Genomic DNA, 121896 nt, shown 5'->3' on the forward strand with positions numbered 1-121896 from the left:
TGAATGTCCTAGTTGTGGGAGAAACTCTGATGGGCGTTCACTTGTTCTTGTACACAGCACAGTAAATTCCCCACTGCTCACAGCTAATGGGTTCAGTAGGTGGCTTTAGGATTGCCCAGAAATGCTCTGTTCTACCTGGTGTGTGAATTTGTAAGCTGTATGGCATTCTTCCAGGCTGGCTTTGCATTTTGGGTTGCATTTTGTCACATGACATGTCTGAATTTCCACTGAGTATTCACACTCATCCCATTTTGCTTGTGTTCTTGAGCACAGGGTGTCTTTAGCAAAGCAGTTAATTCTGTTTAAGTTTCTATGTCCATGGCCACCTCTCACAGCAGGTGAGAATGTAGCCAGTGGTCCTCAGAGCCAAAATAAGGTGTGGCAGAGCCTTCTTGCTTGATGGGGCCTTACAGAGCTGTTGTCTGCAGTGAGAGGAGGAGGATGCCTGCCTAGTTTGTGGACAGTTGGTAGTTAAGTGTGTAGATTGGAGAGGTTTGAGAGAAAAACATTTGCAAACCAAAGAGACTGTAAACAATATGGAGAGTAAGGAATTGTGAAAGCCTGTGTTTGAATCCTTGCTGTGCTTGACCTTGGAAGATCCCTTTCCTTAGAGTGTCTCAGTTTCCCCAGGTGCAGGGGAAGAACAGGGGGAGCTATCTGTGTCTCTAGCCATTAGGGGAGGAAGATGGGGTGTGGTTGTCAGGAGAAGAATCACCAAGTGCTGTTACTGCTCTCTTAAAGAGAACTGGAGTTTAGCAGAATGATTTTCCAGCAGCACCTGCTATTGAGAGGAGTGGTCTGTCTGGCCAGTACTGTTTGAAAGTCCTATATGCAAATATGATTTCACTGAGTGTCATATTTTCTCTTTGATTCAATGAGGGAGCAGGGCCAACCGTGGGCATAGAAGGAGACAACAGGGAGCTGGTAAAAGCAAACCCAGGCATAATGCCCCATTCTACTTTTAATTCTAAGCTGGCTGTTAATCTTTTCCTCACCACCAAGCCTTGGACTGCAACAAAGGCAGGAGGGTAGCTGCACTGAGCAGAACACTAATTCATTGAACCTGCTCCTCACAAAGGCTGGCAGAGGTGACTGCTGTTGCAGCCTTGCCTACTGCCATTGCTACAGTGACCTCTCCTGTGAAGATGAGGTAAGCCCCAGGGAGGGTTATTTATTCCCATCTGCAGGATAGCAAAGCTTTCTGTGGAGCCTGAATGGGTGGGTGGGGAACACTGTGAAGGCTATTGGATGCTGTGATCCTCAGGTGCTATCACCTTCCTCTGCAGTATCACACAGCACCCTTTGCTAACTACTAGGGCAGTGTGGGAGGAAGTCCATGATCACCTAGAGCTCTCAAATCTGCATTCTCTTACAGCTCTTCTGCACTGGCATCCAGTGCTGACCTGGCATCTATTGAATTCAATGCACTGTGGAGTAGCTGAAGCTCTTAGCTAACTGGAGAGAAATGACTACCCCTATATCCCCTGCCCTCTTCTGCAGGGACCCAGGGAAGATGAATTGGTCTGTTGACGCAGAGCAGAAGTAACTTGATAGTTGTGTGCTTCTCTGGAAAGAAACCACACTGCCCTGTGCCCACATCTTGTTATGTGCTGGCTTCATTGCTCTGACAGCATGAAAGATGTTTGGTTTTGTTCCTAATGCTGTTGTCATTTATCATCCTCTTGTAGAGCCAGAACCTGCTGCTCACCCACCCTCCCTCTATGCCAGGTTTTCTGCTCCCTCTCCACTCCTGCCCTGGTAGGGAGACAGCTTGTATGCCAGAGACAAACTGTTTTTACCTGGGTACTAGGAAAGGCCCAGCATCCTTTCTGCTCCCTGAAGTGACTGCTGTGACTAGTGGTGGTGGTTTGGCTGGGTTTCGGCTCTTGGACTTCAGAGGGGCAACTCCAACCATTCAGTGAAGGGCTGATATTAAGCTTATTTGATAGCTCATCTTCATCCCATAGATTGTAGCTGGTCCTGAATGCAGGAAACTCTTATATAACTGGTGCCTGTGGCAGGACATAACCATCAGAGAGTCAAGCTGTAATGGTGAGACTGCTTGCAGAAGGACCAGCTTTGCTAGGGTTTTAATGATGTGATTTGGTCTAGTGTCCTCTTAGTGTTTTAGAGGTGCACACACTACAAATCAGCAGCTGGGTGGGTATCACCATGTCTGGTTTCAAGCTCATCATTGATCAGGTTGGCCCTACACTATTAGGTGTTTTCTAGGAGAGCAGAAGTTACAATTTACTGACAGGTGTATCTGGAAAGTACTTCTCATGCAAACTCTTTGTAACTCTGCATTGTTTGCCAGCTGGATGTGCAGCGCTGAGAATTGTTAGATTCAGATCTCTTCCCTAACACACCACTAGCTTTATTCTTGCTAGGCTCAAAAGGATTTTGATAAGTATTGGACTCCGGGCAGAAGCCTGTTTTGGTATAAAATCTTCCAGTAAGCAGAATGATCTCACTCCATGGGCAGGCCATCATCTTTTTCCTATGCATCTGCTGGAGCTGCCAGCACTAGACTCACTGTCCTTATTTATAGAGCAATATAAATGTTCTGAGCACTTTATAGATACATAAAAGAGAAGATTCCCAGTCTGCAAAGAGCTGACAGTAACTCAGATGTACAGGAGTCATGGGACAATAACTCAAGTTCTGAAGAGGGCAGACACAGTGGAAGAGGCTCTCAGGGCAGAAGTCTTTGCAACAGGAGGCTGTGAGAAGAGGGAAACTACTGGCAACAATTTGGTGCAGGAAGCAGGTGTGGGTGATGTGGCCAAGGTGGTGGTGGGAATAGCTAAGAGAAGGTGGCAAGGCAGAAGACTTGAGTTGACTAGGAAGAGAAGGAGGAAGCACAGGCAGTGAAACTGCTATCAATGTGTGGATGAAAAGCAACCTAACTAGCAGTGCTCCATTCCTTTTCTGCTCCCAGCATGGAGAAAATGGAGAAGATCTGCACCCTCCCCACTTTCCTCCTACAGCTCTGGTTGCTGAGAAACTCAGGGAATCACGTTAATAACTGGGAATGATGTTAATGACTATCATGAGCAATACTTACATCTGCCAGGAAGGGATGAGGGCTGCATTAGCCAGAGAAGTTCAGGTGTGGTTGGTACCACTCACTCCAGCAAGGGCCGTGTCTTCATGGCTTAGATAGAGATCACCCATGCCTGAAGACCATCCTGTGCAGTCACAGGTAGACCCATGCTGGCATTCATGCTGCTGCCTCACCAGGCACTGGCTATGGGCATTGCAGGGCTGTCACCTTCAGCCTCACAGAGCTGGCACAAGAATTGAGGTGTTTGCACTTGGTCACTGTCTCTGTGTAACGTGCCTCTCTCCTTCATGACGTGCTAAGAGAATCCTTGCATTGTTTCTCTCTGTAACTCCAGTGTCCAGTGGTAGCCTGTGGGTCCCTAGGCTGGATGCAGACCCCGGTTTAGGTACCAGTAATACTTAACAGCAGCAATTGCATTATTTTAACCTCTGTTTTCTGGATCCATGGTCCCCTGTGAAGGGAGTTACAGACTGCAACGTCTCCTGTCCGAGCCACCTGTGCTGAGCCTCCTCCACAAGCATGCTGGTGATTATGGAAGATGGCTGCAAGGTTTTGATATTTTCAGTGTCTGTGGTAACGGGCAATGACTGCTAGACAGAAAGACACCCCCTCCTTTCCCTTCTGACTTTGTGCCCTGCTTGGGGCTAAGCACTTCTGCTGCCTTTTATTAATCTTCTCCTGGGACAGCACTATCAGCGGCCCATCAGCGTTCAACATGCCCTCAGTCACTAGCGTTAACTCGATTAGGGCAGTGAGGAGTGACTTACAGGGGAAGCTCTTCTCCACAGGCAGTATTTGCATACAGTGATTGATGCTGATATGTCCTCTAAACACATCCACATTTTGCATTTTAAACAAAGCAATTGCTGTGGAACCGCTCCCTGTCACTCAGTGGGATTCCCAGTGCTAGCGCAGGACATACCTTCCCTCTCTTGAAATGGCCTCTCTCTTTCCCAAATAGGGCTTCTCAAGTGGGATGAAGAGAAGGTCACTGACTCCACCTTATGTTTGGAGGGGAAGAGACAAAAGCCTGCTGTGTGTCTTGGCTTCTGATGTTGCTTATGGACAGTTCTGGGCTGTGTGGGCAGTGTCACACTGGCAATGGGCTTTCCACAAGAAGGTCAAGCTTCAGTGGGACACACAGCCTGGAGCCTCATGTGTTTCATTCAAATAGTCTTTCCTGGTCAGATTTCAGCTCAGGGGAGGCTCCCCCCACATTCCCCAGCATCTGTCTGCCTTGGGAATACCAGAGCTGGCAGCACCCATGCAGCACTGAATATAGAATCATAGGGGCTGGAAGGGACCTCAAGAGATCATCGGGTCCAACCCCCCAAATACGTGTGTATTATCCACATGTATTATGCATATATACAATACATGTTATATGTATATATACACACACATTTATGTATATGTTATATCTTAGATATACGTTAGCTATGTGTACACACACATGTAGGGTTAGGGTTAGGGTTATATAAAACATCAAATCACCCAAAGCAGCAAAGGATGCCATGTTTTCTTCCAGTTTCTGCTGGGGATTTTATTGGCAGAATGTGTCCCAGTGCAGCTCTGATGTGAAGGTGCCTTCCTCTGAAGAGGAGAGTGCAAGGGAGGAAACGGGTGGGTTTAACTTCTGTTTGAAGGAAGGGTGGAAGGAACAGTATTAAATCTGTGGTAATCGTGCTGGCATTTACCAAGGGAACATGGCTTGCTTTGCAAAGGCAGACATTGTTTTATCTTCTTTATTATATCCCAACTGTTTTCTTTCTTTCAAAACAAAAGGAAATGTGCCTAGAGAGTACCCCTCTCTGACCAGGAGCAGGGACATCTCTGTAATTCAGTTTCCTTGGAGAAGACACTTAGTCGTCCCCTTTGTCCATGGAGTTCAGGGGTAACTGAGGAGGCTAAACAAATAAAACTCACTGACATAATGCTGTCCAGAGCTCCCAGAATGATCATCTTCAAGAGGCTGCCAGTGCTACTTGACATCCAGGTGCTCATGGCTTACTGCAGTGTGAGGGTTTGACACTTTCAATGAAATCCAGGCAAGTTTTGTTTAGGCTTAGCAGGAAATACCTCTTTTCACTGATTCTTGTCATTACTTTCTCATCTTTGCTCTTGCCTCAGAGGACTTACAATGTGCTGCCATTTGCCCATTTTGCATCTGAAAACTTAATGGTTTTGCAAAGCTAGGTACTTCATTAGGGGCCTCATACTGCCTGGCTCCATAGATGTGGGAGCTCTGTGGAGAAGGTGGCCCTTTCATCTCCTGCCACACCATATTAATTTTGCAAATGTGACAAGCTCAGCTTTGCAAAAATAACATATTGCCCATGTCTTGTTCTATTTAATATTGTATTCATGTGGTCCAAGCGCTCAGTGACGTGGGCTGGGGAAACAGCTCTGCAGACTTCTTTGTTACCTGACTGGCAGCTGGCTTCCAGAGGTAATTATAGCTGCTCAGTGCCCTGCTACACCAAACCTCTTGGGGATCAGTGAGGTGTCAGGTGCATGGTGACTCAGAGGCAAGAACAGAGATGCTCCAGTTCCCAGGCCATAGAGGCCATAAGCTTGATAAATCCACTTGGTCTTGGGACTACAGCGAAAAGGAAGCACTGCAGTGACCTTGCAGAGGGTGTTCTAATTTTCCAGAAATCCAGATAAGGAAATTTAGACCTTGGGAGTTTGAAAGTGCATTGCATTGCCATCGTGTGGATGCATGGAAGTTAATGTCTACCCAGAAACATTTCAAGTCCCCCTTTTCTTAGGAAGGAAAACAAAGTCACGACAGTTATTGAAGATGTTAATCAAAATGCTTAACAAAAACAGAGTGAAATTATAATAACAATTTATCTGTGGTGGTTGAGTAAACACTGAAGTTAGTTTGATCAAAGTGGTATGGGTAATTAGTATGAATTACAGTCTAATGTGTTCGATACTGTCACTACTTAGTGACCTTTGGTGCTTACAGAATTAGATGTTGAAAATGTAAATGTGCTGCAATATAAAAAGAAGTCCTGAATCTCAGAAAATGAATATGCAAAATAGATAAAGTAGCACAGGATCAGCATCATTCTGTGGTGCCGCCTTCTGGGTGGTGTTTGCAGACATCAGACTGCATGAAGACTTATTAGGCAAGATCCTATCTATGCTCTGCTTGAACAATAAAACCTGTTCAAACTGGTAACTTGTTGAGCTTCTACTTAAGTAAACGTGATTTTCTGTAGTAATTACAGTACCAGAAGCAAACCTGCCACAGTAATGAGTGTTAATTAGGCTCTATGTAATCTTAAACTAATCTAAGTCAATAATTAGTAGGCAAGAATGGGTAGGTTTGCAAATACTCATGGCACTATGATCTAAACAGAAGTGAAACTGTAATAATGTCTGTGCACCTTGAGGGCACGTGCAGCCTGGGTGCCTCTGCACCTCAACCATAGGTTTTTTGAGGACACATACCAGAGCTTCTGGGTTTTCTGATTGGAATCCCTCTGCCTTTAGCCTCTGATGTTTCCCCATGGGTAGGACCCTTGGCACATTGTCTGTTCCAGAAGAAATGCATGTTGGTTTCTGGTTTTGTGTTCAAGCTTCCCCTGCTCCCAGTTCTGGGAGAGGAGCTTACTCTGTATGTAGCACCTGCTCTGCTCTTGGCATGTCACGTCCTGGCTGTGTTCTCTGCAGTCTGGCCATACCCTGGCCAGCATCTTTTATAAGTTGCTGCTTCCTCCCCACTCTTTGCTCAGAAAAAGGAGTTGTGCTGCAATATAAAAAGAAGTCCTGGATCAGTGGGGATGGGGGATGGCTGGGAGTGCTTATTTCCAGGGAAAGAGTTTCCAGGCACAGAACCAAGACACCGGTTGGATCATTCTTTGCTGTGTGTCTTGCCAAGGAAACTGAAGAGATCATCTGCCCTTTTGTTCCACCATAAGGGTCCATCTGGATCAAGCATCATACAAGGGTTCATATAGAAAACTCTTTGCTAAAGTGTTGCTACAGGGTGTTACATGGTCTTCACGTGGTAAAGCACAGCTTGCAGTAGTTTAATTAATTAGCCTCCTAGAATATATAGTTCTTGTCTGTTAAGACTGGGACAAGTGAAGGACCAAAGCTGGATCACCAGGACATCAAGTATGATATCTGCTACTGCCTCTTTCCTCTGTAGTACCCACAGTGGCAATACAGTTCTTACATCAATAAATACAAGTATTTTGCTTATGCAGTTTTTCCCAGGACAAAATTAGGCTCCAGGGAGACCGTATTGCTACCTTCCCATACCTAAAGGGGCCCTACAGGAAAGGTGGAGAGGGTCTCTTTGCCAGGGACTGTAGGGACAAGACAAGGTGTAATGGCCTTAAAATAAAAGAGAGTAGATTTAGATTAGATATAATCTAATTATAGAGGGAGAAATTCTTCACTCTGAGGGTGGGGAGACACTGGCACAGGCTGCCCAAAGAAGCTGTGGCTGCCCCTTCCCTGGCAGTGTTCGAGGCCAGGTTGGATGGGACTTTGGGTAACTGGTCTCGTGGAGGGGTCCCTGCCCAGGGCACAACAGGGGGGTGGTATTAGCTGGTCTTTGAGGGCCTTTCCAAATCATTCTGTGATTCTGTGATTAGGATGAAAAGTGATTTTTCAGTAGGACGTAGCCAAATGCTCAGAAAGTAATGAGGAATGAGCTAAGCAGGAGACCAGAAAAATCAACAGGACTTGTAAGGTACTGAGGAGCAATGGAAAGATGGCAAGGACACTGGAGCAAAGCTAAATTAATTCTTTGTGCCAGTCCTTTCCTGCAATTCTAATTTTATGAGATAATTCAACCAATTTACCTGATTCAAACTGAAGCTCACTGGTCTGTGACTTGCCAGATCGCCCCAGATGCCTTTTTTAGAACAACTTACAACATTTTCTACCCTTCATTACTCCAGTAGAACAGCTGATTTTAATGATGGAAGTCATGATTTTAGCAGCTCAGCCACTTCCATCCTTTTAAAACCCACAGATCTCTTGGATGTACATGGGACACTGTGCTGCTGATTTGTTATTTAGCAGTTTGTTCCAGCATCTGCTCTCCTGACACTTCAGTCTCAGAAAGTGTCTCATCTTCATTACTTGGAAAGGGTAATTCTAGGAGAGAGGTCTCTTCAGAAGGTCTCTGGTGCATTCTGGCACAGAGAAGCACTACCTTCTGATGTCTGGATAAGTACTTGCCTTCAAGGCCTGCTTCTCCAAGACAGACTGTCTAGTGTGATGCAGAGACACTTACAGCCACCACTGCATAAAGAAGAGCACTAGGAACACATGAATAGGGGTGTGGGAGGGACCCTGTGACTCACACAAGTGTATACAGGGTGGACTGCATTTCAAAGGTAACCATAGTTTTCCTCTCTACCTCCTGCTGGAAAGCATTCCCAGCTTCCTTCCTCTGCATCTAATGCCCCTCATTCCTTCTGCTTTGGAGTATTTGCTTCTGACTATCAAAACCCCAATTTGGGGCAATAGATTGAATTCTGCTTCTCAGCCAAAGAGATGATGATTCCCAGAGGACTGAGCATACAGGGTATTGGGAAATCTCTTGCTGATGGGAAAAATAGAGTCTGAGCTAGAAGTGCTGAAGCAGTGGCAGAGTTGAGGATTGCACCTCAAAAATCTGATGCCCATGCTAATGCTGTTCCCATAAGTATGATTCCCTCTCTTAGGATGCTGCTGAACTTTTATGATGTGATGACAAAAATAATGAGGGGAAATAAGTGATTTTCCCAGGCTTGGTTACAAGGGTTCATTAGACTGAACTCTATCTGATGAGATTGTACTTCCTAAGACTGACCCAAAGGATCATTGATTTGTAGTAGCATTAACCACTGTCAAAAAAATATAAACAAGAGCTTGGTTAATGTGTTTTGAGTTTAATAATGTAAAATGGTAATAGAAAATTACTTGCAGTATTGACTGCTTTCAGTGGTGTGATGGAAAAGAATTTACAATGCTGGAAATGTAATTATTGGAGGTGATTATAATTTTGGCTTCAGTTAAATAGTTTTCCTTCCAAATATAACACTTCAATGAGATTATTCATATCTTATATATTGCACTTGACTCAATTGGCATATGGTGTAAATTAACCTCTCTCAAAAACATGATTTATATGCTTTGTTCTAACTGATCTATTAAATGCAGCCTTGTTTTGTGTTGATTCTTGCCAATTTAGGCAAAGTGATTTCAGTTTGCTCTGTCCTGGCTTCTCCTCATCTGATTACTGCCCTGCTTTTTAATTATTCAACACCTGCACTTATGTCAGGGATCTGTGATAAAGCTTATTGAAAAGGTAGTGCCAGTTTCTTGAAATCAGAGACCAAACTGTATCACAATTTCATTCATCAAAATAATGCACTTGGTTCTGAGACCTTTTTATAGATTGGTCAATGTGTTGATTTTTGAGCATTTAGAAAGACAAGAATTTGGTATTTCTGCATTAAGCACGTGGGGATTTCTAAACAGAAATCAGCTTCTTATTGTGCAATGGGAAGGTAAATGGTAAAACAAACCCACCCTCTTAATACATCAAGGAATGCATTAATATCTGCTGGGTTTAAAACATTCATCTGTGTAATAAAAGGATTAAATCAGAAGGTGGCCATGGTGCTTTTTTAGTTTCCTGTTTGTTTCAGACAGATATAAAGAGAAAAAAGTTCAGTGGGGAAAAAAGGCCACATCCATGTAAAGGAAGGATTCCAATCTGTTATTGTTCTTACTGCTAGGAAACATGGTTTAACTGGCTGCTCTTGTTTCTGAGCCACGTTGAAGGTAACTCTGTACTCCAGTAGTGCTGTGACTGAAAGCATAACAAAGAGCTGCAATGAGTGTGTATGTTTGTGTGTAGATGGCTACAGAAAGAGAGGTTTGTTTTTGTATCTCAGGTAGGGACTAGGGTTTTGTACTTGTCTTTAAAGCATCACTATCAAGCAGTGGAAGGCAGCCATTTGCCTTTCTCACAGTCACATCTGCCTAACTTTGGTCATGCAGTGGGTACCCAATGCAGGGGTAAGGCTGAAAATGATTGTGGGTGAAATTGAGAGGCCTAGAAGATTTGTGAATAGTAGGGGAAAGTGAGCAGGGGGCTGTTTGTTTTGTCATCTAATACAAGCTGTAGGAACGTAAACTAAGATGAGGTGATGCCATGTTCAGAACAGGCAAAGGAGGTACTGATCCAGGGCACTCGTTGCTGCAGGGGCTGAACCCACAGGATTGAAAACAGGACTGGAGAAATTAACATAAGAACAAACACTGGGGGTTGTTAAATGTGAAGGCCTCAACTCTAGCTGTTCCTGCATGTGCTGTGCCTGCCACCAACAGACACTGCAGTCAGTGGGTTTGGTGAAGCCCTGAAGTCTGTAGCAAGTCTGTGGTGTGTCAGTGGTAGCTGCTGTTTGTCTTCTCAGTTTTTCTCACAAAAGATGCTTTGAGCCTTTGGGTAGTTCTGATCTTCCCTGTGACTTCACTCTTAATCACGATTACTTGGATGCTGCTACTCCCTGAGGTGAAGACTTTTCCAGCCTCACCCAAGCCCTGTGGAAGGCAGCACACTGAGACCAGAAGCATGATGGGCCTCTCGAAGCTGTCAGTGCTACTGTAAAGCCTCACTGGCCAGAGATCTTTTGGAACAAGGCTGTTGGTTTTGGCTGGCCAGCAGCAGGGCCATTGTGTTTTGTTGAACCATCCTTGTCCTTTCTAAACCCCTCTTACTAGTTGCTGTCTCTTCCAGGCACCCCAGCACACTGTTAGGCTTGGCCTCGCTCCCCAGGCACAGGTGCTCAGGTTTTGCTATGGTGTCATTTCAAATTGTTTGCTGCTGGAGAGGAAATCTCTTGTGAAGGAAGCCAGACTTAAAGCCCAGCCTCCTGTTACTGGAATGTCAAACACCAAAGCTTTCTGTTTGTCAGCTAATGTTTGCTTTGATTCCCTGTGTGATGCCTAAGCCTGGAAGAGGAGTATTTTGTTGGTTATCACTTCATGGGCAGGTAGCCACAAGCAACTACATATTTGGAGCTTAGTATCATAGCAAGCAGTTAAATGTGCCTTTAACTTGAGGGAGAGAAATATCTTAGAGAACTCAACACTGATTAGTATAAAACTCTCCTTGCCTCCCCAGCTAATCAAAGAAAATATTTTTTCTAATATTTCCTGGGAAGCTCATCTGCAAGAGGAAATGTTGGGTTGTCCTCAGTTTCTCCCAGTGCTGGGTGTGATTGCTATAGACTCCCCACCTAGAAAAACCTAGACAAAGCAAAGGGTGACCAGGAAATGGAAGGAAGGCAGTTGCAACTTTGGAGGTAAGGACTGAGGAAAGCTTATGTCCCCTGGATGGATGTTTGAAGAGACCAGTGGACTCCAGGCTCTCCGTAGTGCTCTGGCTACCCCTACCCACCTCTTGACACCAGCAGCTCCAGGTGTCACATAAACTTTTCAGTCTGGTTTAAAGTCCTACTGTGGTGGCCAAATCCAAACCTTCTGTGACCAAATCCAACATCTGGGGGCTGTGGGGAAGGCTGTGAGGTGCATCTGGGAACTGGAAAGGACACAGCAGCATATTGGCCGGGTGAGGTGTGTAATGGAGATCGTGGTGCTTACACAGGGTGTGGTGCTGTCTGTGCTCAATAGCCAGAAGTGGAATTAAAAACTTGGGAGTCCTTGTTTCTCACATCTCTGCCCTGATTACTACAGCATGTTTTCTTCTGCTTTCTCAAGCAGACCTGAGCTTGCCCTCCTGCCCTGCCTGACCACCAGATCAATGCAAATGCCATGACTTCAGCACTTGCACACACTTTATAAGCACTGGACAGATGCTGTAATGTTTGCAACACTCATGAAGTCACTGTTGGGTTCAAGCCAGTGTTCTATTTTATGATTACAGATTCTGTTTTTCACTGGAACAACTTCAAGGCTTTTTCATCACTAGCTCATGTTTATTCCTTGCGCCACTGAAGTGCAGAGCGTGGGGAGAAAACGGGCAAGAAACAGGCTGGTCCATGGCAAAACAGGCCTGTCTGGCCACCCCTCAGCAAAAAGAGTCTCACAGGACTCAGAAACTTGCTGGGAACTTTTTTTATGGATACAGGAAAACCCCAAATGAAGGTTTCAAAGCACAAGGGCTGGGGCTCTTCTCCCCTCCCGCAGCGTGCACAAGCCATGCCTCCCCCCCACCTCCACTCCCCCAGACTCTTCATGGGGCCATGTGCACCCTGAGGGACAGAATGGAGCAGCTCCTCTTCCACAATAAACATTACTCTGTCTGGGTCAGTTTTTACATGTCTGTGTTTTATTTCTTGTTTTGTTTGAAATGACCTGTACCACAAGAATACAATTTAACAGGTTTGGTTTTTTCTCTCTCTTTTTTTTTTCTTTTTTCTTTTTTTTTTTTAAGGAGCAGATAATAGTTAAGTAGATACTGTTTATTTCACTGTCTATAACTCCCTGCATCATTCTCACAGCCTCTGTCTCTCCAGCTTCTCCATCTACCCCAGCCACAAGAACAACAGCGTGGCCTTTGGCCACAACTGATTATAGCTTGTGGATACAGAGTGGAAGCTCTTTTTTCTCAGCTCCGATTGTTAATAAAAGCTCAACAAGTTACATTCTAGGGTCTTTCTCAGTGACTTTTCCCTCTAGTAGCTGCTTACATTTCTGGTGCAGCATATTTTGTTTTATATATTTGTAATAGTTTAAAAAATAAAACCAAACCAAAGAAAAATGACTTAGCTTACAAAGAGAAAAATAATGCCCCCTTCGCATGAGCAATACTGCAAGGTTCTGATTGTTGTGTGGGGTTCACAGCTTCACAGTTTTGCTGGGAGGTGTAATGCCCAAGTTTCCCCAGAAACCTAACCGCCTGTGGTATTTTACCTTTTCTTTTAATTGATCCCCATGAAATTTATTTTGCATTACAGGCCAGACACCGCTGTTCCCAGAGAAGAATGTGCCCAGTACAGACGAGGTGGTCACTTGGGAAGAATTACCTTTTGTAGTAGCTGGCAGGTACGTGGTCTCTGTTATCTGCACATGCAAATCAGGGGTTGGAGCTTCCTTTACCACAGCTGCTGGATGTGGGCTTCCTGCTTATTCCCTGTCACTGAAACACTTACCTCTGTAGCTTTGCGTTGCTCTTCTTTAAGTCACAGAGCCCATTTGTGTCCCAAGGCTCCATCATCTCTTGATGGATGGCATGGTGCTGCCTCTGTGACTCAGTACAAATGAATGGCAGACAGGGTGCTGACCCAGAGCCTGTTTCCTAGTTCAGCTCTCAACTTCCACACCCCCAGACCTTTATGTAAGAGACTGTGAGCAAAGACTGAGGCAGTGGCTGAAGCCCAGTTCCCTGCTTCAAAGCCCTCCAAGAGGACCACACTGTTACCCTTCCCTGCAAGCCCAGCTCCCTGACCAGCTGGACATGCCCCTCAGCTGTGGCAGCGTGACACTACTAGGGAGGCACATCAGGTCAGAGTACCTGGGAAGAGATGCGTGTGAGTCCTGCACTGGTCTGAAAGGCCCAAGAGACCTGACCTGGTTCCAAATTTAAGATAGTACAAGCCTTTTAAGGGTTAAATCTAGACAGGTGTTTCTGTCCTGGTTCCTGGGGAAGGGTTTGCATTCCTTGCTTAAAGAGATTGATATATGCTTGTTACTGTCTGGTCAGTTCCCATCCTATTTCAGAAGCACTGCAAACATTTACAGGTATATTATCTTCAAGCAGTGGAGGAAATATCCAGATGGGCTCCAAGGCTGTGCAGCTGTAATGGAGAAAGAAGGTCCTGGGGAAAAAAAAGTCTGTTATCTTTATATTGTTCTGCCAAGGCAGCAGTTGCCTGCGATCCATAGCCCTATGCTAAACAGTCAGCAGTCTCTGTGGGCTGGAGGCTAACTCAGCAGCTCTCCACATTCATGTTTGGTAGATAGCTCTCCCCTTCTCCCCCCTGTTCTGGAAAGCAGGTCTGAGTCCAAATACAACAAAGCTGGAAGAACTTTCTGTTTTGTTTTTGAAGGTGAGCTTTCCAGTCAGGGTCCAACAGAGTAAGGATTGCCTCTCAGGATCTTTTCAGCCCATTTTAGGACAGCTACCTTCACACAGCAGGTGGGGGGACAATGTGCTGTGTCTAAGCTGGGTGCAAATCTGCAGGGAAGCAACAGTGGTCAAGTGAGTCAAACTTAGAGGCGGTAGTGCAATACAGCACGTTTGTGAGAGCATTTATACCACAGCCAGAAGGAGTTGCCAGGGTGCAAGACATGGCAAGCTGGCTCTATAGTGATGGTGTTCCTTTCTCTTTGGTCCCTTGCAGTCACAGGTGGGAACAGGGATTGTGAGTGCAACCAAAAGCCTCTCATTTCTCTCCCTAGCTGCCTCTGGGAGGGAGCTGGGGAGAGAAGCAGAAGTATCTGTTCAAAGCACAAGGTCACTGTGGAATTGCTACTGCTGTGAGCATAGAAGCAGTCCCAGCTCCTGTGTGCCTCCTGCCCCTTAAGTCTCTGTGGGCTTACTAGTGTGCCTGAAGCAAGACTGAAACCCTTTTATCAAGTGAGTACAAAATGAGGGAGAGTGGCTGCAACTGTGTAGTGTAGGGAAAAACTCAATGGGGGTGAACTGAACTAACTCAAGTACAAGGAATGGGCTGACTATAAGAGCTGAGAGGTCGGCATCCATCAGTGCCCCAGTCTCTGAGCTAGACTGGGGGTTGTTCTGCAGCACTGACAGCCCTGCCATGACACATTCTGCTCCAGTAGAGAACAAGCACCCTGTGTCTCTCCAATCACACACCTCAACCCTGGTCTGGAAAGCTTCCTGCTAGGGCAAGGAACTCCTCTGCCACACTGCATTTCTCCTAGGCTATCCAGGAAGGGATGGAAGTTTGAGGGGAACAGAGGCAGTAGAGACAGTGGTGTCTCCAATGTAGCTCAGAGGCTTTTTCCTCACCTCTACTGCCACACCACTGACCACAAAACAGACAATGCATTCAGGTTTCATCAGTTCAGGCTGGCTCAAACTAGGTGACCTAAATAATAAAATCTCAGAGAATGCCAACAGCCAGTTTTGTCAGTCACCCACATTCCCCTCCGGGTACCGAGGGAGCCAGCAGTTGTGGCTTAAGCAGCAGATCTAAACCAGGGCTTGCAGACAGCAGGAAACTGGTTACATGAGAGGAGTAAATAAACATTCCCCCACTTCTCTTACCACCTCAAGGTCAAATATTTACTTTCTCATCAGTGAGAAAACCTCTTACCAGGCCCAGGTATAATCTATGCTATCTCTTTTGCTGCTGTTGAGGATAATGGGATGAGGCAGGGGAAGACAGTAGTTGGGATGTTGGGGGTTTCAGGCCACCCTCCTATTTCCCTAGGCTGCCACAAAAAAAAGCAATCTCTCAGGCTCAAGAGTTGCCTCCTCTGAAAAAGCAGTGCTCTTGATGCCTAACTAGCATTTGGCAAAAAGCCTAAGTCTCTGTGGACATGAAGAGTGATCACATTAATGAACTCTAGAAAAGCCCTGGTTTGGGGTGTGTTTATACTCGGGCAGTAACCATGCAGACAAAGCCTTGTCTTCTCTGCCACAAGGAACAAGAAGTGGGGAATGGCACTCAGCTGAGCTGAAGAGGCAGGTTTGATACACTACAGGGTGAAAAGTGTGGAAGAATTTAGTTAGCACCACATAGGAGAGGATGCAGAGATTATCAAGTCAACCCAGTGCGGAAGCGTAACGGGCTCTTTTTCTTTTGCCATCTGGGCAAGGGGACTTGCATTCTCTCAGGGTCACACACCCTACCTCTTTAGGGGCCTGCGGGGATTGTACATGGGAGGGACTAGCCAGGCATAATGACACACTGTACAAGGTCGCAGAATATCTTACACAGTTAGGAGCATCTTTCCCAGTAAGAAGTGGGGCCGGTATGTACAAGTGCTCGCTGGCGCTAGAGGAGCCTGGGAGGCAGCCGTTTGCATCAGGAGAGGTCCAGCAGCACTCTTCTCCAAAGGAGCATCTGCTCTATGGTTAGAGCCAGAAAGGTGACAGAAAGGAGGACCACGGCTGCTTCCCTTTCCATCTGACCCCCCTCAACACCAGCAGATAAAGTTTATATTGACTCTATTTTTCCTCTCTTCCTGCTTCTCTCCCCACTCCCCCTCCAGCACTGGCAGAGGGGGCTGGGGAGCAGGTGGCCTGGCCAGTGCTGAGAGCATCACTGCTCAGAGGGGCTGAGCCCCGACGACCGCCTCAACAAGTGCAAGAGCATATTCTGGTATTTCCCACAGAGAAAAACAAACAAACAAAAAAAAAAGAGAAACAGGTGAGTGATTAAAAGAGTTTCCCCCCTCCTGTACACGAGATTCTGCAGTCACGCCGACAGAGAGACATTAAATAATTCTTCCATAATAAATGATTGGAGATAAAAGCCGGCGGTGGCTGCTGCTGCTGTTCGGATTGCTCCGGTGTCTGCATCTTTGTTTCTAGTTTGTTCCCCGGCCGCTCTCGGCTGGCGCTGGGGCTGTCAGACCTTTGCCTCTAGCATTTCTAGGAAGAGTTTATGCATAGGAACCTTGCCCTGCAGTTTGATGCTGTAGAAGTGCTGCACGGCTTTGGCGGCCGTCTGCCGCAGGAGGGGCAAGGTCAGGAGCAGCTTGCCTGCTCGCCGGGGCTCCTCGTTGCGCTGACTCAGCTCGTAGTCCTGCAGGGCTTCGTGGAGAAGGTCCTGGAGTTTCTGCACTGCATCCATGTCCTCTATGTGCATGGAGTCTGAGGGGAGGGAGAAAAATCAGCAGACAGACAAGTGAGACATGAGGAAGGAAATCCTTTATGCTCCTGAAGATAAAGCTGCTTTTCTTTTTCTTTCTTTTTATTTTGAGGGGGGAGGGAGGGAAAATGAAGGGGGGGGGGGGTGTTCCCTTTCTTAAGGTGTTTCCCTTTCTTAAGGGAAAAAAAAAACCACCTTGTTGGCAGATGTTGGTGCTGCTGTTGTGAAGTTTGGCATCAGCCCACTGGGTTGGCCCAAGCAGTGCAGGGATGGTAAAGTTGTAGGGGGTGTGTGACACATTGTGCCCTATGTGCTGCCCATTTGCCAGCCCCTCCAAGGCTGTGTGGGGTCAGCCGGAGCCCTTTGTGACTTGCACATTCACTTGCCTTCCATGCTCCTTATGGGGAGAGTCACCCTGCAAGGGGCAGCAGCTGCTGTGTTGCCGCTTGGGAACAATCTCATTAAGAATAATTAACACTGCTATAGCGCTTCATCTGTCTAAACTGCCTAATTGCCATGCAGCTGTTCAGGGTGTCAGCAAGACAGAAAAGCCCCAGTAGGTCATAACCAGTGTGCCCATGGGTGTTGCTAGCCCCACCTTTGTGCACATTCCCCCCCCACCTCCCCGTGCCTTGCCATTTGCAGAGACTGCCAGCAGCTGCTCAGGGAGCTTCCTGCTTCAGTAAAGGAAACAGACACCTCCTTCAAGACCTCTTTCCTTAAACCACCAGTTAAGATTTCTACAAGCTGCCAGAGAGGCTACCACGGTTTAAGAGGCGAGCACAGCTCCCTGGTGTGTCTCTGAGGGAAAGGGAGATAGTAGTGACCCAGTCCAGGGTCAAGCTGGGGAACCCGAGGTGAACTTGCAGGTAAGTCACAGTGACAGAGGGCAGCACCAAAGAGCAGGCAGCTTAGGGAAGCTAACCAGGCACGTCATCACTGACGATTTTCTCCCTTTCATCTTGCTGATACTTGCTTCTTCCTTACAAGGCTGACAGCACTGGAGATGCTGTTTCCTTGTCTTCATTGTTCGGAGACCTTTAATCAATACTGAACCCACTGATAAAGATTCCTGCCACTGCTCTGAATCCAGAAGCAGCAGCGAAGGGACAGACACTAGAGCAAGCGCAAATGCACACGTGTAGTCGCACCATCTGCCACTGCAGGCGGGCTCTGCAGCGTGGCAGTGCTCTGGCTCAGCCCACACACCTACAACACAAACGTGAGGACGTGGGTTCCTCAGTGTGACAGCAGTGAAGGGGAGGAAAGCTGGCTGAAGTGCCAAAATCTCTCTAGAAATATGTGGCATCTCTGGGGAGAGTGCAACACAAATTGGAGACTGTGAATTTGGTAAGATACATGTATAGTAAATGCTATTTATGATGCATGATTTATGAAGTATTAGACCAGTTGGGAAAATATTATGTCTAGCAAAAAAGCTGTTTAAGAAGCTGTTTAGAAGGAATGCACTAATTAGAAGATCTTTAAGGGCTGTATTTCCATTAAGCCTAGTAAGGAAAGATTGTTCTTGCTGCATTTGTGTTTTGTATCCAAGAGACCAGGCAAAGAACCTCAGAGAAGGGCTGGCAGGTCATCACAGTGACCCAAGCTAGCCACAGAGGCTGGTTCTGAAAAGTAGGGAGGGAGAAGCATGTTGCCAAGTCAGTCTGGCAACTTGTCCCAGACAGGTAGAACCTCTGGAAGATTTCCATGCACCATACAGAAGTGAGTGGGATCTGTTTCCTGCCAGATTGAGGAGGTAATTTTGGAGACTAGAAGCATTAAGAGCTGGAGCTTGGAGAGAAATGTCCTCCAGCCGTTCTGGTTAATGTCCTTCTGGCTAGGGGCACAAGGGGGAGAAGTAATCACAGACCAGAGTTTGCAGATCCCAGTGGGTGCTAGAAGCACTGGGCATTGAGCCATGCTTCAGGTCAAAGTGGGTGCTCCGCTTTTGGGTGCTGCTGCTGTACAGTAGACAGAATGCCAAAGCTGTATCCTTCTGCCACCTGACTTCTGTAAGATGAGACTTAACAGCACTGAATAACTAGACAGATACAGGGAGAGGAATTGGGGAAATGAAGATCAAAGCCTGCCCTGTTCCCCCCACCCACCCCGCCGCCCTTTGCTGAAAGAAGCTCAAAATTGGCAGCTGACTGCAAAAAATAAAATAACATCGCAGGATTAATTTCCTTGCAATCCATCAGTGAGCTGGTGTCGATGGCATTGATAAACTGTTAATTACAAAATCAATAGCTATGAATTTTTACAGCTGTCAGACCACTGAGGTGGAGGGAGGCTGCCTGACCATGTCCCTGAGGGTCAGCTGGCCTAGAATCACAGAATCATAGAATGGTCTGGGTTGGAAGGGACCCCAAGGGTCACAGAGCTCCAACCCCCCTGCCACAGGCAGGGACACCAACCTCCAGGCCTGGAGCTACACAAGGTTGCCCAGGGCCCCATCCAACCTGGCCTTGAACACCCCCAGGGATGGAGCATCCACCATCTCCCTGGGCAGCCTGTTCCAGCACCTCACCACTCTCTGTAAAGAAGTCAGGCTTCATGTCAGGAGCCCTTCTCCAGCCCTGCTGGCATGGGGTACGTGGCAGGCATGAAAATTGACAAGGCCCACTGCCTCTTCACCCGACTCTTTTCTTGCAGCTTCTGGCAGGAGCAAGAGGAACAGGGACCTCACAGGACCCATTAGTACAGAAGTTGCTACACATCCCCTTGCTGCATGCAGGCCTTGTTTCCTCCACCTCAGCACTGAAATGCACTTGGGGCAAAAAACCAAAGGGAAATAAAGTTTGGCCAGCCTGGGATGTCCTTAACTGAACATGTGCTGTATGCTAACCTGCAGGGATAGACATACATTGATCAGTTTGTATTCTTGAGAAAAGAGGACCTAGGAATGCCTCAAAAGGGACTGCTGGCTCTGCACGTAAGTCTACAGCACCCCTGTCAAAAACGGGTGATCAGCCTGCTGCTCTGGGCATTAAGAATTCATTTCTCAGCTCTCTAAAATGCAGTTTCTGAAGACAGTTTGCTTAAATTGTCTTTGCCAGTCCCAGCAGGTGTGTCCTTGGTGCAGCACGCTGAGGACTCAGAGATCAGCCACAGCTCTGGCAAGGTCGGCCTACTGTCAGCTTCTTGTCTAGCGAGCAGTGTGTGAGCTCCCACTTCTGTTTTCATTTGGTTTAATTCCTAGAAACAAAGGGTCAGAATACTCAGGGCTGCACAAAGAGACAAAAATCCCTAGAAGCTGGTTGTATGAGCAATTACACCAGCAGAGACAGGGGAAATTCAGGAATATTTCTATATGGGAGGCAAGGCAAAAAGCGGTCTAGACAGCCCAGGCGCTAATCTGAGCGCTCAGCTTTAAACCCTGCCTCTGACCTAAGGGAGCCTGGGCCTGGCCCAGAGGCAATCTGCATTCCTGCCGGGTTAGGAATCAGCTGTTTGCACACAAACACATACATGCAGGCTCTGCAAGTCTACTCCATGTCAAAAATACACTAATAACTTAATTATCAGAATGTAAAAGTTGACTATGAAGGTTACATGGAAAAATGCTGTATTCTAACTTTCTTATGTGTGTGTTGGAAGAGGCTTTAATTACATGAACAATGAGAAGTTGTGCTTTACTTTACTTTGTTTCAATACAAATAATAAAGCAGGATTTTTGTGGGTTACGCTCTTACATAGCTGCACTTGTAGCTGTAGTAGGAGAAATGCATGAAGTCAAAATGCCTTTTCCCATTCAGCTGAGAACACGTTTTGTGCCTCCTGACCCTTACATTGGCTCCACAGCACTGGACTGAGAACCCCAACACAGCTAATGAGTGTTGGTTCTGCTCTTTGCTCAGTGTTTCTCCGCTCCTGATGTAGAGTGTTACCCTTGGCTTTGTCCTCACAGTGCAGTGAGCAACATCAGCAGAGAGTGCTTCTGTTGCACCATGAAGAACCTGACAGCACCAAGGCTCAGGTCCTGCAGTGTCTCTGCTCATAGCATGGGCCAGATAAATGTCCCGGAGTGGCACTTGCCCTGTCACAACCACTACCCAAGCACTTCAGCCTCACTGAGGAGCCCTTCTCCCTATTTAATCCTGTGACCTTCCTGGTAGACAGGAGGTAGGTTCTTTAACAAGAGTTGATTACATCGCCAAAAGCCACCGTCCCACAATAGAGAGAGGCCAGCCTTGGCCATCTGCCCATCCTGGTTCAGTGGCAAAGTGAAGGCAGCAATTAGAGCTAAAAAAGCAATATAGGAGAAATTGAAAAAGGGAACTAGATAGCAATTTATATGAATCAGAAGTTATGAAGTGTAGAAAATCGATAAGGGAAGTGAAGGACATCGGAGGAAAATCCATGGCTGGAAGGGCTAAGGACAGTGAAGAGTTTTATAAATATTTAAGAAATATTAAAAAAATTACCATTGGGAGGGTGGGGCTTTTTCACCTGGGGATGATTAACACTATTAATAGCAGTGCAGAGGAGATGGAAGTTCTCAGAGAGTATTTCTGACCTGTTTTGAAAAAAGTATTATGTACCTGTGTTATATGAAGATGATGAAGACTTCTTAGTCTGTTGCTTGTGTAAGAAGATGTTAGACATCTGTTAGGGACAAACTCTACAGCAGAGAAGGATAACTTGCCTTTAAGAGGTCTAAAAACTGCTGGCTGAGGTCCATGTTGGGCAGATTAGTGATAAACAAGTACTTGGTATTTTTGAGAAATTCAAGAAGGCTGGAGAAGTTCAAATGATGCACCTGTTTTCCTAGGTCTTAGCTGATCATTTCCATGCTAGCCTGACACGAACCAGGGCAAAATAAAGGGCGGGGGGGGGGGAAAGTGGTGTTCAATTAAGACTTATAAGATGGTATTACAGCTACTGCCAGTCAACACGACACACTGGAATAGAGGTCTTGTCAAACAAACCTGATTTCATTCTCTGATGAGATTACAAGTTTGGTTGATAAAGTTAACTGCATAGATATAATAGACTTAGGCTTTTATAAGGCACTTGGCTTAGCACCACAGGACATTCTCATTAAAAAATTAGCACTATGCAATATCAATAAAGCACACTTTCAATTGATTAGTAACTGGCTAGATGACAGATCTCAAAGTAGCTATCAGTGATGAATCATCCCTGAAGAAGGAGTTTTCTAGTGGAAATCCACAGGGATCAGTAAAAACCCAGATGCTACACAACATTTTTATCAATGAGCTGTAAGTAATTTCTTCTTTTTTTTCTTCTTTTAAACGGCTGCTGCTAAGAAATAAAGATGGCAAAGAGGAACAGAATGGTGTAAAATGAGGCCAGGGCAGCCTCACAGCATTCTGCAGCACTTGTTTACACTTCAAGTAATGTATCTATAGCCAAGGAATGCAACTGTGGAGCAGAAACTTTATCATGTCAAGCTGGCAGGAGTAAAAAGACCTGGAGTCAGAGCTCAATAAAGGCCAGTAGCTGGAGCCTGAGCTCAAGCAAACTGATGTTAAAGATCTGGTGGGGTTTTCTGCTGGCGTTTTGTTGGTGGTGGTGTGGGGTTTTTTAATGGAGAGAAGTACTCAGCTACCATGAAAGATATAGATCCCCCCTCTTCAGTCCCTTCAGCTTCACACTGGGTGTCTTCCTGGAAGGTGGCTTTAGCCATACACAGATACTGGACTCACTGCTGGGCTGCAAGGGTGAGTTCTGTGACCTGCGCGACGCAGTTCGGCAAGGAGAGCTGATGTGATTCAGTGAGGCTCGAGGGATATAGAGGGAGCCCTCGTCACACAGTAGCTTTAGCAGTTTCCCTTTTGAAGGGACTAGTGAGCAACTACAGGTCTGGCTTTTGTGTCACATCAGCGCACAACACCTCTTGTGTCTCCCCCAGCCCTCCCCAGACAGAGATGGAAGGTGCTGAGTGGAGAGCCACCACCTCCCTCATCCTCTTCATAAGCAGAGACAGAAGAGGCAACACCAGGCTTCTGCCAGCATGTCTTACTCTCTACCTCCCTGTTAAAGGAGGATTCAGTGTGGTCACTGAACATCTGCAGGACAGGACCAGGCAGCCCCAGTCACACAGTTTTTTATGAGCTTTGAAACTGGGACGAGGGTTTCTCTTTTTGCTGTAAACGACCAACGCTGCTGAGCTGGATGCAGGTACAGCCCACATCCCCTTTTCTGAGCTCACAGCCCTCCACAGCCTGCCTTTTACTGCCAGAAGCCAGCAGCCAGCCCCTCCCTGTCTGGCTCCACTTCCTATTACTACAGGGCTGGAGCACAGTTGGGGCTCTAGCAGCAGCAAGCCTCATTCCTCCACGTTCTCCAACTTAGGTCCTGCTCTGTGGACAGAGAGGAGCTTTGAGGATGTAGCATGGCTCAGGCAGAGCAGAGCATCGGGCAGCAGGCCCTAGTTTCCCCCAGACTAGACAACAGCATGGGCCTTGAACCCCTGGTTGTGAGGGCTGTACCTGAGTTGGCGAGGGCCAGAGCTTTGAGTGTGACAAACTCCTCCTTTTCCACCTTGAGCTTCTTGTAGCGACGCACCAGTTGTAGGATGGCCAGGTAGAGCTCCAGCAGCCCCGTCAGACGAGAGTGCTCTTCATCCATGATGTAGTCCTCAGCATAGACGAGCTTGTCCTCATATGGCAGGGAGCGGTACACAATGCCCAGGATGAGGATTTCCATCCAGGCGCTCTGCAGAAGGCTCATCTGGTCCCCAAGAGAGAGGTTGGAGAACCCTGACAGCCAAAAAGACAAGCAAGGTCAAACAGATGTGCAAAGCCTCTAGCAGCCTGGGTCCTCAGTTCCCCTGGGATTCACCACAAGCACTCTCCCCCCCTTGCCCTGCTGCTTTCAAAAAGGGAAAGGGGAGGTGAGGGAAGCTTCAAAGGTTACTAAAGCGACCCTGGCTCTGTGGCAGTCAGCACACATGGACCCTGCCCTACCCTTCTCTTTGCTCCCATGCCCACCCACAACCTCAAGCAGGAATCCTCATACTCTGAGTGCATCTGTGGTAGCCAGAGGTTAGTGATAACCTCTTTCAGTGATCTCTGCTTCTTCTATAGCAGCAGTGGTTTTGTACTACACTGACCTGCTTGCTCTTCCTCTGTAGGTTTGTCCTGCAGCCTATTTAGTATGCCCTGGCTGACCAAAAGAAAACTCAGTGGCAGAACAGAGGGCTTCTGATGAGATAGGAGGAAATGCCACAGGCCTGAATTACATACGTATCATTACATAATCTCTCATTTTGGCCACCATGAGAAAAGGTTCTGCCACAACAGAGCACTGAAATGTATTCAAAAGCTGAATAGAATCTTGTGAATAGACTCTTCTTCTGTTCTTCATCACTCACTGAGCTCCACACCACCAGCTTTCCACACCTCACAGCCAACAACTCTACCCAGTGTCAAAAAACCCTACCTTTATGGTGCCATACAAGTACCTAAACCATGGCCAAACGCAGTAGCAATGGCACCAGCATGCAGCAGTGAACCAAGTCATTTTCCTCAAATACAGAAAGAGCAATCACCATCTGGAAATAGTCCCCTCTGACAGCCCAGAGCCCACTTGAGGATGTAGGGAGTCTGCAGCGTGGAGGCACTGCCTGCTCCGAGGGGGAATGCACAGGGAGGAAAGCTGTGTCTGTTATGTCCTCTGTACCAGGTACCCTTGAAGGCCAGACCATGAAAGATCTTGTGAGCTGGGCACTGTGCAACAGGACATTACAGACAGAGGTGCCAAGCACAGTGTGTCTGTTGGTCCCATCTAGGCAGCTCCTGCCTACCAGTGACAGGCAGGGACTGTACTTTTTGGCAGCTCCCTGCATCTAAAGGTTCCCAAGGCTGTGAGAGAACAGGACACCCAGCCACCCTTCAGCTGGCTCCACCAGCCTCCCCTGCCAGTTTTCCCCCCAGAGGCTTATTTTAAGCCTTGGGGGCCTGTGAGCTCCTGAGCCTCTGTCAAGGAGCCTCCCAGTCCCACTGTCTGTGTTTGGCTCAGCAGGACTCCTTTGTCCCACAGCCCTCCTCACAGTTCTTGGCCCTGCACCAGGACCTAGGTAGCCAGCCACCATGATGATCATTTGATTTCTCTTGTTATCAAGTTGGCAATTAACAAAAGAGCTGATGATTGCTATATTGACTGACTGTGGGTTCTCTTTTTCTATCTGCACTATCTCAGCTGGGGAAGGGAAGGCAGAAGGGTGGGTTAGTGGTATTTATTTATCACTACGCCATGTTTTGTGTTTGTGTTGCCAGGGGAAGCAAAGGGTGATAATGGCCTGGCAGCCCTTGGACATCCAATTTCCCTTATCAGGCCACTGAATAGAAAAGAGGCCCCAGGCCACATTAATTAACAGATACCAATCAGTTGTCACGTGTTGTGTGTGCAAGGTCTGAGGGGAGCAGTGGGTGGGAGGGAAGAATCAATAAACTGTTGGGGAGGAGTGCCAGAGGGAACAGCTAAAGAGGAGTCCAGGCTACTGGGGAAAAGAGCTGCAAATCCAGCTCCATGACTGCAAGATTGATTCCTGTACAGCACAGCCTGTGCTCCCTGCAGTCCTGCACCTGGTGAATCCCACCACTTGCTCGGGCTGGGAGTGCTTCAGGGGTGCCTCATCCTTTGGCTGGCCCTTCTGCAGTCAGCACTGTGCTGCTTCTGAATGCAGCCCTCCTGCCTGAGCACAGGCTGATGCAGCTCCAGATCCTTCTCCCCAGGTCTCCTACTTGCAGCACAGGGAACCAAGATCAGGCCTGAGAAAGGGCTAACGGTGCTGTGCACTGCTACTGTCACAGTTCCCAGCATCTGGAACCTCTCCTTTGCTCACCCCTCTCTTAGCTCTGACCACAGACAACAGCCCAGCATTTAGGCTGCTGCCTTAAGTCCAGTTTCTGTGTCAGTCACATGGCCTTTTTGCATCTTGGTTCCTCATCTGGATTACAACAGGGGTGATGCCATCACCTCACTGTGGTCTGGCAATGGAATTGGTTAAAGATTGAGAAAGAGTCATGTAGTAGAGTGAGAGAACCCAGGACAGAAATGGCTCACACTTTTCTGCTACAGCATAAAATAGAAAAATTGACTTAACCCCAGCAGAAGCCTGTCCATCCAGCATCTCTGTTCACCACTCCTTCCCAGAGGCAGCTATGGCAGGTGGGAATTGCACGGGAGGGGCTGTGCTTTATCCTATGCCAAGGAGAACAGAAGAGCCAGTTGCAATTGCCCTCCCCACCCGGGGAAAGTCCCCTGCCAGAAGCACTTCAAGGTGGTGAATGGCTCCAGCTCTGACAGGCAGGTGGGAGGGATGGGGTGCTGCTGTGCTAAGCCCAGACTGGAAATGTCTGACCCAACTGGGACCCTTTTCCTCCAGTATTCACAGATGTAGAATGCAAGGGCTGGAGGACTCTGCCTCTATCGCCGCGTCTGCACAGACAAGGGATCATCATATAACCTGGGGTCTCCCACGATATATAACTTGAGATCAGGAAAGGTAAATGCTAATTTCACCTGGACAAATCCACAGGCTTGCTATTATATAACCCTGGAGAACCTCTTGTCATGGAATTTAACAGCCTCACCGTCTTACAGCTCCCAGGAACTGATAGAACCCAGCATCCAGAAAGTACCCTTAGTGTATCTTGCTGCTTTTCTCAGGTCTCATCCTGAAAGGTGCTGCATGGTCCACTGTCATCCCTTGGCTCTCAAAAGAGGAGGCTCTGTCCCTAGCACAGAGCTGCCTACATTTTTCCCTTCTTCCCAGTTGCAGGTTGGGAAAAGCTGCTTTAGTGGATGTGACATTCAGGGAATTTTTCTGGGTTTTTTTATTTCAGTGGTTTGGCAGTGGGAGCTCCCAGAATTAAAAAAAAAAAAAAAAAGTCACATAATTTGTGGCAAGTGGAGTTCATAATCTGTTAATTTATTATCATTTCTGTCATCCTGGAGGGCCATTAGCAGAGGTAATAAAGGGAGATGTAATTATAGGATCTGAGGCCACTCCAGACACAGCTGCTGTCACTCCACTTGCCATATTTCATTTTGTGCTGGTACTATCGTCTTCCCAGTGAGAACAGCACAACAGCTACCCTGGGAGAGCCTTCGTTGTCACCCCCCCAGAGAAGACTTGTCTTCCTGCATCAAGGCATGCAGGAAAGGTAGATGCTGTTCCAAGACAGTTAGCACAGGGGGAGGGTGAGTAGTGGGGAGGGGGCCTCGTACGGAAGGGGACAACTCTACAGTGGCTCAGTGTGGCTTTTGAGCTAATGGCTAATAAGGCTATTGAGCTAATAACACTTGCTAAACACCATTAAATCATGCTTCCTTGTTATCATAGGAGAGTGTCTTGAAGCCTAAGTGATTTTATTTGCTGATACTGGGGTAGAAGTTTGTGCTGACACCTCAGACCCTGAAGGGTTGATACCACTTTAATGTCACACTGTTCTTTACCAATTCCAGTGAGGACGTAAGGCAGGAGTATGTGACTTGTGTTCCTTTCTCCATCCCTCTCTGTCCAAGAGTTCATGCACATGGGAAGCAATGTCCTGTTTTGCTCAAAATCCTTGGAAGGCAGAAATAGGGGGCATGGATAATCTAAACACCTGGCAGCCTCCTGGCCCTGCCCTGCTCTGCCCCCTTGCTGCCTAACTCAGTATGTTTCATACTTGTTTCAGAAATATGGGGTATTTTGTTCCCTTGTTATGATCTGTCTTTTATTATGCTTGTGTGTAGGTACTGCTCCCTTGTGTAACAATCCCTGAGCACTCTGCTCTACACATATTCCTGTTATAACACCACTGCTGGTCTGAACTGTGCCAGGCTGATGGCTGCTACCATGCTGCAGGGATAGGAGAACACCCACAGAAAATTGAGATGATGGCAGGTATGTCCTGCCTGCCAGAAAGCTGAGGAAGAGCTCCTTTCACCGTGCAGGAGTAGTATCTACTATACTCCTGGTGTAACACCATCATGCCAGGCTGGAAAGATCAGTAGGAACTTGGAGCTGAGCATTCCATGCTTATTCCCACAGCAGCAAGCTAGGGAACTGCAGCAGGGCACCCTGTGCCAACAGAAATAGCCAAGGTTGGGAGAACAACACCTCACTGGGCAGCACTGCATTACAACCACTCCTGTTAACACTCAAAGTACTGGGTTAGTAGAGCAATCTGGGCTGAGTTCCCTAATCGCCACTGTAACCCCCCTGTGATGAATCAGCCCCAGAAGGATTCCAGCACTAGTGACAGCTGTAATCCCTTCAGATCTTGTGTAAGAAGGTCACCACTGAGATTAACCTCTATTCAGAAACACCGTCCTGAAAAAGTTTCTCCAGACTTTGTAGTCCCACCATGTAACAGTACAGATTCCTTATAGCCCAGGAAACGACTGACTCCTGAGCCACAGGAGGCATACTTGCTCTGAAAAAGATAAGCAGCCACAAAGAAGCCAACACAGGAGCTACAAAGAAAAGCAAAATACACAGGAGAACTAAACCTATCACTTGTGCTAAGATGCCTCACCAAACAAGGAAGAACTGAAAGCCAAGAAGCCAAGCAAGAGAATGCAGTAGAAGCCACAGACCATGTGCAGTAGGGGTTAAGTCCAGTGATCCTGCAGCTGAGCCTCACATACTCTCTTGACAAAAGAAGGGGGACAGAAGGCAGGAGACAGCAGTAGAGAGCTGTTCATAGCTGTAGAGAGCTGTTTGTAGTGAGCAGCCTTTGGAAAGGGGCCACGTAAACACCAAGGACATTTCATAAGTTCCTGGTGAACCTTTTCCACACCCAAATCCAACCTTTTATGAGAAGGACAATGCAGGGAACTAGAGAGAGAGGGCATTTTCCCATGCCCATCCAAATCTTTGTCCCCAGAACCCCATAGAGGGCTATGTCTGCTCTGTCAGCCTGGGTCCATCGTGTCACTTGCTATGTCACTCAGTCACACAGTGGATACAGTCAGTCAGCCTTCAGTGACTGGCCACATTGCCAAAAAGGTGTCCTCAATGTTTGTCAGCATAGAAACCTGGAGGGTCACTGACAATAGTGAGTATGTCCTGCATCCCAGTGGGACTGGTGATGAATCCATATGGCAAAAGCATTACTGAGTCTGGACAAGCATGCCCACTACAGACAGGACAGGTACCTGCCTTGTCATGAGCAACAAAGTCTGGTCCCTGCCATAACACACACTGAACTATACACACAGTAGGCCTATATCATGTTGATGCAGTGCAAAAATCACTGAAGTCCACCAGACCATCCTAAAGGCTGTTTCCCAAGTGCTTGTGCTGTGCCACTCAATGCCATGTACAACCAAGAGCTTTATCACACCGTCTTGAAGCTGCCTGTGTGTAATACCAGGGCACGCACACACACACACACACACACACACACACACACACACACACACACACACAGTCACCAATGCACCTACAGCTGTTCATGCACCTACACCACAGGCTATACTGGAGTTTGTTACCAATGAGAACCCACCACAAGCAGTTTTCTGTGATGGTGATTTCCACTCATCACTATATGTAAAAGTCTTGGTTGGAAGACAAAAGTGCTAAGCACAGTGATAAATTATACCTCCCTTTGCTGTTTGTGCTTACATTGTTGTAACTCCTCCTGTTTACCTGGGATGTGCTTTGCCCAGCCAATGATCACCACCAGTTCCCTGTCTGCCAGGTCACAGAGGGTTGTCAGGGCTTTGATGTCACTCTCTGGCATGGTTGGATCAGGCATGGCATAAATCTTCTCTGGCTCAGCCACCAGCAAGTGGGAGACGATCTTAGTCACTGTGCATTTCAAAGAAGAAGTTGTTGTTGTTGTATCTCTCATGACATAGAACAGTAAAGAGTCATAACAGCCCTTTCTAGATGGACCTTCCTGGGGGTGACACATGATTATAGGGGCCAGAGGACCTCAGAGATGATTTTGGCCACAACAGGAGAAGACTACACTGCAGCTACCCAAGCTGTAGTGATCTACTTATGCCAAATCAGCTCTGTATAGGGATGACAAAAGCAGGAAGCTACTGCAAGGTGGTCAGCCACTGTCTCAGGTAGGTCCTCCTCAGGAGGAGGCATGAATACTCAGTTGGTGGTAGGTGGAAAAGCTGAGAGAACTGCAAGGAGTATGGAAGGGGGAAAAGAAGCACGGGACCAGTTAAGATCAGAGCACCACTAATTTGATTTACATAATCTCCTAGGAAAGGTCTGGTATTTAACCCTGGGTACAATGAATACAGCTCCTAAGCTGTACTCCAGGTGTACCTGCACTGTGAGCTTAAGAAAAAATTCTAGTGCTGGTGACTGACAGGGGAATCAGAAGTGACAACTGCTCCACTCCATGTTTGGGGAGACAGAAAGAGAAACACAGCAGTTGCTCAGAGGACCACAATTCAAGACCAATACGTACGTGGCTTTTTAGCTGGGGGAGGGATCTGTAGGCTCAGGTAAGTGCTGCTCTCAGAATCCAGTCTCCTCTTGTATTTCTGACGGCCGCCACGGACTCGGTCCAGACGAACACCTGAGGGTACAAGATAAATCCTTGTGACTCCTTAGTGCCACAGGGGACCTTGATATGCAGATGCTAAAATTTGCTAAGACATTCCCCACGCTCCAGACAGCTTTCCTCTCCCAAGCACTTGAGATCTCATCTGAACCCAGCAATCCCAGTAATACCTCCAGCTCCAACTGTGGGGCTGTCGGCTTTATTTTTATCCAAAACATTAACAAAGCCAGAAATTAACCCATTCAAACTCTTGGATCACCATCAATCTGATGGGCAAATGGAAAGCTCCAGACCTCAATGCCCTCTACATGATCTTGCTTTTATAAAGAAAGACTTTAAATGTCAATCAAACCTGCAGTTATAAAAATAAGCTTTCAGATTGTTCTTAAAAATGAGAAGTTAAATGTTCTGTGACCTCTTACTGTTTATATCTGAAAAAGTGACCTATAGCAAATAGATTATCAGCTATGAATTCAACAACCATGTTTCAGCCTTGATCAAGTAATGCAACAGTAATAAATAGAAACAACCTCTGCTACAATGAAGCAAAGATAAAGCTGAGGCAGGAAGACACAGAAGAATTTGTTGTAGCTCTTTCAAAATACAGTGGATCAAACTGCAAATAGCACATTGAAAACAGTTCCCAGTGACTGAGAAACACCAGGGACTGCTGTCACCACACGGGAAGCCACAGCAGCATCAATAAGCCTGGAACAGCAGCTGAACTGCTGTCTCAATACAAAACACAATGTTAAAACCAAATAGTGAAAAAAGCCATAGATATTTGTCTGATTGCCAATTATTTCCAGCTAGCCATGTGGGCTCTGGCAATCAGCTCTTGGGAAATGGGTACTTCAGTCTTGCCAGCAGACACAGCTATTGCAAAAACCCCCACCAAACCAAACCCAAAAAGGTACTTAAAAAAATAACCTTTCAAGGTAAGTGTGGGAGTATTCAAACAGAATAAACATTTGAACTTACACCCTACAGGTACTTCCTTAGAAGCACAAGTGACTTTATCTAGTCTGATCACAGGAGCCAATTATGTGATACACGTACTAATCACATCGAGCCATTAATATTTTGCAATCAATCCCCTGCATAAACACAAACAACTGAAAGCAAACACTCCAGAGCAGTTCTGAAGTGATGCTTTCCAAACAACTCGTACACCTGAAAAAGCCTGCAGCCTGCTGACAGATACTCTGCCCCAGAGAGGGGCACCTGCCTGTCACTCACACTGCACTCAATGCCTCTTCTGCTAACTGTGTCATGTTGAAGAGGAAGCTTTTGCTGCAGTGCTCACCCCAGCCCCACCTGGACCACAGGAAACTGTTACCTGCCACCACACCTAGATGGTCTCCATGGCTGGAGCACCCCAGCCCTGTCACAGGGCTGACAGACGGTACCAACAGCCCTGCGACAGCAGGAACAACCACCACCAACCAGGCCAACAGCACTCAGCTACAGTGTCTGACAGCACAGTCTCCCTGGCAGCAGAACACCCACACAGAGGTGCAGGGGGCATTGCCTGTAAGCCATGGTGTGTGGGGACAGAGGCTCCTGGGTGTGATGTTACTCATGCTACACAGCTGCTCCCTTACAAGAGTCCTGCTGCTCCCACTGAGCAGGAGAAGCAGGAGTGAGCCTGCCTGGAGCTCTGCAGAGCAAAGGAACTGCTGCTGCAAGTGGCTGCTGTGGAAGGATGGTAGACATTGGAAGATGGAGAGAAGACATGAACTTGAGCAGGTGAATTCAGATCAGACTGAGCAGTTTCAATTTCTGACTGTGCGTGGAGAACTCACTGACATCCCCAAGCACAAGCACCACCTTTCTCCTCCATTAAACAGTTGTATTTCTGAAAATGTTGCCTGTTGCTTCTTTCATGTCCATTCCCAGCAGCAGAGAGCCTGTGGGCAAGATTCCTTCCTGGGAGCCCCAACACATTTGAGGGTGTTTCAGAAATGTATGTGTTTCAGTGTATGCAGAACAGTGATTTCAGGAAGGGCAGCCAGGGAATCCCAAACCTAGTGACATCCCTGAGGAACAGAACTAATGAAGTTCTGGATGAAGGAGAAAACTTTTATTTCTGTCCATGATTTCTTTCCCTATATAATTTTCCCCTGCTTTCCTAAGAAAGAAGATCTCTGTTCCATGCTCTGGTGAATGAATGACACTGACCCATGAGCCAGGCAAGGAGGGAGAGACAGGAATTTTGGAAATTGACAGTAAACCAAGGAACCAGGTGTAGAAATTGAAAGGATGGGGGAAGCACTGTTCAGAGATTGTGGAGGAATCCAGAACAGGCTGCAGGACTTCAGACCTAAATCACTGCTCCCCAGAAGAAGGGTCACAGAGGTAATTTAGCTCAGAGCTAAGTCACCAAAGGAGTGTTTGCTGCCTTGAGGAGCCTGCAGCCCTGGCTGTGACTTAACTCACTTTATTTTAGACTTTGATAGTTCTCTTCTGTGCATCTGGGCACCCTTGAAAGACAACAGAGAGAAGCAGAAACCTCTGCATTCATCTCCCCAGGCAGACACTTACCTGAGGAATAAGGACAGCTACTTCTCTCCACTCACTACCAAGGGAACCCCTGCAGGGTCAAGCCCATGCTTCCTCTAGCCCAGTTTTCTTTCTCAGTCTATTTAGGGAGAGTGTGTGAGCCTTTTGTAACAGGTAGAACAGCATAAGCATGGACCAAGGATCAAATTTTTTAGATATGTGACACAATGGAGAGGCTCCCACCACTTCAGGGAGAGAGGCCTGCTTGTGACAGAGATCCACAGAGGTAAGGGAACTAGACACACCACATCACACACCACACCACAGGGGTGTCCATTCCCTCACACCAGTGGGTAGGGTGTCAATGGTGCAGGGAGAGACCATTCTCAGCCCAGGAGAAACCAACACACAGCCCTGCAGGATGCTTTCACTGTGCAGTTTGATAAGCAGTGTGGCCTGGGAGGGGTACAGAGGAAATGGAGGAAGGAGTTCTTTTCCTTCTCCCAAGGAGAAGCATGCCATCCTCCAGTGCTTGGCAGAGGAATGGCTACACAGGTTGCAGCAGTATTAGGGACCCTCAATCCGATTAGAAGGACACAAAGGACTTAAGTGCATTAAAAAAAGATAAGAGAGATGCAGAGAGATTTCCCCTCCAACCCTCCTTCCCTCACTGAGCAGATAGAGGTCTGTCTGCCCAAGGACTTTGGCTTGTTAATTTGGAACAAGTGTTTGTCCTCCTCCTGTTCCCCATCCTGCATGACCCTCCTTGAGGCAAATGTTTTCAATCAGCATTTGCAGAGCTGCCATTCCACCCTGTGTCATCGCTGCAGCCGCAGAGCCAGTGACCAGGCTGACCCCTGCACAGCACATCCCAGTGCCAGTGTCTGAGTGCACTGACCTGCAGGCACTGCAACAAACCCTGTTTCAACCCTGACTGTGTTGCACCAGGCACGGGCATCATGGCAAAATCCCTTCCCCAAAGAACTGAGAGCCGAGTGCGTCGTACCCAGGTGGAAGGAAAGGGCATGGTCAAAAATCAGGACCTGGTAACTGAGCTGTGGTATGAGGTGGCTTTTGCCAGCTACTTGATTTCCTCAGTGGTTGATTTGAAGGTAGACAGGCTGGTTACAATGCAGCTCTGAGAGGGATGCCCAAGGACATGAAAATGGAGTGGGGAGGTGCAGTGGTGAGCTCAGAGAAGCAGCGTGAAGGAAAGCACTGAGTAGAGAAGAAATGGAAGTGGGTGTAAACTGAGATATGAATGGAAGTGAGGGAGTGCAAGGAGAAAGGAGCTGAGAGAGGGCTGGAGCAAGGCTGAGTGGTACATACACTGCAATCCCAAGGTTGGATTTCACACCAAGTACAGCCCCTTGAGCTTTAACTGCAAGGTGCAGTGGCCACTTAGGAAACACAGCTGGTCTGTATTGAAGACTCTTTCATAGGATTCGGTCCCACAGTCTAAGAACAAAACAGCAGCATGAGAAAGCAGTTGCCTTCCAGCTCCTGCACAAACTCATTTCTCACATGGATCACCACTGGCCAGTTCTCAGGAGAGAAGGCATTCATCCTACAACACTGTCACCACTATAGGTGCTCTTGGATGCACCTTCATGAAGATCAGCAAGGGGGTGGGTTGCAAACAAGGGAGGGCTTGTAATACACAATATGAAATACTGCAATATAGGGCAAAGTTTGGCAAGTGCCACCCCTTGCTAACCCCTCATAACCAAGGTATGCATGGAAGTGAGAGAGTGCAAGGAGAGTGAGTACCTTTCAGGCAGCTGCTGGATCACAAATGAAGACTACCTGTGCTGGAAACATCCCTTCTCCTCCCACTCTCCTGTGTCACAATGAAGATGCTGTTCACTGCATCTTATTACATTTTGAGGGACCTTGAATAAGAGTCCTGCTGCTCCATGAGACCTAGGTGTGGACCTGACCCCTGTGTCCAGCGTAGGGACTGAGTTCCAGCTCACCAGCAGCACGGTCCCAGCTCCCCTGCCTGCCCGAGCCCCCCTGACCTAGCAGGGAGGAGGGCAGGGCCAGGACTTCTGCAGGACATTTCTACTCAGCATGCTGCCTGGGGTAGGGATGTCAGTTTTCTAAGCGTCCTGTGGGTGCCACTCGTGTTCCAAGCACTCTTGCAGAGAGGTCTGTGCCAGCACCAAGTCTCTGCAGTGGGAGAGCTGATCTGCTGATCTGTTCAAGCTCCCTGCATTTCTCTGCCATGCCCCTCGGAGAGACGTCTGCCCGACAACTTTGGGATCAGATGTCCCCTTGCTGACTTGATAACATCAGGCTTTGGGGGGTTTTTTTCTTAATGGAAGTAAAATAATTCCAGCTTTTTTTAAAAGCTGGACCCAGGCCGAGTCTGTCGGAAGTAAAAATAGCCGAGTATGCAGAGGCGACAGCACACAGAGTCAGGTTTAGTTTCTCTTTTCTTTTTCTGGGGACTAAAAATACTCTTAAAAGCTCTGTGAAGCTAAGCCCTGGCCAGTGGGAAGTGCAGTCTGGGCCCAATATCAGCTGTCGCGTCAAATTACGAGCCTCACCTCACTTTCCATCGAGTCCTATCACATGCTCATGAATTGATAGGAACAGAAAGATCTATCTTGCCAAAAGAGCCAAGGGAGGAGCCAAGCTACAGGGCTTGCACAGTACAATATGTGTCTAGACTGAGAAGGACACAACCAAAGGGAACATGGGGGAAGTGCTGCCCAGGGTGCAGTGCCTGTGGGGTTGCTTTTGCTGAGCCTCCCCAGCCAGGTCCTGTGCCCACTACCCACCTAATCCTTGAGCTGCAGTTCCTGCATCAATAGAGCCTGCTTGATCTCCTAGTGTCTGAGCTGGTGGTGTGCTCTGCAGCTATCAGAGATCTCCCTGTTCCCAGGAGCTGCAGGAGGAAGTACATGGACTGGCACTGCCCAAGGAAAGCTGGAAGGCATAGGCCAAGAGCAGAGAAGGAAGGAATGGAGAAGGGTTATGCCCAAGGTGTCTCCTACAGAATTTCCCTCTCCTGCTTTAGTCTGAAATGCAGGAGAGACAACAGGATGTGGTGATGGGATGAGAGAGCCAGGTGGAGGCCTATCAAGGAAACAGAGAGCAGCAATGACCATAAAAGTTAGGCTTGCCAAGACCAGGAAAGAAATAGACTATAGGAAAATAGACTACAGGGGAAGACATCTCTGTCTAATGAGAGCAGAGAAGCTGCAAACTGACTAGAGCCTCTTTTGTTACTCTGGGATTCCAGCATGGGCAGGGAAAAAGGCCCATTTACACTATAAGGCTCTCAGACTGCTGAAAAAAAGAGGCCAACCTGCAGAGAATCATCTAGTAGATATCTGGTCCCATTACCTAACTCATTTGAAACATAGGAAGGGACCTGAGGGTCGCAGGTCTGCATGGACAGAAAAACCCAGTGACTAAAAGATACAGGTCAGCAAGCCTGGAGTTACACTGGCAGTGGGGAACTAGCATGGGGAGGGGGGCAGTGGAGTTGAAAAAGCCATCTCCTGGGTTAAAAGGGCCTACAGAGAGATTAGATTGGTTCAAGCTGGATGCTGCAGTCTGCTCCATCTTTGATGTTTTTAGGGGTTAGTTGGGTAGGAAAGCTCCTCTAAGGGACAGGTTAATCCTACGATGCCTGGTGGTACCTGGTACCAGCGGCTGTGGCGTGCCTTGGAGCATCCTTGCTCCTGACACACAGGAACGCAAGCAGCACATCCCAGGTGGTTGGTCCAAAGCACACATCCCACACAGCCTGCAAAGCAAACCTCCTCACCACTGCCAGCTGCGTGGCTGCCAGCTCTGCAGAGGTATCTCTGCAGCATTAGCCACTGGTGCCTCTCAGACGCACAGCTTCCTTCCTGTGCTGAGCCTCTCCCAACCCACCTCCCTGCAACTGCCCTGGAAAGTCAGGAATTAGCAAGGACTTCTTAATGAGAATACTGAGTACCTCATACCTTGGTCAGCTCTCTGTAATACCCCACAACCACATGCTCCCATTGTGTTCCTGGTCCATGCAAATGTCCCCCTTTGATTGCTTCCCTTTACAACCCTCAGAACAGCCTGAAGCAGGACAGCAGGTCTACTGGCTATCTTGCCTGTGGCAGCAGTGTCTGCACAGCAGCAGGCTGAGGGGCTCTGTGGGAAAGGAACAGGATGCCTTTCACAAGAGGACCTAAAAGATGATAAAGCCCCAGCCCCACTAACTTCCCAAGAGGTAGTTTAGCTCAGAGCTAAGTCACCAAAGGAGTGTTTGCTGCCTTGAGGAGCCTGCAGCCCTGGGTGTGACTTAACTCACTTTATTTTAGACTTTGATAGTTCTCTTCTGTGCATCTGGGCTCCTTTGACAGACAACAGAGAGAAGCAGAAACCTCTGCATTCATCTCACCAGGCGGACACTTACCTGAGGAGTAAGGACAGCTACTTCTCTCCACTCACTACCAAGGGAACCCCTGCAGGGTCAAGCCCATGCTTCCTCTTGGCCAGTTTTCTTTCTCAGTCTATTTAGGGAGAGTGTGTGAGCCTTTTGTAACAGGTAGAACAGCATAAGCATGGACCAAGGATCAATTTTTTAGGTATGTGACACAATGGAGAGGCTCCCACCACTTCAGGGAGAGAGGCCTGCTTGTGACAGAGATCCACAGAGGTAAGGGAGAGAGACCCACCACACCACAGTGTTGTGTTGCTTTGGCCAGCCTCTTAGAGCAATTCTGCTTGGGGCTCACAGCCTTGAATGATGAGTCAGGGGAAGGGATTGAGAATCTCAGCAGAGCTGAGTCACTGGTGACTGTAGGTCACCAGAGGCTGTGAAAATGTTGATGCACCTGCCTTAAATTACCATAGAGCAGTGGGACATACATTGTCCCACCCTACTCTTGCTCACCTCAGGAGACCTTACCCACCATGTTTCTAGAACTGCTTAAAAGCTTGTAGGATGATGGCTGGTGACACAATGCAGAGTCTTTATTATAAATCTCTGCAGAGGTGATGCCTGTCTGAATCCATGCAGAGGTACATCGATGGAGCCTGGACTCCACGTCTGATAGAATGAAGGTTAGTTAGGTATGTCAAGAGTCTCACAGAGTATCAACTCAAAATGAATTGGAGGAACCAAGCTAAATAGAATAATAATCCATTGGATATGGCAGAAGGTGTGGGGAGGGTCTTGGATGCATCAGCTTTATGGCTGGAAAACAAATACCAACCTCCATCAGCCCGATGTGTGCTCTGTGGGCAGCCTACCTGCTGGAAGCCTTCTCTTTGGAGAATTACCATGGCTCTGCCAATGGCAGCACATGTGCTGTGTCACACCATCAGCCCAGCTCCAGCCACATCACCAAGGCTGGATTAATGCCTTGGAAAACAGTTGGGTGTGGATGATATAGACATCAAGATGCCACTCGCTGCACCTGGAGCTCCCGTTCCAAAGGACAGGGGGTTGCCTGTCTGGTTTAAACGTGGGTATTTTAGAGGAAAAAAAATAAAAGAACATTTTTCATTCTCTTTTTTTTGTTTTCCCTTTGGATGCCTCCACCAGTGATATTTCTGGCACCGGCTGGAGGCAGAATACTCTATAAATACAAAGCCATTAAATCGCAGGCAGCAGCAACCTGATCGGGGCTGCCTTTTAATTCCCTGACATGAGCTGGCCACTAACCCAATTACCCAGAGTCCCCAGAGGAGCCCTCATCCTGCCCAGGAAGCACAGAGCAAGAGCCCCAGCGTACTGCGGGGACGTCAGCTGAGCTCTCACTGAAATCAAATATCTCTCTGAGAACACGTGGTCTGGACGCGCGGGTGGGGGCAGGAGGGAGGTGGGAGAGGCTGCTGGAAGCCCTTTGCTCCATTGGGAGATTCTTCCACGTGAGAGCGGAAACGAACCGCCCTCCCCTCGGCTCCGTTGCTGAGAAGGAGCTCTGCTCTGCTGTTGATCTGGTTATCTGGATTGTAGGGAAGGGTGAAGGCAAAGTTACTAAGTGGAAGTAGTTTTGAGATTGCCAGTGCTTGGAATCTCGTTTGGATACTAAATGATGGCACCCAATGTATAGCATCACACAGCCAGACCTGCCCAGGGTGAACTGATTTGTTTCTTGGAGAAACATTTACGGCAGGTGGTGGAGTCTCCTTCTCTGGAGATACTCAAGACCCATCTGGACACCAACCTGTGCAATATGAGCTGGGGAGCTGCTTTGGCAGGGGGGTTGGGCCCCATGAGCTCTCCAGGTCCCTTCCAACCCCTATGATTCTGTGATTCTATGACATCAGCCACCAGATGCAGCAGGTAAGGGGAAAAACAGACTGAGGAGTAAACACAATGAAAGTTTCACCAGCTACAGGCTTTCCTAATCAGCCAGGGTCTTGGAGAGAAGGAGCAGGGATTTAAGACATAACCACTTCTGAAATTTGGAGATTACAGCCTCCACCATCGCTGAAGTGGGGACCACCTCCAACATCCACAGAGAGCACAAGGGCTACCAGGTTGCTACAAATTCCTGGGAGGCAGGTTATTCCCAAATACACCTGGGACAGGAGGGAAAGGGGAACAACTAAGACAAAGATGAACTGAATGAACTTTGTGGCTTCTCATTCAAATTTCACTACCTGTCCCTGCAGTGTCAGTATCCACACATTCCAGCAATTACTACATCAGCAATGAGATTGGACAGGAGTCCAAGAGCTAGGGGGATTTGTAACAAAGAATTTGGGTGCCCTGATGAATTTTAAGATGTTGTGTAGCATTTCCTGTGGAAATGCATTAGGAATAAAGGAGCAAAGCCTGGGAAAGGAATGGCTGTACCTGGGATTACTACACCAGAGCAGATACACTTCTGGGAAGAAACAGTTGTGTAAATAAAACAAATTTTCTGCCTTTCCTGGATAACTGCCTACTTATTAGCATTAAAGAGCCTCCCTTCTCCACATCCAGATCAAAACTATCTTCCTGCCTTACGTTTGTAGACTTCACCCTCACCACAGAAGAAACAGCTGTGGGGTGACTCCTGAGAACCAGGAGGCCAGGCCAGAGGACAACTTGTCTTCCAAGACATTGAGTGGGGCAAAGCACCTCGTACAGGGAAGCTTTCCCATTCCGTGAATTCCCACTCCTGCTTTTATCACAAGAAATACAGGGGAGACACCAGAAAGATCTTCTGCTTTCTGAAATAGTGTATACCTGGTCTGCCACAGGACACATGCCCAGGACCCTTTCAGACTTGGCTCTCTTGGAAGCCAACCAGTATGTCTGCAAGAAACTGGGCAGAAGCCACTCACACATCTCAGTAAGTTACTCTTAGGCCTCAGTTATGAGCAGACTTTGAGGAGACAGGTCTCAGCACTGGCAGGGAGCAGAAGACAACTGATCTTCAGCAACTTTATGCATATTAGTGCCAGTCTGCACCATTTGGTATGGCATGGTTTGGTATGCCCAGTATTGCTTCTCTTCTGCTTGTCTGTCATTTCCACCCAAAACCAAGTTCTGTAATGAGAGGCTTTGATGTCCCATCTCCCCTGTTATCCCCATCCCTCTTCATGTTTCCCTTTCATGGGCTGACTGTACTGGGTTTACGTGGCAAGGTTTTGGTACCAGGGGACTGCAGGGGTGGCTTTTATGAGAAGACACCACAAGCTGCCCCCATGTCAGACAGAGCCAGCCCCAGATGGCTACAAAACAGACCCACCAGTGGGCAAAGCTGAGCCCATCAGCAATTCAAGAAAAGGTAAAAAATGCTGCACAGCAGCTGTGAGAGAGGAGTGAGAAAATGCAAGATAAACAACCCTGCAGATAGGAAGGTCAAAGGAGGAGGGGAGGAGATGCTCCAGGCACCAAAGCAGAGATTCCCCCGCAGCCTGTGGAGAAGACCATGGTGAAGTAAGTTATCCCCTGCAGCCCATAGAAGATCACAGCAGGGCAGATATCCACCTTTGCAGCCTGTGGAGGACCCCACACTGGAGCAGGAAGGCATGGTCTGAAGGAAGCTGCAGCTTGTGGAGAGCACATACCAGAGCAGGCTCCTGGTAGGAGCTGTGACCCATGAGGAGAAGCCCTTGCATGAGCATATTTTCTGGCAGGAACTGTGGCTTGTGAGGGATCCACACTGGAGCAATTTGTTCCTGGGAAGGAACCATGCTGCAGTAGTTCTTGAAGAACTGCAGGCTATGGGAAGGACTCACACTGAAGAAGTTCATGCAGGACTGTATCCCACGAGAGGGACCCCACAGTGGAGCAAGGGGACAGCGTGAAGAGGAAAGAGCAGCAGAGACAAAGTGTTGGGCACTGACCACAAACTCCCAGTCCCTATCCACCTGCACTGGGGATAGAGGAAGAGAAGCTACACATGAGCAAGTTGTGCCTGGGAAGAAGTCAAAGTAGGAAGAAGGTGCTTTTGACTTTTGTTTTTATCTATCAATACTTTCTTATTAACAAATTACATCAGTCTTCTCCAAGTCAAGCTCTGTCCATGACAGTAACTTCTAAGTGATCTCCCTGTTGTTCTCTTGACCCATAAGCCTTTCCATCACATTTTCTCCCTCTATCCTGCTGGGAAGAGGGAGTAAGAGAGAAACTTGGTGGGCACCTGCTGGCCAGCCAAGGTCACCCACCACGCTGAAACACAGAGAAGGACTGACACCAGTGTGCTCATCATGGAACTGTTCTGCAAGGGAACACACAGGAATGTGACTTCAAGAGAGGCAGCAGATGTGTGGAGGGAAAGGCTGTGAGGTCATGTTTTAACCAGCCAATGTCCAAAATCAAACCTCTGAGCCCACTCACACAAGCCATGTGTCATCTGAAATGACATCTACCTCTGGAAGACAGACAAATTGCTGTAGAACAGAAAGGCCATGGGTGGCTAGAGCGTGAATGGCAAGGGTATGTTCTCCCCCAAACTGACAAGGTATATTATGGCTTTAAAAAAGACCTGCCAAACCACCAAAATTCCACTATCCATCACCCTAGAGAGACAGAGAGATCTAGATCTACTTTGTAGAGCCCAGAGTTAAAGAGCTACACTTTGGTCTTTGTGGGTACAAGACAGACAGTGCTGGGAGCACAGAGAGGCAGTGGGGTGGGCAAAGCCAGGGAGGGATGCCAAGCTCTGAACAATGCCTCTCTCTGCAGCTCACAGGGCACACTTTCCTTCACTGGCCAGACATTTATGTAGATATCTTCTTCTCCATTTGGGGTCAGCAGCATCACAGGTTGCTCAGGTTTCCCTGAGTTTTTTGCAGAGCACTGGGGCACGCAAAGCTGTGAACATGCCCCATTTCCCACTGTCTGCAGGCTGGTGCTTCAGCAGCAGAGAGCAGGTTTTCTGATGATGCTGCCTCTCCACAGGGGCACTGGGACTGGAGTGTGCTGGAACGCTGGACTCCACATTCAGCAGCCTCCTATCTGAGCCTGCTAGCGAGGGGCTAATTAATGCTCTCTGGGGGCACACTCCAGATGGAAGGGGAAAGTGAGAGACGAGCAGCCAGCCAGCCCAACACTTCAGCCATCTGAGCCAGTTGGGCTCCGTGGGCAGGGCTTTGTGCCTGCCACTCTCCCTAGCGAGTCTCGCCTGCCCTGCAGCATCACGCCAGGAGAATCTGAGACAGCAAAGCTCTGGTGTCCCTGCAGTTCCCTTGTTGCAATGTATTGATCAGAGATCTCTTAAAGAAAGTGGCCTGGATATCTGAGACACCTATTGATTGCTCCACTGGCTCTCTTCCTGCCCTATCCTCATTCACTGGGCACTGCCTGAATAACCTGCACTTCTGTGGTAGGGGCAGTGTCCCCAGATCTTAAAGGGCTACATTCACAGCTGTTCACCTAGGATGAGAGAAGATGCCTGGTGACCCTCCTATGCACCCCCCCAAGGGGAAAGCCTAAGGCTCTCCTGCAGCATCAAGCTGAGCATCTCAGATGTAAGGCAGAAGCTTGAAGTCATGGTTGCCTATTTTTACCATGTTTAATACTGGTGCCTTCTGCCTGAAGAACAGGCTCATGCTACATGCCTAGTGGGCAGGTGGTGTATGTAAGTCATGTATGATGACAGAAATGAGGAAAACCTTCCATTCTTTAATGAAAAGAAACTATGAAGCCCTTAATTAGGTACTAATGGAATATGATACTCCTCCACAAGTTGTTCAGTTTCTTTACCCAGATATGTCCTCACTAAATTACCAGCCCAGTGCCAAGGACATCAAGGGGAAACTTGTCAAGAGAAGAACTGTTTCCTAGATCTCATCTTTAACCACAAAACTGTTTTTCTCCAAACACTTGGTAAACAAGCAGGAGAAAGAACCTGGCTTAGCACCCTTCTGCCATGGCTGAACCCAAGGAATAAGAGAGAGGTACACTGAGGCAAAGTAGGAAGGAACTATTGAAAAAAAAATCATAGCTCAAGTATTGAACAACACCTTGTCCTAATGAATGCTTGGAGACTGCAGAATAGGCTCTTTAGGGAAACTAAGACATCAGGGATTTTAAAAAACAGTTAAACTACTAGAAATGTGCAGCTGGGAACACTCCTGCCCTGGCAGAGAGAAGGGATGGATGAGCTAATAGGATGACAGATCAGAGATGGAAAAGACCAATGAACCTTTTCTAATCCAAAATCCCTTGTCAATTCTGCATTTTTGAGCAAGTCAAACAATTATGGATTTGTTCTTTCCAGAAACTCCTGGCTCTGTGGAGACCAAAGACTGTAAAACCATTTTTCTCCCCTTTTGGATTTTGCTTTTAAAGATGTGTATCGATTGGATTCTGTGTACTAATACTTTGTGCTTCCACCAGGCTTCACAAAAAGTTAACTAATCGGTCCTCACAAGCCTTTTGCAAAGCAGAGCTGTATGACCCTTACTTCTCAGCTTGGGAAACTGAGCAAAAGAAAGAGGAAAAAAGCTGCCTGCCCAACATCACTCAACCACTCCGTGTTAGGACACAGGAGTCCTATCTGCAGATTGCTAGTGTAGTCTCCTCTGCTCCTCTTGATAATGTCATGTGTTCTTGCATCCCACTACTATCAATAAATCTTTATACTGTATATTCCACAGCTCTAAATATTATGGGCAGGATCACAGATACACTATCATCAATAGCAAACCACCCTTCCCCAGTGGCTTTAGTGATGCCAAATCAATCCCTATATGAATAACTAAATACACTTCAGCACAAAAGCAGCCTTAGAGTCAAATTTCAGTTTGCCATGAGTAGCATCCCATGGGGTTCAGGAGTTCAGGCACAGCATGCTGTGAGTGAACCTGTATTCTTTCCAGCCTTTCTGGACTACCTGAAACTCCCAGAACTGGGAGTAGAGGATGCCCTGGCCAGGCAGTCAGACACACCAGCCTCAGCTCCAGTGACTCTGCTCCCCCAGCTGCCAGTTCCAAGAGGCCCAACTGCTTGGATGCAGCGTGCCAGAGACACAGGCAGCCAGCAAGCCTAAACCCATGTTGCTGCTCTGCAGTGACTGGGGCCACATCAGGCTTTTAATGCTGTTTTATGGGACTCATATGAGCAGGCTAGTGCACACTACAAATCCGTGCTCCCACTAAAGCCAGTGCCACTGGTATGTTACTGGTGTGGGAGTAAGGTAATATATCTTCTCCCTGAACTACCACATGCAGAGCAGCAGGTTTCCAGTCATCCCTCTCTAACTCTAAAACCAGATGCCTCCTTCCCAACAGTATATCAAGATCTTCCAAGTCTACCACCCTCTACGCCTAGGTCACAGAGGGCCAGACTCTGCCTTCTCCTCCCCTTGGTAACTGGTATGGTCTAGCTGGAAGATATTTAACCACAGAAACTACACAGCCATCAAAAAACAGGACAGGCTTTAATATCTAATCTACATTCTTAACAACACTGGTTGCTATCGACTTGCCTCTCAAGAAATGAGAGCACCCTAGTGCAAAGCAATATAGACTCAGGTGACACTGTACAATTCATCACCAGCTGCTATGATGGTATGACCTGGAAGCAAACTGCATGCTGGCATCTTGGCTCCATCAGGACTTGCACAGACCACAGCCAGCTGCTGCTCCTTGTGGTTAAACTGAGGGGACCAGCAGTGCAACCTTTCCCCTTCCTTCCCTCTCTTTCCTCTCTCTTCCCCCTCCTCTCCTAGCTGACTCCCAGAGGGACCCAAGGGAAACAAAGCTTTAAAGTCAATCTGTAAGAATGTGTTTAATTGCCACTGAATTCCCTGTGGTTCACCTTGAATGGCCAAGGATTGGGGAGGGGGGTGGGGGGAGGAAAAGCCGCAGAAGAAAGAAGCTGAACGCTGCTCAGAGAGCGCTGAACAGATCAATAGCTGAGCACAATGCAAGGTTGAGCATGCAGGGCAGGAGACCCACAGCTCCCAGACAAACCTGTGCTACCCACCATCTTCAGAAAGCCTCCTGAGTGGGAATATGGGCAGATCTTTCTTGCACACTGTGCCATAGCTCTGCATTAACTCCATCTTTCCCTTACCCATCCCAACCAAGCCAGTGATGATCACGCAAAAGCCTCTCCTCCCCGATGCTGCCAAACGAACACAGGGGAGCTGGGCAGTGGGGAGTGGGCAGGAAGAGAAGCACCCTCCAGCCTGGGGTTCCTTTGGGAAAGGAAGTTTGGGACAGCCAGTTTCTGGTTATTTGTCAAATTTGCAAGTGCTAGAAGCAATGTCCTAGCATAAAGGTGCTGACTAGAACCACTCTCCTCTCTGGATTGTCCTCTTGGTCGCTGCCCGTCCTGACTCTTTTACAAAGCCTGTAGAAAGACACCTTTGGAAATCCAGAGAGGGTCAAGTGTGTAGTTAGCCTAGGAGATCCTGCAAGGCCCAGGTGCTGTTGGGACAGAGAACAATTCTCAGTCTGACTCTGTCTTACCTTCTTTTAGCATCCCCACTTTGAGGCATTTCATGAAGCGACAGGCCTGACAGGACTTGCGCCTCCGTTTCGTGATCTCACATTCATTGGTGGCCGGGCAGCTGTATTCAATATTCCCTGCAATCAAACACAGAGATGGTCACCCAGGATCCACGTTCTCCCCACTGATCCAGGGACAGGCTGTAGTGCCCAGATATTCCCACCATCACCAGTTTGTATATGCTGTATGCCTGCTCACTCGTTTACACACGTATTCTGAGACCAGAGCCAGCTGATAATGGCTCTTAGAGAGCTCAGCACCACTTACTAGAACACATTTCAGAAAAGAAACAATACTGCTCTAAGTATTGGGAGAAACCTGTCCATCCAAGGGGGTGACTGCAATGCTGGGCTTTCAGGCATAATGCGTGCTCCAGGCATGTCATCATCCTTTGTGCTGCATCCCTCATAACTCGGCCTGTTCCCTGAAGTTCAGGGCTGAGAGCAGTTCTGACATTAGTAGTATTCCCCTTGTCAGCTCCCCTTGGAGCAGCATTGCTCCATGTCTGTGGGATGAATGTCACCTGTCCTTTCTTGCCTTGCTTGGGGAACCAGGGAGCTCTATTTCCTCCTTTGCTTCCTCCTGCCAGCTGGCTACTACAGGTAGTAGGGAAGAGTAGGTCTGGATTGAGAAAGATGGATAAAATATCCTGTAAAATGAACACAGGCTCTCTATGCAAAACCTTCCAGTTTTACTTTTTCAGTCCTCGTGCATCTTCCTCTCATCCCTCTGCACAGAGTATCAGCATTTCTTTCCTCATCCCCTTCCACTTCTGATCACTTCACAACACCTCATAGCACTGCCTCCAAGACTAATCAGGGAAAGAACCATCCCAGATTTATTTCTGGTCACATTAGATTCTATCATAAGCCAAGAATGTAACTGAAACACGGACGCAAGCGTCTGGTATGAGGATGTAAGTGGAATTATGCTGGATCACTGTGTAATGCAACTATTATTTAGTCCTGGAAGACAACAAATAGAAACAGCTGTTTCCATCCTGCCATTCACTTTGGAAGTGATGTCTCTGAAGAGGGCTATTCAATGTCTGCTGTGGAGCAGGACTGGAAATCTAACCTTGGCAGTGATGCACTGACAATGACAGTACATTTAAGACAGTCTAGCTACTGGGTAAACCAGGCAGCTCTGAAAAGGGTTTCCAAGCTCTACAGTCAGTTCAGAAGAGTGGAAAAGTTCATTTGGTGATTTAGAGCAAGAAACTGAGATTCAAGAGTTCAATCAGAGCTGTATGGAGAAGTGTAGGTATGAGCTCAGAGAACATGCAGTATGGACTTCATATGCTATCAGATTAGAAGTAGAGCTTACAATTTGAGAGGCACTTGATTTTTGTTCCTACTTCTGCAATGGATTTCTATGTTCTTGTGCAAGACCCTTCCCTCTTCTAAATAAAGACCAGCAATCTGATACATACCAATCTCAGGGGGTGGTGATTAGACCTTGGGGATAGCTAAGCAGTTGGAAAGCCCATTGGGAATCTGTGTGGAAAGCCAGAGCATGGATTCAAAAGGAAACTGCTTTATCTCACGCTTGGCCCCTGCTGGGTGAAACCTCTGGAGGACCCAACCCCCAAAGCCTAAAGGTGATCTGCCTGCTAGTTACAAACCTTCTACCTCTTGCCTCTTCTTTTGCCACAAAACTTGCAACTTCAGCTCAGCCACCCCATTCCTCAACCACTGCTCATCTGCCCTGAAGCTGCAGATTGCCTGCAGGAGCAGAGTGTGCTGCACACGTTGCTCCCCTCCAGACTGTATGTCGTCATTCTGCAGCACCTGAATTTCAATAGCCAGTAATGTATCAAGGTTCTCTGAGAGCTGGAAATTGAGATTCAGGCTTGATCTCAAGGTAATAAACAAACTCCTGCTCTAGACACAGAGCTCTAGCACATTATAGACCCATGAGTCCTGAGGCCCTGACTTCATGATCAGATACTTACTGTGCTCCAGAGAAGGAACAAACCTGGGGTAAAACTCAAATGCAGTCTCACTTTCATAGAATCACAGAATTGTTTTGGTTGGAAAAGACCTTTAAAATCATCCAGTTCAAACATTAACCAAGCACTGCCAAGTCCACAACTAAACCATATCTGTCAACACATCTATGTGCATTTTAAATACGTCCAGGGATTGTGACTCAACCACTTCTCTGGGGAGCCTGTTCCAGTGTTTGATAAACCTTTCAGTGAAGAAAGTCTTCCTAATATCCAATTTAAACTTCTCCTGGTGCAACTTGAGGCCATTTCCTCTTGTCCTATCACACGTTACGTGGGAAAAGAGACCAGGACCCACCTCACTACGACCACCTTTCAGGCAGCTGTAGAAAGCAATAAGGTCTCCCCTCAACCTCCTTTTCTTCCAGGCTAAACAACCCCCAGGTCCCTCAAGCAGTTGGACTTGGCCATGCTAGCTTAATGGTTAGGCTTCCTGCTGGAAGGTTTTGCCTTAGTTTCAATATCCAACTTTCTCAACAAAGCCAGAGTTCTGAAGAGATGTAAATTTTCATGTTTTGTGATTGCAAGGCCAAAAATTTGTCCTCCCTAACACAGAGGCACAACACCAAGGGCACTGAGCCCTTATAGCAGTGGGAGGCAGTGACAGCCCTGATCTGGCAACTCAAGGTCCCTTTACACTGTGTCAATCAGATCCCCCAGCTTCCCCATCCCTCCAGGCTATGGGTGCCTTGACAAAACGAAGTTCTAGCAATGGTCTACAAACCAGCTAAACTTGGTAGTGTCAGAGTAGGTAGTGGTTTCCACATACCCACTGTACACACAGCTTGAATAAGCGGTTCTCAAAGGCACATCTATACTCAAGTCATGTCTGTTAAAGGAGCAGAGCCTGAGGAGAGTGAGCATCAGGCTAGTTCACCTTCCAGGGCAGCAAAGCAGAGGCCACCATGTAGTGCAGCAGCCGTATGGTTTGCTGGTAAGCACGGGTGAAAAAATAACACCCAGCACTGGTGGGACATCCTATCCAGCATGCCTCATTGCCTTCACATTGGACACAGGCTTGTGTGCTCCCACTGTGCCCAGTCTAAAGGAAGAAAGGCCCATCATCTGTGCCCTTTAGCTCAAGGAAAGGCCCACTGTCTCCTCTTCACACGAGGTAACTCTGCTGAAATACATGGAGTTTTGTATCAGGCCCCATAATACGCTCTGTGCTCCAGGGACTGAGAGCTGTAGCTGGGGGGGGCAATAACTGTCATTACTGCTAGAAACAGGGACATCACCAGGGAAGGCCCTACCAGCATTACCCAAGCAGAACTCATCCAAGATAAACTATCGTCTCCAAAACTTTAACAAAGTTCTCTGACTTTGTGTGTGTGTGTGTGTGTGTGTGTCTCAATTTCTTTTATGGGTCCTGCGGCTGGCTGCCAGCACAGTGAGCTGCTCACAGCTCCTTGTAATTTCTGTAAGTGCCCTGTGATAAAGTGATGAGATTAACTCATCGAAATTCCAGCAGCCTCCCAGCGGCTGGCGGTCACACCACCGGCCTGGCTGGGGGCTCGGGGAGAACCTCCCCTCCGCTGCAGCAGCTGGGGGTGTTGCAAGGCCCTGCAGAAGAGCATCAGCACGCAGAGGTGCACACAGACAAGTCTGCACACAAGTAGAAAATCCAAGTCAAGCCTGTAGATTGTGTGGCCTAGAAGGAAAGGGCAGAAAATGGGATCATCCAGTTGACAAGGCCTTGCTTTAAACTGCTGCTTATTAGAACAGGTCTCCTTGACTCGTACAACGTTTACAACTGATCTAAAACCTCACTAGGGTCTCACTAGTGCCACAGCACAGATTCACCTAAAAAAATGGCTTAAAACAATGAAGTGGTGGCTGACCAGATCAGAGTTTTGTTCTAGGCCTTCATACGTGGTCCTGAAGGGCAAAGCACTTCCTCTCTTTGTTGCAGTTTGTTCATCTGGAAATGCAACAAGCACCGAACCTTCCTTCGGGGGAGATCATGAGTCGTGATTCACTAAGGTCTAGCTGCACTTTAAAGCCTTTAGATGAAAGATCCTTAGAAACAGCCAAAGACTATTCAAGTAATAAATCATGGTTTTTATGCTAGAGAACTGCAAAATTACCCTATTTTCTGTAAAATTAGACCTTTGACTGTTAAACAGTTTGGAACATAACTTCCAGTGCACACGTAATACGAGCACCTGGAAACTGCACACCAGAGCTTGGTCTCCAAGAGACCCCACAGTCACCATATGTCTCTGGAAGGGAAGGAACTGGGAAGAAAGGAATGCCTCTCTGAGCTTGGTAAGCAATAAAATCCCACCCAGCTACTGCTTAAGTTATGGACAGGGCTCCTTGGGGAGCTGAGCTCAGAATTACTAGAGCACTGACAGCACAAGATGCTCCTTGCTTACTGATCCTGCCTTTCTAAAAGCCCTTCTACAAGGAAACTCAGGAAAGATTAGACAGAAGTAGTCAAGAAAGTCTTTCAAGCTTTTACATTTTCAGGTTGTTTTCTGAAGAACCCCCACTACCATCTCTGTTCTTCTTCTGGTTTCTCCTTCATTGCTTTTACCATCCTTTCCACTCCTTGCATGCTCTGCCCTGCTGCACACACCTCTCATCTCTTTCTTTGGGTGACCTAGAAGGCAAGACGACCAAAGGTTTTCCTGAATTTCAGGGGGAAACCCAGATTCAGACATATCTGCTAGTAAGCTCCAATTCCATTCATTCTTTTGCCCTAGTGATTTGACACAGCACGCTGCAGCTACCACCAGCAGCGTGTGGTACCTCCCTTTGCCAGTTCCCTGGGGCCAGAGGGCTGAGAGCAGGAAATCCCAGTGAAATTCATCTCGTGGGCACCTCAGCTCATGCATTTGTTCCCTTTTATCTGAATTGTTCGGCTGTTTGGGGTTTTTTTACCTTGGTTTTGGTTGGTTTGTTTTACAAGACCTGCTTGCAAAATACCAAAGCCTTAGGAAAGTCCCATCAGGCAGGCAGTGTAACGCCTGCATGGTACAGCTGGTCTGTGGGACTGGGACAGTCTGCAGGAGAAAGCAACGTGATTTTTCAATAAGCCAGTAGCTCTGGTAACACTTTCATTTCAGTACCCCCAGGCTTTTATCCTGAGCCCTTTTTATCTCTGATTCTGAAGGGAAACAGATCATCTGGGTGTCTGAGTGAAATGGGACAGGAAAACTTTTGTAAAAAGACCCTTGGTGAGCAGAGAGCCAGACCAGGAGCTCCTCTGCCCTTGGTAGGTACCAGTCTGACCTCCTGCACCAGGACAGGGAACACTGATAATACACATGGAGTGGATTTTCTATTGTCTTCTGCTTAGATTAGCCCTTCTAACTGAGACTTCATAGCCTGAGCCCTGGTGTGAGGAGAAGTACTTTGTGAAAATTAGAAAAAAAATCTCTCCAATGATATGCATGAGGTGAGGAGTTACTTTTTAAGCCACAGTTTTTAAAGAAAGGGTTTCAAATATTGGTCCTGTAAATAAGCATTTAGGCACCTGAATAAGTGACCTGGTTATCAGCAGGGCTGTCCTATCCTACCAGGGACACATCCCTGACCTAGGTGACTGATTATTATTATACACAAGCATCAGTAGAGGTTCCCATATTTGAAAAGAAAACAAGGAAAAACTAAACCAAACCAAATCCCCAAACCCACAACGCCCTTCCAACCCCAAATCAAAAAGCTCATACAAATGTTTATCATTTGCAAGAAAATGAGACTTTGGAAAAGCAGGTGAGGTAAGACTTGGATTAACCAAAATTTTGTCGAGTGGCTTATATAGTAAGAAAACCAGAAATGTGAAGACCAAAGTTTCAGGGCTCCTGATGCTATGAGGAAAAGAGAAAAGGAGATAGCTATAGGTGTGACACCAGCACTGCTGGCCTCCCTAGGGTGGCACACATGGCTCTTCCTCCACAAAAGAGGACTTGCACATTTTGCACAACCTGACTCCTGCTTGCACAAGGATGCAGGAGATGGCCCTGGGGCTATGTGCTGTCAGCAAGTTTGTCTGAAGGGTTTCCAACACAGAAATACTTTACTGAAGTTCTGCACAGAATTCTCTGTAGAGATGCACTGAGGCAAAAGCCCTCCCCCAAATCCACCAGATTTAGAGAGTTGTGTTGCACAGGAGATGATCTGAATCCCAGTGCTAGAGCTGTGAACAGCAAGCAGCACTGGGCACTAGATCCAAGGAATACTGCACTTTGCTGGTTATGCTTCAAAAGTTTTAGGAAAACTTAAAACATCTTCTGCTTTTTTGGCTGTGAACTCCTGTCTGAGAAGAACCAACCACATTTCTGAGGAGGACAGAAGGACAGGACAGTGCCTGGCTACTGTGACCACAGCTGTAGGGACACAAACCCTCCATTCTGCATCTCACAGGCTCTTCACTGATCCTGTGTATGTTAACGCTCTTCTGAGCAGGAAAATAAGCAAACTCTCAGCTGCTCCTCCCTTTCCAGGAGACACCTTAACCACTGTACTGACAACCAGGAAGCCCTAGAAGACAATGGATTTTGTCACAAGCCTGTTATAAATACCTACAAGTCTTCTGAGCTGCATTATCCACATTTTAAGCCCCTTATTTGTGTCAGGGCATCCCAGCACAGCAGTGTCTTGCTACACTCACCAAGTTTGAATCTTGCAAGACTCAAGCAGGGAATCCACTATGCCTGATACTTAGCCTGCCTACTCAGAAGATGAGGGGACATGTAAGTCTTCTCTCTGACTCTCCAAGGACCAGTTCTCTCCAGTATTGCTCCTTGCAAGTCCTGCTGTATCACCTTATGGGTATGAGTTCCAAGCATGCAATGAGATGATTCATAAAGATCAGAGAGGGAAACCTCAATTCAGATTGATTTTGCTGAGCTTTAAGCTTTTATTTTATACTAATGGGTCATTTTAGAAATAGCCTTCATTTTCACTATTTGAAGATGGAAAATACATGAAGGGTAGTCATAGTTGTGAATATGTTGAATAATAAAGGTCTCATATGGTTATATAGCACTGTTATTAGTTAATATCCAGAGCAGGCAAAACTACCTACAAGTTGTAACGACAGATGAACAAAAGATAATGACAATATATTTGATTGATATATAATGTTCTATCCACTGAGTGAATGACTAAAAGAAGGAATAAAGTAGAGTTAGATTAAGAGTTTGTATCCCATAAGAAGCCCAGAATTTGCCTTTGTCCTAAACTTGGATGAAAGAATTAGTTAGGATTTCTGCAGAGTAGAACTTTTCAAAGCTTTAATTCAGAAATACTCAGAACACATTACATTTCATGTAACAGACCTGCTCCATTACATTCAACTAATTCTTGGTTTCAAATCAGATCTCTCTTCACCACCAATAGCTGCTCAGCTGCATGCTTCAACACATCCAAAACTCTGATTGTCTCCTGTCTTCACCAGATTCCATTTTCCACAATATTCACAAAGTCAAGTGATACTTCAAAGCCAAGTTGAGACTTCCCTTGGGCCATGTGACACAACATGAGAGAGGTCACAGGTGTGACTCCACCATAACTTGTGGGACAGGCTAAGATGTGTTGTGTGATCCTGGCTTAGTTCAGCAAACCCAACCACACCAATTTGGCTTGAAGTGAATCAATGGTTTGGATTTTCCTGACTTCATAAAAATTTTCCTTGGGGAAATCTGACTTGGTAAAATCTCTGATTTTCTTTGGAAAAAAATCTGCTGATGGCAAACTCCCACACTGCAGTATTAGTGACCTCAGAGTAACCAGCTATGTCCAGGCTGGCTTTCAGCATATCTTCTCCCCATCACTTGAAAAGCAGCAGTCCTTGTGCTGTCTAAGAGAGCCTGGCCTCATCTGGATAAGGGGCAAAGTGAGTTGCGAAGCTGTCAGGCTCAAAGAAGGTCTGCAGCTTGGATGTTTGTTATTCCCACTGATGTGGCAGCAGCAGGAGGAGCAGAGAGGCTATTGCAAGATCCTCTTACCTCAAGGTATGCAGGTTTTACGTGAGTTAATGCAGCTGAAAAAGAAAACCTCTAGGTAGACTGGGGTCATTTGTAGCAGAGGAGGGGTAGCAGTTGGAGGGGAAATTAGCATGAAGCTCTGCTTCATGATCAGGGGTATCTAGAGCTTCAGGGGTCTAATCATCCAGGACAGATTCAGAGCCATTTTATAGCAGCATACACACCTATTACTTAAGAAAATCACCAAATGTAGGGCCACCAGATTAAGTACTTCTGTAACAGTCATCACTTTTTCATCTTTCAGTACTCAAGCAGCAAGAAGTGGTTGGTCCAAGACCACAAAAGCCTGATGATGAGTTGATATACTGCATCTCCTGAGCACCTGGGAAATCCTGGGGCTGTAGCTCCATCTCTGTGATCAAACCATTGAGCCAACACCATTCTCAGATACCAGAATCATGGCAAGTCTTTTGATACTAGCAGGGCATGCAACTGTGTAACAGACACATTTGCATGCGCTCTGCACACCCGCTATTGATGTTAGGCAGCCTGAACGGATGTTTTCCCACTTCTTCAGTTAGATGTTTAACACACCTACTGAATATAATAGAGTTGTAGGATGAACACCTTTTGGAAATGCTTTTGCCACTCACTCTCTCTTCTCTATGATCCTTGGATCCTGTTTCCCTGCATACCCAGGGCTGTGACTGGATACTGCGAGCACTGCGGCAGAGCCCTGGGAATGGTGCATTTCTTGACTCAACCACACTCTGCAGCCCTACGTGCTGCCCACTCCCCTGAGCTCAGCCTTCAGCTCCATAGCTGAAATTGCTCACCATCGGCTACAGTACACTTGACTCTCCCACTCTTGGGAATAAAAGCATTTTGGTACCTCAATTGCCAGCCCAAGCTGATGACAGGGTGAGAGAAATCTCTGCTTATTCCTTTTCCCCATCTGTTACACGTTAACAGGCAATCAATTAGGGAACCACAGGGAGAATATGGCTGTGCTGGAGAGAGGGGGTTGGAAGGAAGCACTCTCTCCCTTCCTGGGATTAAGGCAGCTGACATATCACCCTGGCTGACACTGTAGTTGCTGCCACCTTGCATCATTTTATTTTGATTTTCTCTGAAAACTCTTCATAAGTTCCTAGGTCTTTTTTTCTCTCTCCACGAGGGGCTAATTTTTCAATCTCTTCCTATATAAGGAGCCCCTAGGGCTTTGCTTCAGAGTACTACCCTGTCCCTCCTTTAGCACCTGAATGTGCCAAAAAGAAACACTGGGAACGGCTCCAAGTGCTAGAGGAGGGACAGAGTCAGTGCTGACAGTCAGAAGTCCAAGTAAAAGTTCACATTCAGTCACGGGAGATTCAGCAATGACAAACCAATGCCCTGGAGACAGCCATGCTTTCCACACAGCATAATAAAGGAGGAAGAGTCAGTGGGGCACCACAGCAGGATTATTTCCACATCTGGACAACAGTAAGAAGAGACATCTAGAATCTAAGGAATTAAGTTAGAAATAGTGAATTCTGCAGAGACCTGGGCTGAACTGCACTCTGTAGTGCTCTGTCCACTCCAGAGCTGAACATCCCCAGTGACAGAGTGTAACCAGGCCTGTACAATGAACATAAATGAGTGCTCTCCCCACAGGTGCATTGCTTTCATTTCACAGGAGACAAGGAAGTTTTGGTGGGGCAGATTGACCCCAACCAACAGCCAAGTATTCACAGAGCTGATTGCTCACCCATCCCCACCGTGGTTGGGTAAACTCAATATACTTTCCACTGGAAGGTAAATGATCCTGTCCTTTTCCCAGTCAGACAGTGTAAGAAATAAAGGCAGTATCTGTACGTCCAGCCAGGTTTACTTATGTAGGGCCTGCTTGTGGAAATACATCTAAGCATCCAGGGATATTGGAGCTTGCTTGGATGCACTCCCACTTTCAGCTATATCCCTGTGTGTATGCACATCTGCAGCATACCTTTGGGCGTCAGGACACAGCCCAACACCTCATATGTAGGTTGTACATGCAGGAGTAAAGCACTGCAACTTCTCTACACACATGTTCACTGAGGTTTTCAAAATCGCCTGAGGAATTCCTCATCCTTAGTAAGACTGACAAAAATTTGTTACGTCCTTCAGTGAGAATTTTATCTTCAAAGAAGTTGCATCTTAATGAAAAAAGAGCTGAAAAGAAGAGGAGCACTGGATTGACTCTTATCTAAATGCCCTGTGAGGGCACCTCAGCCTTATGATGAGGTCTCATGGAGTCCATAGCCACAAATTAAGACTGGCAGGACAGAGTGAGAACCTCTCTACTACTATAATGCTGGAGCTTTCTCCTCAAGGTGCAGATATCACTAAAGAGATGCCATCTCTAGGCAAGGGCATCCAATTTTCAAATGGGCCTTAAAACCACCTTCAGAGTGCAAAGCATCTCCTTCCCAGGCCTCACCCCACTAGCAGCCTCATTATCAGTGTATCAGTGCCACTTGCAGTGGCAGGAAGGTACACTAAGCTAGGTATCAAGACCTGGTAGCCAGCCAGGCTAGTAACTTGGTCAAGGTTCCTACCACCACAAAGCCTAACTTCATGCCCAGGCTGATTTAGAAGGACCCGAGCTGGACAGAAGGAGAGAGGAGGCATACAAAAGGATGAAGGGTTAGTTGAATTACATTTACCCTCTCTTCCCCCTTTTATATGACCTGGAGACACTGCAGTCTCAGCAATGCCCGAGGCTGACTCCCATGTCTGCTATAGATTGAACGCCTCTGCTTCCCTCCCCTCCCAGCATACCTTGAATAGTCCTCTTGAAGAAGGCTTTGCACGCCTCGCAGGAAGCCACGCCGTAGTGGTACCCAGAGGCGATGTCCCCGCACACCAGGCAGAGCCGCTTGGGGATTGCGTTCAGCATGTACTCGCACTTGGTGGGCGAGTCTTCCATGATGGCGCTGGCACAGTCGTCATAACGCTTACGGCAGGACCCGCCGCCGATCCCTGTGCCGTTGAACATGGGTGGCGAGTCTAGGCCGTTGGGATGGCCGCCCATGGCGATGCCGTAGCCACCGCTAGCGTCGGAGGAGCCGCTCGGGCTGTGGTGGCTGATGGCGTCGATGCCGGACGATGGGCTGGAGGGCTCGGTCTTGATGAAGGACCCACAGCTGGAGGAGAGGTGCCGCTCCTCTGTGGCCATTCTGCCAAGCAGCCTGCAGGGAGAGAGGAAAGGCACTCAGCAGCCTCCTGGCCAAAACAAGCTCTATGCTGGTCAAAAGACAGCCCTCCTTTTCCCACCTCGGTGCAACTCCAGTTTGCTAAGGCAGTTCAGCAACCCCCAGGTGCTTCTCCTTCAACTTTATCAGTACAACTCACTAAGAACAGCCTGTTTTCTCCCCACAAGAAACAAGTCAAGGTTATTCATGTAGATCACAGTTTCAGGCTGTTCACAGGCTGCAGAAAGAAACGAGCCTGTCTGTAGCAGGCCAGGTAAAAAAGATGTTTGGTTAGTTCTGGATGTGCTATCCTGGCTCAAAGCAAAATGTTCACTAGCAGACCCTGCAGGAAGGACCTGCTCAGATGGAATTTCATTTGTAGTACAGAAGTCTTTGATCAGCTTTCATACTGGATTCCTTCCCCCACTTCACTATCATCACTAGAAGGGGAGATTAGAAACCAAAGGAAAATCATCTGATCAGAAGATTCCTCCATCTTAATCTTAAATCTTAATTTTTCTATTTACTAGTTTTCCTGGTTTCATCTGAGATAGAGATAATTTCTAGTATAGTGTAGTGTTGTGTTTTGGATTTATTATGAGAACTATGTTTGTAACACTCTGATGATTTCAGTAGAAGCCAAACAGCCGAGGACTTTTCACCAAGAAGGCAGGGGGAAGGGCAAGGAGCTGGGAGGGGATATAGGCAAGACTGTTGACCCAAACTGACCAAAGGGATGTTCCATACAGTATGACATCATGCTCAGTATATAACTGGAAGGTGGGCTGAGAGGCAGTGTGGCTTGAGAACTGAGTATTGGTTTCACTTGGTGAGCAACTGTGCAGTGCATCACTTGTTTTGCATATTCTTTTCTCGTTATCTCACTATTATTGTTGTTATTACCATTGTCTTCTTTTTCTGTCCTATTAAACTGTCTTTATCTCAACCCACAAGCTTTATCTTTTCTGTTTCTTTTTGATTCTCACCCCCATCCCACTCTGGGGCAATGGGGAGTAAGCAAACAGCTGTGTCATTCGTTTAGCTGCCTGACAGATGAAATCCTGACACTAGTGTTTTGCATGGAGACACTGCACTCAAATTCCCACTTCTCAGAGAGGAGGTTACGCTGTTATGTACATGGCAAGGACTGCATCTTTACCAAATTCCCAAACTGTTCTTATTTGTTGTCATCACAGAAAGTCTCACTCATTATATGTGTTCACTCTGTGATTTTTTTAGAGCAGTGCTGATTTTTGTAATACCTTATGGCAATAAGTTCCAGGGATTACCTGCACACTGCATGAAGAAACAAAACATTCCACTTTTATTTGCCCACACTGTATTAGCAGTCTTTCAGGCTCCCTGAACACCCCCCAACTCTCCTGCTCAGGAAATGTACTTTTGCCATGTCCTCCTCATTCAGCTTTTCATTATCTATATAATTGTTCTTCACGCAGAAGTTTTTGCAGACCTCTTATCTGCTTCATCATCCATCTCTGAACTTCCTCTAGCCTGGCTATTTCTGTTCAGTCCAGAGCAGAGTTCAATGAACCAGCTCCTCAGCAGCATGAAACTGGCATTGCTCCATCACTTCTCCAGCTGAAGGTCTGGACAGTAGTCAAGACAAAAGCACGCCATCCATTACCTACTGACATTACCATATTTTCAGTGTTATTTTCAGCTTGTTACATAACTCCTTACATTGTTTGCTCCCCCCCCCTCCCTTTAAATTAGGATCTAAACTGTTACCATTTCTTCAACAGAGAAGACCAGCAAGTTACTGCAATTCTCAGGTCTTTTCCTCAGTTGCTGCAGTTAATTTAGAATCCATTAAGATGTATGAAAAAATCAAATTAATGCCTGCTGGTGTGCAATGTTTTGCAATAGTCAACAGTGGATTTCATCTAGCCCTGTGCTGTCCATGCATCCAGCTTTATTATGATCAGTCTTCCTTGATAATTTGATGTCATCTGCAGAGTCTCATTGTTCACCCACTTCCCAGATCATTAACACATGGATCAAACACCACAACACTGATCTTTGTGGGCGATTCGGTTAACCTCTATCACGCTGAAAATTGACTTTTCTTTCCTTTCTGGGTAGGGTATGTCTACCCTTTCTTTCAATCTCAGACACTTTTTAATTGATAATAGTATTAACCCGAGAGGTTAAATTTTTCCTTCAGCAAGATAATTTGTCAAAGGCTTTTAAGAAAACCTAAATACATACATTTTCCTGATGACATGTCCAAAGAACTCTGGCTGACTGGGGATGCTTGACTTTTCATCTTGGAAGCTCTGCTGGTTTAGAGTTACCATACCATGGTCATGTGGGTAATTTCTATTTCAGTTTCAGTCTATTTACCTGGTATTCATGGCAACTTATTCTGCCAAGAGGTCAAACCCACCAGGGGACAGGACAGAACATTCTGTGTGCGTGTAGACCAGCCTTGCACGTATGTATATCACATCTGTGGGTCTGTTGATATGAATGCACATGTTTGATATACAGCAAATCCACAGTCCTGCCTCCTTATGATCTCATTTGACCCAAGTATCTCCTAATTCTCCCTTCTCTGTTTCATCCTCCATGAATGACCTTATCTCCTATCTCTGGGATCGATCAGCCAAGTTTGTTATTTGGCAAGACTGTTGACCTTGAGAGTACGGGCAGGCATCTCACGTTGCTTGGCTGTTTTGCCTGGTTTTACTTGAGAGGAATCCAGAGTTTGGACCCTCTCACAGACAGCATGATGGGTTGATGAATGCCCAGGCTTTGACCAGAGGATCGCACTGGACTAGAGGCCATGGAGCAGTTACAGGAATAATTGCTGCAGGTGCATTCATCTTTAATCCCACAGGGCACCCAGAGGGTTTGCAGATCTCCTGGTGTAACGTCAGCTGACTGTGTGGAGGAAGGTAAAGCTTTGCTAGCTGAGACCAGATCTTAGCATATCACAGCAAAGCTGAAAGCTGCTGTGCTGGCCAGATTTCCCTACCAGAGAAGTGTATTTGTAGTAAAAGCCTGAAGATCATTGGGCAAATAACATGAGATTAGGGTCAAAATGGAAGGTAAACCACCATAAAACACTGTTCTGCACTGAGGAGTTCCACAATAAAAGGAGTTGGGGTTATAATGTTAAGGGCAGACAGAGGACAACACTATGAAAAAGGCATGACAAGGAGGTGAGCTGCACTGTCACATTCAGTCAATGGAGTTCAAATCCCTGCTTCTCTCTCTGAAAAAGACCAAAATTCAGAGGATCTCATGGTTCTCTCCACTGGGATTAAAAAAAAAAAAGAAGAAGAAAAAAAATCAGGCTCCCAGGACCAACTTACTTCTCAACTCACAACCTCAATTAAGGAGCCTTCCTCCCCAAGGCAGGCAAACAGTGACTGATGGCAAACCAAGGATAGCAACAAACCCCCAACATCCTTACAGCTGAGGACCCTCCTGTCCCCTTCCAGGAGACTGTAATATATAGTGAGTTCTGGGTAGATGTGAACACATGCTTTAGAGGCAAAAGTCCTTAATGCCAAGACAGATCAAAGATCAGAGCTGAGGTGACTCCAGCCAGTCCAGAGCTTATGTTTTCCTCTTCTGGCCTCTGGAACAACTTGCATAGTTGATTATTGCTGGGCAGCACACTCTGAGTTAAGCCTTACCAACTCTGACTTTCTGCAAGTCTCATGGAGATCCTGTGGTGCTTTTTAAACAGACTCAGAGTGTCCCCTGGCAATGAAATACAACATCTTGAACTTCTAGAAGAACAGCTAAATGTTTTTTTTGCAAAGAGTTTAAAGTGATGAACAGCCATTTTGCTCAGCTCTAGTTACCTTAATAGGAATGCTAAAGGAGAGAGACTTGATCCAACACTCCTCCGTGCTGGCACAGGAAACTCCGTTACTATTTCTGTGCCCATATAACAGGCTTAGAGGTTCTAAACATTTCGTTCTTTTCACCTTTCCTCATTATAGGTCATTCCCTCTAATCCCTTTAGCATCTTTGTGGCCCTTCTCTGGATTTGTTCCAATTTGCCTGTGTCTCTCTTGCAGCAAGGTGCCCCAAACCTCGCAGTGCAATGCCACAGCACTACAGGGGACAGTCACTCTGGAAAGCACACAGCCGGGCAGACATATGGACCAACTGAGCAGTAGCTTTGCCAGACATCAGGTTGCACATCAGCTCGCATCATTTGATAGCTACTGTCTCACTGGGACCTCTCTGAACATAAGCTGCTTTTGCCACCGTGCTCTGCACAACATGAAATTTGGAGATTCTCCTTGTTCCAAAGTAGATCCAGTATCATCTTTAAACCACACACTGCTAATTGCCACTTGTCTTACCAAAACCTGTTAATAATGTTTATTTTTGCAGCCTAGCTCTTCTTTTGTCTACTCTGATTTTTTTTTTCTGGTATCTTTCAGTTGTGTCAACTGTAAATTTGAGAACTGTTCCTTTTACATATTCCTCCAGGTCACTAATGAATATTTAAAACAAAACCACTGCCCTTTTGGACACCACTCTGCAGAAGGATAAAGAATGTCTCTAACCCTTCTGTTTACACTCTGCCAGCTAATCCATGATTCATTTCACAGGATTTGTATCAAAACCAATTTGATCTAATTTCCCTAATAAGATCTTGCACAGCTTTGTGTCAGAAGCCCATGTATGGTCCAGACAGTCTATCCACCGCATTCCTTTTTCCCCACTAATTATCTAATTGTATCAAGAAAGGTTATTGTCTGTTGTACTACTGTTTCATAAACCCACCGCTGTTTATCACTAACAATGTTGTTAGCCTTTACGTGCCTGTTAACTGCCCTCAGACAAGCATGCTCCAGTTTCAGTGATTCTGGATGGAAAGATGCAGGTTTAGACCAAGTTGAGATCGTGCTTTAGGTTTTTATCCATTAGTGTTATCTCCCCCGGGCAGTGAGGCTGGGTTAATGTTACAAGTGTCTCCAATTCTTCTCTAGCCTTTCATCTTTTGCTGTTTCTCTATAATGGCTGGACTGCTTATGAGTTTAATGCTTTCTTGAGAACAACAGCAATGATAAGAGAAGGAAAGACTACTACTAGATGGGCAGGACCAGAAAGGGACAAAACATTAGTGTTATAAAATCAAGGCAATAAATACTGACACAGGGTTTTTTTCTTTTCTTTTAAACTTCAAGGATTACAAGTTTGGGATCCATGCAGATAAAGCTATTTTATTGCATGACCTTTGAGGTTATTTTAGCAGAAATGGTCATTTGAGCTCTGTTCACCTCTTTATCCCACTTCTAGATGTGAGAATTACAGGGGTGCAGTACTCTACAAGCCTTCACCTGACTCTCACCTGAGAAAACACCTACTTAGCAAGACAGCCAGAACATTATCTGGCTTTGTAACAGAAAGTAACTTCTCCCCACTAGAAAAATTCTCTATCACCTACAGGTATCCACAGTTCAGTAAATTAATTCCATCTGAGCATCTAAGTACCAAGGCAAATCCAAATATTTGACCCTGTACCTTCTCCATGCATCACTCCCTATTCCACACTGCATCAAGGACACTTTAGAGGCAGTACTGCTGAGCTCTAGGGGCTGATGCTCATTACATGATCTTCAATAGGAAGGGCAAGGACAGCCTGGTACTATACTCCCGTTTCCTGGAGAAAGGTAAGGAATGAGCATCATAAGTTGTGTGATATAGGGCAGTCCCTTCACCAGTATGTTCTGTTAAAAATCACACACTCATCAACCCAACATGTTGGAGGTTTCCAACAGTAAGACTGAAGTTGTCATTAAAATGAATGCTGAAATACAGCTGTAGGACTAGTATCAGCTGGGGAAGGGGAGAGTGACTCAGGCCCTCCTTGGGAAAAACCCTCTTTTCTGGGCACAAGATAAAATGCAAAAGGTCAGAAATGGGCTTTTTTTGGGTGGTTCTTACAGCTGGATGTGGATTCCAGATGGAAGTTAAGCCCTCTGAGATCTACCACAAGACTGAAAGCCCCTGCAGGTGAGGCACCTGTCCCTACAGCTGTGCTTGTGGAACTGCACTTGAGTCCTGAAGTCCACGACTAGGGAGTCCTCACAGCAGATTCAAACTTCACTGACAAAACTTGAGAAGACTGTCATTATAACCTGCTCACTTCAGGTCCCAGCCTGTGACAGAAACACTCTTTAGATTGCACAGACCTTTTAAATCCAACCATGAAAGACCAAAGGAGCTTTAATCTGCAGAAACACCAACGACAGACAAAACATCCAACCTCTTCTCCTGTACAAGACTATTTTTGCTACTGGTATTTGTTAGCCCAGATGACATAAACCTGCACTGCATGCATGAGGTGTGTATATCATGCCATGATGCAATTTGGGCAACACGGACTTTGTGCCCTTTGTGGGCCACATGAGAGAGTTTTGCAACACACAGCTGGCTGACAAACAATATAGATCAGCTTCTCAAACACTGGCCACAACTCCAGTAACAAGCCAGATTTTGTCAGGTGGGGTTTTTTTAGATACAGGAGACAGAAATAAATAATGTTTTCCAAGTGGCAGGCTAGATGTGACAGCTGCAATAACAGCCAGTGTAATTTTAGGTCACATATGCAGAGATAATGTCATGGAGCTGAGATGCCCACACCTGTTGGGTGACCAAGTCTTACCATGGACAGCTCACCCACACACTCCTATCCCTGTTTCTCCAACAGGACACCCCCCATGGTGCTAGGGAGGCACAAGGTCAGCACACCCACACACTCCTGCTCTTCTACTCAATATGAACTTCACAGGAGAGAGACATCACCTAGGGACTCCTCATCTTTACTGACAGCTCTTCTCCACACAACTGCCCAAGAATAATGGGAAGGGCCAATATGCCACTTCTGTACAGTGGGTGATGGTGGATAACTCAACCATGCCAGCCACAATCCAGGAAGATTTTCTGGTCTTATTCTAGAATACAGGAAGATACCCTGTTCACAGGGCAAGCTTAATTTTTTTCTGGGGGGTAGGTGAGAGCTTGGGTAGTACATATGTGACAGGCATGACCATAAACATGAATCACCCAGTTACTAGTGCTTTAGAGGTTTTATTTTTTTTAAACCATGGTATTTTGCATTGTGATAAAGGATGGGAGAGTTGGAGCCTCAGCTCAATCTAAATATGTTTCTCTGCAGTGTATATAGATTTCTAAGAGTTCTGTCATGTTTGTTAGTGGCAGCTCCCTTCAGCTTGTGTGGGCTACGCTTCTATTCTGTGGAGTATGTCAAGCCCCAGACAGCCTGTTTGCAAGGCATTTGTCCATAACACACCCACACAAATGCTACATGCTTGTCTTTGGAACAAACATAAACCATAACTTAGCAAAAGGCTGATGAGCTTGCTCTCTAATTTGGAGTGGAAAGCATTGTGTGACTTCCACTCCACAGCATGAATGCCAGCCTGTAGTTCACAAACCTGGACTGCCAGGTTGTAACAAGGTCCGACTGTCAGCATTTTATTCTGAAAGAACCACACCACCCTAGTTCCAATTACAACTATTTTCTGTTGCTTTTGGCTTTGCTGGGCATCAGGACCCAGCTTATTGTGTAAAAACGCATGACAATTGGCCTGCCTTTCACACTTGATCTGAAGAAAGATCAATTTTTTATTTCCTTTAGAATTTAGTGGTGGGCCAGGGCAAAAACATCTGAGTGAGGAGCTTGAAGAAGCTAAAATGAAAATATTTAAGGAAGCCAGCAAAGTCCCACAGCTCCCCAATGGCAAAAGCCTATCTAGAGACCTGTGTCCGGGGGTCAGTTCCCTTGGTATTCCCATAGAGAACTGGGCTGTATGCAATCTACTGAGGTGTGTTGCTGGGTGAGACCAGTTCTGCCATGTACACTGGAGGAACATGTTTCTTGGGCAGTAGGGGAGATGGAGGCCCAACCTGGGATCTTCTGCAAGTGCTTATATTCTGGCTCTTACACAAAAGGTATTTGCTTGTCGAACGCCCAGGAGACATTTTATCTCTTTGACCCATTGCATAACCAGAGCCCAGTTACATATCAGTAGATCTTCTCCAGCCCAAGTTAGCTCATGCTGATGAAAGCTGCCACAGCAAGCTGCCTGGAGGCTGCTTAATAAACAAAAAAGGTTTCTCATGGGCAGAAGACATTACAGATTTCCTACTAGCCTTCATCCCTATCTTCATTATTGTAATTTCTCTTCACCCTTAGGACGACACTCTTGTTAGTGAATGGTAAGAAGTACTATACAGATGAAATGACAATTAATCAGGAGATGTGGCATATATTATCAGTTCGCTCTCTTATTAACAGCATCACCTTTGGAAGGTACCTTGCCCTCTGGTGTTCTAATAGCACTCACTCCAGAGTGAATTGCTTTAGCACTTGAGCTAATGCTTCTTGCTTATCCTTCCTGTTGATAGCACAGCAAAACAAGGACCAGGATAGACTTGCTCCTTACCATTTATCCAACTTTTACCACCACCCTTTCTGCCCCTGTATTACCATTCAGTGATTCACATTTCCACTTCTTTTCTCACTATTTCTGCATCTGCAAGACTTCTCACACCAGTTCAACAATTTGCCTGCATACAGTAAAACTGCTTCTCAACCCCTACTGAAATGCTCAGCAAGACCTTCAGTTCTTTTTGAATGTCTTTATACTCTGCCTATCTAGGGCACCTATAATCTATACCTCTCATAGTACCTTCAGAGTCCTTCAGACACTTCTGAATGAGACCCATGCAACACCACCTTCAGTAAAGCACACTTCTAAAGCACTTGAACATCAGAATTTTGCTTCCACCTTTTCAGCTGGGTGAGGAAAGGAAAACCCCCAGCACTGCCATTCATGTCACATTTATTTTTGCACCCCAGCCTGATCCCTTGTCCCATCTCACACAGACCTTTCTTTCACTCAGTACCCTCTTAGCATTTCTGAGAGAAAACTTTCACAGTTGCAAATTCTTCAGCCTGCATTTCCTTGCATTTCAAGATATCCACTGAAGGCACCCCTCCCTTCAACCTTGCCTACAATTCATGATGGACAATGGCAGGAAAAAAAGAGACCTGGAGCTATTGCTTAATTCCTCTTAGTGTTTGAGGAAGGAGTTAGGATGGGAGATAGTTACAAATCCAGGACATCATCTTAGAAACAAATGCAAAAAGAGACTTGGGAATGATCATTTCTTTATGAATAGTTTACTGAAAAGGAACTCTAGGTTTATTCAAAGTCTGAACTTGTGCATTCTCCAACATGGATGCATTTAAGAATTCTGTAAGTTTGACCTGATCATTATTTTTTGAGGGCTTCTGTTTCTTACACTTCAAAACTTACAGTTGTAGTGGAATGTTGCCTCTTTCTCCCACCCTTGCCAAGGCAATCCAAACAGAATAGATGGGATTTGCCTAGATTCCACTTGTAGATCTCAAAGAAATCTATAATTAAGAGCCTCACCATTAGAAACATTACTCAAAATCAGACAGACCCTGAAAAACTGACTGAAATTAGTTCCACATAAATTACAGCAGGGAAAATAACAATGGGCAATTAGTGCTTTTCAGAGGCTTTTCAGAGGCTTCAGAGGGCACTTCTAAGATGATATGGTAGCAAAGCAAGGTAACAGTACGAAAGCAAATACTGGATCTGGCACAGGGGAGATGTTCTAGAACCACTGGGAAACTCTGAAAGTGGGCTATCAGTGAGGATGGAGGAACAAGAGAACTGCATGGGGTCAAGGAACCTGTTGACAGAGTGAGGCTGAGATACAGAACTTGAAATTGCAGAGAAAGGGAGTGCATGACAGAGGTAACTGTAGACCAGGCTCCTTTCAAGCTAAGGAACATCACAGGTTTGAGAAGAACAGGTGATAAACAGAAGCATCCCGTTTCCTTTGGCACACCTTAGTCTGCTGTAACATACAGGATTATCTTTAGCTACCTATTTAAGATAAACTCAAGGTTCAGTTTTGCTGAGTCTTTAAAACCCCACCTGTGATAAGTATTTAGCAGATCTCTTACCACACACTGCATATATTAAGTAGCTCGTTGCAGCTGACCCAAATTCTGGCTTCAAACCATAATGACTTGTTCTAAATCCACTTCATTCATCCATCTTCCAGACTGTCCCCATTTCCTTTGACTGACAAAGTAGCTTCCAGTCCACTCAAGCTGAATCCTATCAGAGGCCCCAACAGTTTCCTGCTTTCTTACCTGCCTGAACCAAGAGATGAGGAGGAGACTGTGGCCAACAAACTGCTTTTTAGACAGAAAACTGTAAGAGAACAAACACATCTTTTCCCCCAACACTCTGAAGAACTTGCATATTCAACTCCTCTTGATAAAAAAAAAAAACCCATGACAAATTCTAAAGCAAAATACTTTAAAATTACTTCCATTTTCCTCCCAAACTGGCATCACGATTTGAAAATTTAAATAAATGTGATTACAAAAAAGCCCCACAAAAATATTCATTTCTGTCATGGTGAATAGTATCTCCTCATCCCAGGAAGTTTTTACTTTTCCCCATTATTATTTTGGGAGATGAAAAAGAAAAAGGCAAGACTACAAGATCTTCGACCTCAGTTTCACTGCCCATCCCCTGTCTTCAGCATCCCAACTCATGGACAGGCAGAAGCAACAGACAGCAGACAGCCAGGCACCCACAAAGACAACATAGTGCCCTTCTGAGAACAGCTTAAATGTTACATAGCTTTATTCTGTAGGGTATCTGTATAGCAGGCATGCAAACACATAATAAATGTATTGTACAAATACACACAAGCCCCTTCCTCACATACACATCCCTCCTTTCCTCATTATGTGGATGCACCTTGATACCATTCCAGCAGCTTCGCTATAGAAGCCAAACTATGACTTCATACTTCCAGACCATCACCATGAGTGTTCAAGACTTTTACAGCAAACATAATGCACTAAAGCAAAATCAAACAATCAAAAAAACCCCACTGCCTAACTGAGCTACATCAGCAGCAGTCTGCACCTTCAGTCACAGCCCTGTGTCTACCAGAGCACGAGAAGAAGACATCACCTGATTTTACATACGTCTGCACTCTGATCTCATATTTAAGAGCTGTTTGTTCTCTGTCCAGAGGTCTGGAACCCTTCACAGACACTACTGGGAGCAGGGCTGTCCTCTTCAAAAAAAGAAACTCAAAAGGAAGCAAGTTTCAGCGATCGACGGCCCGGTGTGACCCAGCCCAGCCCACCCTGCCGGCGTGTCCTCCCCGCCACGCTTGTTCCCTTTGCCCTTGGAATGCTATCACTTATTATCACGCTGACTTCTCCAGATGGGGCATTTTGGCTATTGATCTGATAAATAAACAGCCTGCTCGCTCGATCAAAATGTTATTTTGCATTTCAATTACTGTTCACTAATGCAACCTTCATCCCGCCAAGAGCGCTGCTGGCAATGACACTCGACCTGGCACAGGCGTTTGCAAGCAAATTCGGCAGCGCCTGCTGCAAGCACCTAACGGGATTACCAACTTCCATTAGATGCATAGAAAGAGGAGGAGATGGACAGCCAGCACTGAAGGGGAAGAGACATGTGCAGAACAGAAGGTGTGAGCAACCTGGACAAAGGGTAGGGAGAAGCGGAAGCACAAATCCATTTACAACACAGCTTTGCCAAATATTTTTGACAGTGGGAGGTCCTGGAATCTAAAGACGTTCCCTCCAGTGGACAACCCCTACAGCTCATAGCAGATAGCCTGAGCTTGCTGTGTGTGAGCTGTGCAAGAGCTCAGAGCAATGGGAAATGGAAATCAATGTCTGGTGACGAGCCAGCAGTGAGCACTGCAAACCCATCAGGCAAACAGGGTCATTTCTAAAGCAAATTCCAGAGCTTAGCTCCACCGAGGTTCAGAAGGCCCTAGAGCTGGATACAGGATGCTGTTTGTAAACCTGCAGGGATGAAGCCCTTAGTCCCAGCTGCATTCTTCAGTGTACAAGGAAATGTGACTGCCTTTGGAGAATCCAGTGGTGACACAGCAAGAAAGGATCATCCAGAGGTGTTGGCAAGACATAGATCATTGGCAGGTGTTGGTCCCTATTAATTCAGCACTCTGTTTACATCAGGGAATCCTTTGCCATATGCCCAAGCTGGTTGCACTCAAACCCCATCTATCATGGGAAACAGAGAGCAAGTAGCAAATCAGCGAGCGACCACCTGTGGTGAGGTCAGGCAAGACTATATGGTTACGTGAATGCTTCTAGTCCCAAGCTCTTCTGGCCACATGATGTACTTCACCAAGGGGCTGCTTTTGCACTAGTCTCCTTCTGCACAAAGCTGAATGCACCTTGGCCCCTTTACTTTTTCCCACCTAAGTCCCTAAACGAACTGTAACTTGTATCACAACATGACACAACCGTTTACACCAGTGCATGCAAACTGCGGTCACTGCTTTCACCACCTGCTGCATGATGTCTCTGTGTTGGACTTAAATCCCAGGGGACAAGGTAATATAAACATTTATCTCCATTTCCAGAGATCCTGTGACACAGATCTTTAGACAAACTTGGACCAATTTCTCCCATTTCATTACCAGACAGCATCCAGACTGAAACTGCCAGTCATACGTGAGTTAAAAATAAACAAACCCGTGTAACACCCTGACATTATATAAACAAAATGCTAAGTATAACACACTGAATGGGATCAATGTGATGCGTAAGGACAGGATCTATAACTCCACACACTCACACTTCATCTGCTCTGTGTGTCCAGCCTCCCAGTTCCCTCTGCCCTTGGCAAACTAAGCCAGTGCCCCACACCCATCTCTCTCTGGTCAGGTCTGAGCCGCAGAGCTTGCCCTCCCTGATCTGTCTCTGTGCCCAGCCTTCCTCTGAGCAGACTCTTGGGAGCAGAGTTTTTGGAAACCATTTTACACCCAGATCACACCTCTCCCCAACCACTATGTGTCCTCATTGTGACTCCTAGTCACTCACTCTGTACTTACAACATGGGGCAGTGAAGTATAGCGTACAGAGCCCTTCAAATGAAGCCAAAAATGTCTCAAAGTCTAATTCCATCCTCAACACAAATCTTCTTGTAGGCTTCAGCAAAACAGTGCAGCTCTCCAAGACACTACTTCCCAACTGGAAAGCAAGGATATGGTCCTGAATGCCACAGGAAGATCGAGAGAGTCAATCAGCAGCTATGACTGAAAGAACGGATAGTGCAGATGAGTGTGCTAAACAGACCGATGGATAGATAAACTCATTGCTTACAGAGTGCTCACATGATGGCCTCTGCTCCAGATTATCAGCAGAATTTGAACCTCTATCTTCAGCACTGCGGCTCAGAGATTTGCCTTTGTAAGTAGAGTGGTTAGTTTTCCTGCATGCAAGCTAGCCAGAGGAATAGAACATTGGCTTCACAAAGCTGACTGTATTATACAGACCAATTCTGACCTCCCCCTATATCTGACTGTACTTTAAATCTAGTCCCCTATGACCCAGTCTACACAATAACCTTATCTCTAATGCTGCCTAATCCTCTCTCTATCTCCCTAGGTGCTATTTCACACACCAACTGCCCCCTGACCACCCCTCCACACGAGCCATTTTTACTTCTCCTTCGCAGCTATACTCTACTACAGATTTTTAATCAAAAATTCATTTTGTTAAAATATGCTATTCTGTTTCATTACAGAAATAGGTCAATTTTGGCAAAAAGAACCCCCCAAAACCTGAAGAAAACGAGATGTTACATTTTGCTTTGCTCCTACCACTTTGTTTAGCCTGCCATGTGCTGCCTCGTGGGTTCTTTAACTGACCAAGCATGCATCGTTTCAAGAACATGCTGAAACTAAATATTGGAAGATTCCTCCAAAGAAACTTCTTTGGAATTTCCCCTCTGCTTAAAATTTCAGGTTGCAGCCAGATTTGGGATGAAATAGCGTTTTGAAAAAGCCAACATTCCGTGAAACAAGATTCTATTTTTCAGGCAGCTCAAGTCCCTGTATCTTCTACGAAGCCCTCTGCTTGTGCCTTGCTCAGCAGGCCTCTCTTCTCTATTTAAAGGCAGCCAGAAGCATGAATATTCTAATGTATAGAGAAATGTTTTGACACTTCTGGAAATTCAAGAGTGCCATGGAAGCCGTGCCATCAAACTCAGAGAAAATGGTCATCTTGTATCACTCAGTTCTTTTACGCTGTAGGGACTAACCATGCGTCAAGCAGCATCCCGCAGCCAAAAATCAACCCCTCTGTTTTGAAAGCTGAGTGCTGCTGGAGAAAACCAGCTCTGCTTTTCCATCTGGTGCCATTTAAGCTTTACCCCATTCCTTCTGCATCACAATGAAATCACTGCTGGCATGTGATCAGATGCTCTGAAACCTTGGCACCCTATCAACTTACAAAAATTGACCTGGACATTTTATCCACTTTGATGAGACCTTGAATGAAACTTCTTTCTCATTCACTCATGGCAAGGAGTGCTACTTCTTAGGGAAGGGATTTATCTATTTCCTTGGATTCAACCTGAGCAAAAAAATAGCCCAAGATCTAGGTGCCTCTGACAACTGTCCTGCTTGCAAAGAGGAGGTATAAATTCTGTCCATGTTCAAGCAATCTTCTCATTTCCATCCTTCCCACCCTGGAAATAGCATTATTCTCAAAACAGGATCCATTTAAGGAACCCTAGGTGCAAATCAAAACACCTACAAAAAAGTAGCAAAACCATCTCCCATGCTGCACTGACCAGCTCCCCAGAGAGAATTCCAGCCCACAGGGTTAAGAGCAACTACTTTGAAGGAAAATCACTGTTCATCCCAGCTATACCTGAGCTGCCTGTTCTGATTTGCTGAGGAGCTGGCTGCAGCGCTGCTTGCCACTTGGCATTCACAGCAAATCTGGTACAAAATAGGTTGGATCAGCAAGGGAGCCACAGTGCTGGAGAAGCAGAGCCTAAAGCAGCAGTAGAGAAGAAAGGGGAGTTCCGAATTCTGGTTTATCCCACCAGATTGTGGTGCTGGGAGAGGTTGTTCCCAACTGTGCACAAAGCTAGTGCTCCGGGGGGACCTTAGAGCAGCCTTCCAGTACCTGAATGGTGCCTATAGGAAGGGTGGCATAAGAAATGTAGCAGTAGGACAAGGGGTACCAGTTTTAAACTAGAAAAGGGGAGATTTAGGTTGGCTGTTAGCAAAAAGTTCTTCGCTATGAGGGTGGTAGATCACTGGAACAGGTTGCCCAGAGGCACAGTGGAGGCCCCTGGAGATATTCAAGGTCAGGCATGAAGTGGCTCTGAGCAACCTGATCTAGTAAAGATGTCCCTGCTTATGGCAGGGGGGTTGGACTAGATGATCTCTAAAGGTCCCTCCCAACCTTATACATTCTATGAATCTGTGAACATCAATGTTCATTTTCCTATGTTTTTGTGTGCAGAATTTGGCAGAGGCATTTAAGTTCCTGACAAATCTGCAAACACTTTATAAAATTCCTCTGTCTCTGTATAACTACTGGGTAGAGTTTCAAGCCATGAGTTGTTGAGAGAGTACCTTTCAATATGCTCCTTCCAAAAGGAAACTGTTGGATTCGGTACAGAAAAACCCTCATGCAACTACAACATGAGATCCCTCCAAAGTGACTGATGGTCTGAACCCTGTTGGAGGGATACACAACCAGTCAGACATGGGACAAGGTTGCAAACACAAAGCATGCCTCCTAAAAACCTTTATTCTTTGATCCTTTTGGAAGACTAAAGCAAAGATTGAAGTTGTTTTGTCTAGCTTCAACCCCAAGCAGTAGAAAATATATCTGTTTAGCAAAAGCACTGCCTTGCAAACCAGGGATGTTATTCAGGGCTTGTGGACTTCCACCTTTTCAGATAAACGAATTTTGGTCATAGCTAATTAAAAATCAGCAAGAAGGCACATTTTAAAAAGCCACTCTGCTTTACAACCCACCCCACCTCAACACACACACACTCTCTGCACTGTGTCTGGAGAAGCAGAGCCTAAAGCAGCAGTAGAGAAGAAAGGGGAGTTATGGATTCTGGTATATCCCATCAGAGCAGTGTTTATTCTAATCAATCAACTGAAAAAATAGCAGCTGAGAGTAATTATTAATAATCAACCAAAATTGGATTATTTCGCTGCACTGCAGTGTTGTCTGGATGGGGAGGCTGGTGTAGAAATAAAGTTCATCAGAGCAAGCTACTGAAATAAAATTGCTGACCTCAGCAGTTCAGCAGTTCAGCAGAGAAGGTGGAAAAAAGGAACCTCAGCTAAGCATATGGTGTTCTATCTGCAGAGCATGAAGGCTCACAAAAATAATCACTGGAAGGTGGCCGAGCTTAGGCATTTGAATCAAGTGATATATCCAGTTGTCTATCCAAATGATGGTAGTAAGACCTTTTGCCAAACCTTTCCATTTCTGAGGTAATGGCAACGTTGGAGAGGAAGGGGCTCAAATCTTTTCTGCATCTCTTGTGCCCTCTCTGCAGCTGTGGTCTTGGCTGATTTTAGACTCAACCAATGGAATGGAAAGATGTCATGAAGGGCCATGATACCAAACATTTTGTGGCATACTCAAGTCTGGAAATTTGATGTTACTCTGCATAATGTGGCATTGCACAGACAGCTGTATTCTCAAACACAAATACTGAATTGCAACTATGAAACACACACTTTTACTGCAAAAACAATTGCTCAGTCAACTTCATCCATAAACACATACCTGCAACTATTTATATCTGACCAGACTGGGTATACACCAGTAAAACTCCCTTGCCACAGACAGAACTGTACCAGTTGACAATATTTCAGCAAGTCCTACAACACCACACACCTGGCAAGAGGAAATACAATCCAGTTGCAAAGGAAATAGAGTACAGCTACTGAAGGAGGCAGAACTCAGGAGTTTTCTGACATCTGTGTGTGCAAGACTTTAGCCATAAAACTGAATTACCACAGCAAACATTTTGTGTTTAACAGCTAAGTAATTACATTTTCAAATTAAATATTTAATTCTATCCTGAGTATTTCTATAGCACCCAACAGCATCTGAGTTACCCATTTACTTTAACAATTTCTTAAATGAAAATAATCTTTTATTTAAAAGGGGCCTTGAGGAATCTGGAAAGTTTGTTTTAACCCTCATAATTGTTGGCTCATGCTGAATGCTACACAACCCCCGATACATATCATACAGGAATAAGGGATTTGAAGAGTGAAGGTTAGCTATAAAGCAGGCAGTGGATGTACATGTCTACTCTGCTAAGTCTAATGATCCCCAGGGCAGGCTTTTACATAGCACGTGCAGCAGCAAAACACTGCTGTCCCTGTCCCACTGCAAACACCAGCTGTGCTCGTCTCTGTATTTCTTTCTAAGGTCTTTTTTTTCTATTTCAGGAGGTAAGAAGGAAAGAAAGAGACATGTGGTTTAATATTCGAGTTGGATCAGTCCTTAAAAGTTTTGACAGTGGGGATCATCTACCAGTGCAAAAGCTTCTGCAATGCTAGTGTCTGCTTTCGGCACCAGTCCACAGAGCAGCATGAAAGGAAAGAAGATGAGAGGTAGTCCTGGATAAACAGCACCTCAATTTCTCTCTATTTGCATGGTAAGAAAGGGTTAAACCTGCTTTGAGGTTCACTTTGTTCTCCATGGTTTGTGCAAAGCCAGCAATCAATCAATCTTCTCCCTTTCCTCCTTTTTTTTTTCCCTGGGAAGCATTGCAGGAATATCATGCCCAGGATCTTGTTTAAATCCACGACTCTCCTCTGTCAATTCAATTCTTCCCATCCTCCCCAAAGCTCCCCCCACCCTCAACAAGACACCCCCCTCCCCTCCCGAAAAGGGGCCTTCTGAGCTCGTTTTGCTAATGTATTCTCAAACCAAATTAGGGGCTCTGACTCTCGGTGAAGTTCGTGAGTTAGTTGCCGCGATGCACTGAATTAAAGATACCATCTCGGACTCAAATCAGATTAGAGCCCACACACACACATGCAAAAGCCCACTTTCTAATCAATTTTATAAAGGGCCTTCAGCAGAGATACACTAATGGTATTGAGCTAAGATCTTTAAACTAAGTGTGCAAGAAGTCTGCAGAGATAAAACGCACACTGTATTAAAGAGAAAGCTCTTCGCTGCGCCCTTCCCACCAAGAACCCCGTGCACATTGGCAGAGCACCTCAAGAGACAAAATGCCTCTCCTGAGCAGAAGGTGTTCCCTCACATCCTCCTCTCTTGCCTTCCTCCTTCAGACCTTTAAGTCCTTTCTTTCATTCGCTTCGTGTCAAGCTACAGCAGAAGGTCCCTGCACAGAGGGCAGAAGAGACGGGAGCTGCAGAGCCCTGGTATCTGTTAGGAATTAGACATAATGAGAACACGTGAACCCTTTTCGGCCTGTTCCATGAATCTATGTAAGAAGCAAGCAAGGTGGATGATCTGCTGACCAGGTTCAAGGGGACTTCAACACATGTGCCCTGAAGTCACACACGAGACGTCAGGCGCTGCCGTGGTGCTTGGCACACAGAACTGGGATGCTACAACAGCCACATCCTGAAAGAGATGTGACAGCCTGTAGTAAAGAGCTCCCTTTAAAAATCAGCAGGTGCACACACCTGGCATCTTCACATCCTTCTGTCCTAATCTCTCTCTTTTCAGCAGTGGAAGTTCTCATCTGCAGCAGCACTTTTCCCCCCTCTGAAACCAAGGCTGTGGTTTGAAATGGGACACCCAGGAAAAGAAGAGAAAAACGACATAAGAATAAAACCTGGTACGTAAGATTGCCCACAGAAGGTGACTGTGAGAAGAGGAGGCAGAAAACAGTTTCTAAAAGAAGCTGCAATTGATGATTTAATAGCCCATCTGTTGCTCGGTCGCCAACAACCAGAGGATAAAACAATCTGTGAAGATTCTGGTTTTTGCAAAGTTTTCTGTGTCAGTTTTCGTGTTTCTAGTAAAAGCAACTCAGAACATTTCACACACATTAGAAAGCCAAATCTCAGAACACAGCATCAATCTTTGCAACTATTTGCTTTCTAAGACACTTTCTAACAAAAGAACAAGGACACTGGCTAAGGTAACAGAAAAATCTGTTTCTTTACAAAAATCACTTCAAAAATTGAAATTCCTCTTTAGCTATGAGGAAATATGCTGCTTAGATCCTCAAAAGTTCTCAGATGATTAGGATGTTCACAGTTTCAGAAACTGAGAATTGAACTGTGACATGCACAGTCGACTCCCCATAAAACCCTAACAAAAATACACCAATTCCAAAATTAATTTCTCTGACCAGCAACTAACACACATATAAGCCTAATTATACACTAGAAGAGACCACTTCAATTTTCACAGGGCTGAACTTCGGCAGAGGGAGCTTTCCCCTTGGTTTTCAGACAGGTGGCAGTTCCTAGAGCTTGGAAGGACACAAGTAGCTTCCTGCAGCAGAGAAAACCCCAACTATACCTTTTGAGGTGATGCAGCAGCAATTCTGCAGGAACTTGAGCTCTGTTCACTGTTAGCATGGAACAGAGAAGATCATAGGTGCTTTCCTAGTGCAGAGCCACGGTGCAGCAACCACAAGTCCCAGCGTGCTACACTCCATCTGTGTAGCTGAGTAAACCCAGTATTTGTTATGCATGCATGCAGCATGTAATCCAAAGGCTGTATGAAACCAGCAAGTGCCCTTCTGACTCCAACCAGCCACCCTATCAGTCACTGTCCCACCAGCTTTCCCTAATCAAAGCAAGGGGACCGCAGCAAGAGAGCTGTGGCAGAGACAGGGTCTGACCGCCCTGCACCGGGGCCTTGCTGAGCAAAATTTCTCAGAGCTCAGATGGGCTCTACTTTCCCTGAGGCAGCTTGAGGCCTCACACCACCGTGGAGTTTTACAACGGTCCTGTGCTGAGGATGACGCCAGTTTTCAATGCAATTAACCTTTCCAGCCTAATGAAATGGCTCTATTGGCTGTGGTGGCTGCAAGGAGCCCCTTGGCTCTGGCAGGCTCCTGAGGACGGGTTATCGAGGTTGCAGAGCATTACTGCTCCACTTCTATTTGCAGGCTGCAGCTAATCAATGCCAGACCTGAAAGGAGTAGGCAATGCCAGCCCCAGCATCATACTCCAACATCTTATTGATCCCTGGGAGAGGGGACTTGGGTCTGCGCCCATTGATCTGCTGTGTCACAGGCACTGTTCTTCCAGGAACGCACCCCGGGCAGCAGAGGCACACAGCTGGGACAAAGGGGAAAATTCCTCAGATGGGGAAGCATAGGGGCTACCCCAGAGGCGATACAAAAGCAGCAAACTGCCCTGTGGCTTAGGAAGAACCAGATCTGGGATGGAGCCTCAGGCTTTTGTGCTGTTTTATTCTCCTTAGCTGGAATAAGGCAGGCACAACAGCCCTCCCAGGGGTGGGTGATGACTACTGTATCCTGAGGGCTGATGTTTTTCAGTCACTTTCTTCCTTTCTGGCTGTTGATCTTTGGGAAGTGGAGGTAGTAGGGAACAGGCGGGGTGGAAATTGGCTATTAAAGCCCCAAACATGCTGTGTCTGTGGAGAGAGAGAGAGGGAGGGAGACTGTGACAGGTGTCTTTTGCCCCACATCTAGACATCCTGTCCATACAGCCCACTGGGATTTCAGACATGGAGCTCTGGAGAAGTATAATCCTCACCCACATTTGCCCATGACTTTTAACAATCTGTGATGAGATTTGCCCTGCAGTGATTAATCCATCCTACCTCTTAAAGTTCAGACCTGCCACAGACGTGTCACCAAACTCAAGCACCCAAAATTCTAGAACCTAAACTACACCTTTGAATAATTATTAAAATGGCTTTAAAATCAGGAAATTCTATAAATAAAAAATACTGTTTGGGTTTTGCATCTGTTTCAGTGTCCTGAGTTAGTTACATATTCTCAAGCCATGATGTCAAACTTCCTTCTGCAGTGCTGAGGGCAAGAAATTTCCATGAAGAAATAAAACTATAATTGGTACATCATTTCAAAGAAAAGAGGCCTCACAAAATATTGTTAGACTCTGCCTTTCTCCATCTTTGCTTTTGCTTGTACTGTTAGCATCATTACTTTCACAAACTGTTGCTGTATTTTTCAAATTCCCAGTGTATCTTTCAAACACAGACCTGGCTCAAATTGAAAACCACATGACCCCAGAAGCATTTTTGTGTTCCAGTGTAATAAAGATACAGCCAGGACATATTCAGGACTCAGCTCCAAGTCCTACCTGAAACTTGTTCCTTTTCATATATTCACTTATTGAAAAATAGAGGAAGAAGAGCTACCAACAGGCTGGCCTTAGGAGCTTTGAGATGTGCTGTCCTTATGCCCTTTCTACTGGCAGATTTGCTCTATGTGTAGACATCACGGAGCAGCACACCCTTCCCAAAGAAGCTCAATATTCCAAGGCAGAGGGGCAGGAAACATGCACATGGAAAACACATAGTGAAGAAATTTCATTGTAGTTAACATCTTTAACAATGCTGAGCTATTCTACTTCACCTGGAGGTCATACAAGACGACAATCTTTGGATGGAAGTGTTGTGCTTTCACCAGCAGGCTGCTACAACAGTGACACAGCTGTTCTCTTACTCCCCCCCCCCCAACAGTGGGATGGGGGGAGACAATCAAAAAGGAAGAAGGTAAAACTCACCAGCTGAGATAAAGAGAGTTTCACAGGACAGAAAAGGAAGAAAATAATAATGCAATACACAAATCAAACGGTGCACAGCACAACTGCTTGCTGTCTGAAGCCATTGCTCAGCTAGTTCCTGAGCCATGTTGTCTCCTGGCCAACACTCAGTTATATACAGAGCATGATGTCATATGGTAAGGAATAGCCCTTTTGTCCTGGTTGTATCCCCTCCCAGGTTCTTGGGCACCCCCCACCTTCTCATTGGCAGGCCAGTATGAGAAGCTGAAAAGTCCTTGACTGCTTGGCTTCAACTGAAAACACTGGTGTGTTATCACAATATTCTTATCTTAGATGCTAAATACATCACTATACCAGCTACTGGAAAGAAAATTAACTCTATCCCTGACAAAACCAGGATAGGAAACCACTGAGGGTTTGGGTTTTTTATTTTTAGTTATAGGAAAGAGGAGTTGAGGAAACCTAAACCTCTGCATGTGAAAGGAAAAAAAGCTTTCTCCTATCTGGCATGTTCAGTGATGTCTCAACCCTCAAGGAGCAATTTCTCCCCCTATCATTACATACATGGACTGTCACATTTTAGCTCTAGTGGGTGTTTCAGGATGTTTAGAACCGAATCCAACATGGAAAAGGATCTCCTACAACCCCAACCAAAACATGTCACACACTTAGAGCTGCACTTCAAGATCAGTGATGTGTGGTCCCATTTTCTGCAGGGAATTGAGGGAAGGCTGCTGAATGGCACCCTGTGATGATAAAGGCAGGTGCTGCTGATGGTAGCATTTTCAACAGGTGAAGAAACAATGGTAGTGCTGAAACCACAGCCATTAGCTGGTGAAGGAAGGAACCACAAAATAAAATTGTAGATACCACTAAGCATTCCTTGGGTCTGAACACAAGCGTACAGTTGCAGAACACATTGGACAAACAGATGTTCATCTGGACTCCCAGTACAAAGATTTCCAGTGTCAGCCACCCATGGGCCTTCTCTGATACTGGAGCCTTGTAGTGGAACCTTCATTTTAGGAGTTTTATAGCTACTTAGGTCCTAAATCTGAGAAGACTGCAGAACTGCCCAGGAGATAAACCTGAATAGTAACTTTGCCCTACTTACTGACCTGGGAAGTAATTAACCCATCAGTATTGCCCTTCTTCAGGTTACAAAGCTCCCCAGAATAGCAGAGGCACATAGCATTCACAGCAGTAGAATTCAGAAGCTTTAACTCAGCCAATCTGGGGCAAAGAAGTACTGGAGATCGGGGGAGACCTGGCCGAGGTGAGAGGAGAAACAAACCTTCAGTGGCTCAGAAAGGCATGTGATGCAGTCCTGGGAAAGCCCCAGATTTCACTGATCAGACAGAGCCAACCCAGCAGATGGGAACAATAGGAGATGGGGTAAAAGGAAAATTAACTCTCAAAAGACTCCAAAATGGGACAAAAGAAAAAGAAAAGCAGAAAACTAGGTTCTGATAACTGTAGATTAAAGGCAATCTGGATCAGATTGCAGCAGATCTGCCTCAAAAGGAAGCAGTCAACAGGTATGCAAGGAAAACACTTTGCCCTTTCTGACTTTGACACAGAATATGAACAGAGGCAGGGCACAGACAACGGGATATAAATGTTGCCAGGGGAAACAGGTCTCTGGGATCGGTGCTTACACACAGTGCAACACACAGCGACCTCCTCTCAAGTCAGGGTGTCTTCCAGAACTACACAATGGGATTATCTCCAATATCCAAATCAGGACTGGCACGTGCAGTGTAAGTTAATACAGACACAGAGGAGCACGGTTGGGACAGAGGCAAAGTCTTTGCTGGTCAGTCAGAAGGTCAGTGCTGCCTTGACACCAATGCCTGCCCACAGCACATCAGCTTTCATCTGCCCACAGAATCTCAAGGCCCAGCACCTAGCACCCCTCTTCAGGAATGAACTTCCCACTGAAGCAAAAATGGAGAACAATCTAATGTGTGGCACAGTGACTGGAACAGGCCAGGTGACTGTTAATAATGACTAGTTAAGTCATTATTCCCATTACAAAAGCACTTCACAGACACAAAGTGTTGGGCAGTGTACTATGTATTAAATATTAAAGATGTAGCTTTGTCCATAAGAACTTGCATTCCAAAGACAGACTAAAAGAAAGATGCTTTGATGCACAATTTGCAGTCAGGGGAGAGAATCAGAGACTTGAAGTCTTTGCTCAGTTCACCTAGGAACCTTATAGAAGAGCTGGAAACTGGTCTTCAACCCTGATCCCAGGTTTAGACCATCCAGCCTCCTTAAGAAACAGACAGTAGTACAGTGGGTGGGTTAATTACAGGAGTTATTTTGCATCCTTCCAAGAGCTGTAATGTCCTTCATTTATTGGTAGGGACATAATACCACAGAAAAAACAATCTCTTCTGACCAAAAACCACCACTGAGAAACAAACACAGTTCACATCTGCAAAATCTTTTCAATTTGCTCCAAAACATGCTATATGTAAACTTGAAAAGTTTTTAGGATTTTTCTTCCTTCATGAGGTATGTTTGCTGTGATTTTGTGTCATTTATTTTAAGAGAAAGATAATTTTCTTTCAGAAATGACCACTATGCAAGGACAACTCCGTTTCATTACTAGGGAAAAACCAAATTACCTTGGGAAAAAAAATTAAAACGTTCTATAGCTAATCCCCACTCACTGGGAACATGAACCAGACAGCAGAATGAAGTCCTGGAGAGGAGAAATATTCGCTTGAGTGTCTGCACAAGAAGAAGGAAGTTTTCCCTTGGCCAGGTCAGAAAGCAGGAACTCTGCACTCTGTGAACACCACAGCTAAGGTTTGGGGAGTCTGTGCTGCCATCTTCAGGGATGCTCTCATCTTTGTGACCCGAAATTGCAAATGAAGGAATATAAAAAGGGGGAAATTTTCACCAAAAAATACAAAAGAGAAAAAGGAAATATCAATCCCTCTCTTCCCCCTCTGAGATGGCTGGTTGCCTTGTCTTGACGAGCTTATGAAGAATCATGGAAATTAAAATTGTGGAAAGCCAAATAAATCCTGCCTCGTCCACATGCATCCCCAGGCTGCAGTAAAGCATCGGTGTTTAGCCCTGTCTGATTCCCCTCTCTGCTTCTAATCCAGAGCAGGACTGGGTGATTATTCACTGAGCCTCAACGGCAGATACTCTGTAGATGCTAACTAACCATCTCCTTTACAAAGCAATTTCAAAGAGGCAGAGTGAGAGACCCTGACCCCTTCCCACAGGGCTGAATTAAAATGAAACAGTTAATTGTGTGCCCACGGGGTTCTCAAAGCCCTGTTTTGCAAGAACAAATCACAGGTATTCCAAAAAACCTCAAGTATATGTTATCCTTTCCCAGACAAAACTGCGAGGTTTGAGATGCTGTGGGGATATGTCCTGCGTAGTAACAAAGGGAAAATGAAGAGGACAAGACAGATTCTCCTTGTTACTGACCTAGTGAACGTGTGCATATCTCAAATCATTCTGAAGAGTCTTTTGATGTGTGCAACTCTCCCTCTTTTTCTCTACAACCCATTCCACATCGCTGTGAATTCTTTGTGTCTCTTCTCGGAGTTCTTACCTCGTTACACATACCTTATATTTTTCAAATTGCTTTACAGGCTCCTGGCCACAGGGCCCTCATGGATCAAATGTTGCACAACAAAATACAACCCATTAATAGCGTGTTTTCAGGTTGAAAATCATGTCTGTTCCCCAGCTGCTATGCTGAGACAGGACTTTCCTTGCTGGTCCTAACGCTGAATGAATGGGAACCGCATTCTTCAGATCTCTATTGCCCTCTGGCCTCACCGTCCCCACGCCCTCAGCAAACCTGACTGCTTCATCTGCTCAATTCATCTAAATGACAAAACAAGAAATAATGTTTTTTATTCAAATTAAGCACCAAGTATTTGCTCCTACATAGGTCAGTACAATCACTGAAGGCTACAGATATAAAACAGTACTATTGTGTTTTATTACTATTAACAATCCATTTTTGTTTAAAGCTTTTGGCTTTGTGTTTGATTTCACCTAGGATACAGTTATTACCTCACAAAATGGAAGAGTTCTTTTTTATCCACTTGGGTCACCATAAAAATATATATTAAAAGGTGATGATTTATAGTGAATAAGAAGCAATCTGCAGCATTTTTCAACCACAAGGACTTCAAACTGCTACTCAAAATTGTATATACACATTAAGGAACCATTTCACTCATCCCATCTCTGAAGCCTAAAGCAGCTCTTCTGCAGCCAGAGTTCACAAAGTGAAATAAATTGTCTGCCCAACTGAAACTATAACAGAAACTAAGGAACAATGTTAACATCTGAGCTGCAATATAATCAGAACATCTGTAGCCACCAAATAATCAATACTGCAATGCCATGAGGGCACAGAGATAACCCTGGTGCCACATTGAGGTGGCAGCTCTTAGAGCAAGGCACCTTTCATCAGCAACACCAGCTCTGGCCATGCCTTCCACATTTGCTTGCTTGCCTCCTGCTCAGCTTTGCTAACCTGTAAGAACAGCCAGGACCACAATTGAGCATAAGCGTGAATGAAAGAGGAAGGAGAAAGTAACTAAGTAAGAAAGTATCCCATCTGTAGAGATACTTACTAAAAGAGTTGATTGAACAGAGCAGGAAGCTGTCATTTTGCTGATGGATTATTTTTAAGCCATTCCACAAAATGTAATAGACAGTCTCTCCTCACGTTGGTCTAGCCCTTTCTGTGATCCATCACATGCACTCAGCTTGATCCATCTGTTCTGCCCATCTTTGAAACACACACCTGCCTCCCCCCATGCCATCCCTCTCTCCAGTCAACCAACTGGCGGCCATGGTCTCCCAGACAGTGCCTGTGACACATCCCTCTGCGAGACCTACATCTGCTGGAAACACTGGCAGAAAGCAGCTCACTACTGATGCGTGAGGTGTGCAACAAAGGACTCGTGCTCCTATCTTTTCAAGATCTTTACAGAACATAAATGCACTGACAGTCCATGAAATTGTAGTTTGTTTTTCTATTCCCCAGTGCTAGCCTGCTGCTGGTCTGGGGGAAGGAACAGAGCTAGGCCCCACCTAGAGTACTGCGTCCAGTTCTGGGCTCCCTGGGATAAAAAAGACAGGGATCTCCTGGAGAGAGTCCAAAGAAGGGCTACGAAGATGATTAGGGGCCTGGAGCATCTCCCCTATGAGGAGATGCTGAATAAGCTGAGGCTGTTCAGTCTTGAGAAGACTATGGGGGATCTAATTAGAGTCTATAACTATCTTAAGCAGGGGATGCAGGGGGAATGGGCAGCCCCTTTTCAGTGTCTGTGGGGACAGGACAAGGGGCAATGGCTGCAAGTTGGAGCACAGGGAGTTCCACAGCAACATGGGGAAGAACTTTTCCCCAGTGAGGGTGAGGGAGCCCTGGGACAGGCTGCCCAGGGGGTGTGGAGTCTCCTTCTCTGGAGAGATTCCAGCCCCGTCAGGACGCCGCCCTGTGCAATATGAGCTGGGGAGCTGCTTTGGCAGGGGGGTTGGACCCCATGAGCTCTCCAGGTCCCTTCCAACCCCTACAATTTTGTGATTCTCTGCTTTTGGATCACTGCCTTGGTCCCTTCTCTGCTGATACCTTTTGTTTCCCTATTCACACCACACTTTCCAGGGAAGTACCGTGCTTTACCACACCTCTAACAGCAGGCAGCACACTGCAGCCTGCACCCTAGGAAGCTGCATTCCCAATATCATCCCTGGTGAACCTACAAATCTGCTGCCCTGTGCCTCCCAACCTCTGCCACTACTCCTGAAAAGAGATGTGGAGCTGCTTGGGAGGTGTGTGTCACAGTAGGGGTGTGGATGTTGCTGCAGAGGAGGGTATGAAAGGCAAGCTCTGGAGGTAACAGCAGTGGCTACTGCAGGCTCCCATGGAGGTGCATGAGCAGAGCTGGCAGGAGACAGCTTCTCCATGCTGTTCTTTGGTCTGTGCAGTAATCTCAGCCTCTCACTTTCATGAGTGCTAAATTCACACAAAAATGTTTTTTTTAAAACCCACCACAGGCGATTAAGCTGTGATCTAGATTAATTAGCTGCCATATTTCATTTTTAAAATCAGAACTGGCCTATGCTGACACCAGGGAAACTTATAATATTTCCACTCATACCTAACTGCCTCTGATTTTTCACGCTGCCTAGAACTAACGGCTGCTCCCAGCCTCACTTGCCCGTGCCAGGCAGCTGCCTGCACCCACTGCTGGAAGCCATTCTGTTCAACCCTTGGGGATGGGTGGTGGGCTGAGGGTGAGGGACCAGAGACCTCCTAATGAAAGTGCTGCCCTGGTGTAACCCATGTGCCCCAAGTAACATTTCTTTAGTGTTGAAAACAACAGATTGATGAATTGTATAATGTACTTCTACTGCTTCTCATTTTTCTGAGTGCTGCTGTTTGGTGTCTCCTGGAGGCTAACAGGCCCCTTTGGCCACAAAACAATATCTACTCCATCCCAGCAGCTGGGCTGCTGGAGGCAAAAGCTATGTCCTTCCTCCCCAAGTGATAAGCACGTGTCAGAATGCACACCGGGGAAAGGACACAACTGACAGAGGTTCGACATCACTGTATGGAAACTTGGTTCACTTTCTACCTCCTATTCCTCTGAAGATCTCTCACTATGCTCCTTTAAATCCCTGCAGAAAGTAGGGGATAGGCAACAACCTTATTTAAACAACATGATGGACTGGCTGTTCCAAAACTAATTTCTGAAGTGCTAGACTCCCCTGTCCAGCACCATGTTGCTCCCTGTCCATTAAAATTGTACTCCTCAGAGCAAATGCTGTTCAATCCACCTCCACCAAATAACTTTCAGCCTTGATGTCACTTTAAATAAGGCTTGGCTCTGCAACCCAAATCCCAAATCTGTATCTTCTGCTGGAACCAGGAATCCTTTCAAGGATTCAATGTGTTAATTCAGCAACTTCACACTCCCGTTAGACTGGTTTATGTACTACCTTTTTCAGGGTAAGTCCTAACAGCACCCTTCTCAGGCCAAGGAGATGCTGTAATGCCCACTTCAGCAAGAAGCATCTCCTGCAAGCAAAATGGAGCTTCATGGGAGATATGGAGATGTCCTGGCTTGCTTTAGTACAGATGGACACACACAAGAGGTGTGTAGAGGGTACATGCATACGGCACATAGGTGAGGAAGCAAATCCATTTACACTGAGAAGTGGGAGATAGCCACCATGTGGATCTCCATATGTTCACTGGCATGTATTTATATGAAATACCAATGCAAAGTATAAGTCCAAACCAGGCAAAACACAGAACACTTTCCTTCCCCATCTCTCTGTACACCTGTTAGAGCAAGCACTGCACAGATACGAAGAGCCGCCAGAACAGGAACTACACAGCAATGCCATCAGCCCATGAACTTCTCAAATACAAGAGGTGCTGCCACGTGCTCTTCTCTGTTTCCTCCCTTCCACTCAGCACAAAGGACTTCAGATTAAAAATAACAGTTGAAAGAAAGTGAAATCATCCCCTGCACCACACTGCAAAGAGCCAACAAGGAGCAACAGGTTAGCGCCCTGTAATCCTGCAGCACAGCACAATGGACTGACAGGGTACTAATAGCCAGCAGCAGCAAGGAGAACAGGACAGGCCTTTTTTTTTTTCCAAATTGGTTGGTGGTCACTGATTGTGAGCTTTTTCTCCTGAGGATACCCTGCAAAATCTCCATTACAGTGGAAAAGGACAGCAGATTTTTGTCCTTCTTCCACACCAAGTCAGCGCTGCTTTAACTTGCCACGACCAAGGCACAGGCCCACTCCCATCCCACCTCACAGCAATGCGGCATTCCCGCCTTCTCCGCTCCCCTGGAGCAGAAGTGCAGCACAGGCCTCCTACCAGCTGCTAATGTGCATCTTCCTTCTCTAGTTGCAGGGATGCTAAACACACTGTAATAAATCTCTTCATCCCAAGGGAACAGTTCTCTTCCCCAGGCCCCGTGACATTACACGCAGCAGCTCTTTCCAATGTCAAAAGCTCCATTTCAAAGCTGCTCTGCCCTCAGCTACATCCTGCTGCCCTCCGTCTCATCACCTCTCTCCAGGGCTGTTTGCTCCCAGCACCACCTGGCTTTCAGGTTCCCCACAACGAGTACAGGAGGCAGGCTCCGTTTGCAGCTAGTGACAGGGGCCATGGTAGGCCTGTCAGGTGTAAGGGAGCTGTGTGTTTGCATGGGCAGACTTCACATACGTGCCTCTTCCTCACCTCACGAGGGTGTTGCTGACAACTTCCACCTTGTAGCAGAGAGTCTAAACAAGACAGTCTGCAAATCTGAAGGAAAGCCCACTTCCAGTCTTGTAGCTGTACCGTGCATGCTGCATTAAAAAGCTGGGAGAAAAATAAAGCAGCATTTTTTCAAGGTTTGACCCCAGTTTTTGAGTAAATTCTCACTCAGTTTTAGCAACAGAAACCTGTACATGTGCCAGCAAAATCTTCCTCCTCGTGAACTGCATTCAAATTCCACTTTCTGCAGGAAGAAATGCTCGTGTGTTTTCAGTGTATGTTCAGTAAGTTAAAGGAGAAAAGTGGTGAGAAATAGAGGTTTCCTACCATGCTTCAGACAGAAACCTTGGTCACATGGCAAGACACAGCCACAGTGCTGGACTGGTGTCCTCTGCTTTCAGTCATCATTGCTCCGTCACAGTCTGATCTCAAGCCCTGTGACACAGGTTCTACACTTGCTTGTTTTGCTTCCAGCTCACCATCTCCAATCAAAGACAGATCCAACCGTGTCCAGTGGAAGTCTACTGTTTACAATACAAAATGCTTGAGAACATTCTGAACCATCAACTCCCTTTTGGAACTCCTGTCTAGAGCAGCAGAGTACTGCCTGGCGTTACTTTGGGCGTTTCCTTGCAGCACTGAAGGTTTCAGGATATTGCAGAATCAGATGGTGCTAAACTTACATTTCTTACCCACAGGGGAGTATCAGGGAGGTTTCACTTGAGGCACGATTTGCTACATTTGCCTTCCACTTTTTCTTTATTTTATCTCTTGGTATAAAGATGCAATTGCTGCTCAGCTTGATGGCATTACATAAATACCTTAAAAGGAGCTTGAAACCAAAGTTAAATCTCTTCTTCCCAGCTATCTCATTCTAGTTTTCTTTCTCCTTTGCACAGGCCTTCTTCTTTCACAGGTGTATTTTTCTCATAACTTTGTCGAGGGAAATTCTCATCTGGAGCTCTCTGGAATTCTCCCATTGCTGGAAGGCTTCTTTGGACTCCTCCTTTACTCACCTCTGCTGGATTTTTATCCCGATAACATTCTTTGCAACTTCAGCGAGTTCACACTTCACCTCCTCTCACACCTCATTTGGCTTTTTGTCCTCTGTGCATTTTAGCAATGCATCAAACTGCTCCCCGATTACCACTATGTAGCCTTCTCCAACATACTCCAAATTATTCCCAAAGGGCTGAAAGAATCATTTCATGCATTAGAAGCACGAAACCTGAACTCTGAAAGAAGCAGCCAGTGATCTGAAGCACTAACAACACCTGGCAGAGTTTTACAGAAGGAAAATCAGTAGTTTCTGCCCTTTCCATACAAGGCTTTAATCCTTCCACCCACCCCCACTTCAACATGATTTCTTTTATTAGTTCCAGGTATATCTTCCTCTACCATGATGTTGAGCTGAATGGTTTAACGTTCATCTTGTGCCAGCTTTACGTTGGTGTATTCCATCCAATTGTCACAGTTACTTGTCATTTACACAGGTTTTAAAAAGCAAGTTCCCAAACACACTCAAAGCTTGTAGATGGCTTCTTCATCTTGTGGCTTTTGCTGTCTAGTTTCCCATATAAATTCTTAACACCAGCCTCTTCCTTCAACGACAGCGACAGCATTTCATGGTTGTTAGTTGCTCTCAGAAGATGAAGTAACCTGATATAAATTATCTATTGTATTGCTGCAAGTGGAACAGAACCTGTTAGCACGGTAGTAGCTCCTAGAAGGCAGTTAGTACTGACTACAATATTACAAGCAAAAGCTTTTCTATCACAGTAGAAGTCATTTTAATATGGCATCGTCCTCAAAGATTTTTCTCTACTATCAAAGTTTTTTTCCCTGGTTCAGTAGCCCACATCATGAACAGTATCAAATCTTAATCCTAACTCTCACACTGGTGATGCACCAAAGATACAGGGAGACCACTCAGACATCATTTTTCTACAAGAAACCAGAGACAGTAAGGAATGGTAACCCCCAAATGAATGGGTTGTTCCCTGTTAAGTCTGCATTTCATTATCACTCAATGCTATTCATTTAACCTGTTAAGAGAAGAACCCAGATAAACCAGCTACTGACTACGAAAAAGATAAAGAGGATGTTTGAAACAAAGACCTCTAGGTTCTCATCATATTGTGACGTGGAAAAGCTACACTCCAGACTAGATGAGAAATCTCTCTATCTCCTGATGAGACAGAATAGATGCTCTTAATGAAAAAAATTGTGAATTTAAAGACAACATACCTGTCATTCTAAACTCAGGCTGCAAGACCACAGCGATTCAGCTTCCAATGGCAGTTACACTGCCAGCTGTCAATCACCTACACAAATGATAGCAAGGTACACTGCCAGGGAACCAGGTAAGGAATACTTCTCTTACACACGGGTTTAACCTAAAATGTACCTACTATTTCTGCGTGTCACTTTGTTAGAGAGAGACTGACAAACTGGATAGGAGTTTTAAGTCATCATAAAACAGTTGGGTAAACTGTAAACTGAAACACAGCAGGGTCTGTCTGAACATTAGGAAGCACTTTTTCACTGTGAGGGTTGCCAAGCACTTGCACAGTTGCCCAGGGAGGTTGTGGCATCTCACGTTTTTGAGATACTCAAAATCTATCTGGACACGGTCCTTGACAAACAGCTTTAGGTGGGCCTGCTTGAGCAAGGGGGTTGGACCAGATGACCTCCAGACACCCCTTCCAACCTCAGCCACTCTGTGGTTCTGTGAGAAAACAAGTGATTTCTTCATTTAGGAAACAGTATGCAAATACACATAAGAGTTAGGTGTTTCTCAAAGACTGCATGGAACTCACATGGGAAACAGTAAGATTTCTCTTTCTTCAAGGTTCTTTACCATGTTATCTCCACAGACAGTGGAATTGCTCTTCAGGGGATGTGGTGACAGTGTCCAAACATAGGCTAGTAAGACACAGAAGGGAGTGTGCAGGGTAAGACCTGTCAGGGATGACGAGAGAACCTGTCTAGAGGCCTCATGAGGTCCATGAACATGGAAACATTCCCTTAATGGAATCATGAGACCACTGCCAAGATACCCGGGAAAAAAAAAACCCTATTTTTTTTGAGGACAAAGTGATCTGAACGTTTCCAAAGAGCTGGCCTGTGGAAAGAAAGGTAGGGTGGCTGCTCTCCAGGCAGGCCCCGCAGCCCCCTTCGCAGGAGCGAGGTGCCCGGCGCACTGTCAGCAGAGCCCTGCAGATGGCTGCAGAGCTCTTCCAGCTCCTACCTGCGCTGGAGCAACGGGCAGGTGGAGGCAAAGCCACTGGCCAGTCCCCCACCGAAGGAAGCAAAACTATTCTCCTTCCAAAAGGAGGACACTTCTCTCTATGCTGCCTTCATTTCTACCCAAATGTAACAGCCAGTCGCCTGCAGGCTGAGTAGCACTGTCTGTAACCTCCCAAGAACCCTGCGTGTGCAGCTGAAAGACAGAGATGCTGGGGCTCTTCAGCGCGACACTAAACTCCTCTTACGGGAGGAGAACTGTCGCTCGAGTTCCTTTTCTCACCAAGGCTCTGTAGTCCCAAGAAGCTCTGATGGAGCAGATAGTTTAAAAGATTTATCCATTCTTCCTCTTGCCCACGGCAGCCATACCCTCTTCCTCCCTTTCCCAGACCTCCACCGAACTGTGCTGAATGGCTGCCTAGTACAGAAGAGCAACCTTCTTTCTACAGCCCATGCAGGCTCAAGCATTGTTCCCCTGGCTTCCCTTAAACTCTAGCTTTAGCTCTGAACCCTTTTTAAAAAAAATTGAGATGGCCATCACTCTGGATCCCCTCATTCCCCTGAAGCCATGTCTCCTACGTACTTCTCCCCCCTCTCCAGTGTTACACCGCCCATCACTGCAGGGGCAGCGTCAGGTTTCGCACAGGAAAATTTTGGGTGCCAATCCTTTCCCTACATCAAGGGGATCCTGAGTTTTTCTGTGCCTACCTTCTAGCAGTTACCATGCTCTGAGTGTCGGATAGGCCGACAGGCCTCTCACTGCGCTGCCGACAGCTTCCCACCGTGGGCACGCTGACGCTCGGCATTCTGTGCCCAAGTCACATCGCCTCCCCTGAAAATCCCAGCTGCCGTAACATAGCATGAGCTGTTCCTTTATGGTATGTATTTACCTGCTCCCTTTTCAATCCACACACCTGAATCAAATAAATTATCTCCTCAGAGGGAGTTGAGAACTTATAATAGACACCAGCCGCCCAACCTCTTTTAATCCATCCAATATTAGACTCGTTAGTCATCAGGATAACAATCCTATTTGCAAATCAGCCACCTTTATCAGATAACCAACGGGACCTAGCACAATGTCTATTAGTCCAACAACACCACCACCAAGATATATAACTGCTTCTGTACAAAAACCTTTCATCTAATCCTTCTTAAACTCAACAAGACTGATTGGTTTTTATTATTCATGAATTAATTTTTAACTCTTGGTCCAACAGGGGAATTGAATCTATAACATTTTTCAGAGACTGAAGCAAAGTAATAGTATGTTGAAAAAGCAGACCAGGCAAAAGGAGGTATTTTTTTCTTCTTTCAACTAACAATTAAAGGGGAGGGGGACTGGCTGCATCTGTTTTTCCCTAAACACCTGAGGGGAAAATTCTAAGGAAAATTAGTGTGTTAAAACAGGTATAAATACCACATCCTTGTACTGTGAGAGCTTTTGCATTTTGTTTCATAATTATGTTATTTTAAAAAGTGCTGTGGAATTATATTTGTTCATGTTTTTAAAAATAAGTCCATGTTGGAATAGGAACTGAAGAGGGGAAACTGCCATGAGACAGTCCGTATTACTGGAGAAGTAATGATCATGGGCAGTGATCATGGCTTACAAAATATTCTGCAGTGACAGTCCCCTAGCTGGAATTGCTAGAAGAAAAGGAACCACTCCTATTTATTTAAAAAAATTAAAAAATTAAAATCAACCAAAAAACACTTCTAAAAGAATAAAAAGAGAATGATCAGGTAGGTGTTGAAATAAAAACCCAAAGTATCTCATTGTCAAATAACTTTCTAAGCATGGGGTTTCATAAGGGGAAACACACTCTATTTTGTGTCTTCCAAAACCAAATCACATTATAAAGGAAAAAAAAAAAACACAAAAAAAGCAGACAAAAAAAAAAAAGAAGAAGAAATAGAAGTTTCAAAAATAAAAATTAAACAAAAAGAACGAAGAAATTCCAAACAATTGACTTTTCTGGCTATGCCACACGAACCTATCTTTATCCAGACAATGTTACAGCCGGACCTATGTCTTGAACACCATTTTTCAAATTCCTCCCTGATTGTTTCTTAAAGAAAATGTCTGTCCCTCTTTAAAAACCACAAATTCTGATATGCATCGATTTATAAACAGAAGTTCTAAATGCAGTTGTTCAGTAGCACCTAACCCTAAATAACCCACAATTATATGTGCTCCCAGAGAAACACCAATATTTTCATTTATTTTAAAGGACAACTGTTACATACAGGATATTTGTATGGAGTTTGACATCAATAGACCCCCTTCAATTGAAGGCTATCTACAAATTCACAAACTTTAATTAACAAAGACTCAGCACAACCTTGTGATGAAGACAGACACAGGCATTGTTATTTTCTTAATGCAGATATACGCAACCCTACGCAGCGGAAAGGTTTGCGTGTGCCTACAAAGGGACACTATGGATTGCTGTTTCAGTGACACAGTGCGCTGTGTAATATCAAAGGGACAAGTGGTTATATATAAAATGATGTATTTCATATACATGTGCATTCTGTTAATTTATAGTACATGCACATGTATTGAAAAATAAGTGTGGGTATGCACACCCTGATCTGCACCCATCCGTGCACTTACAGACCTCCGCATGCAAGAAAAGTGTTTCCCTCATACTTTGACCTGTTCTAGTCCTCTACAGCATACTTGGTGCCACTATGCAACTTGTATCAATTATTCTGAAGGAGACACATCTGGCATCGTCTATGTAAAATAATATATCTGGACACATCAACACACTTAAGCATCGTTTTCAAAAGGTCATGTTTGCTACAACCTACCAGGGCAGAAAGAATACACAGTAAGTAAAACGACCACCCCTCATGACATCCAAGCCCTGAAACACAGGTTCCCATGGCAGGATTTCCCAGCTTTAAAAGTGAGTCTCGACTGTATCAGGCAGCCGTGGCCCCCTCCCTGCCCCGATCCCTGGCCAGGCTGCACTGCAGGCTGCACATCATCGCCTGGAAGTCGCTGCTTAATACAGTTGGGTGTATGCAGAGCCCTGATCCAGCTAGATACCTTTGCACTACCGGTGAATCTGATAACAAAAATTGCCTACTAAAGAGTGGCAGGCAATAGGCACCAACGTTTTTAGTTTCATAGGAGAATGTTTTCAGTACCTCCCTGTACCATTACCCCCTTAGACTACAAAAAATGACCAAAAAAGCCCCTCATCAACAGAAATACAAAAACTACGAAGAAACTCAATTAAACTCTTAAGAGATAAAAGTAGAAGGAACATCACATATGACTGTAAAGGAGCTGAAACAGGACTGAATTTGTGTGTTCTAAAGAATTCAATTGCTCTTCTTCCTCTACAGCAGCACTCTCTGAACTGTTAAAACCAGATAGCAATCACACACCATGCCGGGTCCAGAAACAAAGAAAAATAAACCAACAGCAACTCCTCAAAATTGCTGCATAAATCAAACATTGTTTAAGAAAAAAAAATTTAAAAACAAAGTATGTGCACATTGAAAACGCGGTATGAGAATTGCACCCAAAAATTCTAAACCAAATCCCTGAAATCAGAAACACTCTGTGTTGCCACATCTGAGAAAAAAAAACATCTAGGTAAGTGCAATTCCTTAAGTCAGGGAACAAATAATATGTTTGAGAATGAGAAAATTCATCAGATTGACAGAATACAAACTAAAACAACACAGCAAACTTTAGAAAAAATAAAATCTGTTGAAAAATAATTCCTTAAGTGTCCTTATTTTCAGGTTATTTAATGTTTTAATATATACACTAGTATTAATCTCCATGAGAAATCTGGTTTGTAATCGTTCATGTCAGCACGTTTAAAAAGACATAATAGTTGCGGCAACTGATGGAAAACCCTATTTCTATCTTATTTTCACCCAAATGCTTGCATATTCTTAAAATCATCATCTCCATATGCAAAATCATAACAGGAGAATCGAACATTTTTAAAAGCTGTTCTTCTGACCTTTCTCTTGAGTAAAAGGACAGCGAGACAATACACTCACCAGCATTGTTCACAGTGACGGCTCCATCACCGGAGATTGAGGGCCATTATTACTAAAGGGAACTTTAAAGTGCCAGGAGAAAAAGGGGGAAAAATTAGGAAATAACACTTCTGAATATGCTGTATGTACAAAAAGCCTTTCAGAACAGTAGACACGGAGCGATAAGAAACCTTCAGCTAAAAAACAGCTGCAGTAAAACACAGACAATCAATTAAAAACAAAAGGTGCTATGAGAAATTGCCTCCTGTTACGCAGGATACTCTAAACTTGAGGTCCCACTTCCATCACCCACATTATAGGCTATCCTAATTAAAGCAAAATATATGACCCTTAAAATACTTGGTAAATTTGACAATTTCCAAAAACAGAAAAGGAAAATCTGGACTGAAGGAAGGGGTTCTTATCAATGGCTCTTACCCTACCAAGAAGAAACTAGAGCGGGCTTCCCTTCCAAGCCTTCAAGAGGACACAGTATTTGTGCGATGTCCCCACAGTCATGACAAAATTTGTGTGAAAATGGCCACCCCACTACATTTAAGGTAATTTGAACACACACAAAAATGCAAGAATAAAACCCTGTCCAAAATAAGAACAGTCCTATCACAAATTTTATTGCTATTTAAGTCCTATCTTAAGACAAAAAAAGAAAACAAATAAGAGATAATATTAACATGAAAAAGCAAAATAGCCCTCTTTGCTTCCTATGCACACGTAGAGTTTGCGACTTTATGGACAGATTCTCTGTTGTTTGCTAAATCCTTCTGGATCAGGAATATTCTTCGTAGGGCAACAAAGTCATCCTAAGGGTGGCTAGACTGAGACTTGCCAGGATCCCACAAAATGAACAGGATTTCTTCCATATTTATTCCTCCCCCATTCAGAAAGGGAATGCAAGAAAATTCCAGCTCAGCAGGGACACAGAGCCATCGCAGGTTGTGTGATAACAGCTTGCCACCTGCTTTTCGCAAGTTGTCTTTGCGAAGTGCAAGGGGCACTGAATAGTAACCTTGCCTGTGGTGATAGGAATGCACTGAACAGCTCAGTATGCAAAAGCACTTACTGGTACACAGTGCTCTTCACAAAGGGCATTGCAGAATGCTTTCCAGACTCTGTCAGAAGTGCTAGGAGAGGAAATATTAAGCGCGTGTGTCGCAGGAGGAACATAAGCACTTGCCGCCACGATAAAATAAGGTATAAGCAAATATAGGTGCAATGCTGCTCATAGGAAAACCAAAGAGCAGGGGTTAAGGGGAAGAAAATAGGAAGGACAAGAAATTTTGCAGCAGCCAGGAGCATTTCTTTGCAAGAGCAGCAAGGGTTAACAGTGGCATAGAAGCTCTGGTCCAGTCGAGATAGGGTCAAATGATGTGCAGTGAAAGTTTCAAGTCCTCAATCCCCCAGAGCTTGTTTGCTAATTACATTTGCAATTACAAACATGACAAATATATTATTATACAGTGTGTTCCACCTTGAGCAAGCATGTTTCTCCTCACGGACAGTCACTGCCAGCAGCCAGACTCGCAAGCACTGGAGGAATCCAAGTGCACTGTGCTCCAGCTGCAAGGATCATTTTGTGGGCATCTCTACTGCTCTGAAGAGACAGGGCAAAGTTTTAGAGAAAGGCAGCACAGCAAGGATGGAAACAAATGCAGAGAGTAAGTTACTACAATTGAATTCCTAAGAAGCAAAACTCACCAGGTCAATGGCTGTTACTAATAAATAATACGACATGATGTTCTGCTCCCAGTAACAGGCACAAAGCACTTTCCACATGCAAAGCCATGTAGATATACGTGGCTACATTCACAACTCAAATGCAGCCAGTGCCAGAAAGACAGAAAGAAATTAAGATTTTCCTATTTTCATCAAGGTCACCATAGCCAAGTACTGCTAACATCTTCTTTGTTAAGTCCCTTTGCTAAACAACCAACCCTCTGATTCATAGTTTGCTGTGGACGCTCTGATCTTTCCTTCCCCCCACCCCAGTTTCTACAGCAGCATTACCTATGACCCTCACTGATGGGTAGTGGACAGATGCTAAATTTACTTGCTCACACACTGCTCAAACTAAAAATTCTGTTGCACTCCCTGGCTGTAAAGTTGTCGTCAGTCGCTCCACGGAATAAAGAACAGGTCTTACTGGGAAGAATTTCCCAGTCTCTGCAATCTACTGTGTAGCTGTTGACGTGCAACACTAGCTGCCGCTGTGACCCCCGACTCCCAAACCAGGGAGCACAAGCTAGAAGAAGTTGGGGAAAGGATTTTGGCTTTTATATCCAAGTTTTGTCACCATCTTTTTTCTATTTTCACTATTTCTTTCATTAATTAAACCTCTGTGAGACATTTTACACTCTTTGGAGAAATTCTGTTGTCTCCAAATAAAACCTGTAAAGTTCAGCTACTCTCAGGTTTAAACCTTTCACTCTCTCCCTTCTTCCACTAAGAGTTTGTATCCCTTGAGCCCTGGAAAAATTTGGTAAAGACACCTACTGACACAATGCAAGAAACTTCTTATTGAACTAAATTTACCTGATGAATACAGGTGTTTCCGAATGACATGAAACTCTGATCAGTAGGAACTGCAGAAATGGGCTGGGGAATACCAGCAGAAAGGGCACAAAGAGCAGAGCAACCTTCTCTTGGAGAGGAAGAAAACGGAACGTGAAATCTCTGTCACAGCAACTTTCTCTGATACAATCTCTCCAAAGTCTTTCCCCTCTCAGGCTAAATGCAATATTTATTGATTACTTCAAATCAATGCAATGAAAAAATCCTATTTTTAAAATATATTGATCTTTCCATATTTCTCAATAATTGATAATGATTAGATCATCTTTACTTTTACAGTTAGAATTGGGAGTGGAGGGAAAAGTTAATACAAATACTTTAAAGGTGCCAGTTTCCTCATCAGCCTTGCGTTCAGTAAGCTTAGTGCACTGAGACCCCATTCTATGACGGGAACGTTGTCAGGAACCCAGTAACTAGGCCATTTCCCTTACAGAGTTTTTTCAATTTATTCTGTCAATAAAACAAACAACTCCCTCCCCGTTCTCCCCAATTAACAACTCCTCCCTATCCCAGCCTTTCAGAGATACTCAGAGCAGACAGTTGCATTCAGCTTCTCTGACTCAGATTTCCTCCCATTCATGGAATATGGAGATTTCCAGTAACCTCTGAAATAAAGTCACATTTCCTCAGTCTGTGAGTTAGAGTCAGGGACAAGAACTTTGTTAATTCTCTGCCGCAGGGTCGGACTCATTCGCTCCTTCAATGACTTAAAATTCCAACGTTATACCTTTCCGTCTTTCTATCATATCTGTCACTTATCCCTTTCAACTTGTTCCTTCTGTTGATAAAATAATTTTCATTTTTATCAGATCAATGACTCATGTGTCTTTCTTGTACATCAGAGGAAACAGCGTAAGAGACACAGCATCTGGCAGGATGCCCTCGTTTGCCAATGATTTTTATTTTCCCTTCATGATAGAGTTCCTTGGTCAGTTTCTCTCTGTCATGTAGAATATTAATTAGAAACAGAGGCAGCAATTTTGTGGTCCTATCAACATTTCTAGTGGCAACTATAACCAGGCAAAAAAAGAAAGTCCTCCGGAACGTGGAAGCAAATATGGAAAAGTACAACTGCTGTTTGCGCTCTGCTTTGAAACAGCTGTAGGGCTGCAGATGAGAGACGCCACACCAACAGTCAGCTTGACCATACATATGTATGTGCATATTCCTACACATAAATATTTATAGGTGCACACATGTGTTATTGTGTGTGACTGTGGCTGCGCCTTTCCTATGCCAGGGAGTACCTTTGCGGTGCCTGCGCTTGCTTCCCCTTCCTGCTGTACTGCAGACAGACGTTGTCAGTACAGTGTAACTAATATATTCTCGCCATATGCCCTCACCTGAGAGACAGACTGCAGGTACAAATCATTCTCTTTGTTAGTTTCCCCGATTCAAACTCCTACAAAAGCTTCTTCCTGGGAGCTGCATCCCTTACCCCTTCGAGCGATGCTCCCGAAGGTCAGGACCAAAAGGTAAGTGGTTACTAAAGGGGTGGGGTGGGGGGGATTCCAACGCAAGGAATGAAATACAGATGCTTCCTCTGGACACACACAGAGGGTCAAAATTAGGCAGAAAGCATTTTCTTACTCTCCCTGCAAGATCCTGCACTGAAGGAAACCACACAACCCGCTGGTCAGAACTTCTGGGGGTATCGCCAAAGGAAAGGGAACTTTCCCTGTTTGAGGGAGACAAATTCAAAACCTGAAGAGTGGGATTAGAGACAATGAATTCCTTTGCTTAGCTTTTGTTCTGACTCTTCTTGGGTCTGACTGTTAAAAAAATTAAGTTCTCCTTAAGCTCCAAGGTGAAGAGAGTCACCTCTTCTCTCCTTTGCCTTGTTTGTTCTCTCTCTCTCTCTCAATAATTGCAAGGTGAAATACAGTTTCCAGGTAACTGTATGGATCATGTATTGAGTGACCACATCCACTTCTCTTCCCACATTCTAGTTTTTTTTCCTATAGCTTAAGCAGCAACTATAAAAGAAGAGGTGAGTTTGCAGTGTTTTCAAATTCCCTCCTGATTCAAGATTTTACAAACATTGCTATCCACTAAATTAAAACTAGTATTTTTTTTAAAGGAAAATAACTATTAAAGTCCTTTTAATGGCTGGGAGTCAGCAGAGTAAATCAGTACGATTAGACTAATGTGCTCACCCAGCTAGGCAGTGACACAGGCGCAAATGCAATACCTGTATTTACACTATATACTCACACCATAGCAGTGTTATAGTGGGAGAAAAAAAATGGCTAAAGGGATATACATTGGGACAACTATTATCATCAGCTACAGGGATGCAGTCTGAAATCTAACCTTAATAAAATCAGAATGTAAATCAAATCAGTACCTGACATACCACACGTATACCTGTAAACATAACTGGTTTTTAAAGGCTTCTCATATATTTTACTTCTCTCAATAACTTTTTGCAGATTTAGCCATACTTCCCTGCAGTGTTGTACTCCTTTAAGTAATAAAAAATAAATTAAAAAAAAAACCAACATTGAAAAATGGAGGTAGAGATTTTTAAATGACACTTCTGCCTCTCTCTTCTCCAACCTCAATGATAAAGAGAAGGTTGGTGAGCACACAGAACCAAGCCAAGCACTTCTCAAAACAGAGAGGTCTCCAACAGTTTCTCATCTCAAAAAGCAGCATGCTCTGAGCCATAGGGGCTCGGTGGCACTTCCTCCAGGGGCCAAAGAGTTGTGAATATGAGTAAGGTGCACTTGACATCATCGAGAGCTGACTGAGAGAGAGCCCATGGAAAAGTAAAACAGGTGAAGAGTAAAACAACATGCAAATGACTTCTTACTGTTTTCGTGTTGAGTTCCTTTCCTCAATTCCAGAAGTAGAAAAAAAGGAAAAAGTTAAGAGACAATATAGCAAGTGATGAAGATCTAGCCTCTGATTGTGGCATATTTTTAATTTTTTTAATGAAGGTAAATGCACTTTCTATTTTTACCTTAATATTAAAAGACTCCCAGCGGCATACAGAATACATTTCCCTTAAGAAACTGTTTGTTTATTTTTAATTCAAAATGGAGCAGCCACAAGTGAAGTACCAGTAGGGAAAAGAAAATCACATGGGTTAGATTATTAATTTCTATTAACAATACTAAGTCTCATTTTAATGAAACTGCTGGAAGCAGGGGATTAAAGGAAGAAGAAATGAGAGTAAGGACAGATGGAATATAAGGAAACAAGAGACAGAAAGACAGAAGACAGCTGTAATGAGGAAAGGGGTAAGCATCATTGTGGGGGGTTTGTTTGGTTTTCATTTTACAGTGTGTTCTTAAAACAAAAGCAAAGAAATGGGCAAAATTACTTCACTCCCACCTCTGATGACACCCCAGAACCTGCGTAGGTGACACATGGATTAACATGCAAACACCAAAAGGGACTCTGCTCAGGGTGAGATTTATCAGGGAGGAGAAACGCTTTTAAAATTAATTGCTCCAGTGAGCTGGATGTAAACGCTGAGAAGATTTCGCCTTGTTTCCTAACTTCCCCAAAAAGCATCAAACCAAACTTAATACGCTAAAAGTGATTTTAAACACAGCATTACCAGGCACAGCCCACGTCGGAATACAAAGAGCAGTAGCAGGTGCTGAGGTACCAGCCACCGGTCCCAGGTCGGGATGCCTGCTCGGCAGCCCTGCGACTCACGCCACTCTTTCCCCGGGCAGGCTGTTCCGAACAGTAAGCTGCGGGGAACTGAATTTCCATAGGGCATTTCAGGTGAAAACCGAACTTTTCCTTTTTTCTTTAATAAAAGACGGTGCTTTAATGGCCCTACTTTATGTAATTTTATAGGCACATCTCACAATAGACACCTAGTAATTCATCTAATAAAAATCCTAGCACAGACGGAAAGTAAAACTGCGGAGAAAGGGCTGCCAGTGCTCACTGCGAGCTGCCTGTTCCTAGGAGATGAAGCATCAGAGGGAGAAGTTACATGGAGGGGGATGGAGGACGGGAGCGGGGGGGTGGAAATCCACACAAACACACCGACTCCCCCCCTCCCCGAGCGCTCCGCCGCGGACTCTGCCGCACCTGCCGGCGCCGAGGTGCGCATCGCCCTGCCCGCGGCCGGCCGCTGCCGTACACCCGGCACACGCGGTGCCCCCGCGGGGGAGGGAGGCGGGTGGGTCTGCGGCAGGGAGGCAGCGGGACTGCGGGGTCGCTGCCCCGTCCCATCCGCCGCGGGACGCAGCGCCCGCCGGTCCCAGCCCGCCCCCGGCCCGCCCGGTCCCGGCGCGGCACGGCACGGCACACTCACTGGTTGTGGTAGCCGAGCGGGTCGGAGATGCACAGCTCGGAAATGTCCATCAGTCCAGTTTGAGCATTCCCGGTTGGAGGAGAAAAAAAAAAAAGAAAAACAAAAAAAAAAAGAAAAGAAAAAAAAAGAAAAGGGAAGAAAAAGAAGGAAAGAAAAAAAAATAAAGGAAAAAAAAAATCAAACAACACGGGAGAGCAACTAAACTGCAGCGGGCAGGGAGAGCGGGGAGCCCCGGGAAGCGGAGCCGGCCCGAGCCCGGCGGCGGGGCAGAGGCGGCGGGGAGGCAGCGCCGCTCCGCTCCCGCACCCGCGTGCGGACACACTGACGGCGGCAGGAGGCGGGCGGCGCGCAGGACACGGCCACGGGGGATTTCGCCGCCCCGAGCCCCGCTGTAGCTTTAACGCCGGGAGACGGATGGAGACGGCAGGGCGGCTATTGGCTCCCGCGCAGGGGCTGGGCTTGGAGCGCGGCTGGGGGGAGGCACGGCCAGGGCGGGGAGCGGAGGGGGGGGCCCCGCCGGACACGGCACCGTAGCGCGACCGGCGGCATCGCGGAGCCCCGCGCTGCTCCGGGAAGGGCGTCCCGGGCCGGGGCCGGAGGAGTTGGGGGCCGCGTGGTCGGGGCGCGGTGTGGGCCGCTGGCACTGCTGCCCCTGGCGCTGCAGCTGGGGCGACCGGGCCGTGTCAGCGCGGGTGAGACGAAATCACAGCGCCAGCCTGTTCCCGCCACGGGGATGATCGCAGCGGCAGCGCACGCTTCCCGCGCCTCTTACCCACTGATCCCTCTCTCGCAGGCACCGGCTGTGGAGTTTAGGGTTAAGCACAACCTTGGAGGTGGAGGGTGCCCCTTACACCTGCTGGTTTCCCGCACGGGCGGGTGCCTGTCCTCCCCCAGCGCAGCCCCCGTGCCCGGGACCGGGCGGCAGCGTGCCGCTCCGTGCCCGCACGGCCCGGGCTCCGCTACAGCCAAGCGGGACCCCGCGGAGGAGCTCTGTGTGCACACGCGGAGACCCGCGTCTGACACGGGCAGCCCCGCACCGCGCTCGGACCCCTGCTTTCCCGCACACCCCCCAACCAACCAACGCCTGCACGCAGCGGAGCGCCGGGCCCCGTTTCAGCGCGGTGTGATTCGGGGCAGCGCCGTCCACGAAACCACACTGGAGTAAACCCCGGCACGAGAGCAGAGCCAGACATCCAGGGTAACCAGGCATATTCCCAAGCACAAACCGCACAGGTACAGACCCCTGGAAGCCTTCACAACCACCGAAACCGCACAGCGAGCCTCGTGAAGGGCACGTTGTCAAAGCTCTACGGCTGTACTGGTTGCTGTTAGTGAGCTTCCCCGTTTCCCACACATGTTTTGTACCAATACCTGCCTGGAGACCCCTCTCCATACAAGCACGGGGGCCTTGGGCACACACAGCCTTGCTCTGAAAGCCTGGCTCATGTAGAGGTGCCCTACAGGGTCTATTCATCCCTCGGTACCTACCCTCCACCCTACAAACTGCACTCATGAGTGCCTTGCTCGTCTCTCTCAGGCTTCCACTTTATCCTTTGCTATCCACTGCTCAAACATATAAAAAGTGCCCTTAACGGATAAAGAAGAACTAGAGGCCTTTTAAAAGGGAAACACACACAAACACACCTGGATAAAGGCTTAATTCTCCTATGCTAGGCAAACAAAAAGGAAAAAAAAAGTAGGAACTAAGAGGATATTTCTTAATACAAAATGCAGAAACTAATTTGAGGCAAGAGCCTACAACCCCAGGGCAAGCAAAGGGCAGACTAGAGCATTTTTGATAAAGGGGACAACACAGCATAGAAGTAAATGCAGTGTGGTTCAGCTATAAACGTGGTGCTAAGCACGGCCTAAATCAGGCCAAAACTTTCCATACAATCAGTATTTGTAGCAACTTGAAAATACTGGCAAAAGAGGAATGGCCAAATCCACAGTGTAAACTGCCCTTGCTTTATTGACGTCTCAGTGCAGCTTCCTCACTACCTCCTCTACCAGGCATCTTAACAAATCCCATGCCAACGAATGGTATGCCCTAGCACGTCCCCAGGCCATGTGGGGACAGGCTGTGTGATTCTCATCAACTGTCCTTAAGACAGCACAGCCTCAGGATGTCAAAGCACAAGTATTTTATGGTGAGAGGTACACATGAAGATGGCACAGAAAACTGCTTCATTTAGACAATGGGAGACAGAGAGAAGACTCGTGCTCAGTGTTAGGAGTACAGCAGGATCTGATCACCTGAATGTTGCAGGTGACACAATTCGGATTATACATATTTCCAGACAGCATGATTAATAAGTGATATATCAGCCCAGCAGAAACTGTAAGATGCTTTAAATGCTGAAGAGGCAGAAGACACGAGCTTTAGTAGGACATTAGCATTAATAGGGCCACACTTGTAAGCAAGGAACCTCACATCAAAGATCACTTGACCCAAGCAGAGGCAAGAAGGATGAAAGCAGGCCCAGTATGTTTCCAACAGAAGTCTGGGGTCAGAGAGGTTCTCTGGAAGAGAGGTTCTAGGATGGCCTAGTTGCCCTTGAAGATGATTCCCAATGCACAGCAGCAAGAGAGGCTAGAGGAGACACACAGGATGAAGACCTGGGCAGACTACAGTTAAAGAGCATTCAGGGTGTTTGCAGGGGGACAATTTTGTCAGAAAACACTCTTCTCCAGAAAGATGTGCCCTGGCTGGGACCTGACAGTGCAGAGATTAGCTCTGGCGTGGGCCCTCAGTGAATGACACACCAGGGTGGGAATGGCCTGGCAGGCAGGTTCTGCTTTCCCAATAGCTGATTTTTAAAATCTTGTACTTTGAGCTTTTATTCAGGCTGAGGCAAGCAGGGAGCCATGCAATTGCCAGGCACGGGGTCCACAGGGCCGAATTAACTGATATAAACAGTACAATGGTGGGTTTGTACTCTGGAAATGGGCTGTTGCTGACAGAAGACTGCCTGGGCAAGGTGGGTATTTACAGAGTGGTGCAGAAATGTAACATTAATCTCTTCTGATCCAGCACAAATGGACAAATGGAGCTTTCCCTGCCTTGAGAGAAGCTGTGCAAAGGTTTGGTTCTTCCTTTCTAAGAAGAATAGAAAGGAATAGTTTCTGCTGGCTGGGCCTGATCTGCCAACCTGAATTCCTCAAAGGAGAGGGCAAGAGTCCTGGAGGCTGATTTTGGAGCTTCAGGAGGTTTCATCTTCTTTTGTAACCCCCTCTATGCACAGTGCTTTCTGAGATCTTCTCACAGCTTTAGAACTTTTCTCATTTCCCCCAAAGAATAAAGAAGGAAACACTGATCTGGACAGGGCCTTCCTTCCAACGTGCATATTTTTAAGGAAAGTACCAGAGCTCAGTTAGAAAGGATGCTTAAGATTAAACTGACAGATCTGGAAGCCAAAATCCTCAGCTTGGGTGAACACGAGGCAACAGCAGCATCACCTGTGAGCACAGCCTTTGCTGGCCAGCCTCACCAAATCCTGGAACTGCTTTTCTATCCCTGCAGAAGGGGCAGGAATGGCCACTACATCTGCAGTCTCTGAGCACAGCACACCTGCAGGTGCTCCAGCAAGCGCTACCCATTGGGATGACTTGCATAAGGCAGACTCTGGCCTTTGAGATCACTAGCTCTTCTCATGCCTGCCCCAAATGCAGAACAGTAACTTTCCATCAGTGTTAGCCCTGGACAGAACACAGTCAGAGTGCTCTAAGGCTGCTGGAGCTATATATATATATATAGGCAGTTTGAGGCATGCAGTCCCCTTCCCCAGAAAGCAAGAGTTGTGAAGACACACCCCTCTACTTTTGCTGGCTCTTCCAAGAGATGACGGATGGAGACTTTCCTTGGAGACTTTCCCACCATTCTTTAACGACTAATCTGGTTTTGATAGATTAATTTTTTTACTTTTAAAAATTTTTTTATCATGGAATAATGATCAACTTTCCAGCAAGCTGACTGATTGACTGACAGAAATTTCATTTGGTCTGATGTAGGAGTAACCTGCAAACCATGCCAAACCAACCTGATTTCACTTGTTGATAAGGCTAGTTTTTTGTAAGGAAATTGCAGCAGAAGGAGAGATCCAGTTACTGTTGGGAGTTTGGAATTTTTTTTTCCCCTTTTATGAAGGCCCTGTTACTGTATCCTCACAAGGAAATCAGTGAAGTGGTATCTGCATGGGGCAAAAGACATACATAATGGTCAGGAGCTGTGCAGAACAGACATGTACACACATTGTTATCCTGCCTGCTGGGGAAAGAGGAGTTCAATGACAAGAGACCTTTCCCAGCCTGTCTCATTTAAGGAAACAAAAGTTACAGAGAGGTTGTTGTGTTGAATTTAGAAGACAACCCTTTCACACTTTTTGAGGCCAGTAGTACTGCTTGGACTTCACACAAGTCATCTGTGCTGCTTGCCCTGATCCCTCTGCTTTGCAAGGCTGGCAATCCTGGAGACAAACCTGGGTTCCCTGAACGCAGGTCCCTGGTTGCTGGTAAATTTTCACCACTCTCACAGCAAACAGCTATCCCAGATACAGCCTTTATGCATGAGTACAAAACAGACTATTTTAAGCTCTGTTTTATTTTCCTTTAGTTTCCACCCAAAACTGTCCACTTTCCCCGCAAAGACAATGTCTTGTGTTCTACCAATTTCCAATAGATTATTAAAAAAACCCAAACCCCATGCCAAAAGCACAACTCTTAACTAACTACTAACTACCTTCCATCTAAAAGGTGTCACCACCATCACTGCTGAAGCTCAACGTGTAATTTTTAAATAACTGCCCATCTGAGCATCCTGAGAGGTTTCAAGCATTACCTAGACAGCTGGGCTGTAATTCTCAACCTATAGACTGCCCAATCACATCAGAAAGAAGTTGTGTGGTCTGTCCCAGATCAATCTGAGCAAATCTGTAGCAGAGCAAAAGTCTGAATTCAAGTGGCTTAACCCTTACAGTCCTGCTTTGAATGAGAATTCTCTGTCCCAAAAACATGACCTTTCATTAAATCCAGTGTTAGGAGCTCTGAGATAAGACAAACTTAGTCCCTACATTTCAATGAAAAGTCATTACTTTCTTTTAATGACCTCTATTTTATAGGGCAAATGCTGTTTTGTGTCTTTCTGTACCTGTTTTTGTCCTTTTAGTGTTAATAACAGGCTTGTTTCCAGACCAGAGCATGTTCCTGCTGATGTCTTAGGTGAAAGTGCACATGCAGACACACGTGTGCACAAAGAGAAACCTGGGGAAGCTATACTAATATACTCATTTTTGTAGAATTCAAAGCAAGGCACTGGAGTAAGAGGTGAGGGCAGAGTCTTTTACCAAATGGGAAAGAGTAAATGTGATGGGGAGAGGGATTTTGGTTTCCAATTTTTGGAAGAACTTGTAGTAAGAAACAGACGGGGGGGGGGGGGGGGGGGGGGGGAGGAGGGAATTATATAGCTGGGATTATGTCTTCTGCTCTCTCTTGCATCATCACTTAGCCAATACATGTGATGCAATGTCTATCCTCCTTGCTTACAAATACTGGGTTGTATCTGCTTTCATGTTTAGTCTTTACCTAACTTGTATTACTAAGCAGACAGAAACCTACCTCAAAAATAGATATGTAATTACAGAGGCAAATGGACCTTGCAGACTTAGAAGACTGAAGAATAGAGAGCTGCTATCCAGCTCCAAATTTTGACCTGTTTTCCATGATGTATTACACCAGCCCTCTGTTGGGCCACTGTGGTTGGGCAGAACATGACCAAGACACTGACTGAAGAGGTTGATCACACTGACAGCTAAACATCATTTACTAGCACACTCACTGCTCTTCCCTGTCCTCTTTCCAAACTGCAGCAAAGCAGAGATGAATTCTTCCCAACCCATGATTGCCCACAGAGCATTTGTACAGCTATGAAGAGAATGCAGGGAACATAAGGCATCAAGGAGTCCTGGAGACACCTCTGGTTAGCTGTTGCAAATCCTCCAGCACAAAAGCATCACAAACACAGCTTTCCCAGTATGGTGCTTCATCCTCTCAGATAGGACAAAGGCAAACAGCATCTTTTCACCTTTAGCTTTCCTACCCAGTACACTAGCTTCCAGTCTAGTACTGCAAAAGGCTAAGGAGGCAGGGTAGGAGAATAGGGGATGCTTGTTCTTTCTTCTAGTTTGGGGAGAGGATCTGGTGTTTCTCTCTCCAAGCCCATGCATTGTAACCACCTCAGCACCCTAATATTCACAGCACCAGCTTACTCACTGAACTGATGAAAAGAAGTATCTGTCTTGTCAGGAGAAATAACAGTTACTGTTATGCTGCAAGCAAAGAATTAAAACATTTTTGGCATGTGCATTGATAATGCCAACTGTTTCAACCCAGAAAAGGAGTTGGGTTTAAGAACCAGAGTGCTTCAGAGTTACCACTGTTAGAGAACATGCCCACTGAGGGCTAGGCAGTGAAAGGTGGAAGGCAATTTTTCTAAATCTGTGGTGGAAACAAGGACTTAAACACATACAAGATAACTTATTTCCCAGCAACACAGCAGTGAGGTAGCTGCAGTGGCCCAAACTTTACAGTATGGATACCATGACATGACAAAAGCCAGTGGGTAGCATGCAGATTTTTTTTTCACAACTCCCTCTTGAGTTGATTACTTGAACTACATTTATTTCACTTTCTGGACCAGGGCAAATTTGTGTGACAGATTATTTGATTAGACAGCTTTGCCAACAAACCCTATTCCAAGCTTCTTAACATACTTTCAACTTCAGAATTCCATCAACTGTATCTCATTCAGACACCTGCAGTAAAACACATTAGGAAATTGCTGCTCTGTCTACAAGTCATTAACATTCAAACACTATGCCTGCAAACCATGAATGATCATGGTTTTGTGGTGCTTTTCAAACAAGAAATGGAAAAAAAAAGAAAAAATTCCTTGCCTATGCCACCAAACATCATTTAGAAGAGGCAGGGCAACTCAGGACTATGCATACAGTATCAAGAGGGCAGCCAGTCACAAGGAGATAGGTGCTGTTTCTAGAAAAAAATAGCTTGTCTGTAGAAAGGAAAAGCTTCACTAGTTTAGTCCTACTTCTGTTATGCAGCCCTCTGTACTCCAAAAGATGGCAAGCTTTCTCATGTGTGGAAGCACATGTCCCTGGATGTCTTTGAAAAGGTCTTACTGACGTGACTTCCAAGTCGAAGTTTCTCAGAGATCCAGGCACAGAAGCATTTGTGGGCAGCAGTAAAGCCTTCTCCTGATGGACCTGAGCACACATCAATGGATTTCAGCAAAAATGCCTTCATCCCTCCAAGTCACATGTTGCCAGCTTTGCCATTCCTGTGGCAGCATCATAAAAGATTACTTTTCAGTATCATTGTTAAGGCAAGCTCAAATCTCAGTCCCGTGTGGTCTGAGGGTGACTTTGGTGCTGCAGCCTCCTAGCAACAGGTCCCCTTGGTCTCCACGGTGCTTACAAAGGAAAATCCAGTTTTGGTCTTTTGCTCCTCTCTTGAACACCTTTATTTTCACAATGATAAAGGACTATCAATGCTTCCCCTCTCTGCTCTTCTGTTGAACACACCATTCTTCTACCATACAGTAAATATTTACTGTAATCTGAACTCAGTAGTACTCAACTCCTCTTTTATACCCTGCCCCTCAATATTTATCAGTATTTCATAACTTGTGTGGTGGGCAATTCAGCAAAGGGTAGGCTTTTGGGACATAACTTCCAGAAGTTGTTGGCACCAGTTTCACCCTGGGGGACAGTGCTTCACTTGTTAAACCCGTTGCTCTTTCAGAGTACCAAGAAGTTAGAAAGCAGGACAGAAGGAAGATGGCAGGAGAGAAGGGCTGTCAGTTCTTCAGATTCAGAGGTCTGCCAAACAGCCAACGACATGGTGCCCAGGGGCCTTACTTCTGAGGGACAAGGTACCAGGGAAAAGTTCCTTGAGAGACCAGTTTGTTTCCAGGAGCTTTTTTTCATTAGGAGAGTCATGATGCTGATTGGTCAAGCAGGATGATTAAAATTAAAAATGTAGGTCATTAGCCTGGACTAGGCCAGCAATAATTCGGGTTGAATCAGACCATTTGGCATCATAGCCATAGACATGGCAGCTGTGTTCCACCCAGCTGTGTTCCACACAGTCCCAAAGGCACTGTGGGAGACCATCACTGGCCTGCAACACAACACGTTTGTGCTAGCACTCATCACATGTGCCTTACCAGCACTGTAAGCATGTTCAGAACGTGCTTTGCATGTCCTGTTCCCAGCAGGTATGTTCTGCCTACAGAGGCAGTACAAACACTTACAGAAATACAGAACACTTCTGCACAGACAAACCCAGATGACACCCTTCGGATGAGCAATAAAGACCTCCAGGGGCTGGACTAGGATACACACCAAGCACCTTCTGATTTGACAATACATTTGCTATGTAAGGAACTTTTTTTTGAGCTACCTCAGTTCCTGTATACAAAATACAAGACCACCAATACAAGCCCTAAATATTTGGCAAGCTGTCAACTGCCCATTAATAAGTCAACTGAGCAGACAAAGGAGAGCCTACACTCCTAACCTATGGTCCCAGACTTTTACCCACACACTGTGAGACAAAGGGTAAGCACTCAGTTGTCTCTGTGATTACCTCTCCCAACAGTAAAACATCAGAAAGAGTAAAGTGTCTTAGACTGGTGGGAGAATTATTAAATGTTTGTGGGATGTCCATGAGCATCACATGTGTTCGGTGCTCTCAAGCAAGGGTCAGTGCTAACTGCAATACCCAGGGAGGTGCCCTGTAGATGTTTGTCAGAATAAGGCATGGGGCAGTCTCCTAGAGCCAGTAAACTGCAGCTTTGGCTGAACTGCTGTACTATTTCACCTCAGCCAAAACTCTCCATACAATACAAATACACCCCAAAATCCTCTCTCTAAAAGAAGAAATTGTTCCTCCAAAAATAGGAGGAGAAGCTGGGTCATCAGATGAGGGTAAAATTGGTTTAAAAGCCATTAAGAAGAAAGCAACCCAGGCATTCAGGAGCAATCACAACAGCTCGGGCTGATCAGGAGAGACAGAAGGAATTATTTATTTATGGACTTCCTGCTCTCCCTGAGCAGTTGTCTCCTCTGGGGAAGCTTTAAGGGAGTGGGTAGCAGGAGGCAGGTGCTGCTTGAAATTCTCCAGAGCTTTTCCTGGCCAAAGCCTCAAGAGAGTTAAACACAATTCATGCCCAAAACATCCAGGAGCCATCAACTTGCCTTTCTTAGAGCAGGAAAGGCCAGAAAGAGCATCACACAGGTCTCTGCTGGGATGGACCACAGGCACCAAGACTGCCATGCAAGCTTTGCAGAGTTTACAGTAAGATCCCTTCAGAGTAATAGTGCTTGAGTACACAGCCGCCTCTCTCTTCTCATGGTTCAGCTGCTTCCCTTTAAACACAGATCAAGTGTCTCTAGGGACTCAGCAAGCGTTTAACAGACCTGCCTGATGGAAGGACCTCCAATGAGAAAACCAAGACCTGAAACTCCCAACAGACATCCTCAATTCAATCCACAGCTGATAAAGCTACCCTGAAGTAACATACAACCAGATCCTAACTGCACAGAAGGCCTGTCAGTGTAGTCTGTATTCAAAGCTCATTCTAACACCCTAAACTTAAGGGGAGGGAAGGACTAGCAGATTAAACAGGAGGAAATATGGGCTGGGTGGAGAATGGGTTGAGAGCAGCCCTGGGGAAATGGACTTGGGGGTGTGAGTGGATGAAAAACTCAACATGACCTGGCAATATTCACTTGCAGCCCAGAAAGCCAACTGTAGCCTGAGCTGTATCAAAAGAAGTGTGACCAGCAGGTCAAGGGAGGTGAGTCTCCCCCTCTACTCTGCTCACCTGAGACCCTGTCTGTAGTACCACAGCTGACTCTGGGATCCAGAGGGCTGGAGCACCTCACCTGTGAAGACAGGCTGGAAAAGAAAAGGCTCCAGGAAGACCTTGTAGTAGCCTTCCAGTTCCTAAAGGAGGACTGTAAGAAATCTGGAGAGGGATTGTCTACAAGGATTTGTAGTGATAGGACAAGGGGTAAAGGCCTTAAACTGAAGGAGGGCAGATTTCGATTAGGTATGAGGCAGCAATTCTTCACTACGAGGATGGTCAGGCCCTGGCACAGGTTGCCCAGAGAAGCTGTGTCTGCCCCCTCCCTGGCAGTGTTCAAGGCCAGGTTGGATGGGACTTTGGGCACCCTGGTCTAGTGGAGGGTGGCAGGGGGGTTCAAATCTTTGAGGTCCCTTCAAACCCAGACCATACTGTGATTCTATGAAATAATGTGAATTGAAAAACTCATCATGAAAATACAGAATTCTTGATATTGTGGTGGTTTAGCCCTGGCTGGAGGCCAGACGCCCCCAAAGTCAGTCTATTACTCCCCTTCTTAGTTGGACAGGTGAGAAAATAATATATTAACAGGCTCAGGAGACAACATAAAGGCAGGGAGAGATCATTCTGTCAGCAACGACATGAGCAAAACAGACTCAACACAGAGTGAAGAAGAGAGAAACTACCTAATTCATTGCACTACACTACAAAGAACAGTGAAACTGGAGTCAGGAGCGTGACCAGAGCTTAAAACAAAAGCAACCAGATCTTAAAACACTTTACCCCCACCACTCCCTTCTCAGCAGACTTCCCTTTAGCCATGATCTTGCTCCCTTCTTCCCCCTGCTCACAGTACAGGGGGGGCAGGGACTGGGGAAAATGGGGTTCTCAGTTACTTCTTCATGAGCTGGTTTCCTTTTCCAGATCTTAAGACACCTCTAACCTCCTCCTCCCCCCCCCCCCCCCCCCCCCCCAGCTCCCTTCTTAGCAGACTTCACTCTAGTCATGATTTCACTCCCTTCTTCCCCCCGCTCGCAGCACAGGGGGGCAGGGACTGGGAGATGGGGCTTCGCTCAGTCCCTTGCAAGTTGATTTCCTTCTGGGCCGGGGCGGGGGGTGACATTCATTCCACACCCTCCCCCTGCTGCCCCGTGGGGTCTCACCCACAGCAGACAGTCCTCCATGAACTTCTCCAACGTGAGTCCTTTCCCACAGGGCTTTAATCTCTCCATCACAGTGTCTCTCAGTCCCAGTCCACAGGGTTCCAAGCCTCCCCCCAGCAAACCTGTTCCGACGCAAATATTTCTCTCTCATCTCTGTCTCTGTTTCTCCTCATGGCTGCAAGTGCTGGCAGGGGCTTGTTCCAACGTAGGGTCACAGCATCTCCTCTATGTCTCCTCCTGCTCCATCCAGCATGGAGCCCTTGCACGGGCTGCAGGTGGGGTCTGGGCCTTTTCCATGGGTTTCTCCAGGGGCTGCAGGGGCATCTTTCTCTCCAGCACCTGGGCCGCCTCCTCCCCTGCCCTGTCCCGGCCTTGGTGTCTGCACAGCTCCTTACATCTTCTCACTCCCTTCTCTGGTGGCAAAATGCAGCTGCTTCTGGGTTGTTTTCTCCTATATGTCATTCTCAGAGGCGCTATGATTATCCCTAGCCATGACTTTGGCCTTGAATTGCCTGATGTTTACATTTTTGGGGGCTGGCAGAGCGTTCCAGCAGCCATTTTCTGCAGCCCCCGGTGTCTCTCTCAGCACCCAGCTAGGCAAAACCACGACAATATCCTATCAAAAATTCCTCTTCAAGATAGGATACTGTCTTACTTGATGCAATTTCTTATTGTTTCCCCAGATTGGAGGATGAAGAGGAGTTATTCCCTAAAATCACAGAATTCCTTTCAGTATTCAGAGTTGACCCTTCACTACTAACTAGGAAAGAACAGAGGCAGGCAGATCTGCCCTGTCAGACATACCTGGCGACTATCCTCTTGTTCTAACTTTGGTCAGAGGGTCACAAAGGGGAACCAGGGCTTGGAAACTATCAACCACCACCAGATTTTTTTTGCTGGACTATGCTGCAAGAATAGTGTTACAAAAGGGTCACTGATGGAGACTGAAGAAATTACGTGAGCAGTACAGCCTGCACTGTGTCAATTCATGTCTCCTTGCAATTCATTACTGATGAGATGCCAGAGATTGAGATGAAAAGGGCAGAAGCAGACAGTGAACTGCTGCTTTAGACACATCTCATTCAACATTCCTAGTTTATTCCTCCTCCTCCTCTCCTAATATATCTTGTATTACTCCCCAGCAATGATATTCTTCCTCAATTCTGATATCAAATCAGTACACTGCTTCGTGCCATTAAAGCTACCGCAAAATCAGTTGTGGTAGCAAAATAACTCGTTAGTACATGAAGTGCTCTGGGAAACCTTTAAAAAAGGAAAGAACTGAAGAACAAGACAGTATCATCCTCAACAAGATCAACAAGCCAGCATAGCTTCAACATCAAAAAGGCACAAAGTCTAACAGTAAGAGTGTTTCAGCGAGTCCTAACTCAGACTGCTTCCTCCCCAGTCTGCTCATCCCCACACATAACAAAGTGATTTCTGGTACTCATAAATATAAAAAACCCCAGGTTTGTTCTCCTGGTCTATGTTCCCCCAAACAAAGGGCAGTATAAAAGGACCCATTTTCCATCCGACAAAACAGGTCTTATTTGTCTCTCACAGGAAAGTTCCCTTGCTGCCTGTTCAGAGACAAGTTACATTTTTAGGGTTTGTGTGATCTTTTTTCCTCCCACTGTGGGAAGAACATAATTAAGCATCGATAGCTACTTAGCCCTGATGGGGGACTGCTCCAGAGAGGGTTGTATCCCCTGGGGAGCTAGAGCACAGACAACCCAGAGCTCTCTGGGGAGCTGTTCTGCTTTAACCATTGGCTTGTGGCTTGAAAATCTTCACAGGGCCAAACCAAATACACTGCTAGTTCATAAGTCCTGAAGTTATTAATTTGTGGTTTTTAACAGGCATTGTTTGGGAAATTAAATTCATCCCTTAATTTGCTAAATACACTTTTAGGTTTTAAAATCCTCCAGAGTCTGCAGCATCCTTTGCCCCCTCCATTGCTCATTTGCCTTTTTTAATTTCCCTTCCAACTTGCCAAAACTAATAAATAAATAAATAAATAAAAAAGTCCACTTTGATGCTGTTCCTGGCCAGTCAACCTTACTTTCCAAGCCTGGCACATCAACTTTCCCCACTGCAACAGGCAGGTTACAAAAGCAAAAGGAGGACATTTGCACCCTGGTGAAACACTTCCCATTGAGATCTTCCAGTCACAACAATTTCTGCAGCACGCTCTGTGTTTTCACAGCCTCTGTTTTGCAGACACACAAGGCTTTAATCTGTACCTGCTACAAGCATATGACAGACATGAGGAGACCTCTTCCTCCTGCTTGGAAAGCCTTTGCGCAGACACCAAATGCCTCTGTACTGCTGGGCAAAGGGGTCCCCCAATGGCAACTGGTATTAGTGAAGCCCAGTGTTCACCCCCTCTTCTCACAGGCTTGCTTTGCATGAGAATGTACTGCAGTATAATTCAAGGTACAATTTTAAATAGATTAACTGCAGCTGGTGCAAAAGGCACTTGTTACTATTGAAATGAAACCTCTTTAGACATCTAATGAACAAAAATGAAGCATCCTCAAACGGGGAGGAGAGAATCCACTGTTTGGATTTTCAGTAGTTAATTAGATTGTTTTAAAATCGATGCAGTTTAAAGTGTACAGCTTTCTTGTCTAGAAAATGCCTTCCCTGGACTGAGGAAACAGCAGCGCTTGTAAAATAAGTGACTGACTGCACAAGGGTGCAACTCCCATTAACAACTCCCACAAAGCATCAGGGAGAAGAAGAGGCTGAGGAGACAGTCAGCTGCTTGCATGCAGCTTGTTAGGAAATCCTGCATTCAGATGTACCTGCAAACACCCAGGAAAGGGCATCCAGAAGTGGCAGTCAGCTAATGAAAGTTTTAGGAACATCCCATATACTCAGGATCCTCCCTTGGCTAGAAAACCCTGGGAGAAAAAATCCCACAGACAGACAAAACCAAATCACACGTGGGTGCACCTTCAGAGGTGCAGAATGTTTTCTGACACTTGTACAGCACGTGCATTACATAGAGGGGCAGATCTCACTCAGCAGAGGATGCAGACTAATTATTGTGAATTGAACACTGCACAGAGCAAGACTGGACATCCTGCTGCACTCCTGCCCTGCATCCCCATCACCCAGGGCAGCCCACACAGCCTTGCTATCAAGAAAACCCTCTCCAAAGATGCAACAGCCTTTGTGGGGGCTGGGGCCAGAATCCACTCCTGTTAAACAGCTCTCCAGACCAGGATGTGACTGTGGCTGGCGAAACATGTTAGCTAATGAAGATTGAGTCAGGCAGGCAGAGATGATCCCCTCAGCCTGTTAATCCACTTAGGGAAGGAGAAGGGAAACCTGAGCTGAATTCCTGTGCTCCCTGAAAGGGACTGGACTGTGCTGGCTTTAACACTTAGGCAGAGCAAATACATCCAGAGATGGACCAAGGAAAGCTCTGGGTACAAGTCTAGTGCTTTTGGGAGACAGAAGCAAGAGCAGAGGTAGGGAACAGCAGTTGTAGGGAAAAAGCAGGGGCTGGATTTTGCATCCACTGGGAACTAACGAAGCAAACTGAGCTTTACTTTCCCTCTCATCAGGAGAAAGCTAGAAGGGGCTTAATGTGAGCTTTTGTCCAACAGTATGTCAGGGAGAACACCACCCCACACACAACCCCCCTCCCCCTTTTCATAGGACTTCCCAGGATGTCAACTCAGATTCCTGTGTTAGAAAGTCCAAAAGAGCGCTTGTGCCCCTAACACCCACCCCAGCAGTGAGAGAAACCAGCACTGCCTCCCACCCAGTTTAACTGGTGGCTTGCGGGGATGATGGGTGCCAATCCCAGGGAATGTCAGATTATCCTTAACCACCAGAGGGTGCTCCCCATCTCAAAGACAGAGTCAATGTCACAGATGCACCCAGACAGCTAGAGGAGCCTTTATTTCCAGCAACAGTGAAATCGAGCACAGAAAAAAAAATTAGAAAATTAATAATAAATAGTAATAAATAATATGATCCTGTGCCTCACCTCAGTTTCCCCATCCTTCCTGAACAGGCAAGGTAAGGCCCTCTGCCCCATTTGTCCTCTGTGTCCTGCTCAGTCAGGTGATTTCCTTTACACTGGAGGTTAAATCACTTTTATTCTTTTCTCTTAGATCGTGGATCCAGAGCAGCAAATAAACATTTTTACACTTGTCAGGTCTGTAAGGAGTGAGACTCTGACTTACCTGCCCCTGAACATAGCTAAGATCACATGCTCTGGCCACACGCAGTTTTTGGGATGCCAAGGCCTGACCTTACCACTGCACTGCCAGAGCAGTGTGGGGGCTACTGGCCCTTATGTTCAGGTTCATTTTCCCCACTCTGCCCTAGCCTGGTTTTCCAGAGGGCAGAGTGCCTGTTGTGCAGAGGTGCCTCAGGATGATGTTTTCAAAACAGCATTACCTAACTGTCAGTGAAACACCTGTAGGGGACAGACTGTTCACCTTGGCAATGCAGTGCCCCCACAGCCTCTCCTCCTTCTCCCACTGAAGGGAAGCAGAGGTGTGTGACTGAGGCTGCAAAGTCAGGAGCTGTGCAACCTGGCAACGTGTCACCTTGTGCCTGGGCTCCCTGTTTGCACAGGCTAGAAGTATACACCCCAGAGTTGTATCATGTGCAGAGAACAGAGGAGTTAGGATTAAACCATAATGGTTATATTGCATCCTGAGATTCAGAAAAGAGTTTAAAGCATGCCAAGTAAGATCAGGTGCCTATGCAAAACAGACTAGCTCTGCTGACGTGTCTGGCATAACATCTGTTTGTCCCAGCCACAGCTTGCTTTGATAGTCCAGGCCTGCATTTCCCATGGGGAATCTAGCTCTCAATGATGGCTCCCACCCAGCACACGTGCTGCATCTTGCTGTCTGACCACTTCAAGAACAGATTGGGTTGGTTTTTTTTCAATTGTCCTTTCCTCTCTCCTTTGGCCAGTCGTGCCAGGCCCTGCCTGAGGAGATTTTGTTAGAGTTCCTGCTGTTGAGTACCCTGGGATCACTTTCTGTTCTGTCCTCTTCAAACCATACATTTGTGTGATGAAACTACTAAAACTGAGCAGCTAAACCACTGCACAAAGAACACTCATTCAGCCTCTTACACAGATTAAAGTGTGTTTGGTAGGTTTGGCTGACTTCATGTCCAGAACGAACCGCTATCTGCGGTGCACATGGGAACCAAGTCCTCAACTGACCAACAGCGACAGTCACCCGTGAGAGAGGCATCACATCTTACAGCCTAAACACACCAATGAATTCTTCCAGTATGTGAGATTGTGGATGGGAAAGGGAAAATAGAAGAGAAAAAGATTTTATGGTACATTTCCTAGGCATTTGCAACAGACAATTCTGCTTCCTACAAAGGAAATGCCAGGGGTACGTGGCACAGCCCCACTTCTTGTTTGTATCGTTCTACCTTGGAATTGCAGCAAACACCAGACATGGCATGGAAAGGTTAACCAGCATCAGGGTTGGATACTGATCATCTCAGCACCATTAGCACTGAACTTGATGGATTTTAACACTGTTTCATTAGCGCTGCAGTCATTATGTATTTGTTCCTAAACATGAATTTAATCAGTCATCTGAAGTGTGGTTATTTAAAATTAAGTATTTTAAGCATTACATTTCTACATACTTTCACTAAGAGCTTAAGCTTTGCAATTCATCCTCCACCCATTACAGCAAAGACTTTTAAAGTAATTTCATAGCCCTAGTGACATTCTCCTCTCTTGCCTATTGCTGTATGGGAAAATTACTGGGGGTTTTATTGTTTTAATTACTGCTAGTTGGTTGTAAGATCTCAAGTATCCCTAATTCCTTCACTGTTAAGAACAGCAGCATCTGGGTGTCAGTGTTGCTCATGATTGCAAATTACAGGGTCAGATCTGCCTTACTCACACAAATCTGCACCTCAGTGGAGCTTACAACTTGTGGAATATATAAGATGAGCAGGTTTTGACTACCCACGATTAGCCGACTGCAACTACATGAAATGTCAACACTTGATGCAAATGGAGAGTCTGGGACAACACTATTTTACAGCACATAAACCTGGAAAGCATGACAGGACCCGTGAAACAAAGACAAACAGGAAAGCTGTATGTTAAATAGGGCTGACTAGAAATGAAGTCAAGAATTAGGACGTGCCACAATTGCATCCACTTGTGAGAAATACTCCTAGCCCATATGTACACAGGCATTATTTTATAGCCCTTAATTACACAATTGTATTTTTTCCATGGTACCCCCTCTCAGACCACACTTGGAAGGGACTGTTCCCATGTAATGAGCAGCTACTTGAGATGCTGGTTTCTGCTCATTGTTCAGTATGTGGCCCCAGGCCTTATTTACTGCACAGTATTCAAGCCTGGCTCTAGAGATTTAGTCATTTCCTTATATGTTTTTCTGTGGGCTTATCATTACACTGTCCAAGAGATTCACCATCCCAAGATCATTTTGGGATCTATGAAAGGAGGGAATATTTTTATTCCCATTTTATAGGTGAATGACTGAAGATGATATTAAAAGGTATTTGCTAATGCTGGGTGCCCAGTGTGAGACACCAACAGCCTGACTGATCTGTGCTGGTACAGCACTTTGGGTTCAGTGGATTCCCATTCACTTCATTTACAGCTGTAAACACTCGGTGTTTTTGTAAAGCTGATTCTTTGGGATCAAAAAGGTCCCCTAGAAAATAAGGAACACACAATTAAACAACCACTGCCACAACAGTTACCTCAGAAAAACTGAAATGGTCACAGGAAAATAAGTCAGCTGGCAGGTCAGAATTTCACTGCCTCAGCAAGAAAATCTTCCCTTTCCCTCCTGCAGTCCCTTGTTTCACTCAGTACACACCTGACAAATGAGGCAGGGGTCCTACAGATGGTCTTGCTCACTGTGCAACTCTGATTTATCTCAGAGCAGGTCCATCGCATGCAGTGAATGAGGCAGGGGTCCTGTGGAAGAGACAGCACACAGTGACGCAGCTAGAACGTGATTTGGGTAAGACACACTGTCAGGTAGACAGAAGTGCAAGCAGAGGATAACTGGTCTTTCCCCAGCTTCTAGTTCTTACATTGGCACCCTTCCAAGTGCCCTTTTCACAGAGTTTGTTGTTTCTTTGACAATGAACAACTTTCCTCGTGAAGTATCAGAATGACACGTGAATTACCAGAAGAGAGGAATCACATGGACCACTACAACCAAGGTAGTGGAGTAAATGGGCTGCAGGGGCAGCTTGTCCTCCTTTAACACTAACATGAGGAGCATGAAACATTGGGCAAATTTCAGATACTGATAACAGGTGAGAAATGACGACTCAGAGGCTCTTCCAAGCACTCAGCCCAAGTCACGCATCTTGCTCTCTCTCTTCTGCAGACCATCCCAGCCCACTTTCATCACTGCCTTTGCCTTCTCACCCCATCCCTGTCCTATGCTCTCATCTCACCTCTCCAAACACCATTCCCTGACTCTCCACTGCCCCAGCCTCCTTGTTCAGCAGCTGGTTATAAGTGTTTGATTTCCCTCCTCATCTTTTGCCCTGCTCCCCTTGTCCTGTCTTTCCATTACTGGTTAGTAGCCACACTTACTGACAGTACCTCTGCCCTGACACAGCCCCAGCTATCTCTGCAGCCTGGCACACAATCTGATTTCAGTCTTTGCAAAGAGGAAGCTTCTTGATTTGTTTTTTAATGGAAGGCAGGCATAGTTCAAGAATATTGCACACACTCTCTTTCTAAAAAATAAATATATAATTGCTGGTTTTGATTAAAATGTCCATCCAAAAAAAGTCTATCAGACATATAGAAAGTGTTTACAGCAATGATTAAAGCTTGGCAGAAAACACTGAATTTTATAGGAAGCACTACCAATAAAAGATGGTGATAGTAGCTGGTTGTATGGCAGTGAAAATGAAGACAAAAATTAAGGAAGTTGGTTAAGCAAGGAGGAGTGCTCCTGCCATCTCTTTTCAACACTTCCCATGATTTGGGTACTTTAGTATTTGTACAGCAGGGCAGGCCTCTGAAGGAAAGGGAAGTGTTTGTATTCTCCTGTACATTCCATACATCATCCTCAGAGCTTATAAATGGCAGTCCTTATTTCATACACACACCTGCACCCATCTCAAGCTTGCATCAGCTGGACACAAGATTATACATGTGTTAACATTTCACAGAGTCACAGAAAATAAGGCTAGGACCAGGTCAGGTTATTGGTGCACCCCTCCATCCCACAGGAGGATCAGCTATAGCTGCAATGTTTATAACAGATGTTTTTCCAGGCTGTTGAAAAACTGTCTGCTGTTCTCAGTCTGTTCTAATACTCCTGCATCATTGCTGATACAAGTTTGTAACATCAAACTGAAATCTCCCACACTGCAATCAAAGCCCCTTTACTTCCAGCTCTATCAACAACGGACATAGCAAACAGCTTAATCACTTCCTTTTGGACAAAACATCTTACTATTTGAATACACATTCCCCAAAACTTGCCTAATATCTAGATTTCCACAACAAAAACAGTACTTGCCTAACAGAAACAAATTAGCACCCTCAATCCCAGATCAGTTCTGGGTCTCCAGGCTTATCACTTGGAAGGCCAAAGATGTTTTTATGAAAACCTACAAGGGACAAGGTTGCAACTAGCAGCCTAGCTCACAGCAGACAAGCTGAACTTCCCCTCACTTCTTGATTCACTAGTAAAATCTCACTGCAGTGACAAAAAAGAAGGGAAAAAAAAAAAAAAAGCATTAGCCCTTCACTGAGGCAAACCTCTCAGCTGGACTCAATTTCTCATGGTCTTTCAAAATCTTGAGCTGAAATGGTGGGAAACTTGAGTAAATATCTTCTGATAAATCAAGGCTATCACCTACTACATTTACTACACCACTAGCTAGAGCAGCAACATTTCTTAGCTGTCCTCGATCAAGCTGATAGCTGTGCCCGTGGTCCTGACTTCCAGTGCTGTGCCTTGAGCACAAACCAATCTTTCCTCTCTGACAAGCAATGAAGACCTGCCAGATTTCATATGAAACAGCTCCCAGGAAAAACTGGAAGTCTGAATCCTTGGTTGATGTGGGTATAATGGTGTACAAAACATCTACACTCGTAACTAGAAAGGTCATAAAGCTAAAAACGTGGAACTAAATATTATTTGGGGAGCAGAGATTTGCCTTCAGTGTTACAAGCTCTGAGCTCTCAGGGAAGCCAGGAGCCATTCTGTACAGATAGACAGGAAACAGAGGGCCCTTCTCTACCATAGGTGATGTGATGGGGGAAGGCAAACTGGCAGCTGAAAGGCACATGCAACTGCTCTGTACTGCGTGTTTGCACAACTGCGTGAGAGTGTATCCCTGGGTGATGTTATTCACAGGCCTTGGCCGACAGTAAATAAGACAGTGGAGCTTGATTCATGAGGGATGACAGGAAATCTATAACATGTGGGCTCTATAATCTGCTCGCTACTGCGTAGCAAAATGAAAGAACAACAGTCCAATTACCAAGTCCTTGCTGATCCCAAGCACATCCTCCAGATCTTGTTCTGCTCAGAGCGGTGGCAATCCGTTGGCATCAAGAGAAAGCAAGCTCTGGCACAGGCCATCTTCCATGCTGGAACAGCAACAGCATTTTTGAAGCACCAGACTGTCTTACACTGGATATCAATGCAGCCAAGCCCATGGCATGAACTTCAGAGAGAATTTCTGGAGAGCAAGAAGCTGCTGAGCTCAGTTCACCACACGACTGCTCACATGGACACCAATTGCTGTGCTCCACTGCAGGGATCCCATGTCCCAGAGGGCTGGCTGAGGCAGGGAGCAGCCATCCACCGTGGCAGCCTGGCCTGACCACTTGCTTTGGTGGGGACTGTGAACACCATTCCCCTTTGATAACTCCAAAGCAAGCA

The 121896-nt window shown here is 45.9% G+C and overlaps 1 protein-coding gene across 1 annotated transcript; it reads right to left on the reverse strand.

The window, feature by feature from the left end:
* Positions 1 to 16593: 16593 nt before the first annotated feature.
* On the reverse strand, positions 16594 to 100986 carry ESRRB (estrogen related receptor beta; the record flags this gene model as incomplete). The annotated part of the gene is made up of 7 exons (XM_084262755.1): positions 16594 to 16838; positions 23298 to 23567; positions 29453 to 29614; positions 30237 to 30347; positions 45693 to 45809; positions 56476 to 56885; positions 100937 to 100986. The coding sequence occupies 7 exons, from the start codon at positions 100984 to 100986 to the stop codon at positions 16594 to 16596; spliced, it is 1365 nt and encodes a 454-aa protein (XP_084118881.1).
* Positions 100987 to 121896: the final 20910 nt, after the last annotated feature.

This window comes from Gallinula chloropus (genome assembly GCF_964237585.1).
Source record: "Gallinula chloropus genome assembly, chromosome: 4".
NCBI lineage: Eukaryota > Metazoa > Chordata > Aves > Gruiformes > Rallidae > Gallinula > Gallinula chloropus.